Source organism: Hydractinia symbiolongicarpus, chromosome 10, assembly GCF_029227915.1.
Source record: "Hydractinia symbiolongicarpus strain clone_291-10 chromosome 10, HSymV2.1, whole genome shotgun sequence".
Classification (NCBI taxonomy): Eukaryota; Metazoa; Cnidaria; class Hydrozoa; order Anthoathecata; family Hydractiniidae; genus Hydractinia; species Hydractinia symbiolongicarpus.
Window position 1 is genome coordinate 14,355,682 of NC_079884.1, and position 124,199 is coordinate 14,479,880.

A 124,199-nucleotide genomic window follows, 5' to 3' on the forward strand; every position below is an offset into this window, starting at 1 on the left:
AATCGAATTTTGGATTTTTTCAATTTTGGATTTTCAATTTTTTAATTTCTAATTGCGGGTTTTTCCAATTTCCAATTTTGGATTTTCAATGTTGAATTTTATCAGTTTTGGATCTCTGACTATTTTCAATTTTCAATATATATTTTTAACTTTTTATATTTTAGTTCGACATTGTTTTACTTCTTAATTTTAATTTTGTTATATTTTTATCTTGACTGGTATTTCCGTACTGTCCATTTTTTTGTCTTCCTAATTTTTAATATTTAATTAGTCTAATATTTTATCAGACACTGTCGGAACCTATAATAACCAAACACTGGACCTAGCACAACAAAAAATACCTCACAGCACAACATATAAGGCGTTAGTGTTCTATGTCTTAATTGTTGTTGGAAGTCCACGCGATTTCTGGCAATAACAGGCGCATGGCAAATTGTTCCAACACAACACAGTCTGATAAAGCCGTTGATCTAATGTTTACCTTTCGTATTGATGGTGAAAGAGCCGTTAAGAAAATCGCAAGTAACAGTAGAAAAACCTGCAATTATATTTACGGTATATTAATCTATCCTCTAATTTGGCTTACACCCACTAACTGAAGTTAACCTTTCTCGGACATACTCAAATTATGTTAAAGCTTCAGGCAAATACAGTATGCTTTGCTGAAGATTTCGGTAGCTCTGAGTTTTCAAACGAGGACGGTACCTTCCAGTGTTTGTCACAGGCTGTGATAGGAACACTTTACACAGTAAAAGGAGAAAGTGCTGTAAACGGTCACATCTTTATAAAGATGTACCATCGCCACAATTTGGGATCTTTCGACGACAAGCGAAAAGAAGCGCATCTGGATTAAATATCTTTTTACTTAGTACCCATTTTTTACATAAGAACAAACTAAATAAGAACATAAGGCAATAAATAACATTTGAAAACAAGTTAAGAACATTTTTGAGTTTTTAATTGGTTTTCCTACGAAAATATTGTTGAATTAATCAAACTGTTTGTTAAATAATTGTTTACCTTGTTTTTGTAAGAGGCGAACGCCTGCATACAAATTCAGCGTTTTTTGAAAGAACTATTTAATTTTGAGTTTTCTGTATATAATTCTGCACAAATTTTTGCCAAGCGAAAAATAAAAACACACAAAGTGACATTTCCTTTTTAAAATTTCGATTGTTTCCTAATCCTTGCCTTTATAGCTTTCTATTGTTTTACATATAACTATGCTTTTTTCATTACGACAACTTTGGCAACGAGAAAACAAAGTAACGCTTTCGTTGTACCTCACATTAGCGGAACCAAAACCCAAAAGTATAAGTAATAACTTATGACTAATTTTTACATTTCTAACGCTAACAGTTGTAAAGCCAACTATATTGTCTTAACCCTATTCGGTCCGGGGGGCGGATTCCGCCCTCCTGACGGTTTTTTTTAATAACTCCTGATTGCTTTGTTATATGGCTATGATACTTACTGAGTTTTAACATTAGACACCTGCTTGCTAAATTTTTAGGTCCCATACCTTTCAGAGGCTTTGATATTGGCTATTACTCGAAACTACTCCTAAAAATTTCTATGAAATCCTTATAATGGGGAAAATATAATAACTCCTGTTAGGATTATCCTTAGAACTTGAAACTTGCAACACAACTTTGTTTCACCAAAAAGAATCATTTCGAATAATTTGGACACGTGACTCATCCGATTTCCCGATTTTGTCGGACTTTACCCGAAAATCGGAAAAAACGGATTTTCGGGCAATTTTTGGCAATTTTTTATCCAATACATGGAAGATATGTTAAATAACTTTTATTTAGCTTTCAGAAACTTCAAACAGAATGTAAAAATTCGCTCTAGAACAAAAGTAATTATATTTTAAGCAGATAGTGGCATTTTTAACAATATTCAAGTTTCTGATGACGTCACAGAAAGTGTGCTGACGCAAGCAAAAATTTATTACCGCCATTTTGTTCTTTTTATGACGTACTATAAGTGTGCCAAGTTTGATTCAATTTGAGCAATCCTATAAAAAGTTATTGAGGCCGGTCATAGTATGTTCGAAAAACCCCGGACCGAATAGGGTTATGCTGAGAATGATCATGTGAGAATGGTGTGCGCAAAATAACGAAGTGAACGCAAACGTGAGAAGTATAATTAGTGCCGCAATTAATCTTTACAAATGCACAGAATAAAAGCCCCTTTGGTTGATGCGTTTCAATGTCTCATTTGCAAAAATTTTTCTACACCACCGATTAACTCATCATCTTGCTGCAAGCAAATTCTCGGTTGTGCGAACTGCATTTTAAGGAGGAGCGGAACCCACACTGTCGTTTCATTCATACACTTATACTGTAGAAAATACATTAGAAGTCCTTAGAAATATTATACTAGATAACAGGAAATCTGTTGTTTTTACTTAATGTTTAAATTTGATAGGTAAGAAAAACACGATAATGTGTCTAAGAACATGTCATATAAGAACATAATAATTATTTTTTTATTGGTCAAAATGTGAAAAGGAGTTAATTTCATTCTTGACTTTACCAGGCAAAAATGATTTTGTTTATAAAAAAATTTTTGTAATTTGTGAAGAACATAAGTATAATATTGTAAGTTCTAAAATGCTGAAATTAAGAACGTCCTAATCCTAAAAGTTCAACGTATTTAAAGAAAACGGTAAATAAGGCCAATCGTACTCAAAACAAAAGATATCCCGATATCGATCACGTGAGAAAAGAACAATAGAATAAGCCAATTAAAAAGCGCGGTCAGTATTCTGACAGCATTAAAATCGTTTAAGACCCAGCTTAATTTTCCCCACCTTAACTATTTCAATTTCCTGGTGGTAAAAAAAGTTATGCGTGGGTTAATATTTGCCACTTTTATAACACATTAGAAATAATTCAGTCAAGCCTGTGTGGCAGGTTTTTTTATTATGCCGCAAAAAAATCATTTATACAGCTAAAAAAAATATACATTAAAATATGCCTAAAACAAACAGACGTCTGGAAATGTTAAGGTTGGTTTCCAGGCTTCCATTTAGTTTGCCAGAATTTTGAGCATAAACATCGTGTTTTGTTTTAGTAGCCTCCTTGATTTTTGTGGTCGTGTTCCAAATGTAAGCAAGAATGCTTAGCAAAATTAAAAAATATTCCAAATTAGAGCACAAAATACCGCTATTATTAAAGAGACTAGCCGTTAACCCGTGGAAAAATCCACGGGGTCGCCTGCCCTTTATATATCGCATTTCGTGTTTCCGCAACAGGACGCGGCTTTCGCGGACAGCCAGACAAAATACGGCTATTATTAAAGAGATAGTTGGTGACCGTGGAAACATCCACGGGTTCAAACGGTCTTTTTATACTGCCTTTAGTGCGTCTCTCTACTTGGGGTACCATTTTGCGTGACGGACAGACGTATACGGGTATTATAATATAGATAAGAGTAACGATAAAAAGGCGGCACGTAACCTTTAGGTTTATTCTACCCAAACTCGTCCCCAGCGCCTTTTGTCTTTTTCTTTTTACTGAACAAAAGAAGAGACAAAAGACGAGTTTGAACATACACGTTTTCTTATATAAGAATGTTTATCTTTTTTAAATGTTACAATCCGCGTAAATCTATTTTAAGCTTTATCATTTGAAGTGATTTTATTCGTTGAACAACTCGTAGTTTATTTTAGTTAACCCCATTATAAAAAACAAAGCAAAAATTATATTCAGTGCTAACACGTGAAATAAAAAAGATTTTGAAAAAATAATTCCTAAATTGACCGGATTCTTGTTGACAAGCATTTTTAAGACTCTGCACCTTAAGTAATAAAATATCACTAAAATTTCAGGCTCGCCATTGTTCTCATTTTTTGCTTATTTTTGCAGCAATTATCAGCATTGTTCTTATACCATTATTCTAATCAAAACAGTGTATAATATAGAAAATAAATGTTCTAAAATAGTGTTTCTTAGTAATTTTCTTACCAGATGGGAGCAGGACAGAGGGAGATTGAAATACAAAGAATAATATTTTACAGTTATAATGTATGCCTTAGTTGCAATGTACGTGTCAAGTTAATAAAATGCAGAAGAGATTTTTGGAAATTGGCTATAGTTTGATTCGCTAGAGATCCAAAAGAGGTCAGGAATGCTGTAGCGGCTTCTAAATTCTTGCATTCTTAATTATTGACGGCACGCCTCCGCCTAAAAAAGAAATTTAAGAATCGAGCAATACGAACCATACGGACAACCTTCTTGCAGTGATTATTACATTTTCTTTACAACAGTCTCGCTGTAAAACACTAAGGGGTCTTTGGAACCAAAATGTCTTGTTAAATAAATTGATTTAATATAAAGAGATACATCAATAATTATTTAAATGTTTATGACGATATGTACCTGGAATAGGGTGATTATTCCACGAAGAAGTAGCCATCTGAAGACCATAACTCGCTACCAAGAAAGACACAAATGATATCCAAAATTTTGTATATATACCTCTCTTACTGCTGTTGCTGTCAATCTGTTTATCTCTAGTGACTTCCACTAAGTCAAAGTGTGTTTACTGCAAAATCCCTTAACTGATTTTTCGCTAAACCCTTTTACTCCTGAGTATATGGACTTAAGGTAAATTTATTTATTATTTATTATTATTATTTAACGAATGTTTATACAGGATTTGCATGTCAGTATATAAAACACTGTTATAAATATGCGTCCTGAAAATAAAATGTTAAAAATATTAATATTCATTTAAAATGGTTATATACAATAGATAAAAAGTAAATATGTAATGTGAAGATTATGTATATTTGTACGGAATAAAATGAGAGACAAAAAGAGAGAAAGACTATATCGAGAAAAACAGGGAAACAAACTAAGAAACTGTCACAAAACGGTGCACTATATAGAGTCCTCAGTTGAAAAAGAATGTTAACACAAAACTCAAAAAGATTGTGTCAAAAGCTAATATGGAAAACACACTCACAAATACACTTATCAAACAAAATGTGCTTGACACAAAGCTTTAAATTCCTCAAAAATTTCACATTGCCTAATTCCAATGGGTAAAGAGTTGAATAAACTCACACCCATTGAAAAGAAGCTTCCCTTTGCAAATTCTAATTTCACTTTAGGTATAAATAAAAGAAAACCGTTGTTTCTTGTTGTTCTTTGATGACGCTTCACAGTGAAGTAGTCTTGAAAGTTATCACAGACATTACCATCCAAACATTTTTTAACAAACAGCACAGCTCGTTTTTCAATTTCTTTTCTGATCTCAGGAACATTTTGTTGAGTCAGAATTCTAGCACGATTGTCAATGGATTCGAGTCTCTTTATTTGAGTATCACTGAATTTGAGCTGAACGTTACTGCAATAGGATAATCCTGGTAAAATAATAGCTGTGTAGATCTTTCTAACAGCATCCGCAGTAAGACCCATTTTGAGTGAACTTAACAAACGTAGCTTGTTCGAAGCTCTTTTGTAAATCGTGTTGAAGTTTTCGTTCATGTTCAAAGATTGGATCCAAAACAGTACCAAGATACTTATAATGTGTAGTTGAAGATATTGGAACGTCATTGTAATATAAATTCATTTGTCGTGAATACATCGAGAGTCGTTTTTGAGTTCCAAATACCATTGACTCGGTCTTTCCTTTTCTGAGATTTATTACTAATTCGTTATCTTTGAGACCTTATACCAACCTTAGAGCTGAAAATGAAGAAATATGAAAGAAATGATAATTTTTCTGAATAGTTCTTCTTAACTCAACATTTATCGTAGATTTCGAAAATGTGATAAGTTTGCACTTAATTCTGATTCTTCTTAAAATAATATGATTATGAGTGACGCAGGTGAGGATGAAAATTGACATTTTCACAACATAAGTTCTATTAACATTTAGCATATATCTTCATTCCCCTACCTCCCTCTTGTTATGGTTTGTTCCGAAATGCTGAAATCTGTTATTCCGTCAACGGGAACACGGAATGTGTTTTTCATGACGTCAGTATTTACAGCAAGGGAAATCGAACAGGGCAGATAGAAAAGTGAAAGACAAAAAAAAGTCAAAGCAAAAAAATTTACCTTCAAATTTCAAAACTATCAGTTATCTGTCCAAAATATGGCTAAAGATTCGAGGAAGAGACCAAAAGGTGATAAAGGAAGGTGTACAAAGACCAACAGCAAAAGAAGATATAGCAAAAAAGGAGGTAAACTGCTTCGAAAGCTCTCATCTGACTGCATTTTTTCTGTCAACAACCGTTTAATTAAACAAATTGATGGTTGTCCTATGTGTGGCCCTGTATCTGTTGTATTTTCCAATATATACATGAATGAGAAGGAAAAGGATGTTGTTGATCTTGTAGAACCGGCTCTCTACAAACGCTATGTAGACGACACTTGTGCGAAACGTAAAAAAGATGTACCCGATACTCTCTTTGAGTCTCTTAATAATTATCACCCAAACATAAAGCTGACAATGCAGATAGACCCCCCTCGTTTCTTTGACACTGAAATTATTCACTTTGGCAACAGTTTCAAAACGAAAGTTCATAGAAAGGAAAACAAACTACCTATACACTGGAAATCAGCTGTACCAAAATGCTACAAACGTAATTCGATTCTAGGCGACTTACACAGAGCCTATAAAATTTCTGATTATTTTCAAGAAGAAATTGTTTACATTAAATTTAAGTATAAGAAAGCTGGCTGGCATGGTTTTGTCTATAGTGTGATAAGAGATTTCAACAAAGAAAAGGAAGAGTTTTTAATCCCGAATTGGTTATTGAAAGAAAGAAAAAAGATTTATTTCACTTTTACCTTACTGCCAACGAAATGAAGAAGACGTAAAAAAATTTCTTAATAATAAAAAATCGTGGGACAAATGAGAATTTCATTTTCATTGTGCTCTGGAGCACTATGATGGTCTGAACATAACAAAATGTCTTCAAAGTCCGAACCAGCTAATCATGTTGCTGCGAATGATGGACACTCTTTTTGTTGGAAAATTTTAAGTTGCGCTCCTAAAAACTGTTTAAGGCGGAAAATTTTGGAGGCATTCTATATAAAGTCATTAAGGCCTATTCTTAACGAGCAAGTTGAATCTAAAAAATTATTACTTTTCCATAACGGCGTGACGTAAAAATATAATTTCTTATTACGACGTTAATGTATTTTATTTTCTATTCTACTCATCTCATTATTCACAGTCCTTTGAGAGTTTCAGCAAAATTTTTATTATATATATAGTGGCTTTATATTAACAGTACTACTTACCTGAAGATGTTAAGTTTTATTTACAAAAAGCTTCGTGTATTTTATTGTAAATTTTATATGTTCTTTTTTATATAATAATCCTACTATGGCGAAGAAAACAATTTTAAAAAAGGAGGTGGTATGGAAAAATTAAGTCAAAACAATCTGTCGAAACAACAACCGGTCGACATGTTGAGTCGAAAATCAATCCAGCGTTAATGAAAATCCAACTGATATAATTCCCTTAAACGCTGAAGAGCCACAAAAACCTTTACCTTTAGACTCATCTATTGACAAAATATTGAAGTTGAAGTTGATAGACATTGAAGTTGATGTTGCCACAGCAGAAGAGACTTTCCTCTACCTCCGCCGTCGGGAAGATAAAAGAAGAACTGTGCAAAATCCGCAAAAGTCAATTCCGCAAAAAAAATTCCGCACAAATTTCTTCCGCAAATAATTTCTTCCCTTAAGGTACCTGAAGAAAGAAAAGGCTCGTTTTGAACTCTCCTACGTATAGCGTTTATCGTTATATTTGGTCGTACTTATAACATGGACTGACCAAAACCCATTAGAACGGACCAGAATCGAGTACGAACCAAGCAGGAACCCACCAAAATCAAGCACGAAGCAAGCAGGAACCCACCAGATAAATATAATTTATTCAGGTTCAACGCCGAATTGTCAATGTGTGACCTGGCATTGAACTCCCCGAAGAAAGCTCAATAAGAAGCGTATAGTGTGCGACATGGTGAGGTGGGACGCTTTAGTACATGCATGCAGTATATCGTTAATCAGGTGAAGCGCATACAGTGTAGCGCGTAGTGTTGTCACTTTTTTACAAAAAATAACTTTCCCTCAACAATAGGTGAAATAAAAACAGAGTTAACAAACCGTTGTTACTTCATCATAGCAAAAACAATCGGTCAATATTACTTCTTTTTGCGGAATAAGTTTTTGTTAAAGTTAAAGAATTAATAGTGATATTGGGCTGAGTACTTAGTACAGTTAAAATCCGTTGCACAGGCGTATAGGGATAATGCTCTTTCGAAAAAAACCAGGTAAACAGTGTTGAACATTTATATAGGTTGTGATTCCCGAAAAAGTATAAAAATTAATTGTGGGCTGACCTTTTAGTATAGATAAATCACGTCGCACATGCGCTTAGGCGTCACATTTTTTTCAAAGTGGGCAAAGTGTTTCGTACAGTTAAATAAAGATGAACAGGCGTACAGGCCTAATACCATTTTTCAATGAAACTTTATGTAACGATTTAAATAAAAACACAGGAAGCAGCTCATCGTTACCCAGTTCAGCGAAAAGACTTCACTTTGCTGACTAAGTTGTCATGACAGTAATAAAATGTGTAGTTACTTAACTACGCTTAGCATATAAAAATCATCAAATACGAAATTTCATGGTAGCTAGCTAAAAACTGCATTTGGCCACTTTTAAGCTATAAAGAGCTAGTTAAATAGTCACAACCCAAACACAACAATAAATATGGATATACCAAACTGAAAAAAACATTTAAAAGAATGGGAATAAACAAGGCTAGAAATAGCTTCACCTAGCAGAGATGCTGCCTTCAAATCTACGTTCCTAGTTAAAGTCTTTAAATTGGTTTGTTTAAAATTTATACATTGCTAGAAAACGTGACAAAATAGTCATCTTAACATGTGAAAACATCAAAATAAATATTCCTATAGATACAAAGTATTTAGAAGAGAAAAAGGTTAAAAGGACACAGACACCATCGATACCAAACTGAAATGGGCTCCGTAGCATGTTGTTTATCTGCTTCTGACGCGATTCCGAGAATATTCCAAAATTATGTTGCGTCCAACTAAAAAACGGAGATCCGTAAAAATTGGGGCCTGCACTATTTTTCCGAAATAAGCTGTGCGCAACCATTTTGAACAAAATACGGCTATTATTATGAGATAGCCGGTATCCTGTGGAAAATCCACATGGTCACCCGTCATTTATTTTTAGTATTTCGTGTTTTCGTAACACGACGTATTTCTCACGCACAAACAGACAGACGGAATACGGATATTATTAAAGAGACTAGCTGGTAGCCCGTGAAAAAATCCACGGGGCAGCTCGTTCTTTATTTATCGCATATTTCATGTTTCCGTAACACAACGTTTTTCTCGTGCACAGACAGACGGAATATAGCTAATATTAACCCTATTCGGTTTAATATTTCCTGGCAGGATTACCTTTAGAACTTGAAACTTAGAACTTGCAATACAACTTTTTTTATTAAGAAGAATGATTTTGCATAATTTGGACACGTGATTAATTCGATTTCCCGATTTTGTCGGATTTTACCCGAAAAACGAAAAAAACTGGATTTTCGGGCAACTTTTGGGACTTTTTTATGCGATCCACGTAAAAAATTGAAAATATGTTAAGTAACTTTTATTTAGCTTTCAGAAACTCCAAACAGAATGCAAAATTTTGCTCTAAAACAAAAGTAATTAAATTTTTAAGCAGATAGTGGCATTTTTAACCAATTTTAAAATTCTCATGGCGTCACAGAAAATGTGCTGACGCAAGCAAAAATTTATTCCTGCCATTTTGTTCCTTTTATGACGTACTATAAGTGTGTAAAGTTTTATTCAATTTGAATAACCCTATGAAAAGTTATTGAGGGGGGGATCCACCCCTCCAGGCATAGTATGTTCGAAAAACCCTGAACCGAATTACGGAGTTTTATACCGTGCAGGTCTGGGAACTAACGAAGGGCTTGTAGGAACAAATTTTTATATCTTCCGCAAAGCGTAAGGCATTTGCTAAGAAAAACATGCAGCACGCAGAGAATTATTTACTTGTTCCTTTGTATTTTCACTTTTTAAATTGGTGCGATATATTAATTTTACAATTATTTAAAGGAAGGATACTCAGTATTGACATAAAATTGTATATTATGAAAGTTCAAGAGCTAAGCTTGGTACATGAAAAGTTGGCAGTCAAAAGAGAAGGAAACTTTATTTTTGGTAGCTAGTTACATAACAAGTTATAATATTGTCTTAAAAATATCACAGTGCTGATCAAAGAGGAATTGCTAGCATGTCATTGAAGATTTATATAGCTACTAGTAATAATGTAGCTCATTAAACACAAGTAAAGAACACAATGTTTTTTTTTTAAACTAATAGTTTCATGCTCATTAAACAGATACCTATTAGCTATAATATTAAAAAATAATTCCAAAATTTCTTATTTCGTGTTGGCTAGAAACTTTATTTAACTAACCAGGGCTAAGCTACCTACATTTTTTTTACACCAAATTAAAAATTGTCAAAGCTGGCTGCATCTGTCTCGATGTAGTTTTTGTTAGCTAGGGGGTCACACTTGGTCACTCATATATCGTAGCCTTATTCATACATGAATCAGATATATAAGTGGGCAAGTGCCCAGATGCTAAAAATAGGAACATAAAAACTCATTTCTAATATCACTCAAATTCAAAAAACATCAAACAGTGCAGTTTGAACACCAACTTAGTCCTAAAAATTGATACGCCTCAATTTTGCATTGGAATAACCAAAATGGCCACAGATGCTTAATTTTTCAAATTATAATAACTTTACTCACTTTACTTTTAAGGGAATCCCAGTAATAAAATTAAAGCAACAACGCAAATGGTAAACAAGTCGGACTTATTTGAGAGCAGCAGTTTATCTATTCCAGCCGTAGAATATCATCTGGCTCATGTCCAATAAACTGTGGGTTATATCCCGCCCCACATAGGGTCATTATCCACTAAGACAGAAGCTTTAAACACTCTTTGTTGGTTACTCTTGGTGAAAAATGACAGGTATATCCATAAGAATTACTAAGCACGTAAATTTAAATCACACCGAAAAGTTAAGTACAATTTTTTTATAAAAAACGTTTTCTTCATCGTGCTAGCTAGCTATACTTGGGAGTAGGTATCCTCAACTTGTCCTTCAAAACTTTTGTATACGGTTCAGATTTTGTGGCTAGCTATATCTTCAATAATTCATGCTTGAATGTTCAAACAAAATTAATTAGAAGACAGAACAACTGATAAACACTAAGAAACCTAGTTAAAACTAAAGACAAAATAGATATAATAGCAGTTAGGTATAAAAAATGATTGATACATAGCCAGACGCCCTGGGCTTGATTAGAGTTAGAAAAATGTCTGTTGAACTATTTCGTCGAAATTGGTAAAAAATAAAATCGTGTAGCAGCAAAAAATGACACAGGTTTCTTTTCCAACACCAGTCTTTTCGTGTCTTTTCCTTATTTCAATTTCTACGAGCTTCTAATATTTGAATATTTGCTTATCTTTACTTTCTGAACAAGACGAACAACAAACTAAGTAAACGGACAAAAACGACAACAAATCAATCAATCTATGTCTCAATTGATCAACTTGTTTCCATTTAATCAAAAGAATACGATCATGTAAAAATAAATCTTAGTTGAAAAACCTATCGACGACGTCATCAATTTACTAGATTACTTTAACTCACGTAAAATCCCGCCCCTGCACAGTAATCGCTCAATAACTGACCTATTACTTGAGGTTAAAAGAATCGCAGATAATTGAATGGTTTCAAGCGTCTATTTCATTTGCTATTTGCTGTTTATAAATTTATTTATTTTTCTTTTCTTTTTGTTGCCTGGGGTATGTATCCTATGAGAATACAGCTATTCTTATGTTAATTATGAATGGTGAAATTCTCATTAATAAGGTTAAAAAATTTTCAAACTATTTAAAAGCTTCAGCAAGTTTAATCTGACAACAATCTTTGTACGTCAAGATGTTTTCACTCCGCTATTTTTATTTGTTATTTACGTGCATCCATGTATCAGCAAGTCATTTGTTGAGACAAACAAGAGCCAGATCAGCAGTCTTTCATATGGTGTTTAAATACAAGGATACGAAATTAAATATCGCGCCAATAAAAACGATAACTGGTGTGCCACTGGAGGAAGATTGCTGCAACCATTGTTTAGCAACGCATGGATGCTTGTCTGTAAATTATGAACGTGAGAGAACAAAACGTTGTGAATTGCTGCCAGAGGATCGGGATACAAGAAACGAAACAGATTTTGTTTCTGAAAGATACTTTCGTTACTACGATACGGTAAGCGGATTTTTGTAGCTTATCTTCTGTAATAATGGTTTTCTTTATTGATTTCTGTTAGTTAAAAAAATTATACTTTCTTTTACCTAGCTAGTTATAGCAGGGTGGCGACATAGGCATTCTACTGGTCAACTCTGTTTTACACTCAATAGTATTATAATTTAAAATATTGGATGTTAAATATATCTTCACATCACCCGCTTACTCGTTTTTTTATGAAAAAAGGTTTTTTCCATTTTGAAGATGAAACTTGTCGCCCAAAAATCTCTCCCTATGAAGGTATTTCTTGTAAATGTAGATTTTCGTTTGTCAAACTATATTCTTTTACAGCGTAACACAAGAGTAAATTAAATTACTTCTTGTATTAACTCATTTCAAACCCTCTCCTTAAACCTATTGTACGCCTATGACATAAATTATGGGATACGTCTTCGTAATAGTTCTAGTCCAGGCCGGATCACGTGAAATTAAAATAACTTTAAATTAATTGATTTATTTTTGAAAAAACTTAGGGAAAGATTTCGCGAGAAAATATGGCGAGTGGAAGTAGTTGCTGCAGTGATGATTTAGAAATTTTCAATTGTAGAAGCCTTTAAGTTTACCGTTTAATTTTTAGGATAGTATCCTATAAACTATACAAAGATGTTAGATTTATTTCCTTGCATTCTAGCAACTATCCCTAATAATGAAAAACATTAGGCTTGTTACCTAGACAACAAAAACATACAAATCAATGGATGCTGATTTATTTATTTATTTATAAGTAAGTCAAAACTATCCGCAATTCAAGAAAAATATTATTTATTTATGTTTTGTTACTTATTCAATCGATATTTGTTAAATAGCATCTGAATGGCCACTTCAATTTTGCACTTAAGTATTAATAGTCCTAAAAAGAAAGTCATAGCTTATTATATCGCGCTGCTGTGTTTTGACAACATAAACGGGGTCATCTACGAAAATAAAAACGTTATTAATTCTTTATTTTGCATGTGCAGGTTAGCACAAAAAGCCTAAAAAATGTTGTTCGGACTCAACAAAACCATTTTGATATTCTGTGTAAAACATCCGATTTTTGTTACAGTTAAAATGTAGAAACATTACTGATCAAAGCTTGTTAAAAGTGTTAATAATTATTTTTCTAAATCTCAGCATTTCGTTAGATTCTTGTTGCCAGTTTTTTTGCCGGTTTAACAATTCTTGCAGTTTTGAAATTATCCATATTTGTTTTGTTTTTTTGCGTCTCGTTTCATTTAATCCTGGTGGAAGGTTAATTTTTCGTAATCAATTTTTGGTGAGTTTTTTCAATTTGCCACGCTTTCCTGAACTACTCAAACCAACACCTTTGCAGATGTCTCGTGTTCCAATTTTTGATAAACGTCTCTAACTAGGAAAGAAACCGCACAGTGCATTTATAGACACATTGCTCAGATTATTTTCCTTTGACGTGCCGCAGGATTTATTCAAACATCTCAAAGGCAGTTGAGTGTTGGAAAATTAATTTTGACATTCTTGAAATACAAGGCAACCTGCTACTGAAATGTCTTTCAAAAAGGCTTGATTAGGATAGCTTTTGCTTGAGAATGAGATTGATCAAGACATGGCATGTTTAAGATTTGAACAAGACGTACCAATAATACCCTTAGTGGCTACATCTTGGTAATTTGTGGTTTGCCACCTAACAGTGCTGGATAAGATTGTAAGTCGAGACAGTAAATTCTACTTAATAATACTGACATCCAGAATGTTGTATTCGCATTCCGTAGGCATGATTACACCCGGTAATAAAAATCATTATGGATGTTTGAAAGCGAGCGATATAACAAGCCTGTAATTTCCTTACGTATAGCTATCACCTGTTTTTTAGATTGTTCGGGATTTATGCAATGAAAAAGACTCGTGTTACCCATGCTCTTGCTGGTCCGCAGAATTTTATCGATCCCCGTGTATTTGCAGGAAATGTATGTGCTTACAATTCTATTTTTCCTTATTTCTATATATACAATTTAACACTTGCAAACAAACATATATAAACGAATAAAAAAGACACAGAGATCAAAAGAAAAAAAAAAGAAAATCATACTTTTTAAATGTTTATATTTAAAATTTTAGTGCATGGAAAAATGATACCGCATTCACCAGCTTGGGTTACTTTCATTGCAATCAACAATTATGAGCTTACTTTTTTTGGTGTTGACCAAGAAGGTAGAATTGTGGCTTCTCCTGCAACTCATCCATCCAATGGTACCTATGTGGTTGTTACAAACCATGATGTACAAGATATAAAGTATAGCAAAGACAACAAGATTCATGCACGCGGCTTTGGTGGCGTAATTCATACGTGGTCATCTGGTTGGAATACAGAGAATCTTTCTGGAGCATCGTTTGATTATACCGATGAACATATTCTCGTTATTCATTTAACAACTTTCGAACTTTACTTAAAACCAATAAGTGATGGTAAGTCTACGTTGTTCTAAAACATTTTTTCTAAAAAATAACAACAAAAATGTTATGCTGTGATTTTAGTTAAACTTATTAGAATCGATGTCAGCTAGATTTACAAGTTACAGACAAGCAAATTATGTATAATACGTACTTTTTACCATCCCCATCGGTTTGTTTTCGATTACCTTTGCTAGATTAAACTCTTTTATTCTCTTGTGAGAAGTTTTATTTCCGTTACAAAAGCAAAAGTGAGATTAATTTTTACATTGTGTGCCACTTCTTTTTTTCATTTAATCTTATACTAGTCGAGATGAATGTGAGAAATTTCACCTTGGCAGGAGAACAATGAAAAGATCGGCAATTTGAAAATTGATGAGATCAGCAATGACCTGCAATACACCACAAATAAATTTGAGAAATTTGTTTCCCATTGCTGACTCCTTGAGTAAACTTGAAATTTTAATCAAGAAAATTTATAGCATCATGTGTTTTAACGAATGATAGTAGAGGTATTACGGTTTGAAGCATTTTTTATGCGGTCATTAACCCGTCGATTTTAAAACGGGTGAGTTGAGCTAAAAATGGCAGCACTACAAAAGACAAGCTGTATATGGATCAGCTACATCAAATAAAAATGAACATGTCAACTTTCGGCGTTACAGAATTGTCGATTAATTTAAAAAATTATTTCTTATCGATCTAATTATGCATAATTAACACAATGACGTAGCAATGACTTCTTCTTTTGCCAACAACAAATAAGTATGTTCCTTCTTACTCGCATGTTAACGGAATTTTCACACCTTATTTGTCATGACCAAGAAAACTTTTTTGTATTTTTTTCCTTTGTAATTTCGTTCTTCCAAGCGTAAATTTTGTTGTGATAAAATTATAATAACAAACGAACATGTAATGTAGCAAGTATTGTATTATCTTTACTTACGAATTTATTCGTAGTAGTTTAGAAGCGGAAAATAAAAAAAATCAGTTCGTCGTGATATTATGCTTTTTTGCTATGTTTTGCTATGTTGATCCGCTTTTTTCTTGTAATTTATTACTTACAGCATAAAGAGAAAGTTATTTAAGTCTAAACAGAAGAGGGAATAGCGCAGTGGTAGCCATAAAAACTTCCAGTCCACACTCTTTTGCAATTTCAATACATTGTTAATAGTCAACTGAAAAACATTTATTGACCGCAAAACTATCACTTGCCAGTATTGTAGTATTGTAGTATCTCTGCCAGTATTGTAGCATTGTAGTATCTCTGCCAGTATTGTAGCATTGTAAAACACAGCAAACTTTAAATCAACCGATTTGATATTTAAAATCATGTGCCACAGCTGTTTGTCTCACCTTTAAATCTCTAATCTATCTGACTTGTTTCACAAATCCAATTAGAAGTCTGTCTATGGTGTTCAAATACATAGATTAGAAGTAAAAAGTCTATGTGCAAAGCAAATGAAATTGACCCAATGCAATTGTATATTTCTGATAATTTTATTACTGTTCTTTATTAGGTTCCTTGACAAAAGTAGCTATGGGCGCGATCTCTAGAGTTCAGGAATATGGCAAGTATTGGTATGCAATTGGTAAGGATTGCAAATGCATCATGAGACACGAGACTACTCCTTCTCCTACTGTAAATAAATGGGAAATGCTAACAACAAATCCAGGATCTTCTATTGAGTTTAAAGTTGCATTTAACGATATTATTTATTCGTTACACGAAGATCAGAAAATATACGAATGGTATGGCAATGAGAACAGATGGATTATGATATATCAAGGTCCCTGCATTCATTTTGATGTTCATCATCTTATTTTTTGCGTAACACCAAACCATGAAGTACATTCGAGTATGTTTTAACGTTGTTTTTCTTTTATATGATTGTTGCTTTTAACAATGCAGACTTTCTATAGGGAAAGTTTGTAGAAAAAGATAACCGCATGCTTGTATTGCCATCTGAGTACTTATTGTTATATTTCAACACCTGAAACAATGCAAAGAGATTTAAATATCAACCACTTGGAATCCATAATTGTGTGCATATAGATCGAGTTAAATGACTTCTTTTAATAAAACTTCACACATCGACATTTTACAGACCTCCTCACCTTTATCTAAATAGTAAAATACTGTTACGGTGTCCCTGGGTCTCCAATGTTCAAAAATGGGGGAGAAAGGAAGGGGAAAATTTGAGATACATTTTTCCATAATATTATGCATAGGTTTGCATTTATGCTTGCATATAGCAATTACACTAATGTTGTTAAAACATCAAAGAATGTTTTTGTCATTTGATTATTGTAAAATATTCACGAATAATGCACATATAAAACAGTACTCCGTCTTGATACAGGTTCAAAATAAAACACTCACAACACAATTTTTCTTTTTAGATTATGGAGAATATGTACCACGTCCAAATATTCACATTCCTTTAAAAACCCTTAATCACTCAAGCATGACAACACAGTACGGTAGAGGAATGGATATTAATGGTGATACCGAAATATTCTTAAATATGGTGGATAACAATATCGCTTTAGATCAGTTTGGGAAAGGTTACGTTCTGCAAAAAGGAGACGGAGAAGACGTTCAGTTTGGAAATTTCGAGAACACAGTTCTTCAGTATGATTCTTTACTTGTAATGTCTCTTAAAATTAATGAGTTGAAAATTGCTTTAAGTTAGAATGTTTGTTAAAGTAAAGCTTATTTTCAACCTGGCGTTAATTAGTGTTTAGCAGGTGTTAATTGAAGTTAATTTTTTACCGACCAATAAAAACGTCAGAGCGCACTTGTCCCCAGTCCTATTAGCGCGCTTTTCAATATCAAATTTTTATGATATTTTAACACGAGGTAGCGTGAACATATTATGTATAAACAAATTGAACGTATGTGTGCCAAAGTCATTTTTACAAACATGAATTTTAAAACAACAGACAAATGATATTATCCTCAAAAAAATTACATATTAATTCTTGCAGAAGAAAGTAAAGTTGCTTACTTAACAAAAAAAATTCATTTACCTAAAAACTTGGCTGCTTTCTGTTTGTTTTTGTTTTGTTTTTTCAACCTTTTTTTAATTTGTTATCCATGAATGATTTCCTCCGATACATATTCTTTTTAACAAAAATAACAAATTCCGCGTTAATTTTATTTGTAACTGAAACGTACTTGCGCTAAATACTCATTATGATTAACCTGAGGTCACACATCAGAGCAATTTAACGCCAGATTGAAACCAATCTTAAAAAAAAGATGTAAATAAATATGTTTTTTTTTATTTACATCACCAAACATTTACAACCTTATTACAAATTTGACTCTTTTATAAAAGGCGCTGAAGCTGAAGGGATTGTATTGATCACTCATTGCATATGGTAAAATAGGCTTTCTTAAATTGAATTATTAGATCTGGTTGTAGCATTCTTATCATAAAACTTTCGTTTCCTTTAAACATTGCGATCCTTTTAGAAACTCAGAAACAGGTATATGGTATGTCGCAAACTTAATGAAGCGCGCAAGCTATGACGTTGCTATAGCCTACAGTCAAACGGCTTTTTGGTTGTTTCGCAAAATAAGTTCCTAAGAAATTTCAAAAATTAATCGTAAGAGACATCAGGATGAGCACTTATTAAAGATAAACCATGTCGTACATCAAACGATGGATTAAATGAAAACACAGGCAACAGCCCGTCATTACTCCATTCCGTTCAAACAGACACCCATCAATTACATTGTGCAAAACAGGATGAGGGCTTAGTACAGGCTAAATACAGATAAACCATGTCGAACAACACGTTAGGTGTAGCTTTTTAACGTTATTGATATTTTGGTTCATATAACAACACAGGAAACAGCCAGTCATTATACCGTCTAGCTAAACAATCACACTGCCATTTTGGTTATCAATTTAAATATAAGCACATCTTGAAGCTTATTGTTACAAAATTAATTTGGGGAAATAATAATTTATATTGCAGAAAAAAATGTAGCTACCTAACTGCATTTATCATAAAGATATTTTGAAAATGTACTTGTAGTCAACTGTACTTGGATACTTTTGCCTTTCAAGCAGAGGTAGCAAACCCACTACTTTAAAATTAATTTTTTTAAGATTTATGTGCAAAAAATGTGACAATACGTTTATCTTAAGTATGGAAAAACATAAAATAAAATTCAAAATAGCCACAACGTCATTAGATCATCCACAAGCATGCTGTCGTTGCTAAGATTTCAAGTAGAACTTGTTACGAGAACGGATTACAAGGAGTACGAGGGGTCATATTCAAAATAGAGTACTCAAATTTTACTACTTTAAATTATTGATTTTTGTTTTTTAATTCGTATTAATCTTTTCAACAACCTTGACCATTTGTTTTTAAGTATTTAATGCAACACAATAAAATGATAAAATATAATAAAATTAAATAAATTGAGCCCCCGCTTTCTCAATGACTTCGCGACAAGATCTAAGCAACCTGATTCTGCGGTATCATTTTGCGACCAAAGACAGACGACCCTTAATATTATAGTGTTTTTTCCCCTTATTTTCTCTCATGACATAGAAAATGTATATTTACTTTTCCATCTCTTTAGATTTCCGTTTAAATCACGCCTTGAAAGCCGCCCAACATATTTCACGTTGTCCTTGTGGTTCAGGGCTACGCAACAAACATTTAATGAAAGAAAATCGATCATTTGTACTTTCAATCAAGCCGGTATGTATCTCGATATTATTCACCACTACGTTGGTACATAAAGTTTCCTTGATTTGGAGCATTCGTTCGTTTGTTCGTTCGTTCGTTTTGTATGTTAGAATTTGTTCACAAGAACATACGCACAAAGAAACTCACTTAACTTACAAGAAAAGAAAATTACCAAATAACTAGCTAGTTAAACCCACTGACAATACCTTTTTCAATTTTAATCACAAAACGGCTTGTTGTTAATTTCATTAGAGAAACCAAAAAAGGACGTTTTAAACGAAATAGACAGCAACAATAGCATTGTTTAATTTCCAGTGATATTTTCCATGAATTAATTTAAAGAATAAAGGAATTACATTCCCGGTGGATTTAAAACCGGTCACGCTAAATTTAAATTAACACATGATACAACAAAATACAATTACCACCTAATCAATTCGCTTTGCGTAATCGCATGATTTGTTTTAGCTAATTAAAAATGTAAACGAAACACAAAATATAGTCTTTAGGAGATGTCTTTATGAAACTTTTTGTTACTGAGGATACACAAAGCCTATTTCTAATCATCAACGCATTGCAAACCAATAAAAACTTAAGCCTCGCTTGCCTAGCATTTGCAACAGGTGATGCTAGACTAATTATTAAAAATCGTGTTTATTACTTTTTACAAACGCAAGACTGAAATATAATGTAATATAAAAGTTACATCATTTTTTTAAGTAAATAAGGTTTCTAATAAAAGTTAAAAGTTGTACCAGTAAAAGCATGTTTTAATAACACAATATCCCTGCATAAGAGCTAGTTTATGTCAATAAAATATATACAGCATTGAGAAAACACTTAAAGCATTGAAGATAAGAAATTCATTAAGACAACAAAAGGTTGACTTTGCAATTTAGGTAGCATAACTAATGCTTGGTGCTTGTTTTACAGAGGAAAAATTAAACAGAGTGGCTAAATTGTAGAACCCTACTGTTTAGTCACTGAGCAGTGAGCTCAATAATAATATGCATGTTTTATTTAAACTGGTAGCCGAATTGTTATTTTGTGCCAAGGACACCTGTAAAAGGATGACAGGGAGATATATCATGGGCGAAAATCTAAAGATATCTGGGATAGTCAACCGTTGTTTTATGGGTTGAAGGCTATTCCAATAGAACACCCTTTGAGACATGGTCTGCAGAACATTTCTACAATTCTGAGCAATTTCAGAATATTGTAATGTGGTGTTGTATATATTCCCAAGATCTTTTGCACAAATCGACAGGCAAAATAAACATGCGATAAGCCGTAGACCAACCAGCCTATTACAAACTTTAATTTTCAGTGAAGGCTTAATTTGATCTTAAAATTAAAATCTAGTTTTTGCATGCAGATTATAATTTATATTATACATCAGTGAAAAAATGCTACTAGATACTTTTTAAACATAACTTGACCTGTCAGGGTGAACTGATAATTACCTTTAACTTTAGTTAGCCATTACAGGATAATTATGCGATACATGCAGTAAAATGAGCTGCTTGTGCGGTTAATTATACGGTAGAGATCTGATTTGCTTAAATTTCTGTACTTTTCTTCGATATCGATATTCCAATAGTCATCTACCTAGTTCCACAGCATGTTATGCTTCAATAAAAAGCAAAAAAAGAACAAGAAACGACTGCGCGTGAAAGATATTTATTTTTAAACTCATATATACCGGCTAATTAACCGTCTAAATTCAGACTTTGCTTTCATCACAACAAAAATGACAGCTGTTACTGTATAATTAGCCATATAAATTTTAACCGCCCCGCGAAAATAATTAGAAGCGATAAATTACAAACTTTTGAGCACGGTCAACCCGCGTTAATAATTAAAGGCAAATAAACTAATCCGCTCAAAATAAGAAACGTTTTTTTGAATTTTTTTTTTTCAAAATAATTGTTTTACAAAGCTTTTTCTTCTTGTTCTTGTTTCCCTTCGTTGCACGTTCCCTTGCATCTTGTACTCATTAAGATCCGCAATGGAGCACTTTACCAAAAATGTATGGAAAAATCACAGGACGAGCTTGACATGGACGAAGACGATAATGATGATCCCTTTGCTTGATCTCAGTATCATAATATATCGAAATATATATATATGTTCATTTAATCTAAACCACTGCTTGTTTTTTTTAAAAAAAAATACGACCCGCGTTAATAATTTGAAGCGATGAATTACAAACTTTTGGCAATTTTTGTCCGTCAGCGTTAATTAGAAGCAGCGTTAAATTAGAATAATTACAGTATTACATTGCAAAAATTAGGCCTTTGGAAAAGATACATTTCTTTTCTGGGAAAAGATAATTACAATACCTTATCGGTAAAAAGAAAGTCGGCAAAAAGTGACTAAATTTTGGCTAGGTGACTAATATTTTTTGCCGACTAAAATTTTTATCGACTTTTTTATTACCGACCAAACTTTTTTGACGACATTTTTTTTTTCTGACCTAACTTTTTTTTAGACTTTTTTTCCGACCATTTTTTTTCCGATTTTTCTTCCTTGTTTCCAACTTTCATCAGTTTTATGCAATTATTCTTTATCAGTGACTAAATCCAATAACTTACATGGCAAAAACTGACTAAATTCAAAAATTTTGTCGGCAAAAAGTGACTAAATTTTGTCCAAGTGGCTAACATTTTTTCCGAATATTTACTTTTGCTGACTAATTTTTTGGCCGACTTTTTTTTACCGATAAGGTATGCATTTGTTTTCAGAGCAAAAAAGCAGCTAACATTTTACAGCAAAGGTTATCTTATGTGTTTCTATAATTTTTATAACTTTTCCGTTTCTTTGTTTGACACAAAATCTAGCAAAATTGGAGAACGAAAATCAAAAAATTCTAATACGAGCTTAGTAAAAAATTTTGAGCAATGAGCAATGTTACGTGTACTCTCATAAACCATTCTGGCTATTAGCCTGCATTTCATTGTTTTCGAATCTGGTGAATCGAACAAAACTTAGTTTAATCGAACCAAAACATAACGTAACGGACAACATTGTTTCTCAGGAGCTTTTCTCTTGCCGTTTTAATTTACCGTGCCGTTCGCTTAATTCACATTCACAAAACAGGGAAAACAAAATTATTATTTTCAAAGTTCGAATATTTGACTCTCCGAGTTAGATTATAAAGAAACTAAATAAACATACAAAAAGGAGGTGTTTAACTTTTACAATAACAAATTTGACGTTCCTCTCCTAACAACAAATGTTGCAGTTTAGATTTTTCCCAACGCTTATTGTTTTTGTTCACATTGTGCAATCTGTAAAATAGGTAACAAAGAAATAAAAAACAGGTTCGGACGTTTCGTTTACACAAAAACTTCAAGTCAATACGCTTGATGTGTAAAGATGATTTTCATCTGCACTGTTTATTTGCATCACAAAAGTCGAGAGAAAGTCGTTAAACATTTTAATTCATTTATCTAGCTAATTCAGACTTATCAGAAATTACAAAAGCTATAAAACCAAATTATAAAGCTAGCTAGCTATCTTTCTTGGTTTGTGTCTTAAGTAGAACATTTGAGCTAAAGTTGTCTTTGTGCAAGGGTTAAATAAACTTTATTTAAACTGCTAACCTTGACATTGATTTTGAAATGCTATATAATTCCAATCATTTGTTGTTCTTTATGATGTATTGCATAAGCTGTTATTGTTACCTAACACAAACTTAACTTACATAACTCATATGAACAACGCAAAAAAAAAATTCAGTTTGTTTTGTTTCTTTAGTTTTATTCGAATTATATTTTCGAATGAGACGGTGTTATTAAAAAAAGCGACCACGAGGAGCGTAGAGCAAACAGGAAAAAATTGAGATAACCGAGACTGAGGGAATTTGACTTATCGAGTGAAAAAAGTGACATTTTCGTCAAATTTTTTTTAAAAAATTGATTTTTTAAATGCCAAATGAGCTCTGCAAGTGCAACTGTTGTGACTAATTTTGTTTAGGTATTGGAATAGTACTAGACCCCGTCGATGAAACTTATGCAGAAATACAAGCGATAGTAAGCGGAACAGCTGATGAAGTAAATGTTGTGAAGTCAAAATCAAAGGCTTTCTTCTTTTCTTGGACGCATGTTGTGATTTCCTGGGATCTTCCTAGTAAGTTTTTTATCATATCAAGCATAAATTAACTGAACATCTCCCATGTCTTTATCAGTTCTTTACTATTTTAGAAAGATGTCTAAAACTATTTCTGAATGGAATTCGCGAAGCAACTTCATGCACAGGATATTCAGTAACTAGAACTATCGGTCCTTCGTCACTTCGGTCAGATATTAAAAGCATTTACATAAGCGACATTGCCATTTGGTATGCGTTATTGCTTGATCAGCAGATTTTTCAGCTTTATCAATCAGGTATACTGTTCTTTTTAAACTTACTAATTTTCAACACAAATTGCACTGTAATCATGCAGAGTTAACCCAAATTAAAGTCATTGTATTGAGATGACCTGTCTTTCTTGTAGCTCCGTATTACATAATCAAAATAGCGCAATACTTGCTTAACATCAATAAATGGACATAAATTTCTAATATTAGGCACTTATTTATGTATCTGAGCTTGTATCGCGTTTTCAACAACGTTTCTTAAAACTTATAATATCTGAGAAAATGGATATTAAATTGGTTTTTTGAAAAACTAAGGCTTGGTTAAAGATATAACCAAATATGATTTTCACCAATGCACTTTGACTATGCTACTGATTTTAATTTATCTGTTGTCTTTTAAATCTGTTAAAAAATGGGCAATATGTTTATAATTGCATAAGAAACGATATATACAAAATGGAGCACGCAACATTAACTCAAAAAATATACTTAAGCAAATATACTTTCTTGTGCCTTAAAATCTAAAAGAAGAATAACACGTAATTTGTTGTGTCTTTGTCTTCCCAAAAATTTGTCAGCTCTATCTATTTAAACTGTAAGTCTCAACCGAGTTACTTTAAACCGATTTACTTTTTTTGTTTAAATCCATACCATAAATTAAAAATAGTACTCGTTACACTACATAATAACTTTTGAGTATTCTTGCCTTTTTCACCTAAAAAAGCAGTCGGCTAATCTACAACTGTTTAATAAGTGGCAAAATGCTTGTTTCAAGAGTATATACTTCAAGGGTTATGTTTCATTATGGAAAAAAATAAGAATAGCTATTTGAAAATAAAAAATTACCTCAAATTAGCATTGCTACAAATCACTGCAACTAATTTTCTGAAAAACAAGGCGGGTTCTACATCCTTGCCTAGAACACGTAATAAACTGCACTCTAACGTCCGTCTTTTTATAAGACCAAAGTTACACATATGCTTGACTCAATATAAACAAAGAAGGAAAGATGTAACACAACACACGTCTTCTGCATTTAGTGCCTTTATGATACCGGTTTGACATGTTGTCATCACATTATAGATTACGTTGCTCCTGGATGGCGGAAAAAATTCAATTTTACCTCAGTGACAGAATCTTCATGTGAACAGTTGAGGAGGCAGAGACCCTACATAACGTCCGGTTACTACTGGATTAAATTAAATGGCGAAATGATAAGTGTGTATTGTGACATGGTGACAGATGGAGGTAGGGTATTCACAACCGTTTACCTTTTACTAAATCGGTTTTAGGTTGGGTAAAGAGCTACTTTCCAGAAAAAAATCAATTTAGACACCTTTTGCCATCAGCATTTTCAGAAAAATAAGTTTTTGTATATAAGCCTGCAAATATTTATTGTATTTTTTAATGAGCGGGCTATGATTGTTTTAAACAACTTTTTTCACGCAAGTGTATAGGTAGTACACACTAGAACCAAACTTCCTCCATAACAATATAAAATTATTTTACAGCATTCCTCTAAAAAAACCCTTCATTTTTAGTCAATAACAGCAGATTTTTCTTCTACAAAAGTGAGACGACGTTCGTTTAAACTTATTCCGACGGACTCGCGTAGTACGCTAAAGATATAGTCCTATTTGTTTAATTCTTTCAAAAGGATGTAGTTCATAAGCACAGTTAATGTTTTAACTAGAAAACATAATGACGGACAAAAGTTACCTTTCAAATTTTCAATTGGGAATTTTTCGCGCATTTTTCGATGTACAATTGTCGTAAAATTGTCAAGATCTATGCCATATGTGGCAACAAATAGCATTATGCGGCATAGATATTTAGCAGTGACAGATTACACATGAATAAAGTTCTATTCTCCTTTGCTCATTTTATTTTTAATGCCAAATATTGTGTTCGTCTATTGTGTTCGAATAAGACGTTTAAAAAAACTTGGCTAAATGTCTGTGGGTAGTAAAAATATTTCTCGGCCATGGCTTCAGCGTTACTTGTTATCATTTTTAATTTAATTTTTTATCCTGTTTTCTTTGTAGGTGGCTGGACACAAATAACACATTTAGACAATTCATTGCATGCTAATGAAATTGGCGAAATTACTCAAATCGGTAACGTGGTCCTGAAAAATTTCGTTCTCACATTGAATGGTTTGTCAGCATTAAGGCAAAGAGTGGATTTCAAGCAACTGAGATTACGTTGTAGTAAACCAACAGATCATGGCAGAACAATTGACATAGCAACAACAACGTCATCTGTATTGGATTATTTTACTGGTGCGACTGACGAGAGACCTTACGCATGCGGTGGATTTTACCCGTTAGAAGAAGATGACTCGATAATGTCTCAAAGATGTGAAGAATGGAAAGACGGTAAGTTTGGTCATGCAGTTGCGCTTGACTTAAGTGCACGTTTCAAAAATGTGCTAATGGTTATACCGCATACAGCAAATTTCAACTGGGAAACCAACCGCTGTGATGACTCTTCAGGTGGTCCAGGCATTTACCAGTACTACGTGCGCTAATTCTAATGAGATATCAAAATGAATTGAACAACATATAATAATCCCAATTAACATAATGTTTGTTTATAATATTCTCAATGTTGGAGAAAGTGTCGCTGCTTGCTATGAGGTGTTGAATAATCTACAAGTGACAATGAATTAAAGGCTGACTTATACGTGAGAGTAATTATGAAAAATATTAGTCATTTTTAGCATTTTGAGCAGTTTTCTATTATTCTTTTGTGTATATAGTTAAAAAATTTAAAAAGAAAAATAGTTGACATGCGCCATATTATGCTCGAGATGAATGAAGACAAATCAGTTTGAGGTAATTTACTCAATAAGAATATTCAACAATATGGTGTGACGTAATTTCGTATGTCGGATTGTTTAAAAATATGTTAAAATATTGTTTATACACTCTGCAAATTATTTTTCAACGCCTTTTATTCTGTATTACTATGATATAATATTATTCTTTTATTGATATTCTTCGTTTAAAAATAATTGAAAAAAGTAGTACTCTTCATGAATATTCTTACGTAAAAGTTCTGCTCAACGGTTTAATTTTTTTTGAAATATGAGCTTCTCATGTAGTTGCCCGTTTTGTATTATTTTTAATTTCTTTGTCATAAAGAATGCAATATGAGATGATTTTTAGTGTGTTAGAACATCTCTTGCAGGAAATACTTATTTCTCTTTAATTTTTGCAACAGGATAAACTAGTTTCATTCCTATTTTATTTAAGAAAGCAATTGCAAGAGGCAATGTGTTTAAGGCTAACTAATCGTAAGCAAATTCTGGCTACTTTAACCAATGTTGTTAGCGCACTGAAGTTTATGTTTTCAGATAATGCGAGAATTTCCTGCTTTTCTACATAATTTTTACTTCAGAGCACAACCATGTTATAATACTTAAATTGTTTTCACTCTGAAAATATCGTTAAAATTGGTAAAAGGTCAATCCAAATGTTCAGTTTGACATTTTAATTAATCCAAAGCATATCGTCAAGTATTTTCCTTATTTAATTATAAATTTGTGTAATCCATCTATTGGTTAGTTTCTTATGTTTTTGAAATTTAATTTTTTTTAGTATCTTATCCGTCCGATTTTATATGCACCTTATATTCGCTGATAATTCTTTTTTCAGGTTTTTTTTTTTTAATTATATTTATCAAAATTTTAACCACATGTAAAATTTCACGTTACGAATGACTATTTCGAATAAGACATAGACAATGTCGTTTAACCTGTGTTGCACACAAACATCACATATTTTTAAAAACTTAGTTTCGATCATTTATGTAGCTATAGAAAATTATATATAGAGTACGTAGAAATGTTTCTGTTTTAAATTTTATGCACTTACATAGTAATTCATTTGACTTAGCTTTAATATTTAGGTAGGTATAGTAAATTGTATATATTAGTTTATAGGAATGTTATTGTTTTTAATCACACAATGACCTATTTTTTCTAGTTTGGCGCTTCTTCTACAGTGCAAATTATATCGTAATTGCATTTAACTGCACTCTTTAAGGAGCGCCAATAATTAAAAAATATATATGATGTTATAAATTCAAACTCAACTCATTATTTTTTTTATTTTTTTCTAAATGGAACATCCTGTTAATTGTTAATCATGATTAAGATTAATAATAAAAAGGTCATAAAACAATAAGGCTCATTAAATCTGAACAAGAGAAATAAAAACAGAAATTGACATCCTGTGCTACTCTTACAAAAATAGTTCATTGTGTGATTAGCTCGTAATCGAACGTTTACTCGTGCAATTGGAAATAATCGAAATCGTATTTTTTTTCTTTTTAAATTTATCTTCATCCTCACGGACTCGGAATATTAAAAAAAATACTCGTTCGATTATTTCCTGATTGCGCTCGTAAACGTGCGATTACATATACAAATTTAATGTATTTACATGGTAATTTTAATTAATTCAATATTAACGCGAACAGACAACTGTTTTAAAATTTCACTACACTGTTGTTATTTTGGAACAATGAAATAAAATCTATATTATTTCATTATTTACGACGATGCGCACTTTTTTGTAATTTATATATTGCTAATTATACTGGAGAGAAAAAAAGAAGCACAAAATATGGACTTGTTCGAGGACGTTGTAACTTAATCTAGATCGCCGTAAATTTACAAAATGTCTCAAGTTAAATAGACATTAGCAGCGTCCTTAAAACAGGTGTTTCTCTATTGCCAGAAACGTAGCACAGGTTTTCAGTTGGAGAGGCAAAACTGCTTATTTAGAGACCTTTTTTTCGTTGTTGGGTCTTTCCTTCATTTGCATTGGTAATAAAATAAAATACAGCTTGGAATTTTTTTAACTTACTTTTTAAGCTTCGTCCCAATTATATGGCAATATCACTGATATTCTATTTGTTCCTATGTTATTCAGGCTGCATCTGTTTTTAAACTATCCTTTAAAAACCGTCAAAATTGAGCCCCATTTCCTTTTCGGGCATTCATATGAGCGACTTACATTTGTTTACCAAATTCTGCATTTGGTTTCGTTTAAGAAGGCAAATAAAAGAAGCCTGAGTAGGGTAGCAGGCTATTTACTCTATGTTATAACTTTGTTAGGAGGACAATATAAAAAAAAGTAAATGTAATAAAAAAAAGAGAAACTTAAACCTCGTCCCCAGGGCATCTTGTATCTTTTCTGACATGGCGCATGTCGAACATGGCGCTGGAGGAGGCCTCGTCACGTGACCTTCCAATACACGGTTTTTCTGTGTGTAATATTTAATGAGATTTGTCTCAATCTACCAAAGTTTTATATATAACCTTGCAGAGCTAGGCCAGCTCGGCGTTTTACGCTTGCAGATGACACTTTGTTAAAGTACGCAAAAGAAAAGTTCTCAAAATGATAACTCGCCACCTGCAAACGCCACTAAGGGACAATAAAGTCTTTAAGCTTTATTATCTGGGCTAAACTGTTCGAAATTAATTTTCTTAATCATATAATAATATATAAATGCTAAATTGGGCTGAAAATAAAATACCAAATCTCAAGTCAATATTTTAATTTTTACTGAACTTATGGGAATCTATATATATACTATATACCCGGTTTAGACATTTTTTGTAATTTTTTATGTTCACTGCTTTATAATTAGTATTAAAACTCTTGAGATAATATATCACAGTGGTGAGCTGTTGAATATCTACCACTATCTTCAGTACATCCTGGATTTAACCATATGCCAGATTGAGCCCTTAATCAAAGTGTGACTTAAAACTTGCTTGGGTTCGATTTTCTGAAATTTCTTCATAGCGGGTTAAAAGGCCTAGGAAGAATCAGAAAATTTTCCTACCTTTTCGCTTCCTCAAAATGGCTGTGTAATTTTTTTATGCCTCGTGTATAATTATATTTTATTGGATTGGTCTAAAAGTACTCCATAACAAGTTTCAAGTCAATAACTTTATTTTTTTAACAAAGTTATTGCACTTTGGATTTTTTTGAATTAGGCCGGGTAAATGTGCAGTCAATGATAAAATGGCTCCAACGGTTAACCTACTGGCTTTTTATATTTTTATGGTAACCAAAGCATATAAAGTAATAAAACATGCCCACTAATAACAACCTGATATAATTTAAAACGTAACGATACACATATTTTGTAAAAAAAAAACATTTTCAATATTTTGTGCAAGATTATTTTGTCTATAAAAGACATGGGCGGCACTAGGTCTCTCAGCTAGTAATTTTATGCAACGTCATTCTTTGCATAAAGCTGCAAATTAAACCTGGCCACTTGGAAACAAGTTGAGTTTCTTTCTTTTGTTCTTATCTTGATAGTTTGCTAGAGGTATAGTGTGCTAGCTAGCTACTTTTCTAGCTTTATTAAACATTCCCAGCTATTGAAATATTGTCATGTAAGCAGTATTACTTTATGATGTCTTATTTTATACTCTCATTGCTTAGTAATGCTTTTTATTAAATTTTTCATTTTGAAAAAAACGTGATACTGATACAGTTCCTCCGCCATTTTAATACGAACAGCTTCCTCTTGTTCGTCACAGACTCGCCGCGTCGCCAAAATGTTCTGTATGACGCAATAAATATGCGACATGTCCGCGCCAATCAGGTTTCATATCGGACCAGCCTCCTCCAGGGCCATGTTCGTATCGCCGTATTGGGGTCAGAAAAGATACAAGTTGCCAGGGGTCGAGGTTGGAGAAACTTATTTTTAATTTTTTTAAATCTATTCTGGTTGAGGCGAGAATAATTAAAAAAATGCGCCGCTAGCAGGTGGCCTACGACCTTTGCTGTAAGACAAAAAATGGAAAAAAATTGTGTATTTTCCTTGTTTATTACAATTACAGACTTTCATGCAGCGAAGTCTAGGTACCAGTAAAGCGCTTGTAGGGGCAATTTTTTCATAATGGTAGCGCAACAAGAAGAAAACAACAACATTAACAGAAAAATTAAATTGTGGCTTTTCCCATGGAGTTATAAAACCACTTTTATACATCCATGCTTTACTATTATAACACTAAAATCGAAGAAAGGTATTCTTTAATGGTTTATGGACTGTATTCTATCCAAAAGATACAAAACTCAAGGTTATTAATGAATAAAAAATGTTGATTCCGCCTAAGGGTTAGCCTAGCTAAAAGTCAAGTGTCCAACGTGTTAAACCGGAAAGAAATGTTATTGCTGGCATCACATTGCTAATTTTAATTTTTATCTTTAAAAGGTATTGTCCCCAATAGTTACTACCACTATATTTCAAAACAATTAACTAGCTAGCTAAATAGCTGACGAAAGGTAGGTGTAGTTTAAGCCAGTTAGCTTTAGTTAGCCTGGCCAGTTCGCAGGGTCAAGGAAAACATAACGGTAAATACTTTTATTATATTATTATTATGTTAGCTGGTAGTTACATCTGCCGTAACCCTAAATTTACAAAAAAATTTAAATCCATTGTCCACAAATTTCTACCACAAATAAAGTTTTCGTTATTTCACAATACTGATTTTTCTTTCACTAAATCTTTAGCATCAGCAAAAAATATTTTATGCAAAAATCATCATAATATTTGACATACGTAATCTTTTAGATAACAATGTATAAATACCCGATATAAAAACATTCTTGCAAAAAAAAAAAAAAAATCGCCAGATTAGCCGAAGTTTAATATTGTCTATTTAAATTGGTTAGGAATCTAGCATTAAAAGGGGGATGGTAGGTCAAATTTTCTGACAGAGATGGGATACGGTTGGAAAGAAATCATAGCAAAATTACATGAGTATAAGAAAATGTTCTCCTTATACTTATGCACAAGAATTTATTCCAGCGAATAATTTGTAAACACATGACTAACTCTTAAAATTTGTTGTGAATTTGTGAATGAAAGAAAAAAATCTAAAAATAATGTTGAGAACTTCTTTCTGTGAAAATGACTTCTCTTAAAGGTTACCTTCATCCTCAAAAAATTTTCCTCATAAAAAAGAAGACAGTTAGCCAGAAAAAGTTGAATTAAAAATTTAAAAAACTTTTTAAAATTCAAATTTTTAACCCAACGGGATTGACGATGAATCTGTTAGACGAATTTAGCATTAGCATTTATCAATATATCTATATTCCAATATGTAGATCAGCTATACATGATCTGAAAATATGTCTTTCATTTCACGTCTTTGGCTGCATCAGAACAACAAAATTATAGTAGCTATATGGATGTTTGAATGTTTTTACTAATTCGCGTTTCATCAAATGACTGCCCATTGAATCACATTTTTTTAAAGTTATTTTTAGAGATTCTAAATCATAAAGTTATGTAGTCGGTGGAGTTATATATTCGCTTTTAGATAATCACATAATTAGGACATTATAAGCTACATATGCAGTTGTGGCATTTTTAATAACCTTTCGTCCAAATTTGAAAATATTCTTTGATGATTATCCATATCTTAAATCTTTCAGCTTGATATTCGATTATCCATTTCTTCTACTTTCACTACAATTAGATAGGTAGATCTAATTCTTGTTTGGTTGTCCTTGCTCTAGTTAGCCATAGCCAAACATATATTACATTATACATATGGTGGTTTTCAGCCATTGAGCTATATGTGATTTATACCATGACAAGGGAGGATCTAGGATTTTTTTTCACTGGTGTAAAATAGGCTTCACCGCCCGCCAGGGTGGTAATCTTACAACTGGGGGTTTGGGGAGCGCCCTTAAACGGCTAAAATAGCTTAAAATCATCTCTCAGACTTATCTTTGATAAGTAGTGTACGGTGGGTTTTTTTTTTTAGTTTTTTAGCTGACGAAGATTATATTTTTGAAAGCTTTTTTAGCTGGCGAAGATTATATTTTTAAATGTTTTTTGTACAACTTGAGTAGGTTAAATGTTGTTTTTTAAAAATTTTGATGTCATGCCTTATTACTTCTAGGGAATTTATATATGGGGACATTTAAGCAACAGATAATAATGTACAAGATTTTTTCCTATTTTATCAAGACTGCTACACTTTTAATCGTCGTTCAGGATATTTAACATTTTAAGTCTTTTTGGATATTTTTTGCCGGCATATCGATTATGTCATCTAAATTTATTTTCATCTCGTTGTGGATATTTAGCAACACCAAGCCATTAAATTGACCCTGAAGAAAAGTTTCAAAATTATAATTAAATGTACTTAATGTGGTGTTTCACAATCAAAACAGATAAATAATTGGCAAGATATATACGACAAGATTAAAAATGTCACATTCTCCTTAATACGCAACGTCATATTGTAGAAACATACCTGGGTCATCAAATTTCTTGAAAATGTCTTTACTCGTCGTAGCTTTGATAAAGATCTCTCACAGGAAACTGGTCGTTACTGGCACTACGGCAAGGCAAGAATATGTAAAATCTTGAAGATATTTGGGTACAACATAAAAATATGTGCAGCTAATCCATTATTAATTATTTCCAAGAAATAAAGCTGAATGTTTACTTTTATGAATGTTTTACTGTTTCTACGTTTTTATTTCCTGTAAATTCATCACCAACGTCATGAGGAAATATTAACAAAAAAAATTCTCTTTCATTACGAGGAGAGTTCTCCACAATCTTTTTGTTAACATTTTGTGAAGCATAGAAGTTTAAATGTTAAGGCAGCTCAATCAGAACAGCAGCTTGAAGTAGATAGCAAAGGCTCTAATTTCCAACAATTAATATGGAAACAGAATTGTATAAACAATTGCCGTTTCCTGTAGATCTAAATAAAAAAAATAATTATTATTTATAGACGATAGTTAGCTACAAAGCTTTCTGCGAAAACAAAATGTTAAAATAAAAATATAAAGCAAACAAATAAACTATAATAACTAAGTTTATATATATATTATTGATTAGATGTATTTATTGAGGATAAAAGTTCAAATATAAACAAAACACACTGTTTATAAAAATTCTGCTGAAAATTTTACTTGCTGGTATTTGAACTTTTCATATGAGTAGCTAGGCAGCTAGCAACTATTTTTGTATTTAAAATTTATATTTAAAAATACACAAGTAAACAAATAAAACTTCTTACCTGCTTAAACATCAACAAATAGACTCTGTAGGAAATTTTGCCAAGTGAGCATTCAGTAGCTAGTGTCTTTGAGATTCCGTCCAACTTTCTTCGCAACCCTTGTATCCAAATCTGATACTTCCCCAATACATGTCAAAATATGGTGCTTTACATCTAGCCCCAAATCTTCGATTAACTTCAGTTGTTTATCTGATATCGAATCCGCCACTTAAACACTCTTCAAGACATAAATCAAGTAAAAAAACACTGACCTGTTTCACAGCGGTCGTAAAAGAGAAAGTTCGCAGATCACTCACCTGAATATGTGTCCTGGATCGTCATGCCTTATAATTTTCATTTTACACCAGTTGGCTACACCAGAGAAATACACAAGGATATTTATTGCCCAGAAGAATGCGAAGCTTACACCAATTGAACTGGTGTAAATAGTAAAGCCGGTGCCGATCAGGATATCAAAAATTCGCAGGATGAAACAGCTGCATGCAGCTAAATTGACACAAAAACAGGACCACAAAACCCAAACGGCGGGGGGTGGTCGACCCCCCCAAAATCAGTTCTATACGCGGCGATGGAAGTTGGGTGGCCGTTATTCTAGTTCATTTTAATAATGGGCGTAAAAATCAAAGAGCAAAAGGCTCACAGAGATACACCTAAATTTTTGAGCTGAATTTTTGTTGGTGTATTTACAGCAGTACACCATAGCTAAATCTGCCCCTGCATGAAGGTTGATTATAAGGAAAACATGTGAACATCTAGCAGTGTGTCATGTATTTTCTAACAAGTACTTCAGTCCAAACTTATTGCCTCTGCAGCTACAGAGCTAAAAATACCCTTTTACCATCATCCAACTGTGCACTTTGTAAAAGTTAATAACTGTAAGTTGTTCCTGTTTTCATAAAGTTACTATACCACAGAGAGGACTAGCAGCACCATTTCAATACGTTATTTAAAAGTTAAACGTTAGTATAAGAAGCAAAAAATCAGGAAAGAAACAACAAAAGGTTACACATTTCTGTCTTTTTCTGTATGACACAAATAATTCTTAGTGAGAAAGTTACCAAGAAACTTGACTGGGTTATCCAGACAAACAAAAACAGGCTAAAAGTTTGTCCCTACAATCGCTTTACTCGTGCCCAGACAGTGCTGTATGAAAGTCGACACAAAATCCTGGTTGCGTAAACGAGGAAATATCTTAGCTGGTTAGTGCTTTGTGTTGGGTATTATACATAACTAGTCGTTAGCCCGTGGAAAAATCCACGGGTTCGCCCGTCCTTTAAATTCACCTGTCACAACAAAGTGGACAAAATTTATCGCACTTGGTATTGGTGCGCATTATAAAAATTTCGTGATTCCGTTACCGGACGCGGCTTTCGCAGACACACAGATAGACAGACGACGGTTATTATTAAAGAGATTATTAGCCCGTGAAAAAAATCCACGAGTTCGCCCGTCGTTTATATTTACCCGCGGCAACAAGGTGGATAAAAATATATCGCATTTGATATTCGTGTTTCTGCAACATCATTTTCTAACCCAACGTCCAAAAGTCCGTGGCAAAAGGAACAAAATAAACTGATGACAGATTATTTTGGTAAACATATTTCGAAAATTACATTCAATTACGCGAGGATAATACTAATTTTGCAAGTGATTTTTAAATAATTTCTGCAGCGCAATCACAAAATTGGATACTTCATCAAAATTTCCCAAACTGAAATCTTCCATCAAGAACTTGTAAAATAACACGGGATGCTAAAATACAAAATAAGAATGCATTATCCTTACTATAGACAATATACCTACATGCTATAACTATACAGACATCATGTTAAATAAGCTAAACTTTTTAACAGCAATTTTGACAGCAATCAGATCTGTTGGAAAACAAAACATTCTCATTTCTTTTACTTTTTTACTTTCCCGATTATGAATAGAATTAAATACACTTTAGAAAGTAATTTAATAGGGTCAGCATCAAAATATTGCGGTTCCACCTGTTCAACCTTACCTTGTTACATTTAACGCGTATCTTTGATGCGAAGTAAAAAAAGGTTCGGCCAGGAAGGATTTTAGTTTGGAAAAAAAAAATAAAAAACAGGGCGAAAGATACACATGGAAGTAAAACTCATTGAGGAAGATCAAAATTATAAACGAAACGAATTATTTTTTGACATCGAATGTTTATTTACTTTCTTACGTTATGGTAAAAATTAACATACATATGGCCAGCAACATAGAAGTTGCATAAACTCTCACGCATAACATAAGCGCTGGTAATGACAATAAATAACTTGCCAACTTAAATCAAACTCAAGTTTCGTTTAAACAAAATTGTATAAAAGTTCTCTTTTGCACAATTTGTGTTGATGTTTTGTGAGATCTAAAAAGTCAAAAAGTGAGTTGAACTGTCTTCTTTGTAGTATATTCAACGGAACAAAGCATTTATTATTCCCAAAAGCTTAGGGATGCTAATGTGTCTTGCTACAATATTAAACAGTGTTCTTTTTTGTAATAACTTTACCTGACTCATTAGCTCATACAAGAATTTTAACTTTTCACCGTTTAGATTATGCTTTCGTGCCAAACTAAAAAAATATATAAATTAAGGGATAAAGAGAAAGTCCACTTAGAAATACCATATTCTTGGCAAAATTTAGTTACAAATAACAAAATAATTTGCAATTGAAAGTTTCTGGCTGATTGGATTATTCCTTTTTTTGCATCCTGTTCTTTAAAGTTCGAATAGAAAAATTGTTCGTCTGAATTGATCATTGTTCACCTGAATATTAATATTTGCAGATAGCAATTTGCTTGTTATTCTGGATTTTCTTCTATAGCAATATAATGTTACTATGTTTCCAGAACTAAATAAAGGATTTTATGTAGATTTCGGGTAACAGGACTCACCTAAAATGTCATTGTAGTTCTGTTTCGCTTCTATCCACGTGGAAATGAATTAAAAAAAAATTTTTTTTCGAAATAACATCGCAATAAAAACAGAAATCACCCTGAAGATTATGATGACATTGAAATTTGATTGTTTGTTGTATGTAAAATACAACAAGAAATAAATTTAACAGAAATTGCTGAATATTGGTTTTTTATTCTTCAGATGTTGTTCTGGTTAAAATTGTTCTAAAATGTTTTTAAGAATTATGGTACTTTATCGTCTTATTTGTTTAAGGCGTTATTTTTACCCGAAAATAGGCCAACACTTAAACTTGATCTTTTTGCCTGTCATTTAGTCTGAACGGGCATTTTTTCCGATGTTTTTAATTCTACAAATCAGTCCTTCGTCCCTTAGACTTGAGTAGTAGACTAAATTGCTCACATGATAATATCATTTTCATCCATCCACTGCAATGTTCTACTTTGGTCCCAATCTTCTGGAGAAAGCATTTTGATCTCTTTAACTATTCCAGATTCATTCTCTAAACGTAAATATAACCGAGAAAAAGATTATGTTAAACTTTTGCTTGTACATTTCTTTTATACGAGGCAGGAAATTTGGTTTCAACCTGAGTTGTACTGCTATTTCTTTCACATGCTGAAACTGAAATTGTTCACACAATGTTGAGCATTTTTTGTTCATTTTACAAAATATTACAATTTTTTGTATTAAAAACTTAGTATATACACGCAATCGCAAGTTGATTTCATTTTAGCAATTTTTTTCTTAAAGGGTATTTTTTTATGCTTGTTGTGTAATTTTCGGAGAACAGAGAAAACCGGTAAACGTCCAGCTTATTTTGATTTGATTTTTCAGGCATTCTCATCATCATTGTACATTATCAAATCCTGTAAATTTTTATCAAAATAACTGAATCAAGTTTTTGTAAGGCATTGGTAGAGCCTTGGAACAAACGTCATCGAACTGAGTGGTATATTTTTATTACTGCTGTTTTGTTACTAGAAAGAGGAATATACATTTATAATATCTTTTGCAAGCTGTACCAACGGTGGACAAACTGAAATAAGCCTTCTCTGTTCATAAGAAGATGTATCAAGTCAAATGTGGTCAGTTAATCAAGGCGGATGATGTGTAGAAATTTTTAGTTGCCTAATAACCGTACTTTCTCTCTGATGGCATTTTCACTATATTTATGGCTTATTACATGAGAAATAAACATTCAAAAAAGTTGCTTGTGGCATGGAGGTAGAAGTTCTATCTCCATGGTTGTGGAAACGAAATCTGAATAAGGAACCCTATTATTTAATGGATTTTACCATAATTGACAGGACATTTGCGCTATACCTAACAGTAGAGCTAAGCAATGTATTAGAGTGTCTTTTTACAAGAGAATTTTTCGGTTCCTTGACAGTGAATTTTAGTTATGAAGTGTCAAAGAAAGATTAAAATTGATTTACCTGTTGGATACATACGTCGATGTTCATCCACTTGATTAACTGTATGTTTGCTATCGGGCTTTGTTATGTGAGACTCTAGCTTTTTCCTCAATTCATCAAACGTATTGAGAAGCATACTCGGATTGTTCCGAGGAATCTTGATATAATATTTATCACTCATGATAAATCCCAACCAATTGTCAGGTTTCCAGTCTTCTTCAAGAATGATTGGAATTATTTTGACATTCCTTTCACGAGCGTATGTTGCTTCTACAAAAAAACATTGCGGTAGGAAATACTTTAATATTGTTTTCGGGAAATTTAATTTGCTTCATGTATGCTACATGTTAAATGTTTATTTCGATTCTCGTATTGCACCAAAATGCATAAAAGAATAATACAGTTGGTAACACTAAAAGTGTTGCAGAAGAGTCCAGCGTCTAAAAATGTCTATTTAAATTGTTATCTGTTGCACAAAACATCAATCTGCAAACTTTTGCTCCTGCAACATCCCTGCAATATTCACTCATCAGCGTAATTCATTCCTGAAAAATACAGAAATCTCGCCAATTGACTTAACCGTTAGTGTTTCTTCCATTACATCCCGAAAAATAAGAAAAGTATACACGGAAAACACAAAAAAGTATCACTGGGCAATCTTGCAGGCTCCAGCTATCGACAATACCTGATTTGCAATTAGCGCTTTCTTGATAAGTTCGTGATGCAAACAGCAAAAACACTTCCGCATTCTGTATAGCGTGTGCCATAGCAATACAAAGTTCATCTGTCATGTCACTTTCATCAAACCAAAGTTTAAATCCATACTCTTTCAACTTTACAACAATATCTTTAACGACACTCTTTTGCTTCCAACTATAGCTGATCATGATGTGCTTTGCACTGTGTTCGGTGTCATCGTGATCTACAGATCAATTTAGATATCGGTAAAGAATTTATCTTTACCAGAGCAGAACCTTTGTATTGCAGACGCTATTAAGATAAACGTCCACTAAAAAGGTTTTCTTTTAAATAAAGGTTTGGTCTTTTTAAGGTTTACAATTAGAGAATTGAATGTTAAATTGATTGGTTGCTGCTACAAAACACTATCGACACTACAGTGGTAATATAATTTATGGTCTTGGAGAAAGTCTCAATTGTTTTTAATTTTTATGCCCCTTCTACATAACAGTTTTCGTCAAGAAGTGAAACAGATTTAAAGTTAAAACTTCCACCATTCGTTGGTCTCAACGCCTTTACACAGCTTTTAATTTAAAAAAATGGATATATTCTTAATCCCATTCTTAACATTGTTGCATGTTGCATGTTGTATGCAGGTTTTTACGATGAAAAATTCTACCGATTTGGTTCTTGTTTAGCTCCCATTCGATTCCTGACGCGTTGGAGGATACATCGCCATGTTCGTTGTCCTGAAAAAAGTATTCAAAAGATATCACAGCATATCGGTAAAAAACCTCTTTGAAATACATCACATATATATAAACACTCATACATGACAAATACCTTTAACTTATATATAAGCTGACATAGCGTAGTATTCTCTTTAATTTTCTCACAGTAACTAAAAGATAGTTGCCACACAACTTTCAATGCTTCATTTAGTGCAGCTATTGGGATATGGTCATGCTGTAGTACTTTCAGAACAACGTCAAGAACGCCAGCGTCTACAATCTACAACCAAGGATAAATCGTATCAGCAGATCTTTCATATCGTTTATTAATAATATTTTTGTTTATCTCAGTTTTCAAGAGTGGTAACAAAAATGTCTTACTCCAGTTGTATAAAAATTTTTAACATTCTGTGTACAGTTTATGTTAGGGTTAATGACAGATGTGCAATATATCTTCTGATTTTCGGGAAAGCGGATAGAATAAAATTTTAGTGTAGCTACGTTTAAAGTCATAATGGCAACGGAATTAAAAGGTTTTCGCAGTTATTTGAAATAAAAATGTGTTAACGTGCAGTGTCCCAGAAATAAAAGCAGAAATGTAACAGGTGTCACCGCTATGACCTTTAACACAAAATGAATAGTATAAATAATTGGTAGAAAGGGGAAGACGGAATCCTCAAACAAATATGACGACAGTGACCTTCTTTATCTTCAAGAGGAAAGTCTGTGATATATCCTGCATGTAAATTTATAGTAAAGACACGGAGATCGAGTTAACAAAATTTCTTAAATTAAGGTTTCTAGCTCACATTCGCAAGGCGAAATTTATAGCAGTTTGCCTTTAGTGCCTAATATGATATTGACGTCACATAGTGCAAGTGTCCTGCATAAAAGTGGTAAGAAGTGTTTTGGAACGTGGATGTGACCACCAAAATGATAGCACATCAAATAAGACCAATTTTTTTAAAAAAAAATTGAAATCGATAATGCCAAATCCTACCTATAAGCATCGTAATAATCCTCTTTCGAGTAAATCTCATTATTTCACGCTAACCGACGGGCGAGGATGCACGAAATAACAATGCAAAAAATGTGGATGACAGTTTGTAGAATTTTCCACAGGCTAATGAGTAGATATATCACTTACAATACGACATGGCAAACCTGAACTTTTCTTGAGCTAAAAGAAACAAGTAGTTACTTTTTGCTGATTCTCCGTATTTACAACCATCCTTTGCAATCCATTTAACATTTCTTCCAAAGAAAAACTTTCACATTCAAAGTTTTTGGAATGCAAACTTTCGATTGTGTATTCCATCAAGCGTGATACTATTTCTAAATTCCAAAATCCATTTTATCAATGGTCATCGACAACAGAAAAATGAAAATTAAGAAGAAAGGACAATGGAAATATAATATAAGGAAATTGAACCTTCTTCTACTAGAGATACATTTGTCTTGTCCGCTTCACAATATAAATGGGCCAAAGTCAACACAGCAGAAAGATGATATACGGGAGCAATATATGTGGCCGCCATCATATACTTCCACTTTGATGTAATAGCATGCGATATTTCTTGGATGTTAGAGACCATTGATTGGACAGAAGTTATCTCTCTAAAGCATTTATATTTGTTTCAATATATTAACAAGCCGTTAAACCTTAAAGCATCAGATATTGATCTATTTTCTTTGGCTTATTGTGTTTGGGAGTATACTCTAATTGGAAAACTTGAAGAAAAAAACGTGCTTTAAACTTGAATTTTGGTTTTTTTTAACAGATATACATGATGATAAGGATTGATAAATTACGGTGGAAAATTACCCACTGACCTGTCCTGATGATCTTCAAGTATCTTGTTATCTTTGGAAATATATCTGGAACGTAAATCACTGGAAGATATCCCCTCAAGGGAAGATGGATCTCGATACCAATCTCTATTATATGGTGTTCTGGAACAGTTGTAAACAATAGTCATAACTCCATCGCGAAGCAACCATTGTGTTGACTGCAGCAATAAAAAATATTTGTTCTTGAAAGTGGTTATCATGAATATAATAATAAGAATATTATGTTTGATTCGTTTTCCTTATAGTGTGAAAATCCTTATGAACTAGTTACTGTTCTTTTGGGAATCAAAGCAAAGTGAAATAACTCTTGCATGATTTTAATAAATTTACCTGATTATCTTCCGGTTCTTTAATGTCTTTCACCAGACAATATATGTATTTTATAATTGTGTACATCAGACCACTTGCAATACATTTTTTCATACACCCCTCTTCTGAATTAGTATAGCAACCGGCCAGACATAGTACAAAGTCTAAGATGGCAACCTCAATATCCGTTCTATGCGCGTTCTAAAAAACAATTTTTTGTATGTGTCGAAAAAAATTTGTTTGTGGGAAAAACAATCACAGTCAGGTTAGAGTAATTACTACATTGTTCCGGTTTATTCTTAGGCTTGTTTCTTAAAAGAGGCTAACTCCTGTGACGATCTGATAAAATTTCAGCATGATTATGGTACAGGACCTATATCCACTATTTAAGTAAAATTGGGGAAATAAGGCTTCTCCTATTTCTATCGCGTTTAAGAAAGTTTTGCTCAACAGTTTTCTCTACTGCTTCGATTTTTGTTAGTTACATAAATGGATTATAACATACTTTGTAGTTTTTTCTCAGAAAATCTGGGGATTGACACAGATAACGGGAAAGAACGGATAAAACAAGTTACCCATATCAACATTTACCACCAGTGTAAGTTTTGGAACCATAATTCCATGACTTCTGATTATCAAACTCGTGGCCATTCTTATATTACCATTCTTACATTATACCCAACCCGCAACTACGAAAATTGTCATACGTTAATAAGTTTCTCTTGTCATGGCGTACACAAAATTTTGATGTAAGAAAATTATAATTTATTCCAGCTATTCTCTACGACAGACGCGTTCTAACAAGGGTGAAACAGGGTTGAACGCCAGATTAACCATATTATACATCCTTGTAGGTCTTTTTCAGGGAGGGTCTCTTTCCGGGCCAATGTATTTTTCAAAGTATAACTTTCCTGCAACTTAGGTTTAAAAAAAATACAGGCTAAAATCTATCGTTATCCTGTCACACCAAGAATAGTCACCTCGCATTTTTATATTCGAGGTAAGTTCCTGAAAAAGTTCACGAAGTATGGATAAATCTTAGTATGGATAAATCATATGTTACACATCTGGGTAAAATAATTGAAACAGCGCAACCTTTTCAACGTCACATACTTTCTAAAAAACATTCTCATAACGGTTAAAATAAAAGCACAGACTTCATTTGCGATACCACATCTAGCTAAAGCAATCATTTAGCATTGTTATTTTGCGGAAATAAGTTGCCATGAAAGCTTTTTGCGGCCAAATCCAAAAAGTTATCATTACTACAAGACAATTCTTCTTTCGATAAATAGACAAAATACGGCTATCATTATAAAGAAACATTGTCTATCAAGCAAAGATTGCGAAACAAAAAAGGTGAAAAATGTACCTGATTGTTCCTTATCACTCCAATTCGTCCATTACTATTCAATTGATGCCAACACCTTTCCACAATAAGTTTGGCTGATTTGCACCAATCATATTTATTGCTTAAATGTTCTTGTTTCTTTTGTTCTTCCCCGTGGTCGCTTTTAGTTAAAGCGGAAAGTTTTTTGCAACGAATGTGGATGTCTTTTATAGTTGTTTGGGAATTGACTTCACAAAAACTGATCAAGGCCTCGCAAAATGACCTACAATATGTTTGCAATATAGGAACAAAAAAATCAGTTCTGTAGTTTATGGTGTGCAACTGACAAAGTACTTACACAGACATATTTCATGAATCAATGTGTCCAATCAACTGAATAGACGAAACAGGAGTTTAATTAGCAACGAAGTACAATACAAGCGTTAAAGCACAGGAAGTGAAAAATTGATCTTCAAAACAGGAGCTAAGTATCTAACAAAATACTTTCAACAATGAGTCCTGTACGATTGTGGCAAAAATACGCATAAAACTATAGATAATCGTTCTTCAACTACATCAGCACAGATGAATTACAAAAACACTTTGATATGTTTTCCAGTTCACATTTACTCTAAACATCATAACATCATTCGTTACTCATTAAAACGAAGTTGTCCGTAATTAAATCTAATGACGCTGTTATAAGTTACTACTCGAATGATTAGTATTTAATCAAGCAATTAAGTTTAATGATTTTATTATGTTCCGACAATAAATGTATGTATAATAGTTATACTGTCATAGGTTAGATTTATGAAAGATTATGTGCAAAAATATTTACCCCAGATTGAAAAATGAAGCGCGTGGAAAAAAGTGAGACACTTATAATATCGTAACAAGGGTTATTGTTAAAAGTGTCATTTTTTATTTTAATTTTTTGTGAAAAAGTAATTTCTTTTATTGTATTTTACCGCCATTCGTACAAGTTTATACCCCTTAAAATTCTCAACATTTTTTTGCGAAATGCGTCCCAAAACATTAAATACCTGCGATAATAAGTTGCATTAGTGTAGCTGTCATTAATGCAAAAACCAAAAGCCAACATGCGTATATGAAAGAAATATTGATTGATGATTTATTTTTGTTTTATGCGAAATCAGAAGTATGAATGGTTCTGGCTTAGAAAGCTGGAACAACGTTAACGAACTTCGAGAAATATTCCAATATTGTGAAATGATTTTTTTTACTGTTTAATGGCTTTGTGGTAAAGCGTTCGCCTCTAGTGCAGAAGGTCTTGGCTTCACACCCAGCTCTTTCACGGCAAAGTATATAGAGGTGTGAATTGATTCTCTCTCCTCAACGTTTAATATGAGAATAGGATTGATATCTTAGGTGGTTATTTAGTTGAACGGATGTTGTGCTTGCACACCTGTTGCTCAAATAAGAGCTGAAAATGCAGAACTCTTATTGACAGTACCGCATTGACAGTGCTGTAAGTTTACTCGCCGTCCACTTATGACGCAACATGATGATTTAAAGAATCTGGTACACACTCTTTTAACAAGAAAAAAAAAGAAAGTTTCCACTTTGCTAACCGAGACATGAATGCTAGTAAAAACGAAATCCTAAATATATACGTTTAAATAATATTTAACAAATTAAATCTGAAAAACGTCTTCGTCAGCAACAAATATTATCGTTGGTTCGTCACGTCATACTACATGTTGATCTTCGTTTTGTTTTGCAAGTTCTAATAGAACAAGTTCGTTAATTGGGCGACGTAGCACGTTCAATCTTTCCGTTTCCGTATGTGTAAGAATTTTCGCGCTACGAATGACTTTGTCCCTACTCTCAATCAATTCGGAAACCTTGCAAATCTTCCATAAATCTTTTCTTTTTCTTCCTTTATCAATGCGACATCGTTAATGTGTAAATCGCCGGGTTTTTTTTATTTTTTTTATTCAGAGTTAGAGTTAGAGTTTGGGTTGACATTTGAAAATTAATTTAGTGATCTATGGACGAACGTACATAGATCATGTGGTTCGGAGTGAATGGTTCTTCTGTAATTTTTTACGCGGAGCCAATTCATGTGTGAGATTACATGAAAAACTAGCCGAGGCGGTAAAAGTTTTTTTATAAAAAGCAGGTCGACATTGATTTTTAAAAGAATGTCTTAAGATCTAGTGCTTATAATGTTGTATTTATTATAGTGTAGTCAAGTCTAGCTTAAGATAAACCTATTTCATATTCCTGTACAACTTACCGACTCATACCTTAGGTGGCTAGTGTTTGAAACGCAACTTCAGAAAACGAAAATTTGTTTGATGCCACGCCGTTTTTTCATTTTTGCGCAAAAGGCGCCTCTTTTGCCTTCCGTACAAAAGTTTGGTTGATTTTTTCTGCCATTTTGAGGTCGATTTTCATGCATTGATTTAGTCCTTATCTTAGTCTTTCAACTATGGTTTTACATTCATTTTATATCATTTTGGAGCTCAAAACATCTTGATTGCATCACTTAAAGAACTTATATCTAGCTAAATTTTGATTCTATTTTTTTATTCTATATTATTCTATCTTCAAGTTTTATACAATCATCTCGAAATTTTTTATTTCAGATGATTCTTCACCCAAAAATTTTGACATCAATCAAACATAATTGTTAACACAAGGTTTCGCTTTACTATAGAAAACAACATTGGTGGTTACTTAACAAATTTATGGCCAATGAAGTCCCGAGTTTTGCATTAGTTATGTTATTGAGATTTTTAAAATCGAAGTAAAATAACCTGCGTAGCTGCTTTTTTATTATTTAGTATATTTAGAGCCTAGCATATGAAAATAACAAACAAACAAACAAACAGCTCTAGCTGATCTAGATCATTAGTGAAACAGAAATAATTCCAGTGTATCTCACATTGGAAAAAAACACATCACAGAGTTAAGACGTAAATCACGAAATGAGGACGTTTCAGCTGATTCCTTTTTTGCTCAACCCGGTTAAATTTCTACCTTGTTTACCTGCATTTTTGCAAAGTTGTTTTATGAAATAAAAACCACGAAGTTATGTGGCGAGCAGAGTCACCAGATTGTCGCTGGAGTTGTTTGTTTAGACAATCAAGTAATACAAGGATGGTATAGGATATATATATATTATTCTCCAAATTTGCTACTGACATACCATGAGAAACAATGTTTGCAGAATTTTCCTTCGACGGTACTATACGAATAATGATATCTTGCATGATTTCATTTTTATTCTGTAAACTGTTCTTGATCGTTCTTATTTTATCAAGTCTGTTTTGCACAAATACTTTTTACGATTTATCGACATTTTTAGTCCAACTATAAAAAATGGTCGAAAGGATCCATACGTAAATTCCTTGAAATCCATAAACAGGAAGATGCTCTTCGATTGTGGTTGATAATACTTTAAATAACAACAATGCTCTCATAAGTTCTAATCTGGGTATGCTATAATTACGCAGTGTGTTAACTTTTGATTTTCCTATTATTAAACTCGTCTTAACTTTGCCTGACTTAAAAACTTGTCGTAAATAAATGCAGTCTCCGCCGGCGTGTTTCAATGGGTCACTAAAAGCATGCAATCTGGTTTTCTAATTTCATCGTCGTCAGAAAAACAATAAAGTCGATATACTGCAAGTTTTAGTAACAACCAAATCGGCAACTTTTAACCATGCGTTTGCAAATTCTGGGGGTAGCTCATCATCCCAGTTGACTTTCCTCTTCACGATAACAGGATTAATAAGGCTTAATGAATCAAACACGAAAGCATTCGTTCGTAAAATTGAACGTTTAGTTAAATATGACCCTCATACAGCATGTCCCATCAGGCACACGACGTCGTACAGACGTCTGTTGCTAGTCGCTGCTACGTCGCGACGTCGGCTACGTCGTTACACGTCGCATCGACGTCGTAATTTCCGACGTCGTACTTCGATCATAAACCGACGTCGATCCAACGTCAGGATTTCCGACGTCGCATGTCGACCATAAACCGACGTCGATTCGACGTTAGGTTATAAGACGTCGAATTTATACTTTAACACGACGATGTACCAACGTCGCAGCAACGTAAGATTCGATAACTCTTTCATATTTTCAAAATATTCTTAAAATTTTTTTAGGTTTTTACAAATGCAATAACTGACTGCCTTTTGGAGATTGTACGAGTGTACGCTTTTATTACAATTTTATTTTAAGAGAGAAAAAGCGCAAAAGTTTCCAGTTCAAATTTGTAATAGATGTGACCAAACCATGTGATGAAAATTATGCAATTTGATTCGTCAAAACATCGCACTTTCGCACGAGGAAATATTCGAACGGAAAAGTCGCTTCGAATTTAAAAATAACAAGAAAACCGTCCGGTTTGATCACACATTTGTAGTGTACACATACTTTATACTTAAATATTGTATTGGTTTATATATCTTGTATCTATGGCAACGTTCTTGTTTATATAGACGTATTGTATAATTTTTATTTTACTTGAAAATGGGTGTATGACACCCGAAACGTCGTAAAATGTTGTTTTAATTTGTACATATACACATGGATGTCCAAGTTTTAACATAAAATATTGTCAATCGAATTTCTAATGTCTCATGTAAAAACAACAAGAACTGAAGCAGTTTGAACACTGACACAACACTATGATGATAAATAATAAAAATGTATTTATTAAAATATAAAATATACAATGATAAAATTTGGTATATAATATTAAGGCACAAACTTACAGAAAGAGATGATGATAATTGGATCATATTAAAAGTTGTGACTATTTTTCGATAACTGAGATATGGCTGGAGTGCACACAATTTGAGTCAATTTCGAACATTAACATTGTCAGCATATAGTAAATCAAAACAATCATTTCAAGACAATGAACACCCTCATTTGATGCGAGATTTCTCGAAATTCGAACAAAAGATATATCTTTACTGATTTCATTATTTTGGGTATACTATATAAAGCTACACGATAATCAGAAAACAACAAAAAACAGTGCTATACGCAAAAAAAACCATACATGAACAAAAATTTTTGGTTAATATAGCGCGCTATTTGTGGTGGCTTTGATTTTGATACTATTCGTGCCCCTTTCAACTTTTCGTTACCACCATGACAGACCGCAACCCATACCAAATCACACATTTCTACGAATGTGTGAAAACACAACGTTTTTCTCTTTACCAAAGAAAATTGAAGTTGCAAACGTTTTGAAATATATTTGTTGAAACGACGTGATATATGTGTCCGTTTCTTTCGCGCTAAAGTCGTTGTGTGTTAATTTTAAGCATTTGTTGTTGGTAGAGTATTGTAGATTCTATTTTTACGAAGATATAGAAGAAAAGAAAGAAAGTGGAAATTTTCAAAATATAATGAGAAGGATCTGACAAGCAGTAAGTTTTTCTAATTCCCTGTGTTACCCTGAATATTTATATATATACAATGTATACATATTTCAAGTTTATTTAGGTCATTATTTCGCATATGTAGTAAAAAAATTAATAGAAAATAATAGAAATTGTAATAAAAAAATTTCTGTATTTTAGGTTGATGAAAAAAGCGACAAAAAGAATTGAGAAGATCCTCGTTTTAAGAAGAAAAAACAGTAAGTAATTCTAGTTACTTTATAACTAACATTGTATCTAGGCATATCAATTGAAAACTGTAAAATCTGTTAATATATATTTCTTTGAACATCTAGCTTAGCAACTACACATCATTTCCGAGAAATGTTCTTATATAAAAAGCGTGTATCTTCGCTCTGTGACAAATTCTACTTGCAATTTATATCACTAGTTAGATCATAATACCTTTATTTTCTTTCTCAAATAGAAGAAAAAGTCGATGAAAAGTCGTTTTGATAATGAAGACGCACGTAAAAAATGCAGAGGTGATGAAAAATGTTTATCCTTGGGAACATAAAGTTATTGTAAATAAATATGAGTTATCAAGTGTCTTCTGATACTAGTGTAATTTAACGAATTTGAATACTAGTTGATTATAAAAGAAAATGATTTTTAAAAAACCTTTTTGTTTTAAAGAGCCTCTTTGTTACGTCTGTTAACATCGCAGCTAAGTCGCTGTAACGTCGGTTAACTTCGCAGTTATACGTCTGTAAAAGGTTGGTAGACGTCTATACAACGTAGCCACGACGTCGATAGGACGTTGTGCTCTGACGTCGTACAGACGTCGAAGTCCGACGTCTGCGCGACTTTCCATTCTGACGTTGAGCGGGCGTCGCAACGACGTAAAACTCGACGTCTCTGCGACGTTGGTGTGCTGGCTGGGGTCACTCAAATGAAAGATAAACTTGTAAGTAATTCTGTTCCACATAATACCAAGAATTTTGTCAACTGATGGTGAATCAAGATGATCATCAGGGTAAGCATTTCTAACCAACTTATCGAGCTTCTGTAAGTTTGATTTAAACTTCCTTAAATTAAATGACCCTCTATTTAACAACTTCCTACTCAGCCCATACAAATTAAACTCTTCCTCAACAGTACCAGTACCTCCGTTGAAATCATCGACATGTAACGGCAGTAAAACATTTTTCGCCAATTCTTGATCTGCCCTATGATCAATATGATGTGACAGCGTAGTATTCAACAAAAATGGAAATGAAGCAACACCGAAAACAACACGACAAAATCGAAAATCCACCAACTCGCTGTTCTGAAAATTATTAAAGTCAAAATTATCTATGTTCTTTAAATATAAAAACCATACATAATCTCTATCCTTTTCATGTTAACCAATCTGCAGAAAAGCGTTCTCTATATATCTAACAACAACTACACGATACAATCTCAACCTCAACAAAACACCAAATAAGCTTGGAATCAACGATGCACCTGGATCTAAACAACCATTTAACGATGGACCTTCTCTCTTACAACCTGCATCATATACGATACGTATTTTTGTGGTCAACTTGTCTTTTCTAATAACCGGCCTGTGTGGTAAATAATTAACTGTCCTTTGTTGAAACTGACAAGAAGATCTTTTGATAAATTTTAAGATTTAATTGCGCGCGAATAATATGATCATGTTTATTCCAAAAAATTGTCTTTTCTCTGAACGTTTGTGTGAAAAAATGGTTTAATCACTTTTCTCTTTGTATGCGGTGGTCTGACAATTCTCCATGTATTTCTTAAATGGAAGTCGAACTGCGTATCTATCATCTTTAAATTTTACATTTTGCTGAAAATTTTGTATGATTTTGTATAATTCCAAAATGTTCTTAAAGTTTGATTCGGATTTTTCATCAATAATTTCTCCCTGGATTTTTAAAACATGTGTGTTAACGATGTATGTTGTTGTGAACGGGACCACTTAGTATATATCCCAAATTGGTCGATAATGCTACAGGGCCATGCTCTCCTTTTACGATCAACGAATTAATAAACTACCAGTAAAAGTCCGCACCAATAAGGACATCTATACCAAGTGGTATATCATTAGGATTTGTGTCTGCTAATATTAAACCATGAAGATGAGGATAATTTCTACTGCAAATTTAAATTGTTGTCCTTTGATTGGGAAAAAAACATCGTTTACAAAACCACTTACATAATTATTTAAATTTTCATCTGAAGATTTTATCGCAAAATTAACTCTATCTAAAGGTTTTTCAGTTTCAGCTTCTCCGAAGGTTTTGCTTAAAATGACCTTTTGATCGATCGTTTCTAATTTTGATTTTTTTCGTGCTCTCTGCGTTATGTAACTTAATTGTGGCCACTGTCAAACAATATACGTAAATATATGTAAATTCTAACAATTTTTCAGTAGAAGAAACCTTTGCACGAGCTGTTTGTAAAAGTACAGAGTTTATTTGAGTTAGGGTATAATCGTTTCCTGTAACCGTAAATAATTACTCTCCGAAAAAAATTACTCCCCCAGTAATAATTTCCGGGACCCAGGAAATTATTACTCCCTTGAAATCACTCTTTTCTGAATGGAGTAGTACTTTGACAGACGACGGCTATTATTACAGAGACTAGCCGGCAACCTGTGAAAAAATCCACGGGGTTGCCCGTCCTTTATATAACGCACATTTCGTGTTTCCGTATCACAACGTTTTTCCCGCGCACAAACATACAGACGGAATACGGCTATTATTAAAGATATGTGGAGAAGAAAAAACGTATATCTTTTTAATATCTTTTCAGGCTCTTTCAAAGAAAAAACCCTAAAAAGATAAGAAATACACCGAGATGTTTGAATATAAGAGTGAATAATCGTTCCTTTTTATTCATCCCATAACTTTGGTGACTCAGACCTCGGTTTAAGTGAAAACCTTCTACGATATTCGTTTATGGAAAATACAAGCTCACACAAATCACCTCTAAGAAAAATAATCTTGTTTACAGTATTGATGTTAATTTTTTATGCCACTATCTGGTACCGAAATTCCCTTGTAAATTTACTGGTTATGACACATTTTACAGGCACGCAAAGAAAGACCACAAGAACTAATATAACATTGGTGCTTATTTCGGTAATAACAATACCAATATTTCAAAATATGGGGGAGATGAGATTGATTCTCGCTACAGCTCCAATCTGGCAGCCGTTTCCGGATCGTTTTAAACGAACAGAAAAATATGCCATTTCGGATAAGAAATAAGAAACTATTACAACACAGCCCTTCGCTAGGCTATATATATATAACATAAATGTACATTTGTGCTGACGGCATCATGTTTCTAGTCAATAATTAAAAAAGTGACTAGAAAAGCGTTCCACATATGGACTTTTCTTATGAATGTACCCAGTAGTAACAAGTTCCAATACTGGTCAGACTGATGAATTTTTATAATTAAATTTTACTCGAAGTTTGACGAATATTTCGAAGACTAAAAATATTGATGAAATCTGAATTCGTAAAGCGTTTGATTTGAGAATAATAATATGTTAGTAAGTAAATTGATTGAACTTAAGGAAATTTTAATTACTTTATGAATTATCAATTAATTTGGACAAGACAGAATTTGCTGAATTACTACGAGTACCTTCGAATGAGTATATTTACTTTAAAGAAAGAAGTCGCAAGAGCTAGACACTGCGGAAATTTTGAAAATGTGAAATCCAAAATGTTTATTCCCTCAAAATATATTGTTATAGGCTATTCAAGTTTCATATCCGCAATTTTTATTTTTTTTCATTTTCCTAACTTTATGTTGACACCACTTTTGATTTCAATCCCCCACCAAGTCATGCCAGACATTATAAAAGAATAAATCGATCCTTTCTGCTTAGCATTCAATACGAGAATACAACTGATGTCTTAGGCAGTTGTCAAATTGAGCGATTGCTGTCGTGCAGGCACGCCTTTCGCAACTCAAATTGAAGCTTTATATATACTGGAAACCATTCCACAAGATAGATCCTCCTTAATAACAGTACCAATTGGAATTAAAGAAGTTATACTGGGTAAATAATTTCGATAATGGAAGTAATAAGTTTCGTCTAACGCGAAAGTTAAATTCTCGCAAAAAAATTAATATCTAGATTCAATTAAATAAAAAAATATTAATAGCGTTTTTTATTTATTTTACATTCTACAGTGTCACTTTACATCTTTTCAATATTGATTAAAGTAAAAATGACTGTGCCAAATTACTAATATAATATGCTTGTAAATATACGTTACTATAAACAAACAAACAACCAACACACAAACAAGTTAAGTTAGCTTGCGCTCGCGCACGCTCACGATTGAAACACACAAACAAGTAAGTAAATAGTCACCAACAGAAGAAATGCTTTTTCAAATATAGCAAGAAATCAAGCAATTTCGTATTTCTAAATGACCAAATTATTTAATAAGCTAATACATAATATATATCTTTTTTTAATGCTCTTAACTATTGTTATTTGACACTTTTGGCTGCAAGGCAGGGCAAAAACTATATAAATGGAGGGGTACCCTACTAATCAGAAGTCGGATATGTTGATAAATATAGAAACTGTGGAAGTAGGTCGCCTTAGCAAAGTAGATAAATACTCTACTTTGCTAAGGTGCATCGAAAAGAACTGAAAAAGAAAATCGTTTTTATCTGTGTACCACTATCATCGTGGAGTGTAAAAAACTGATAGTGTATTTGCGCCTGATAGATAAATATGTTTAAAACACATATATTTTACATTTGAAGAGAGGTTAATCAATAACACAATTATACCAACTAAGTGCTACAACAAAATTGAAGTTGTTAACAATTAAATCAACATATCTATTCAATTCTCTTTTTTTGTCTTGACAATCAGTTAACAGTTTCTTAAATTCCATACTGTAAACACCATACTTCTCCTTTCTCTCTTTTGTGAAACTACGCAATTTATCACAGTTTGAAGCAAACTGCGCAATTCTTTCTAATTCAGGAGAAAACTGGATATCGCCGTAATTCTTTGAAAGTTCTTCAACAGCTTCATTAATTTTATTTAAACGTAATAAAGTAAGTCCTTTTAGACAATTTACATATGATGCATGATTTGAATTGTTAATTTCGAATTGTTTTGAAATATCTATTGCATTGTTGAAGTTTTCCAACGCAATTTTGTATCGCCCTTTCACTAGGTGTATTAATCCAATGTTTGTAAAAATAGTTTGGCCGCTTAAATTACACATTTCAGATAATTTGCTACTTTCAAGAGTAAGTACATTTAGAGCTGCTTCGTAATTTTTGTTAAGCCAAAATATGTTTGCTTTAAGAAGAGTATATTCTATATACTTAATGTGGGACTGTTTTATATTTTTTTTTCTAAGCAAAGATTCCAACTCATCTACTACGTTGGATGCCTGGATGGTATCTTTTAAATTACATAATATGTGGGCTTTGCACTGTAACATATCAAAACTGTTTTGTATTCCATTAAACGTAGATTTATCTGCTTTTCTCTCTAACTTTTTAATAACTTTCATAGCAGCTTCAAATTCATTCAACCCATACAATATTAACATTTCTAATTTCAATAAAGTAGCATAATTTTCATCATCCATTTTATAATCAGCCTGACAAGTCTTTATATCATTTTTAACACTTTCATACATCTTTTTTCCCTTTTCCCGATCACCATGGTGCAAATGAAGAGCAGCGTAATTTAACTTCCAATAAAGAACAACAAAGTTCTTGCTTTCCAACTCTCTTTTATAATCAATTAATATTTTCTTTAATGAATCGATCGCCGCCTTATTTTGACCGCAAGCAACAAGAATGTTACACCTTCTAATATTGCTCTTTAAAGATGAAGCATTGTCGTTAACATGAACATCGTCTTTTAAAATACACTTAGACAACACGTCATTGTGAAAGTTCTGTTCCCCTCGCTGAAATGCGATAGTGAAAGCATTTCGCATAAATGTTAAGTTATTAAAGATCAAACCTTCTTTCCACAATTTTTTGACATGTAAAAACCAGATGTTTTCTTCGTCGTTATCCCATGAGGGTGAACTTTGGGATGCTTTCACCAAGATATTACATAAACGTTCTTGAACAAATTCCTTTTTCTTATTTGACTGTTCATTTTCAGAATACAATTTTAACACTTTTTGAACCAATTTATGCATAGTAACAACGGCAGCTCGAGTTACATCACTATTCTTCTTCGATATGAGAGAATATTCGCACAACATTCCCACAATCTCATTCAAATCAATTTCATCCTCTATATTTTCATGAAATAAAAATGCTTTTGTATTAATAAAATTTCCATCCATATGAGACATCATGTTAATAACATCTATGGCAACTTTATGTTTGTTCAGCTTCAGCTTTTCGAATGCCATCTGCCATACCGTCATTAACGTTTTACCATACAATGCTTCTCCAATTTTCTTAAGGTTAATATCCAAAAGTTGCATTTTGTTCCTCTTAAATCCATCAAGATACGCCGTAACAGTTGTAGAATGTTTTTTAATGTAGCTTACAGCTTGCTGCATGGCTAATGGCAAACACTTTAATTCTGTGATAAGCTCTTTCAAAACTTCTTTTTCCGACTCGTCGACGAACTCACATAACCTAGTAGCCTCGTCTACTGTGAATACGTCAATTTCAATCTGTTGTATTCCCAATCCAGGCCACTTACTAAATTGGGACGTTATAATAAAGTGTGGATTTAGTTCTCGACCTATGTTTCTAAGCACTGGTTCCATGGACTCCATGTCTTCCACATTGTCAAAAACAAACAAGCACTTTGAATTCTCCAATGATTTGGAAATTGAAAACATAAGAGTTTCAATTGAATTATTACGATAGTTGACGTTTAATACGGATGCAAGTTGAATTAATTGCGACTCTAAATTTTCTGCATGAAGCCAAAATACATTTTTGTAATTTTCTTTACCGTAGGTTTGAGCATATCTTGCAGCTGTTTCTGTTTTACCAATACCACCTAAACCAGTTAACGCAACAGCACTGTAACTATAGTTTGTTGGAGTATTTAACTGTTTGTATATTTCATCCAAAACACTTTCCCTTCCAGTGAAATTACATACATTTTGATGTACGTTGAAAAAGTGTTGGTGAGTTTTGAAGTGTGTTTCATCACCACTAGCTATTAAAAAGAAAATATGTACTTTTAAACGTTCCGTAAATTTCATTTTTCACTCGCTAGTTGTTTCCATTATCGAATTATAACTGAAATTGAGATAGTCGTAAGAACAATGACAAACGGAGACGCATGCACTGCCATCACTTATGAACTTTAAATAAGCAAAGTCATAGGTGAGAGTAAAATAAAAAAATATTGAGTTTTTTTGGCTAATTAGTGTGAAACTTACAATGAGTTCATTGGAAATCCGATGGAAAATTTAATAAAATAACCTGACATTATTTTTATAAGGACTGTGCGATCAATTAAAATTTTAAGGGGGGATTTTGCCAGTAATTATGTATTTCATGTGCGAAAACTTGAAGTAACTATTTATTTTATTAAAAATTAAATAAATTCTCATAATTTTGTCAAGAACGTTAACAAAGGCTATATTAAAGTAAGAAATGTACGTAAAAAAGAAGACTCATAAGTATGAGTATAATTCTGGCAGAAATTATAAATACTTTAACAAACAACTCAAATTGTTTAAAATATTTTTGTTAGCCACAAGTCTTCTAGTTGCTGCATGCACCAGGTAAGTTTGCAAACTACAAACTTTATTTGTAGTTGTGTGCACAGCGTAGTTAAACGTAGTATTCTTTATTTAATTTTCCATTTCTCTCTTCTTATTTACAGTTTGGGTTTTCATATTTATGCCTTTAACAATTTCAGTAGATTGAATGACTCAAAATTAATTTTGTATGATTATATGTATAAAAATCTGCCTGAAATCTGCTTTAAATAAAATTGAAAACATTACCTTTTTCAAGCTTACATATTCTTATATCATGATGTTCATAATGTACTTTCAAACTGGCAAATCCATCTTTCATTTCGTCAATTTCTTTACCATATTTATCATTTAAATGAGAGATTTTTGCAAATGCATCATCTATTTTTTTAACAATTAATTCCTGATTGGCTTCTTGTGCTTCAAAGTCTTTTTTAATGTCAGATATGCTCTCTTTAATCTCAATAACCTTCCTAGCGAAATTTGCAAGGTTAGATACATCAGTTGTATTTTCATCAACTAGTCGCTGTAATTGGCTTTGCCCATATTGTAGATGATTCAGAAATAGCCTAAAATAGTCCATCCTTTCAGGATCAAGTGAATCATGCTTTAATGTATTCGTATTGATGGCATATCCAAGTCCATTTAAAATCTGATCACCTTCCAACCAGATGGTAGTAAATTCTGACTCTCTTAAAATAGAAGGATTGCTATAATGCATGATCATGTTTCTAAATTCACGTGCACGTAAAACGAATGCACCAACACTCATATCATTTGTAGATGGACATTTTTGTTTCCATCCTCCACTAGGAGGAGGAAGATTTGTACAATTTATAATTAACAATACGATTAACGTAGGATCAAATTTTGTAGAGTCGGTTTGTAGATTAGCAGGAAACAAAAGCAACCACTGATCATTGTTGATTACCTTTTTATCCTTTAACTTGGTTAATTTTGTATGATGGTTTTGCAGTTGGCTATATAATCTGCTTGGATCGGAAGGTAAACCTGTGTAAGTATTTTTATTGTTCACATTGTGTAAAACATTTAATAATGCTTGTTTTATAAAGTTCTCAACATATAAACATAACTTTAACCATAATTCGCAAAGTGAAACTGTAGTTGGTGCCATTGTCTGAATTGTTAATTAATTAGATCTTATATCTAAAGAAAATATCATCAACTGAAAAAACAACATCTAAGAAGAACAACTGAGAAATACAGGACTAAACAATGTACGAAAAAACATTTAAGGATGCATTGACAAATAAGAATAACCCAGAAAATATCACTGAATGCTGCAGTAAAGAATGATTGCAGTAAGTGAACTTGAATGTTGACAACGTATACTCTCAACCAATGTAAGATCATTCAAAAAGGAAAACTTCTAACTACATTCAAGACAAATAACGCTTGTCATGAAAAAACTTGATTAATGCTTTTTTCTCAATCAGGCTACTGAAAGGTAATTCATTTCAAAAACACCCTAGCCAACCCAATTGTGATTGTTGATATTAACAAATTATCTGACTTCCTTGATTTATTTTAAATGATCAAACCGAACGAAATTCGTAAAGATATGAACTATACACATAAATATATCTTTTGCATAAAAATGAAGGGTTTTTAATACAAGCATAACATGCCGATAAATACATAGCAAAAATAGTGACCCGTAAATTTATAATGGACTACTAAAAAAGCAAGGCTCCAAAAAGCAGCAGAATATCATCCTAACATGGTTACAACCAAAACTAGAAAATCTCCATATCAAATAAAGGCTAGATCTCAGTACAGTTACATATTTTTTTTTTTAAATCATAGATCATAAAGGGTACAGGAAAATACATTTTTTGCTATAAATTTAAAATATAATACAGAAACAAATCACCTTACAAAAAGTAAACTACGTTTCATATAAGCGCAGGTATTCCAATATTAACTTTTTTAGTTCTCCATCTTGATAATAAAAATGTTCTACGTGGGCGCTGATCTAAATAAAAAAGAAAGGCTTAGATCGTAGACCTATACAATCTTGGACAAAAATTTAGAAATAAGTGCAATTTCTAGCAGTCAAGGCTATGAAAAAGTTACTTTTGTACATATGTAAGCCAGGTAAACAGCGCTTACAATCTGCTATTCACACGCCCAGATTGTGGCAAAATTCCCATTAACGCCTTCGAGTGAATTATGATAAAGCTGACGTCATCACCAATTAACACAGTTTAACAGTTTAGCTCAAATTAATTAGCCTAAAATCACAATTTCAATGTCTGTTGTGAGCATTGGGCAAGTGCAAAATGTGTGAATCTAATACATAGTAAGGGCCTACATAATTACATCTAGGGACGAACTTTAAAATTTTTCCCACACACAACGTTGTTTTTTTTCTTGTTTTTTTTGTTTTTAATTTTTGTTAAGCTCATATTTTTAAATAGGTTCACAGAAGAAAAATATACTTGTCTATGCAGATATTGGCGGGGAAAATGATTTATATGTTGAAATTTCGTACAGATATTTCGCCTGACTTAAATGATCCGGATTTCACCAGCAAATGTTCATGGAATCAAAATAAACAAAGAAATGTGACACTGTACCTTGTTTACATTTTTATAAATAAGTGTCAAGTGAGTCAATGGAAATCTTTGTATCAAACAAATACTAATGCAATTTTTAAGTGAACAAAACTAATACCTTTCCATGAGCTTTCTTTAAAATAGATTTCCACTCATCTTTCGATATAGTTTTTTGTTTATAATATGGCTTTAGAAGTTGCTTTGCTTGACACAGTAAATGCTTTACTTTGATTTCCTAAATAAAATTGTTGGAGAACTTGCTAAAAATTATTTTGCTTGCGAAAATAATTTACCCTTTTTTAAGAAGAGATCCGCTTTCTTTAAAAGACGAGGGGTGTGTAAACTGAGTGGGCTGAGAGAAATAAGGATATTTCTAACAATGAAAAAGGGTAAGATGGCTTTAAAAAAAAGGGGGGAGGGAGGGTAAAAGACATTTGCAAAAATTTCTGTTTCCTAGAATCTCTAACATTAGGCATTTTTATCAACCGTCAGAAACGCAATATTTTAATCAATAGGTTAAAAAGAATTCTCACCATTGTGTTTGACTTCCGCAGAGACTTGCTTTGAGCTTTTTGTTCTTTTTTTGCACACAACTCATTTAACTCGTCTAATATTTCATTTCTAGCAGAATTAGAAGGATGCGGCCTCTCGAAAGAACATTTTTCAGAGGTCGGTATAGTTAATACTTTTGGAATGTTAGTGTACTGTCTCTCAAATTCTTTCAGGACATTTGAGGATGTTGCTGTCGTTTTGCTAAATTCTGGCATTCTAGTGTTATTTCGAATGCTAGGCGATACTACAGCAACAGGTCTATTTTTCATTGTCGATAATTTCTCCCCATGGTCATTTTCTATTGCAACGACGTCAGCTTTTGGAGAAGTGGAAATACTGTTTACATTTTTGAAAAAAACACTTTTATTACTTCCACCAACAACCTCTTTCGTGGTACGTGAAAGAATTTTCTTTGCATTATTGCTTTCTATTAATTCTACCGGTTTGTTGTGCTTTGCTTGCTTAGTTTCCAGACTACACTCGAGATCTGCATCTCCGAAAAGCTCTTTGTAGAGTTTTCTATTTTTATATTCTTCATATGATAAGGGTTTCTTAGGCAACTGCTTTTGGTCAACTCTGGAGAGCTTTTTCTGTATTGCAGTTGATGAACATTCAGGTTTCACTTCTTTCGTTATCGTTGCTGATGTTAATATCTTTGCAACAGCAGGTTTAGGGTGTTTTACTGGATTCTCAATTTCTTTAAAGAGTCTAGGTTTACCAGATTTAGCAATACATTTTACCTTGTCCTGTAATTTTCCATTTTGATACAGCTGCACTTTCTTTTCGAGTGATAGTGGTTTTCTTGGTGAAACATCTAACGTAACACGTTTTGTTACAACGGATGAGACACCCATGGGTCGACCAACTTCACTCTCTTTAGGAAAATAAGGAGGTTTTTTACTAACCTCTGCTCTTTCTTCTTTGTTCTCCCGTTTAAGCTTCGGAATTTTAAACTGAGAAATAGTGTGCAGATTAGCAGTTGTTTTGTGATCCGTACATGAAAAATTGCTCCTTATATTTTTTAGTTTTTGTTTAAGCTGTTCAGCCTCTTCTTTTTGCTTCATTCGCTCCTTAAAACTTTTCCTAATTTTCTCCTTTAACGCTTCTGCTCTCTCCCTGCTAAAAGTTTGAGACCCTTCAGTATTAGATGTACTACGCTCCTGAACACCTTCTTTCATGTCTGATTTGTTTACAACAAACACATTATCATTTTCTTTAGCATTGGACCTACACTCATCGTCGTCATCAAAGAACCTGATCTTCCTTCTCTTGACATTATTTCTTACCACACCACTTATAGAAGAGGAAGAACTTTTTCTATTGCCATCTTCCTTGGCATCATCAACATCCTTTGTTGAATCCTCGCAAGTATCTCCTACGACTGCCTCTGGTTTCGGTTCTAAAGAACCATTACGATGTACGATGACATTATCAGGGTCAAGAGTACCAAAACCGCCCAATATACTTCCAACTACATCTGTGGAATTCACTATAGCAGACCTAAAATGCATATCAGTGTCTTGTTTGTGAAAGCAAAATCAAATTACGCTGCTTAAATATATCACCAATATTTTTAAATACTTTCTTGCATGAACATTTTAAGATAGGAACATTTCTCGTTAATTTTTTAACCTCAAAATTCTCTTTTTTGCGGTTTAAGCAAACATGTATATTTCAACGCATTTTATGGATTTCAAAGAAAAAATCACAACTTCTAGGCCACGGAGTAATTTAAACTTTCGTGCATTAAAGGGCTAAGTCTTGTTTTCAGATGAATCTATACCTTGCTGGACTGTTTCCCCTTTCCTGCAATCTATAGGTTTCTTCTGAATCACCATGAAAATCATCCAAATTGTATCTATTACCAAACAACGAAAATTGGGATGTTTCCAATGGCTCGCTGCCACGCTGTTGCATATTTGCTCGGAACTTTTCTATTTGTTCTTTAATGTGCTTTTTCCTTGCTTTCTCTAAAGATCTTTTAACTTTTTCTGATGGACTTTTGTTTTTAGAACTTGAACGTGCCTTCTTTTTCTTTCTTCTTCTCCTCTTTTTTATTGTCACTGTAGAAATAAAAACACTTATATAGTTGATATAACATTGGCTGCAGACAGTTAATTGCAACATTCAAATTTCAGTTTGCTCATTTTTGATAAAACACGCAAAATCAACATTACCGGATGTGTTCTGTCCTGATCTCCTCCTGCTTGCTGAAGATTGACTTGCGCTGGTTTGTCCTCTACCACCTCCACGTCTTCTGGAACGACCACGACCTCTACGACGACCACGAGTACCGCGTGTTGATGCAACTGTCCTTGCCAGTTGACCAAACATTAAACCACGTGCTAAAGTATCAGGATCTACAAAGATTAAAGGTAAAACAATCCTTTCACAGGTACTTTAAAAGCAGTGGAGTTAAAATTAAACGCTTTAGGAACTCACTTAATCGTTGCTGTTCTTGAACTCTTTCAAATACGTTCAGCAAATCATCTTCATTTCCAATCAGTCCTGGGATGCTCCTTGACCTATCCCTTCTTGATCCTCTTGACGTTGCAGCTGGTTGACATTCAGGACAATGCCACTCGTCAATGGGCACAACACTAAGGGGAGGGTCCAAGCAGTCCAAATGGTATCTAGAAAAAAATCCAGTTTGCGGAAGGAAAATTAAATAGGGTCGAAAGGGGACTCTTTGTTAACTTGGCATGCCATAACGTGAATAGGGTATAGTAATCACCTTTTAGGGTATCTGTTCATCTCTCCATGTTTAATTATTAAAACCCTTGTCAATTTAAGACCCTCGATTACCTTTCTCAAAGATCCAATAGCAACATTTTTAAGAAAAAAAAATATTTCGACACCAAATTTCCTAAGTGTCTGCCACCATCTGGAAAATTTATTTAGATTCATAATGTTTCTTAGAGGGTACCCCTAGCAAGTTAACCCGTCCCCTCCCAATCCGATCAACATCCCCTTGCTTTCACCACCTATTTCAACTATGTAAAGTACTCTTTTACTATTAAACTTGAGTCCACTAAAAGAAAAAAATTTAAGCGAATGAAAAGTTAGCATACCCATTATCACACTCATCACACAGCAATAAAGCTTCTTCTCGATCGCACAATCCACAAATCTATAACAAATAACTGACTTAGTGTGATTTTCTTTCTGATTCTCAAAAAATCTTGCAAATATTCTAGTCCCAAAGATTTGCCGCGTAAAGCAGATCGCAGCAGGCGAGATCTATCAATTTTAAAACTATTGCTGTTGGGTGCAATAATTATGCGATGGATTGTTTTTGCGAATTTAGAAATGTTAAAAATTAAATTCAGCATGTACCAGTGGGAATTGGTTCTTTTAAAAAGAAAGCAGGATGAGTTTTTAAAATATAAACAAGGAACCATGGTCGGGTTTGAAATCACACATACAGGTACGCTCAGTGAATATAATTTTGCTTTGTTTACACATCAGATAAACTTTCCTAACAGCGAAGCAATTCAAACAGAGCGGTTCTGGTATAAACGCAGTTGCTGCCATTTTAAATATTATTTCTTCTTCTGACTATTTCTCTGTCAGTATTATTTTTTTTTCAAATATGTAGCTGAACTAGCTATGGAGGGCAGTCAAGAGTGATGCTATATCTAGTTGACTAGCACACAAAATTATATATTTTACCCATTCCTGAACACTACAGAATTCCCTATTCTTGCCTTATTTTTACTATTCTAGCAACTTGAAATATATTTCAGAAGAAGAAAATACCTCATTGCGAATAAAATAATTTATAATATTTATGTTTACTTTATTGCCTAAAAATAGCTATTTCGGGTTAATAAATACAACGCTAGACCAAAATTTGCATTTCTCGTCACTTAAACATAAACACGGAAAGCGACTCTTATTATATTTTTCTCAAAATGTCCATTCTTCCGCTTGTCAATGAAATCAGGCATAACTGTAATCTGAATAAAAATTTCCCCCTCTCGCCTCAGACCGAACAATGGTCACCACTTTGTCAACAGTCATTTTTTGGAAGCAACTGTTGCACAATACGATAAGTTGCATCTTTTGATATAGTCAAGTTCCACTCCTACTAACTATTCGACATTACAGGCATTTAGGGCGCCACTTCTTTACTAAGTAGTAAATAATATGTTAAAAATGACCTTAATGACCACAGATGATGTAGACTCACCCCAAAATTCAAACCAGAGAATCCTAGGTGTGTTTTGCAAGGATTTATACTTTCTTGGAGTTACATTTCGCCGTATGTTTTCCTCATGTAGTTATTTTTACCTGACAGTATGTTGGTGGGTCTTCAAAATCACTCTCCTTCATTTCCTTGTCTTCAATGTACACCTATAAAATAAGAAAATGGTTAGAGAAAAAGATTGGAGGATGTTAAAAGTGGGGAATATTTCCCCACCACAGCATACCTCGTAGATTATATCAATATTTTTATTTTCATTTTTTTGTATGACAAAATAGTTCTCAAAATTCATAACCAGAAAAACATGTTAACAACTATGAATATATGAATATATGACAAGGAAATTAGCAATGGGTTGATTAAATAAATTTTATCTGTTAAACGGAATGATGTACAGAGTGCATTTTTACCCAAAGCTTGGGGACGAATAAAGCATACCTCTTCAATTACTGGTCCATCTTTTGTTAGCATGATTGAGATTGAATTAAACTTTTTTCTATCCACAGGACAGTTGTTCACATTCTGATGAAGCAAAAAAGAAAGATAAAGAAAATACAGGTTTAATAAGATAAAAAGTTGATCCTGTTTTGAAATTAATATGTAAAATGTGCTATAGGCTTTAATGTTTTTCTTCCAAAACCACCAGCTGGAAGTGAACAACACTTGTTCGCCACGGAGAATTTTTAGAGCTTATATCCCACAAAAAAACAAGTTAATTTCGTACGACAGAGCAGGTCGTCTAGAAATTTGTATTTTTTTAATTGGTTCTTAAGATTTTGGACTTAGACTTCCAGTGATCACACAACAAACTCTGTGATTTGTTGTATTTAAACAGTTTTGACAAAACATATATGGTTAAAAAAGTGTTTGGGCCATTCAGTTTGGCGTTTTACATAAATTTCAATATTTAGTTACTATTATTATGCCCAATAACAGAATTTACATGTTTTAGAGCTAGCTGATGACGTCATAATTTTGCATAATTTGAAGACATATAACTCGATAGCCAATGAAGATTTTTTTAAAAAATAAAAAGATTTACATAACTTTCAAAGATCTTTCTTAAAGTCATTTTTTTGTGTGGGAGGTAATGTTTAAAACAATTTTTTTAAGTTTTACAGCACTTTCACTTCTACAGAACCGCTACATTTGTTTAGCATGGCCTGTGCGTTTACCTGAACCTCAAGCACTAAAATCAAGCATCGTATTTTTTGAACAGGTTTTTGAGCAACAAGAACAAACAAACGCTACCAATTGAACAACTATAGACAAATGATTAATTTCCAGCAGGGCACAACCTCAGCAGCTATCAACACTCGAAATAAATTTCTGTATCAGCTTCTGCCCCAGATCTAGCAAAACGGACTCGTTTGTGCAAATACGCACTGCAAGGAAAATGAAAACATGAATAAAATGTTTAACATTACTGGGGTACAATAACATAACTATTTCGAAGGCCATAAAACAACAGTAACAAATATTACAGACAGTTCTCACAAGGTGTTTAAGCAATCTGACAAAAAACGTGTCTTGCGTATCTCCCTTCTTTTCTAATTTTTTTCAAAGTTTCCTCTTGCAGGCTTTTAATGCTTTTCCCTAGTATTAAATGACTATATAAATCAATTACTGATGACGTTTAAAACCACAATCTTAAACTCAAAGAAATGCTCGACTAATAGAGTTGTTTTTAAGAAAATTCAAAATCGTTTGTTGTGAGATATAATCAAGGTACACAATCAAAATGAACTCTTTATTTTCCTGACATATCTGATAAACTGACAGAATCTTGGATTATTGTCATAATTTGAAGAGAAAATAGAAAAACTTCAAGGGGGGGTCATATTTATTAAAACAAGTTATCACAAAAATTGTTCTTAAGTGAAGAAAAAACAATGTTACTGATAAGAGAATATTTTAGGTGTTCTAATTACATTATCTGAGCATGTTACTCATGGGCAATTAATTAATAACAATTAAATTATGAGCCGTCAACTGGTTATGCATTGTTTATGATTAGTTCTTTATACAAGCAATTATTTTACTGGTGGTAGCCTTTTAACCATTCAGTTTATGAGTACAATTGAGTTGCTTTTATCAAGGGGGAAACCAAATCACTAGGATACTATGATTGGTAGTAACAATTAGCCACTATAAATAACCTCTTGCAATAAAAAAATGTGCACAGTAAAGTATACCTTTGTCCATTCTTGAATGCACTCTATGCAGAACATATGAACACAATTTTCAGGTATTCCAATCATTTGGTCTGTAAATTCACCCAAACATATTGGACACATGTTGTGATTTTCATCATCATCATTATGATCTTCATCGCTACTGCTCGACCCTAAAATGACATCAATATAAAAAATACTATCACAAGTAAAAAATACGGTAAGGAAGCAAGTTACACATTTTTAAGAAGTAGTGTTGGCTAACCACTATGATGCTTGACTCAACCAGTGTTTAAAAATTAGAAAAATATCTGAAATGACACAATACAAAAAATGTATATACTAGATTTCAATTAATAATTTTGAACTGAAGTAAATAATAGTAACAAGGGCTAAACAAAAATAAATAAGCTTTTTTTTAAAGGAATGTCCACATCCTTTGCTAGAAAATGCATGTTACTCACAACATTAACTGCATGGGCACTTTCAGAAAAAACAGACCGTAGACATAATTAGGCTAGCCACACAGCAGACTAATTCTATTTACAGGGAAAATGAAAACTACGTTCTATATAATACTTTGTTTATTTAAAGTAAAACTGTATTTTTATTTCAAATAACTCTGTATAAACAGGTAACTTCCTGAGTAACTTGAAAAACATGTACATAAAGATAGCTTCTAACGAGATATATTTCAAACGTTTTGGAGCTGGAAATTTACTACTTCAAGTTCATTTTAAGAATACAGTTTATCAACTATATTTTACATGTAATGTTATATTACATTGGTAATGCGATGCATCTCTGTTTTTGCGTAATTGCTGTTTCCAACATGCCAACATGAATTTGCTAGCTCTCACTATGAGATCATGTCACTATGCCTATTTCTTAATTGAGGGATTCCTACTGCTAACATACCATTATCCATTATATACTTTATTTTTAAATTAATGTAAATATATACTTCCATACGTGTTTTTACTACTAGGATTGTTGTGTAATGCTTCATTTTCCATGACACTAAAACATTGGTTATGGAATATTTTCATGCTGGTACAGTCAAATCTGTATAAGACTTAATAAAATTGGTCGTCTTAGGCAGGTGGTTGTCCTAGAAAGCACCTCTGTAAAAAGTTCTGCCTCTGACATATAGCCATCTCAGACAGGTTTTTTCCTTTTAGTCTTGTAGAATGCATTAAACTATTTGAAATTATGCAAGGACTGTGGTCTCCAAGTTATGCAAACCGTGATGTAAATGTAAATGTTTTTTAAAAAAATATGGTCGTCTTTCACAGGTATTATCTTGTCCGGGGGATGATAAATTGTGGCCGTTGGTTGCATTAAGCATGCGGTTGTCTTATAAAGTAGCAAATGACAGTAAAACACATTGGGGAACTCAAATGTGGTCGTCAAGTCAGGCCTTGCACAGGTGGTCGTTATAGCAGGTTTGACTGTATGTGTGTTATAACTAAGGTTCCAAAATTAAGTACTCCTGTGTCAAGAATAAGGGTCTGCTTGTAATATTTTTGTCTCCTTGATTATTTCTGTCAGAAATATTTGCCATCAATCACCTTTTCCTGGACAAGCTGTATCGTTTTATTTCTATATTTTATTGACCTAGAAATTTTCATATAATTTCAAAAATCGACATATATTTCTAAGGTTAAAAATAAAAACTTTAAAAATGGTCCCATCTCCTTTTTTTTCCTAAAAGGTGTGCAAAAAACATATGCCACAAGCCAGCTTTGATTTATACATAGTAAAGAATTTTTTTTCAATAGATGGATAAACTATTAATTGCTGGTTAAGTTCTATTACTTAAATCACTTAAATCACTTAAAATCATCACTTAAATTTACTTTTTTTAATGACAACTTACCAGTAAAAGGAAAAACGGAGAATTTCAAATTTTTTACAATAACCCTTTAAAAGAATGTTTAAGTTGTCTTGTGTAAAGAGATGTATTAACTGTATGCCGAACCATAAAAAAAATAAAAATGGGGCTCACCCTGAAATAACTGATCTTCCTCATCACTTTCTTCCTCATCACTTTCATATCTTGTCTCCTCAAATATCTCAATGTCATCAATTATTAACTCATTTGGGATTTTGCGCTTTCTTGACTTTGGTTTTTGCAATCCAAAGTTATTTTCATTATCACTTGTACTTTTTGACGTTACGTCACTTTCATCCATTTTTGCAAAACTTTTGTTTTTAGAAAAATCTAAAAAGTATCTAAGTTTATTAAAAATCAGTCATGAAAACAAGAGTTTGCTTTTAACAGTACATTCTTCTCGATACTTCTACAGTAAATGGTGCTTTTAATTTCAACATTTCAATATAAAGAGCATAGAAAAGAAAATAACAACAGGTTTTCAGAGGGTTAATTTTAAATTTATTCACAAGAAATGTACTATCAGTATTTTTTTTTTGCCCAAGGACAAATACGTATCCTGTGCGGGTGTGTTTATCAGTTATAACAAAAAAACCTGCTAAATTTCAAAAGAAGTTAAAATTTTGTGCTCATACACAACAATATTAAATTCTCAGACCACTTTTTAAATACATTATATGTTTCTTTTTCTGCCTTACAATATCTTGTGAAATGGAGTCTTTAAATTTAACACTTGACAATTGCTGAAGGAATTGCCGCAGGAATTGCTGGCATTCGTTTCAACAAAAATATCGTGAGAAAAATTTGCACAACCAAAGATACCATATAACAAGTGTATATATATGCTAGTCTTAATAACCAAAAAGAATACAAAACAAAATTTTATGTTTGATGCCCTAGATTATTAGCTGTAGTACAAGATTTTGCAGCAAATGTTGTAACAAAGGTATAACTTAAAATTGTAATCCAAAACGTCATTACACATTTAAATTAGTAATGACCCTAATACCATATGTCAATGCACACACCTGCGTTAGGCTGTGTTTGGAACAAATACAGAATTGATAATTGATTGATTGATTCTATTTTGTGTATATATAGTGAAATGTTGTTTCAATACCACAGTGTTTGGCCATCTTGCTGTGTCAGTGAACTTCATTGGCAATGCTGAATGCAACAGTAGAGTATTTTTCAACAACAGAAACAGAGAAATTGGATGCAGTTAAATCCTTCATTAGCTCTGTGAATTCGTCAACCGCTTACATGTATCTCCAAAATATATCCACTGGTATTTAAGTTGACTGAATCATCTGGAACAATTGTGTGTTTGTATCTTTGGTTGTCGATCTCTTGCATGAAGTTTGAAGGCCAGATTGGTCTTGGATCATCTGGAATGCAACCATCCCAGTCTAAGTTTCTTGTGATAAATTAAGTCATAAACATTAACCACTGTCAATTTTCCTGTGATAAAAATATTTTGGTGATCTTGGCAACTTACTGACTTTTCATTAATTTTAACTGTATATTGCCTTTGTTTTCTTTACAGGTTTCTTTCCTTTGAACTTCATGCCTAAACTAAAGTCAGTAATTTATACCATTCATCATTCCTCGCATACAATCTCATGCCTTCGATGTCGAGACAGATTCAGTCATTACTCAGTGATTTACGTGAATCTTTATCAGAGAATGCTACACCTTTAAATCCTCCAACCTTGTCTGTTTGAAGAAGTGTGTTTCTTACGCAGCTTTTCCCTGAAATGCAATCATTTACATGTTTGTTAAAAATTCCATTCACTTTTGGAAATTCCTTTTGCTATAACTTCGCCGTCTTGAGAAGTTATAGTTATATATTGGTTTATTCAATATCACAATTACAAAGTTTACACAATTTGCAATTGGTGTAATTGCAAATTTCTTTCTGGTCATTTCCGCAACAACAAAGATGTACTGTGACTTTGATTCATGGGTGGTTAAATGTCCTGATAAACCATCTCCGTCACAGGGTATTGCCCTTCGATATATATATATATATACATATATGCATCATGGATTTCTTTTTCCACTTCTTGTAAAGGATAAATTGGATGCAGACAGTAATGCAGTCTGCCCAATGAAAATTTTGATGGAGTAGATACTAATAAGGAGATTAAGTGCCAGTGTTATCGACACCTCCTAGATTTGACTTTGGCATTCCTGTACAGTGTTTTCTCACAAGTTCTCTTTTCGTTCTTCCTTGCTTTCCTAAACCAAAACTCTTTGCTGCTGCACTTTGTTTCCTGCTTAAGGAATAGTTGTAGTTTCATCCACAATTCTGACTCCCAAGGTTAGGTTCTCATCACATTTAATGGTGAACCAACTGGTTACTCCACTATCACCCAACAATTTGTATCTGTCAATGCCATCACCAATTTATAGTCTGCTTTCCTTATTATGCTTTTTTGTAGCTTGATTAGCTTGATAAGATTGATAAGATTGTCTGTTTCTCATATATTATCGTTAACAGGATGTTTTGGTTTGCTTTTCCGGAAAATCTTGATTCAACATAAAATGTTCTTAAATTTTATGGAGGGCATTGTTTAAATCAGCAATTTTTGACAGTTGTCTTTCTTAATTCAAATGTAGTGTATATAATGGGTTGTATTCTAAGCTCTTTATAATTGCTTCTTAACATACTTTTTAGGTTAGCGATTTTATCTATGCACATGTCCAAGTCTTTTACGGTTTAAATTTCCTTACTGAATGAATTTTCATCAATGAAATCACATATCTTCTGAAAGTCATTAGACTTGAATTGCTAGGTTACTCATCATTTAAAACAGCACAGACAATACTTTTGTGAATGTTAGAATGTTTTGATTACAGTGACATTGAAGTTACATTAATTTATTTTGATTCGAATCTCTTGGACTTTTGCTTATTTACAATTTGTTGCTGCATGATTGTAATTTGCACATGTGCGTAAGACTGTGTTTGGGACAAGTACACAAAAACTTTACTACACAAAATTTTATAAACCAATCTATTAGCCAAATCCGCAAAAAATCTTAAATCAACAATCTGCAAAAATTAAATTTCTGCAAAATCTGGAAAATTTTGCAGATTCTGTCAACCGCAAAACTTAATCCCTGTGAAGGTTTATTCCAATAAAGTATTCTTGGCCATGGCAACTTAAATTAATGACTTTTATCCAGCAGAATTAATGACTTTCATTAGCCAAAAAAATTAATATGCCTTCACAACAAAGTCACAATTGATGTCAGTAGGATTTTTGTTTTAAAAAAATAATTTAATATTTTATACTCACATATATATAGCTGCGCAATAAAACCCAAAATTATTATATTAGCAACAAGTGTCTTTATGAATTTTTTGTTTAAAATTGAAAATGATTTTCCAGCATTAAATGTGGCCCCCTCAAATTAATAATTTGTTTGTTGCAGAAAAAAATTAGTATCTTGTTTTCCTTTAAAAAAATTGAATAAATAAGTAGCAAGTTTTCTTGTGCTGTTTTGAAAATTATGCGGCAAGAATTATCCTTTGCTGTTTCAAAAGTTATACAGAATATGGTGTTGTTTTGAAAGTTATACAGCAGGTTATTCTCCTTTTACTTATGTTTTATTTATTTTTTTCATGCAGTCTTATAAAAAATCTATGTCCTACATGTGCAATTTTTTTTAAGGAATATAGTATAGGAAAAAAATATGATATATATATATCATAACAAAGAAGGATGTCACGACAAACATATTCTGTGATGTATTTTTTATATTATTTTTCCTATAAAGCGGAATATTTAAGCAATAGTCAACAGTATTATATTTTAGCTAGCAAACGTATTTCACCATTATATAATATATGATATATTATAATAACCATAACAAAAGAGGGAGTTATGACAATAACGCATACTTTGTTTTTTCTCAAATTTTTTCAGATTGGCGTTATGATTACTGACGCAAGGTAAAGTTTTATAGAAATTTAAAGCAATGTATGTAATAAACGATGTATTGAAATCGTCAGCGATATTTTAAATCTTTCTTCAAGATAAAAATTAAGATAGTACAGTAAAGTTTATTTTTAATTGCTTTTGTTTACAAATTCTATAGACTTCGCACCAAAAGTATTGTCAACATCACCACACGCAGGTTAGTGTTATTTATTAATTATTTTCTTTAAAAGACAATATTCTATTATGAAAGTAATTATTTATGCGAGTTGCGCGTACATGGAATGTTACATTCAGACTGTACTGTATTTTACAAAAAAGCACAACTTAGTGGAAATTCTTATATACACTCCATTCTCTTGAATTTTTTTGCTTGTTGACAAAATATATATATACACAAATACTGTCCAACTTGATTTTTAGGGATTATAATTATTTTGTTTCTATTGACAGTATCTGCCTACTGCAAATTAATGATTATACCATAATGCTGCATTACTTCAAAAAGTTGTGATGGTGGGAAACTCACCTAAGACTTAATTTCCATAATCGGTATGTATGGACAGCATTGGTTACAAAGAAAATAATTGACATACATGTTACAAAACAACGTATTCTACGGTAAGCTAATAACTGTGGTTGATTATTTTAAATATGGCGACCAAAGTGGAGGCAAATTTTGGTCAATCTGAATGTAAAATATTGGATTTAGTATGGTTAAATCTACAAAGTTAGTTTAGCTGATTGGACTAAACAGAAATTCAGATACTGGACCACTAAAATAAAAAATTTCAGCATTTATAATTTATTATTCACTTAATTTGTTTATATACACATGGTCACCCTACCTTTGAAAAACATAAATATTGATAAAAAAATTAGAATACATAACAACCAGGGATTACATTAAGATTGAATATTTTTGGCGGGAAATGTTTCAGCGGAAAAACTTTGGTGGAAAACCTTTCGGACATAAAGTTTTATTTTAGCGGAAAATTTTTTGGAAAAGTCAAAATATGCATGGGTAAGTCTTTTGAATAAATTTTACCAAATTTCAAAAGTAATGATTACGGGAAAAAACACAAAAAGGAGGCTAGAAACACTTATAGTGTACATATATTTAATCAAGATCTAAAAAAGGGTCTTCATGATCAGAGCCTAAGAAATGCCAGCTTCGTTGAAACCATTGCAAATTATGGCAGGATTATTCTGTAAATGGTGGTGTAGGCCAATAACCCAATGTGGATAGGTTTTAACATTGACAACTTGAGCAGCATATATATCGATAAAATTAGACAAATTTTTTTGGAAGAAAAAACTTATGGCAGACACAAATGGCAGAAAAATTTCAGGACAAAAAAAATCCAAAAGTTTTTCTCTCTGAAAACTTTCGTTCCTAATGTATGCACATATTTGAGTTCAAATCTGAACTTTGTGACATAGTAGGGGCAAATTTTTTGTAGATTAAGACACTGGTGGATCATGTTTAGAAGCTTCAAGTGATGACTCAAATCATATTTTTGAGAAAGCTTAGAAGATGAAAAACGCTGTTGTTAGGTTAACAAGTTTTTGAGCTTTGGGGCCACTGGAAATGCTGAAAATATTATTTCCAGTAAAAAAGGGGTTGACAATGCTTCCATACTTATAGCACAATAGTACATATGGACACATGCCAATAATGTCCCGGTTTCATGATTTTTCTTTACATTCATCATGTGGAAAAAGTGCTTGGTAAAATTTTTTTTGTCCCTGGGAATTTTTTTTTTAAATTGTGGTAAAGACTAAAAACGAAATTCCTGCAGAGCTCTGCTTTTGACCGTACTACAAATGTAATTTTTAGATTGATACGGGGCGATCCTGGATCTTTAGCTAGGTTGTCCAAGAGGGTGCCAATAAGCCGCAAACGCCTGCATATATAAGGGAGAGTTTGGGCGACTTTTTGAATTAAATTGATGGTTGTCCGCTGAAACCGCCCGCACTTTTCCGAACACACCCGGACATTTCTAAAATGCAACACCTTGTAACATAAACATGGCGGACGACAGTTGAAAGAGAAAGGAGTTAACAAAGTTTATATATAAGTTTATCAAGTATTTCTTATGAAAAACCATAAAAAACAGTTTTTTTAAGAACTTCGCACCACATAGTTAGTTCATTTTAATTTTTATACTTTTTTAAATAATTCTTCGAGTCATTCGTGGTGTATCTTTTTTTTTGGGGGGGGGCATAGTTCAGGACTATGAGGTATTTTTCGGGCAAATACCTGAAATTTTTTCAAAGCGCCGAACTCACCCGAAAACACCTGCACTTTTTACGGCGTATGCGGCTTAATCGGCACCCTCGTGGTTGTCCCACAAAAGGGGATGCTTGCTCTCTTACCTGGTTAGATCACAGAGGATTCCTGGCTTGTAGATTGAGCCTAACTAAGTAAGGCAAGCATCCCTTGCAAGCTTGCAAGGAGATTAAAAAGTATGTATACCTGTAGCTACCTAAATTGAAGCTGAAACTGTTAGCTAGCTAACACTAACATACATACTTTTAGCCAATGTTAGCTATAGCTTACCTATTTGTTGAGCAAATGTTACGTTCCCTTAAATTAAAATACAAATTTCCCCCTTTTTACATTGTCAGCCTTTTCGATATCTTACAACAGCTTCAGGGGTTTTGGGCGATTAAAATTACTGATATGCTGAATCAAACCCATTATGCACCTACCTGCTACATCTGATCCTGATCTTAGACGAACCGCGCATGCAGCTAACTGCAACAGAATTACAAACGCAAATTACTGGATAACGGTGCGTAATTTAAAATCGCCCTTTTTTGTGCTTCCGGGAAATACCCATTTATTCTTAAATTCCCCTTTGTTTGTTTACCTCGTCTGGGATGTAGAGAAGCAACCTTCTTATATTTCTGTTTCTTATAAAGAAAATACGTTTTGTCTTATCGCACCATTAAAAAAGGTGCAACATCATTTTCTAATGTTCCGCAAAACTGTGTCAATAGACACTTCCCCAATTTACAGCATGAAACAGGAGGTCTATAAGAGAAGCAATAGCACTGTCCTAGCCACTTTCCAGAATGGTAAGATTGGCTAATGCTACAAATATCCCTGTAATTTTGTGATGGTCATAAGCAGAACCTTCAGGGATGGTTGTTGGTTAGCTCTAATTATTTCAGTTTTTTTTTTCATGGTAAAACCGGCAGGATCGGATACTTCGTGTTGTTAAAATGCCTTTTCGTGCTTATCATAAAAAGCGACATAGGGTTGCAGATTGGACTAATAAATAAAAGAGAGAAATCTACCCGGCGGAGAGGGAAGGTACTGTATTGAAAAGCATACTGATTAAAGCCTCGTGAGAAAGTTATTGACAATTCTGGAGAATTGAATAAGATAGGGGTCGATTAATAAAGTTACCCCACTCGCTTAGACGGGTTAGCTCGCCTCATAAAAAAATCAAAGATATTTTTCAGTAGACTCCATAATCCCAACGCCCCTGTGAATAAAAAATTCGTTCGAAAATATATAGATTTTGTATTATAGGAAGTTGGACCATTTTCATTTAGATCTACCTTCTCTAAATACAACAATATTTGAACTTGTTTTTTTAAGGTTCGAATCTCCTTTTTATTTCTTCGTCGAGTTAAAATAACCAAATATGGATGTTCGACTTTTTGTTGTTTGTTGTTTTGACAGAAAACATCTATTAAGTCGATTCGTTTGTAAATGCTCTAATTAACGCTTTTTAACGTCCCTCTGCAACCAAAAATATCAACCACTCTTCGCAGCTTGAGCTTCAAAACTACCGAAGGCGCTAGAAATTTGTGTACACTAACTTTCCCCCAGACCCTTTTTCCCGCACGGTCCCGGGAGATGTCGGATTGGTATATTTAATAAACTCCAACTTTCTATTAATCGCCCCCTGTCTATTAAACGCCTTTCTTAAATAATCGCTCCCGTTTAATATGGAAAAAAGGAGCCTAGAATTTAAGTAAAACAGAACAATCCAGGTTGTTTTTTCGAGCTAATTAGAAAATCTCTGCTGAATCTTCTCAAAATTCTGCGGATTATATATACACAATATATATATATGAATATATATAAAGTGCAGTTTTTTTAATAAACGCCCCTCACTCAAAAATAAAATCTCAGAAATTAAAAATTAAATAAACGCCGGGCGTTAATTAGAGCAAATAGGATACTTAAAAAAATAGAGGAAATGTTTCGACAACGAGACAGGAAGAAAATCGTTCGAATTACAGGTGTTTAAAACGGGGGGCTTGGTTCTACTTATTCGCTATGCCTATGGCAGTTATTAAAATTTGTCAAGGAATTATTGTTGTCCCAGTAAAATTGTTCGAAATACAGGGAGTCGAATTACAAAAAGTTTACTGTATAACCGATAATGATGCCAAGAGTATTTAAGGTGGTTCCCCTAGAAATGTCCAAAATTCAAGGATATTCTTTTACCTGTTTTCAGACCAAAAATTCATCTTAGAATACAGTGTTAAATTTCGGTTTATATTGTGTAATCCGGCACTTTACGCAACCAAGCGAAAAAAAGCTGCATAGCAACGCCCATAGCGACCGACCATTTTTGTCATTTTTAGGGAGCTTGCTGCATCTTGTTCCATGTTTAACGCCTGAAAATCGCTAGGATGCCACTTTCGAGCCTCGCAAGGCAATTAATTACAGTTCCACAATGTGAAACGTATTGTTGCACAAGCAGTCACAAAGCAATTTCTTCTGTCATTGCAGGCATTAGTACCACTTAGTGTTTAAATGAAACCGATTTTCAATTCGAAGTTTTGCTTTTCAGTTATTTTGTCGAGGTATTGCCAGTTTCGCCCTGTTTTAGCTTTTCTTTCGTCCAAAAATTACCGCATCAGTTCTCTGGAAGACGAGTCAGCCTTACGAAAATGCGTTTCACCTAATCCTACACGTGACCCTTGAGGAACATACGCGACCAAAAAGGCGCTTGAAATAGCGCATGTTGTTACTTGGTTAGGCGTCGAGCAGCAAAATGGCATATTTTGCCTATATTTTTCCTAGCAACGGGTAATCATGGCAACCAATCAATTAAATTCTTGACTTAATTTCGTCGTACTGTCACATACTACGATATCCTCATCAAGTATCCTCAGAAAAGACAATTATAAGGCGAGTTTATAGTTTTTTTCTAAGGGAACCGCCTTAAAAGGGCTACGGAACGACTGTTTACACGAAAGTCGAGCTGATGGCCGCTAAAACAAACCGGCTATTTTTCCGACATGTGTATAATTTACAGACTCGAACATATAGATATATCTAGATTTTTTTTGTTCACCAGCCTTGGTCATGTTTTCATCCAGAATTAGTCTCACTGCAATATTTCTTAGTAAAATACTTTTCAAAAAAAAATATTGACCAGCGAGCAAAGTGCGCTGGTCTGTTCCATTGCGCAAAACAAGTTTGCCGGATTTTTAATAGGTGCGGGGAATATACGGAATGTGAGCATTTTAACCGGTTCGTAGTCCCTTTAACGATTTTCCTGACCTTTTTCCAGGAGTACTTTCATTCGACAAAAACAGAAATTTCATTGAAAAAGAAATTCTCATAACATGATGACTAAAAAAGCGGAGGAGTTTTACCATTCTACCATTTTCCAACGGTTACTTTCAGGAGTTTGAATTAGTAGTAGCCACCCTGCACGCATTTTAAAGAAATTAATCCATAACAACATAACAACAGTCTCTGGAAAAGACTTTTCTCCCTTTTTCTAATATTATTAAAAGGGCTTATCTATTTGTAAGATGTGGAATTGCTTATTTGTACCTTATTTTTTTCTGCAAATAAATTCTTGCGACGCCAAAGGTAAACCATTCTTTCAGCGTGTATCCGAAAACAAAATTACAAATCGCGAAAAGTTTATCTAGAGAAAACTTTCCAAATTCAGATGTCGCAGTTCTTGGATTTGCGAAAATTTATCTAAAAAAAAACACTTTCGCGTGTTTTTGGACTTGCGAAGCTTTCTCCGTTTAAAGTAATCATATCTGGTTGAGCTTGTGGCGACGCTTCAACTGTTTCAAACTGTTAATTTACAACGCCAGCCATAACACAAGTAAAAATATATTGTATCTTCAAAAAGCGACTATAAAAATATAAATTAATTTTCTAGAGGAAAACCTCCGTCCCACACTGTTAGTTTTAAAAATAATCGTTATCGCAAGTTACTCGTAAGTTGCTCGTAAGTTTCTTGTAAGTTGCTCGTAAACGGTTTTTCAGTCCGTTTCTCTTAATGGTATCGTTACAAGAATGAACATAGGATCACGCCGTATGCGACGCCCTCTGAATTTCAATCCAGGTGGAGAGAACATCATGAATAGTGGGTTATCACCATGTTTCTTAGGTTGACAGTACGGATTTTCTCGTCGGTATCATAGATTCCGTGATACCATATACGTCGATAAGTTCCTAAAATAGCACAAGTAGAGGCAACATTAAAGTCTACGAAACAAGAGCGCGCAGTCAAATTGTTCCACTATTTTTAAACAAGAATAAGCCACGACAGACGGCCGTCTTTTATATCGCAAGATATTGAAAGCTGTAATCTTCAAAAACACTTCAAATAAACGACAATGCGACAAAAAAACATTAATTTTAGTGCGGCCACCAAAACTGTGCATAATAGAACTGTTCTTTTAAACATGTAATTTCGGGAATAAAAAATCACGGAAAAACGTACAGAATATACCGTGCACGAGTCGCTTAAACCTTGCCTTAACTTATCGCGCGCCATTAAGATGGAAAAATTTCAATGTACTTAAAATCAAAAATAAAAAATAGTATGCGTTGACTAGAATGTTTAATTTTCGCATTTCTAAAGTTTGACCTTGTGAGCCGTTTGACCTTGTGAGCCATTTGGCCCCTTACCTAGAACAAAGTTTTAGGTCCCCAGTTAGTTTAAGGTCAAAATGACTTTACCTTCCAATCACGCATGTTTAGCGGCATGACGACTTGTTTTCGAGAGACGATTTCTTCGTAATCTTTTTCTCTGTATTCTTTATGAAGGTCTAATAAACGAAATAAAAGAATCACTTGTTTCCCATAATTTAAGTTACAATTCAACTATTGTAACAGAAATTTCTTCTTCTCTTAAGATCATCCCTACCGATTTTTAAACCTGTTTTTTTTTTTTAAAAAAAAACTTGTCCGCCTCTTGATTAAACCTTTTCCGTCAAAACGTCAAAAAAGAGTTAAATTTAACAAATTTAGTACAGAAAAGCCGATTTTCTGTAAGAAATTCACATCTACAACCCTTCGAAATATGGTAAAGTTCTTTTCGTAAACTGAAGTTCTACCAAACCTTAACATATCAATTAGAGCAAATCTTTCTAAGTTAACTCGTCCAAAACTTACTGACAATTGGCAGCTCATCCTCATCCAGGTCAACTATCACACGGCCATCCTTAAAACAGAAAAAAACGTATTTGAAGAGGTAGAAATAAGGGAAAAACAACACCTAAAAAATCACACACAAAAAAATACGACGGGTATTACCTTGACCAAAAAAGAGAAATGGAACAAATTTTCGATCGTCTGTCCAAATGAGTCTGGGTTAATTATGAATCGGAACAAACAAACTGGACTTTTCCCACCTTGGGTGGCTTTCTTTAACAATTTGTAGACCCTCTCGACCTCCTTTGTTGTGGCTTCTTCTTGTTTCTCCACACTATCAATCTGAAATTTAAATAAGGGAAAATTTACAAGCAAGAAAAATAAATTTGTTTTTACATTTTCTCATACATCTTGTTGATTGTTTTTGTCAAAAAATCTTGACCAACCACACTTCTCCTTTACCCTAGGTTACGTGGTAAGGTAAGGCCGAAACAGTTTTTTTCTAGACTGACATTGGTATACGAGAAGACAGTTTTTTTACAATTATTAAGGTCCATTGAAAGGAAAAAAACATGCAGCAAAGTGACGTCATAGATTACCTTGAAGATGAACAACGGTTTAACACTACGTAAATTTTGCTAGAATAATTTTGCAACACCGTTTCTCCATTAAAATTTATACATTTCATACCTGCTTTAGCTTTAAAACTTCTCCTTCTGGAACTTTTTGTCGTCTTTCCGCAACTCTTTTCTCCTTGACAACAACTTCAATGACCAAAGGACCCAATCTACGATCAAACGCATTTAATAAACTCTGATAATTTTCGCAATGTTAAAGGTAAAAATGCTTCATACCCCTAAATTTTAGCCAATTGGCTTAAAGTGGATTTTTAAAACACTATACGCACAGTAATAGTAAGTATTCATTTGCTAGAAAGTTTTTCACATGGGCTAAACGATTGTAGAAGAAAAAGGAAAAAGAAATAGAGGTTTAAAATTACTGGCTTGCATCAAACAACAGACCATTGGCCAAATAATAAGCGAAAAAAAAAATACTGAACTATAGTGTTTTATTTAGTAGGGGGGGGGGGGGGGGGGGGGGATGGAGAGCTTACAGGAAATCAAACTTGGGTGTGGTTTTGAAACATGATGCTGCACGATCACCCAACTTCTTCCAAGCATCATTACTAAGGTCCACGTCCTCTTTGTCATCACTCGTTACATGTCTTCCATTCACATAAGATATCTAAAATTTAAAAACGTGCTATAAGTAGGCTAACTTTGTTTTTCTGTCAATAAATCTTTTTTATTTTCATAAAATCACTTCTCACCTGGGGTTTGTACTTAGGCTAGGTTTACATCGACAGATTAATCTTTAAGATAAATTTACATAATTTTTTAAATACTGTAAACAAAACAATCAAGTTTGTTTTTCAAGAAAAGTTTACCCTTAACCGATGTTGCACTTATTTTATAGAGATTAAAAAGTTGTTTAACAAGGCTTTTTAAATTTTTAAAAAACCCTTTTCGTTCTGAAGATATTCACATTTAAAGAATTTCAGATTTAATTATGCTGCGTAAATTATGATGTCATATTTAAGTGATAGCAAATTTTGACATTTTCTGTCATCAGTAATTTTAGACCTGTTAAGGGATGTGCATTTACACTTTTATAGTGCATAGATATTATAAAGGTAAATTGATTGACATAAATTTTTTGCCTCATTAGTCGCCAAGATTAAACTTTCTTGGGGACTTATAACTTGACAAAGATTTTGTTGTTTATTGTAATTAATATTCAAAATAATCCTGTATTGCAGCTAAGGCAACTCTTTAAAGGATATATATGTATATTTTTTTCGCCCAAAAAAATAACATTAATTATATTAAAATTACAGATGTACATACAATAAAATGACAGGAGTAAATAGAAAACTATGCAGTCTTATCATCTTACACCTCATTTAGCCATCATTAAAAGAGCTATACCAAGTAGAAATTGACAATTAAAAATGTAAATTAAAATGTTAAATGTTATGTTAAATAGTTAAATTTAAAAGATTTGTTCCTTACTACTTTAAACAGCTGATTTCTTAATGCAATTTTAAATTGTTTTGCAGACAGAATTCTTTCCATCTCATTATTTAAAAGCATGCTTTAAAGTTTTGGACCTCGGGTTGATATTGGAAATCTTGTTATACTAGATATGATTTTTGGCCGAACAAAATTGTTACATGAAAATCTTGTGTTTGCTAATTGTGCAGTTTTTTAACCTATGCAACGTTCGCATAATTTAAATAGCATTGCATAAGTTATATGTTTCGTAAAAAGTTCTTGTTTAAGTCAAAACTAGCAAGACTCCTAAAGTTTTAGAAACCTTGTTTTCAACTAACTTCATATGTTCTCTCATTTCCCTGTTTCAGAAATTTAGGCAGTATTCTCAACATGTGTTTTAGGTGGTTTATGTATTAAAAATAATCAGTGTAAACCAGACTTACCATGTAAACCGGAGTTACAATGTAAACCAGAGTTACAATGTAAACCGGAGTTACCATGTAAACTAGACTTACAATGTAAACCAGACTTACCATGTAAACCAGAGTTACAATGTAAACCGGAGTTACAATGTAAACCAGACTTACCATGTAAACCAGACTTACCATGTAAACTGGAGTTACAATGTAAACCAGACTTACCATGTAAGCCAGACTTACCATGTAAACCAGACTTACCATGTAAACCAGAGTTACAATGTAAACCAGACTTACCATGTAAACCAGAGTTACAATGTAAACCGGAGTTACCATGTAAACCAGACTTACCATGTAAACCAGACTTACTATGTAAACCAGACTTACCATGTAAACTGGAGTTACAATGTAAACCAGACTTACCATGTAAACCAGACTTACCATGTAAACCAGACTTACCATGTAAACCAGAGTTACAATGTAAACCAGACTTACCATGAAAACCAGACTTACCATGTAAACCAGACTTACCATGTAAACTGGAGTTACAATGAATAAAAACAGAAAACAAGACTTACTAATTTTTCTGCGAATGTACAGTTATCAAATGATACAACATCTGTTTTTAGGTGCTGTGCTTGTTCCCTGCTTTTTTTTGTTAGTGTTAACAGAAACGTGGAATCTTGGACAGCTTCGCGTGGGTGCCGTACTAAACCACAAAGGTAACTGGGTAAGACTTAAACATTTAGGTATCTTACCAAACCTCTTATTAATTTGAATTTTATTTGTCATTATAGCAGGCTAACTATTATAATGACAAATAATTTACTAAACAAATAGCTTTTTATTTTCAAATAAAAAAAATTCATCACTAGCTAAGTTTTGAAACTAGTCAAGCTAAATTTAATTTTTTTAACATACTCTTCACCAAGCCTATTAATAAGAATAACAACAAATAACACCTAAGCAACAAATCACTTGCCCAAGATTACAATATTTGGGAGAGCAACCTGAATAAATAAAATAACTTTATAAACGCATATTTTATCAACTTATCTTTCTTATATACTTTGGTTATTTGTTACTGCAAATAATAAGAAAGATAACATTCATTCATGTGAGATGAATTGATATTGCTCAGCCAGACAAACTTGGGGGAACAATTAATGGCTCAGTTAGTTTCCCATTTCTCAGAATTGAGTGAGTCTTTGAGTGAGAAAGAACAATCGCTCTCCCCTTATTGATAGGCCTGCTTAACCCTACTTGATGTGACCTTAGCCCTTGTTTGGCCCCTATAAAAAAATTCTGTATTATATATACTGGATTAGAATTATAAAGATTGGGGGAAATGTATATGTTGAATTAGAACCAGAAAAATCAGGAGAATTGATTTAAGTGGTGACAAAATGTTTGAATTAAAAACAACACTCCGTGAAAGGTTCATGCTCATTATGATTATTAGATCAGCATTTCTACTTTGACCTCCTTTAAAACTAAGGGTTACTTGGCCCCAAGCCTTTTTAAAATTGGAGGGTAAGTAGACTTAGGCCCTTTTAAAATTAAGGGGGTGATAGATTAAATTTTGTGGTTTTGATGGTTTTAAATGTGAAATACTTAAGTAAATACTGACTGAGAAATTAAATGTTGAAAAAACCGTCACATACAAAATTAAATTAACATGAAATGTCAACAGATTGATTGTACACAAAATTTGATAAACATTGTACATAGTCAACCTCATTCTATGGTTATTTTGTCTCTTCTTTCATTGGGATGGTGAGTCAAAAAGTTGCTGGAAACAAAATAAACTAGATGTCGAAAATGGTCATCACCTTTGGCAATTAATTTCTTATATTAAAAAACTTTGTTCTGCATGTTTTAGAAAAAAGTTTCTACAACTTTTGTTTTTTTTATTTCAATCTGCAAAAATTTTATAAAATCCATGCCAAATAACCTGACGATATTGTCAGAGAAAATTAGTCCACGCAAAAATTACCCACTTACTATGGTGGTTTTAAAAGCAATGTCTAATGATTTGAAAAACCAATAACAGGTAGAACCCAAAATTTTTTGGTCATATTAATTAAGCAAGTATGTCAAAATATTTGAGTTTGCTGTGATTCGAATTTGCTGTGTTCAATTTATACCCCTCATACTTTTAATCATTATTTCCACAGAACTACATTTAAAAGAAATACTAAGGACTATTTAGCATTTTAGAATTCATGATTTTTTTACATTTCAGCACTTCCTGTTTTTCATTTAAAAACAAGGCTAACATGACTTGAAGTCAAAGGTAACACACGACGTACAATGATGTTAAGGGAAATACCTTTTTGAAACAAGGCTTCTCCTTTCTCAAAGTATTGCATCAATTTTGTTGAATCTGGATGAATTACTTCTTCACCTTGTTCTAAAGAAAGAAAGAAGCAAGTTTACTTTAAAGTGTCATGGTAAAAGCCACTCTAAAACTTGCTCTGTCATACTTTTTATGTCATGGCAACAATTAAAATTGTCTCATGTAATTCGTTTTAGTCTAGTCCATAAGCCTGTGGAAAAATCCCCTTTGCCAAATGCAGTATTGAATGCAGTATAAAAATGTTTGTTTCACCATATCAAAAGAGTATTTGAATTTTCTTAAACTTGAGCACTTATACAGATTCCAAGAAAGTATCTAGATTCAAACAAAAAAGGGAGATGTTTTACTTCTTTGTTTACACTTGTGACAAAATGTATAAATTCTTCAATATGCACCTTACTCAGATATATGCATTTTTTGTTACCTTAATGAGACCTGTGGCCACCCTGTTTTACTGTATGCATAGGTTTGATTTTAATTGTAATGAGTAAACATACCAGTAAAATTTGGTTATAAAGTTTAGGGTGTATATCTCTGCAAGTCTGGTAATTTCACACCCTAGATTTAAATAAATTTAGATAGCTGCAACACACTTCCACAGTACACAAACTTAGTATGTGAACATTAAAAACGTCCAAATTATAGTGAGTCTGAAAATTTTGGAGATAAGCACAGGAATGACATAGTAACCTTGTAATGGGCTTAAAAATATAAAGTTGAATATAAATTTTAATTTAAAGTGATCTTTTTCATAATGATTTTTCTTAATTTATCATTTGACTATTTGAACTATAATTGGCATTTACTGTTTTACGAAAAATTAATAAAACATGGCACATTTATACAAAATACTATACCTTCAATATCATTGTGCAACATTCGATAATCAGCTCGGACTTTTCTGCGTACAAGAGGGTCATCGTACTCACTTTCTTCATTTAAACCGTCCATATTTTCTGTGGTTTCATTCTCATTGTCTTCCATTGTCAGTTTTATATACTAATATGTAAGAAGAAGAATGTTTATACATTTTCTGTAGATGATACAAAGGTAATCCAGAGTTTCACAAATTATTTTTTCTGTGTATGTATTCATATATATATATTTCTTACTTATTGTATATTTGTTAAGCAATTATACATAAAAATATAGAATACTACATCTTGCATAATAAAACACTCTCTCTAAGCCATGTTCACTGCTGTGAGACACAATATTCCTGTTCAAGAATTTGGTTGGGAGAAATAAAAAGCAACAAACAAGATTTTTTTTGACAAAAATAACATTCCTGTATTTTTTCAACAATCAAATATAATTGGAAAGAGATGACAGTAGAAATTAACCGAAAAAAGTATATTATAAAATTATATATCTACATTATAATACCCGTATACGTCTGTCTGTCTGTCTGTCTGTCACGCAAAATGGTAGCTTAGTTGCGCAATAGCGAGAGGCACGCAATGCGGTATAAAAATGACGGGTGAGACTAGTTTATTTTAATTATTGCAGAGATAACCACAAGATAAGAAAAACCAGAAGATAAAATGTATAAAGAACTACTACACACATTGACATAGTCTAGGACAATGTGCACTCATATAAATTTGTAAATTAAATTTTGTCACAGATAATAAAACATTGAGAAAAAAGTGTTTTGTATTAGTGACTTATAAAGAGTCCTGTAAACTTAGTCGACATATTTGAGCTCATTACCCATTGTCAAGGTTTACATTAGCATCAACTGATTTTTTCTGTCAATTGCGCACATTTAGGGTTTTCCTGTACTGTAATCTGTCAGAAATTTTGGTATTTTCTAGCATTAACAAACACTAGGAAAGGCATGTTTGCACACATAGTTCACAGATAGATAAAGTAATGTTGACATAAAGCCTGTGCTTTAAGATCCTGTTAGTAGTATCGTTACTAGTATCGTTATTTCAGTAAGACAGTAAACAAGTACGTAAATATTAAAATAAACCTTTTACAATTTTTTATTTTCACCTATACCATCTTCAAAAACATCTCCAATTTCAAAGATTTTCTTAAGGTCGGCAAATTCAAAAAGATTGAGAAGATCCAAAAGCCAATTTAACTATTTATCTATCTATTTTAAATTTAACTATTTATCTATCGCACGCGCACGCCTGAAATCATTTCAGGCGTGTGATTAATCACACGCCTGAAAAATAAATATTGAGTTTTTAAAATCAACCAATAAAATCCATTTTGTAGCGTGCGATGGCAAAACGTGTGACAGATTTCCGACTTGGTCGGACACTTTTAGATCTCAGAAACTAATGAATAGTCCTGGTCCTTTTAATCCACAAGCAGGCTTATTCATAGCTGACCTGACCATCTCAGCTAATTCACCGACTCCTGACTTACAGTACAATCCAGATGTAAGCGTACGTGTACGCTCAACTTGCAAAAATAATTGCTTTCATTAAAAAAACAATAGGATAGCGAGTTCTTTTTAAATTGCGCAAAAATAATTGCTTCGTGTTATAAACAAAAGCATAGCAAGAAACATTGTTTAAAAACAATACTCTGCGCGAGAATAAATTAAACGCGAAGGCCATTGAATTTTTATTTTTTTTAATAACGAAACTAATTATAGTACCGCAATTTTAATCTCGATTTATTTAAAAAACACAAGCTCTTTTAAAAAACAACAAATCCAATGATCTAAATATTTAAAAAAAAACTAATGCTACTTTTAAAACGTTGAGTAATATTTCTTTATCGTCGAAACATATTTTTTCACATGCGAAACTTTTAAAAGTTCTTTTTATAAAAAGCAACGTTTAGCAACGCAAACGGAAAAACCCTACGTTCGGGACTTTACCCTTTGCGATAAGATTTCCAAAACAAATTAAATTTTAATACCGAAGAAAGAAAAAATCTAAAAATATAACTTTTGACGTTTTATAGTATCACGCTACATTTTATTGTTAAAAACATTGTCTTTGTTTTTTCTAGCGCGCAACAGCTCTATCTCTTAAAAGATTTAAACAATGCATCTCGCCGTCTATTTAGTTTTCGCGCAAATCTTTTATTTTATAAAACTTTCAAACAATGGCCCGCCGTGTCACATTGATAGAGTTGATAACATTTTAAATACTTAAAACACTATCTAACGGAGCTTTCCTATCGCCGCTCTTCGTTATTAAACTTTTAAAATACGATCTAAAAAAACATTTCTATTGCTGTTTTTTGTTTTTAAACTTTTAAAATGCGATCTAACAAAACTTTTCTATCCCCGTTTTTCGTTTTTAAACTTTTGAAATGCGATCTAAAAAAACATTTCTATCGCCGCTTTTTGTTCTTAAATTTTGAAAATGCAATCTAAAAAACATTTCTATCGCCGTTTTTCGTTCTTAAACGTCTAAAACACGATCTAAAAAAGCTTTTCTATCAAAATTAAAGTTTCAATCTTTGTTAAAACATAATAATTTCTATCGCTTAAAAGCTTTATTTAACCCGCGCAACCAATAATGCCTTCTCGCTAGTTTATTTAGTTACCACGCAAAACTTTTGTTTAATAAAAATATTAAACAATGGCTCTTCGTGTCACATTGATAGAGTTGATAACATTTGCAATTATGCCATTGGGAATAGTTATGTTAACACTATTTAACAATAGTTAAGCGCATTTATAATAAGCTATTTTTTCTTCGATAATCTTTTGTTTATTACGCGCAGGTTAATGACTTACAAGCAGTCTTGGTCATGAATGGCGTGCGATCGCACGCGCACGCCTCCGCACACGCCATGTGAAATTCGGGTGTGCTCTTTATCACACGCCTCGTTCTACTTCGTACACACGCCAAGCAGAACTGAGCTATTTTAGAGTAATCCCTTACCCAAACTTTACCCAATACATAATTGTTCTTCCGCGTTAAAATGTATCTCTAAAATGTATTTCTATTAAATACCCACCTTCATTAAAATTGCTGACGTGAGATACATTTCAAATGTTTTGCGTCGGCATTGCGTCGACAATATTTTTTTTTGTTTTTCAGCTGGCAAAAAATTTATTCATTACCCTTGTATTGATCTCCTTAAGACGATGACAAATGGAAATGCTATTTACGAACCGAAGGTCAGGGCATTATTAAGTTGAATATCGCAAAAGTCGCCGGTGACATACTTCAAAAATGCTTGTAACAGGCACAGTTTAATGCAAAGCAGAACTGTACAGGAAACTCAATTGAGAGTCTTTGCAGAACATTTCTTCTCACAAAACCGAGGGCAGGGCTTACTTATTGCCTGCTGTGTCGTTTTGGAGAGAGAACTTCTGGACTTCTTTTAATACGATATACATTCTTGTCGATCATTATTACGAGTCGAAAGGCACCGCAATTTTTCTGCTGCTTGAATAATTTTAGTTAGTGACATGTTTATTTTATGTTTACTTTCTTTTCTTTTTTTTGTGAGTTGGATTAATAAATTTATTTGATTCATCAGTTTCGAATGAAATAAACCACCCGTCGATCAAAGATCAAATAACCTTTTTGTGTGACGTGAAAAAAAACAGGTGAGAAAAATGCAGCATAACATGTTTACTTCAATCAAGCAAAAGACGTTCTAATTGAACGTTCAATCGAACGAACGACGTTCTAAGTATCCACGGGGGAGCGTTCATCTTTATTTAAAAATCACAGTAAAATTAGGTACATGCGACATTCATTGAAAGATGGCCTCTGCTTCAAAAAAACAAAAAATATTTCCAGAGAAGTATCTACATTCTTATCTTGGAAAAAAGAAAGTATTATGTGGAGTGATGGAGAGAAAGAAGAAATTTTAAACAGCGCAGTCGATTCATACATGCAGAAGAGGTTTGTCAGCATGAAGACACCTGTTCTAGTAACAGGTAAGGATCACGATACACGCAACAGCGACAACGAAGAGAGTAACGAGAGTAGTGATAGTTATGAAACAGACAGCGATGTATAAATAATCTTTAAGTTCGTTAAAAATATATACCAAAACTTTGTATATTTATAGAGACAACAGCACGTGGGTTTCGTTTTTAAAGTTGTTTAAATAACACTTGCATCCATTAAATCCATGATAAAATGTCTATTCCGCCTGTAAGTGCATATTTGCAGACTTGCTTCATCCGTGCTCCGTCGGCGTTCACCTCCGCATTAGTTAAGAACCGCATGGCTGGATTTCTTGGTAAGACCTGGTTACCAACGACGAAGGGGTCAGGCAAAAGAGATTTATGTCCGTCGGCGTTCACCTTCGTCTGCAAATATGCACTTATCGGCGGATTTGCCATTTTATGATGGATTTAATTGTAGATAATTTCTTTATTTAGCAAAAAAAATTGGAAACCATAGCAGGTCCGAATTTAATGGATTTTTTTCTTTATGCCTTTAAAAAAACCCACGTGCGGTATAATTTTTTCTATAGAAATTTTGTTAAAGTGTAGCTGAAATTTCTGAATGAATTTTGGAGTTTTATTTAAGCCATGTGGATAAAAATATTTAAAAACAAAGCATATTTTTTGCCTATTGCTTGTGATGACCTGAAAAATAAACAAGAAATTCAAAAATGACAGCATATAGAGTCATGCATACTATTTCGGACATGTAGAAAAGAAAGTTAAGATTGAGAGAGTCGCTATACCAGTACACGCTCGATCATCGTGTTTGGTGTTCACGCTTTAAAACGTCGCCCATTTTCTACCTCAAAATAAATGCGCAACAAAAATAACCTCAGAGCCCGTATCTCATGCGTAACATTTATTGTATGTACGTTTTATATTGCACGCGTTACTTGATTTACATGTGCGAATCATCGCACACCTACTCAAATATTCCTGAAAAAGACTGAAGATGCATAGACATTTGTTTAAAAATGTAACTTTATTAGTAATTTTGTGTAGCAAAGTATATAAAACTTTATTTGGCTGTGTTGTGTGTGCATATGCATAAATAAGAAGGTTGTTTTGGCCCTCAGAGGGCATTAAAGTGAGTGGCCTCTTTGGGCAGGGGTGGGGCTCAAAATGCCCTCCAAACCCCCAGCAAATAAGTCTCTTTTAGACTATTTTACACTAGTTAAAAAAATCCTTAATCAACGAAGGAGATGACATCAGTTACTTCCAGCTGTTTCAAGTTATTTAGCCTTATATTTAAAAATGCAATGCAATGGCTTCACTAATCTTAATATACTTTCCTTTGACGTTAATATTGTTTTAACATCAAAGTTTGTTAAATTACAGAACAATTTTATAGGTAATGTTTTGTAGACTTTGTTACAGAAAAATTATGAAAAATATAGACATTCATGTAAGATGGAAACTACACGTTAGTGCCTCTGGCCTATGCGAAATACTACCAAAACACATTATACAAACATAATATGAGTCAATGTTATACAAGCAATACAATCACATGACAGTTACACAGTTATCATTATCCCAGTCAGAATGTCTTGTGGTACAACTTTCAGTTGAGTGAACACACAAACGTTTTCCAATCAAACTCCCCCTAAAAACCTTTGATCAAATAAGAAATACAAGTATCTTAATTAATCTTAAGCTAAACTAGAAAATTTTCTCCTAAAACTATATGGAAGGACATGCTCATCTTTTCATTTTACATAACCTTTCACAAGTGTTGATTTCAATCCCCTATGTCATCATCTTGAGAAAACAATTGAATCGGTGGGTCGGGTGACTCTACGACCATTTGTGATGTCTGGTTTATTAAGTAAATAAAGTAAGTAGGCATATCTTTCTTATGTCACATTTACATTATGTTGACATAAACATATAAAATATTAAATAAAGCATGTTACATATATAATACATGTTGTAATAAATTTTTTAGCTATGTAAATGTATTTTAAAAATATATATTTTATTAAAAATAAAATGTAAAAGCTTCTTGGCTTATGCCATCATCAGTAGCTATAGCTATACATAAAATGATAAAATTAAAATATATATAATACACTTTTTTCGTTTTTCAAATTAAAATACTTTTGTATATGTTCTTAAAAAAAATATTTTCTTTTTTATTTATCATGTGTGTTTATTTTTAGTAAACGATTCACAAAGGAAGATCCATGGAAATAGCGTTTGCTAGTTATATACCTTGTACACCTTAAAGTACTATTGTAGTAAAACACATACAATAGCTAGTGGTTAACCTGCCAGCTACAATTTTAAATATGTGACATTTTCTTACCAACACACTGAGCTAGATATCAATCTCCAAAATCGTTATTTTGTTTCGCTTTGATGAACGATTTTTGCACACGTCTCATGTCCATAATTTCCCGCCAGATGATTTTATGTGAAACATACACCAAAACCGAAAACAGCATCTATGAAACATCAGGAGTAAACAAACTCGCTATTTATTTTTTTCTTATCTTACTTTTGATAAGAGAAGGCGAGATTTTTTAAACACGAGTAGCAGAAAGACGACACAGGTAACCTTTAGGGGGAAAACTCAATTTTGCATATCGACAGCGAGACGAACATTCTTCATCAGATTATCAATAAGCGCAGCGCCGATGAGAGACAAAAAGTCCTAAGGACGAGGTTGACTTTCATGGGCATGGGTCGAGGGTATCAGACTTTGTCCCACCTTTTGCACAGTCTCAAGAAAACAAGTCTTTAACTATAGTTTTGGTGAATAACTTCTAAAAAAGAGAAAGATTAGAGTAAGTCTATTAACTGGATTTAACCCGCAAAGGATTTTCTTGCCGCCTGAGAGCGTCAAACGGTAAGAGAGAAAAGGCCCTGGGTAAAAGGTTACCCGACCCAGAAACTTTCAAAAAGAGTTTGGAAGCAATTATTCCTGAGGAATAATTGTATTATTATTATTATTATTATTATTATAATTATTATTATGATGATGATTATAATTGTATATTATATTATATATTATATAATAAAGAAATAAAAAAATTAAAAAAATTCCTGGGGACGAGGTTAGTATATATCAATAACGAAGGAGGCCACTACGCGGACGTACCTTGGCCAACCCGGTGTGGTACACTTTATAGGAGGTGGACCCAGAGACGAGCAGCCTTTGGGGAATTGCACAATTTAGAGGTGTTGCAAGCAGGAATTCCATTGACGGTAGGAATCTTTGAAGCTTAACTTCTGACAAATGATTAGTCTGGAGCTCATGAAGCTCTGGAGCTGATAGGTGTTTGTCTGAAGATTTTTTGTTGTATGCATCAGTTTTTTTCTTTGTTTGGACTCAGCTTAACCAGACTATTACCTACTTGCTTAGCTAGAATTATACTTGATATCTAGCTAGCCAGAGCTAAAATAGGATTTTCACAAAGCGGGATTTGAATGGCGAATTAGGCAATGAATTGTATTTCTTTTGTGTAATAAGAACAAAACAGTTTATTTCAAAACATTCAAATTCTTTCCAGTAATGAGTTTTTCTAAGAATAAACATTGAAGATTAGCTACATTCTAATTAGTTCAAAAGTTTACAACAAAATATTTTAAAGGAAGTAGGACCTGTTTTCACTTTCTGGCAGTTTGAATTTTTTGCAGCAAAATCAAAACAACTACACATGCTCAGATAATGTCTCCAGTGGATTGACCATCCAATTAATCCAATTGTGGCGCCGTAGATTAGTGGTTATAGCTCTCCTACTCTGTGCGGGAGACCGGGTTCGATTCCTCTTGACGGCGATTCAACATGGGCGAATGAATGTTACCATAGCCCCGGGTTAACCCAAGCCATGTGAGGGAAATTGGGAAGATGGCACACTGTGTGGGCCGTTGGATGCCTATTATTTCCAGGAGGGGCCATCTACGCCATGGCCCCTCCTGGAAATAATAGGCAGGGTATATCCCTCGATATTTGTGAGGCTAGCCATGTAAAATATGCACATCTATCTATCTATCTTAAGCTTTGTGTAATCCCTCTATGCACCATTAAAAAAGTACTAAAAACAATAAGGTGGATGTCAAAAATATTCAGTGTTTGAGTCATCTGACACTATTTTGACTGGATGTGGTCGCTTTTACACGCCATTCCTGACTAGTCCTGGTATCTATATTTTTTAGAGAAAAAACGGTCCTGCAAAATGGTCATTCAACGAATTGTTGACTATTATTACTATCTATATGAAAATGGAGATGCACGATCTGCACACCTTCCACTTGTCAAAGACCCCCTGTATGTCTTTGTTCCGGCAGTTGCTTATTTGGTAATGGTAATGTATGGCCCAAAGTTTATGGAAAAGCGAAATCCCCTGCAATTACGAAATGTTTTGATTGGATACAATTGTTTTTCAGTTGTATTGTCAATATACATGATGTGGGAGGTAAGCATTTAGTACTCAAAAATCAATCAAATGTTTTATGCCTACCTATCTAATTCAATTCACATCAGTGACAAATGACTGTTGTGAATTGCATGTTTCATGCTATCAAAATAGATTTCTTTTCAGCAATGTGTTGTTGTTAACACATCAACATTCCCCTCAACAATTACTTAGTACCAACTTTAGAATGGCTGGTTTTGTATTGTTGTTCTTTTCATAAATTTTCTCTTCTGGATATAGCATATACACCAGCTACAAGACAAACTTTGCCAAAAAAATCTTGAAATTAACCTTTGGTAAATGTAACAAAATTTGGCAATGCATGAGCATTGTTTGAAAAATTCTCAAAGAAGCAAATTATTTGAAGAAGAACTTTTCAAAACTTTATAGAATTTTTTTTGCAAGATTGGTACTTAAAACAGCACATTATACAATTTTTCATTTCATCATTAAAACAAAATTCATTGTTGTCAGACTCTCCATAATAAATTTGCCAGTGTTTTTTTTTTAATTGAATCGTTCCTTTGAGTTTATATTTTTTTTGTTGAGGGTGTTACTCATTTTATGTTTTGGTTAAATATTTAAAGTATTTTGCAAAGGATGGATTCTACTTCCATTCATTAAAAAGCATTTAAAACTGTGGTCTTTGATTGTTTTTGTCTATTATAAAACCCAAGCACATTTATATTTTAAAGCGAATTAAAACACACTGCATGAAAAACAGATAATCCACTCTCATTATCCTTATATATATATATATATATATATATACTATGAACTTTGAATATACACTTTGAGCTTCTAATCTGAATTTTCAGTTTGAGTTCTTATGTTTCAGCACATGTTTCACGATAAACAATTATATGCTCTAAACTATTGTTAGAAACTTTTCCTTGTCAGTTTGAAAGTTTAGTAATTTTTGGAAACTCAAATTTGCAGAAATTTAATAGGCTTGAGCCATTGCGTGAGTTTCTTATAAAAAGTGGAGAAATTTACAAACTTCTATTGTATTGATGAGGTAATGCTTAACAAACCTTTTTTTTTCTTTATTAGTTTTTTGCTACAACAATTCTTAATCCTGATTTTAATCTTCTCTGTCAAGACATTGTACCAACTGACACATCTCCATTAACTATAAGGGTAAGAAGTTGTTTTTGATGTTGTTTTTACTATGTAAAGGTTATGATTGATATATGATCGTCCTTTTTTTCAGCTGGTCAACGCACATTGGTTGTATTTCTTTTCCAAATTGATAGAGTTTTGTGATACAGTAAGTTGGTTATTTTGTTTCATGTTTTATAGCAAAGTTTAGGCCTAGCCCAAATATTTAAATATATGAAATTTTTTTGCTGTATAGAAACTTCAGTATTTCCTTGAGATCAAACCAGTCCTTTTACAATGCATGTAAAAGGACTGGTTTGGAGTGTAACTGTGGGTAAGTGTTATTGCCAGTGAACAACGTTGCTGCCACTCTATGTGAATTTCTATTGGCTTTCTTTTCAGTTCTTCTTCGTAGTGCGCAAAAAAAATAACCAAATCTCATTTTTGCATGTGTATCATCACGTCTCCATGCTTGTTTTGCAATGGACTCTTGTGAAATTTGTTCCTGGTGGAGTGTGTAAGTGTTTTTGTTATCAAATAACATGGATTTTTATTTTACAAATATTGCCTAGCAGGTATATTTTAAGTTGGGAATTCTACAACATGACAATTTTCAAGACGCATCTATAATCAGTTTGGGACATATTTATTTTCCGACTAATGTGTGTCCAAAAATTTATTTGTCGGAATTTTTATGCATACAATTATGTCCAAATTTTTTATTTGCCCTAATTTGGTTTATAATGTATTTTTTATTTTTTATTTTTAATAAATGTGGTTACCAACTTTAGGTGATAAAACCATTTCATACTCAATGGAATATAGACTTTATGACAATTCGATAAGACCAGCATATTGGAACTGATTGATCAAGAGCTCCAAACAGAAGACCTACTATTATCAGATTTAGATTAAAACTTCTATTCTATTATATATTTTATTTTAGTTGTATAATTCAGGTTGATAAATATTGTTGTTTCATTTTGATTCCATCATAAACTTAATTTTGTTGAAGCATTAAATTTGCATGTCCTCTTAAAATATTATCTTTAGTAATGAATTTCCCAAAATGTGTATTTGAATAATCCTAATATCCCATTTTTTTGCTCTAAAATTCCATTAACCTGGTGAAAATGATTTTTTTACTAGTTTTTTCTTGTTTTCAGCTTATTTGGGACCGCTGTTGAATTGCTTTATCCATACATTGATGTATACGTATTACATGTTGGCAGCGTTTGGACCACACATGCAAAAATATTTATGGTGGAAGAAATACCTAACAAGGATGCAAATGGTAGGAAAAACCTTTCTTTAATTTGTTAGAATCGGGTCATGGTGCATTAGACGTAAACGCAGGCCCAGGGGAAAAGTGTATCGTGATTTAAAGGACAATTGCATTCTGTTGAAATTACTAGTAAAGACATCGTTTTCATCATGTTCTAAAACCACACTTATCGACCAGAACCTCGCCTAAAATGTCACCAATTTTATAACTGATTACATCACAAAAAAATTGTTATTATGTTACAAATATTCAATGTGTCAATATCATAAAAATAAATGACACTCTAGGAATTCTATGCCCTAGATGTTCTTTTCCTTAAAGATCCCTAATTAAGTACAGAGCTGTATTCTTCCTGTATTAGATTTATCTCTTTTAGTTTCAGTAAAAATGCAGGAACCATCTCCCTTGCTAGGAGTTAACTCATTCCTTTCCTTCTCATGCACTTTTTTAACTATATCAAACATTTTTATGTATAAATGTTACTGTTGTTTGTTTTGATGACAGAGTCAAATTGCGCTTTTGCGGAAATGATAAGTCTCGGCAAATCAATGCACGGAGAGAATGAAGACAGCCTTTTTTCCATTTTTTGTAATAGCAACATACACAACAAGGTGCGTAGCCTATTTGCTGAGACTTACTGTTTGGCGAATAAATTACCAGAATAAGGTTTTTCAAATATTTTTATTTTTTTTAGTACCAGTTCGTAATAATCTTCTTGTACTGTTCAAACTCGATGACATACAAGACTGATAAAGAAATCGTCTCGTTCTTTTTGTGGCTGCACTGGTTCTACATGATCTCCTTATTTTGGCTTTTTAACCATTTCTACCAAACTGCTTACAACTCGAAGAAGAAGCTGGAAGAGTCGAAATTGGAGAAAGAAAAATGTAATTGAGGTGATAATCGCAACTGGATCTGGTCGATAAACTTTTTCTAACAAGCAACAATGGAAAACTTTGACGCGACTTGTACTCTTTATGCAGTGTGTTACGGACATTATTGTGCATTTTTAAAATGATATTTAATGAAGAACAGCAAGAGCATATGAACTTGTTTTTGTTTTTTATGTACCCCGTGTTTTGTTTTGTTTTCTTAATAAACCATATCATAATGGGATTAGTTTTTTGTGGCCTATTAATGTTTAAGAGCTTATAAAAATTAAATGTGAAAAATTAAAATCATGCAAGATACACTGCAAAGGGGATCTAAAAACTTTGCCCCTAAGGTACCGTGTACCTGCACTCTTTTTCTTGTATTACCTTGCCAACGTACATAAATAGATATCCCTATATGGACTTATGCTCTTAATGATATCTGGACACGTGCAAAGTTTTGTAGTTTAAGGTTGATCTCATCTTTGATTATAGAAAGAAATGCAGTGTCGGCGTTTTTTAAAACCTATGACATAACTTCACGGAAATTGTTAAATCTTGAATAACGTAAGAGCGTAAGAAAATTTGGAAGAACTTCCGAAAAAAGACCTGATAAACAACTTTTTATCCTCCACGACATTAAAATATCGTTTTCTGTGTCAATGTTCTTTTTGCTCTCTGCCTCTTCTCTCCTAGGAGAGTGCAGGGATGAAAAAAGAAAAATGTAAATGATCAAAGCAGGCGTTTGAAATCACAAGAACCAGCAACTTATGTTCAATACTCCTGTTATGTAAAGTTGTGCAGATCTTCAAAATTTACTTATAAAGAATATATTTCTAAGAATGCAAATATGAGAAGGCGTCAAGGAGAATAACAATATATAATCTTAGATCGTGTTTTGCTTGGGGATAATTTTTGTGTACTTTGCACTTTGTAACAAAATAATGGTGTAGTAAGTGAACTTTAGACTCGTATGATAATTAAAAAAGGAGAAGTTTCAATAAGCGGTATTTAAAATAATTAAATAAGTTGTGTAATCTTATTAAAGTTCCTCTCCTAATAAGACACTGCAGAACGTGATAACAAAATAATTTTGCACATATTGCGAAATAACAAAGGGGGAGGGTGATTGCAAATTATTTTAGTTTTCTGGCCAACAAGGTTTGCTTTGCGCGGCATAATATTTCAACTCGTGAAAAGTTTTTATAAACTTTCGATTTTACACTAAGAAAGTCAGAGAACAATCGGCTTATAATGAAATGATACCTTTGTTTTTCTTGTTTTTCTAAAATTTTGCTAAAATTTTGCCAAATTTTAAAAAACATATAACTCCGGTATTCCTACAGAATAAAGCAAAAAATTTCGAACAGTTTTTGCCTTTTTAATAATATGCTATCTATAGATGTGCCTTAACTTTGACACGATTTTTTTCTCACAATTTTGTAAAATCTGTATCCCCATCCGTATATCCGACCGCACAATTTTATATTGAAATTTAAATCCATCCAGACAAATGTTACAAAAAGCCAACCTCAGTCACGGGGCCTTTAGTGTTTTCTACAAGACCTGGGATCGAGGTTGACAAAAAATAAGCACATTCAAATCTAACGTTCTTACAAAATAAAATTGTGTAGCTATTTGGGAAGTGTGGTTTTTTTTCTAGGTTCAATTCGCTGTGATTTGTACGTACATCTGGAACGCTGTACGCATGGATTGTGATTACTGGATGCCGTTTTTAAAATTGAATGGCTTATTCGTTTTTTCATTGTTGTTTTTATTTGGCCGGTTTTATTTATCTTCATACAGTGATAGTAAGAAAAGCAATGTCGAGAAAAAAGAGTAACCAACTATAGACAATATGCGAATATAATTTTATCACCTTTAATTTCTATAATTTGTAAATCAAGTGTTTTGTTCTTTGAGAATTGATGCCAGCTCATTTTTTGCCAGAATAAAGGGTGGATTCGAAATCAAAGATGAAATATTGGAACAACTTCTGTTTTTCATCATAAGTAGAAAGTAAAGTGTTTTTACATATTGAAGGAGAATATTTATAGCGTTTTTTGCAACGACAACCTTTCTTCTTAGTGCTCCATCCTCGTTTCCAAGACTTTTTGCCGATGCTTGCTAACTAAACCTTGGGAGCACTGGAAGCTGGGTTGTTAAAGCATATATATTTTATTACCTAGTAGTTAGTATTTATCAGTTTTGATTTATTGTATTCATCCCCAGTGTTTTGTCATTTTTAATCAAGGCAAGCTTTATGAAGTAATGTGTACTAATTTTTTATTGATTTTTTATTATTATTATTTTTATTGCAGTATATATTGAATTTGCAATAGTTTATGTTTTGTTGATTAACCATTGTTGTTGTATAAAATAATAAAGTCGAACAAACTGCCTATGTTTTAATTTCAAGATGTCCGATTTCCGCGCATACAACGAAATTTGGGGACGAGGTTCCAGTTTTATCTCTAATTGACGGACACTCTAAAAGGCGGAAACCACTGATTAGCGGACACTTAGTCCATGCACCGGCCGTTTTCTGGTCAAAGTCTGATAAAAAACTTTCTGATCCGATTAGCGCACAATTGTTTTTGCACGAAATGGCAACTATAGACTTTTTTTCTCTCCAATTACCGGACAATCTAAAAAATTAGGGAGCAGCATACAAAAATAATGAAAATTGAATAATTTTAAAATATTTATTTTAACACTTTGAAACTTTACAAGAAATATCGGCTTTTACAGCCTCATTTTCATCTGATGAGAGTGATAACAATTTTGAGAATGATGACGTTGAAGAGAAGATCACCACGCATGAAGGGCTGACCATGATTGATAAATTAATAAACTTGAAAGATTTATTTAATATAGTAGAAGGAACTTCTTGATCCTCACTTAAAGACAGACTTATTCGAAAATTATTATTAAATTTTTTTAAAATTATTCGATATTATTATTCGAGTCAGGAACTTAAAACAACAATATATTTTCTGCAAGTAAAGTTTTTTAAAAAAATCTTTTCGTTAATTTAGTTGATATTATGATTCTGATATTTGTTTGTTATTTTAAAATTATAATACGTTCAATTTACTTGTTTTCTTCTTTTTTTCGTGTCTGAGCACAGTACCTGCTAATTTTTTAAGTTACACATTTCGTATACAAAATCGCTTTTTCTTCAAATTTTGAGCTTACATTGCAAAACTTTCCAAAAGGCGGACTCTTATAATTAGCGGACACTTTGTTCGCTAATTAGAGAATACTATAATCAGATTTCAAGTTCAGGCAGACATTTACCAATGTTTTATAGTGGTGAACTTTTTTCCACATCGAACTTCTGCTTACCAGTTTTTGCTAAGAAGTTGGAAATTTCGCATTTTGCGTGGAAAATATATTTAACTGGGTAAACCGCCATACAAAGAATTTCCATTTATCATTCATAGTTGCATTTCGCGATTACTTATTTTTCGTTATAACAAAATGTTTTATGTTACGAAAGCAAAAATACCTTTGCTGGTTCATTCTTAGATTTTTGTGATTTTCACACGAAATTTATCAACGTGATTGCAGGGAGTTTAAGAGCCTTTTTTTCCTGCTTTAAAAATACGGATAGACAACGCTCTCAATTAAATGCCACACCTCAAGATTAACGCCACAAAAACAGTACCTTATTTCCATGTATTTTCTGTGAGTTAAAGTACATATCTTTTGTTGCTGGTATCTTTCTTTTGAAATAAAATTTACCGCAGAATAATTGAAATAATAATAAAGCGACTGATTCACTTATATAAATATAAAGGCGCGCTTTGGAGCAACTTTTTAAATGTGGAACACGCGTTATGATGTGAAGGCTCTGTTAAAGTGTTGAGCTTATGACGATGTGTGGAGCCTCTGAATTGTGGAGCCACTGAGTTAGTTGTCAAAAAAATGACAGAGTATACCCAAGCTGACAACTACCCTAGCCACACTGTATATTCCAATATCCTGTCCCTCTCCCACTCCCCTCCTATTAGGTAGCAGACAGTAAAGTAACTACTACATACATAATTTCACAAGATACCCCACAATGAGAGTGAATGTCAAATTCTCATCCGCATCTAGAGTTCATATTGTACAACAAAAAGGCTAGTTTTTTTTACGATTTAATAAAAATTTTTCGGATCTTTACACTTCGCTAATAAAATCTTTCGCAAGTCATCACAACGTAACTGTTGGACGGAGAGGTTGACCGTTCGCGTGTTTAGCATTTCAAAGCCTTTGAAAGTTCATAAATGCAAACAAAAGTCTTTCTTTTCTATAGGCAAATACGTTGTATTTTATGAGGCTATTATGAGGCGTTTGGGCCTATACCCGCTGGTAAAATACAGATCAAATTGAAGAAGTAGTAACTGAGAGAAATTTTTGCCGAAAAGTAGGGTTCAGGCTCCAAAGGTTTAGAAAGTTTTTTAATTTAAAACACGATAAAAAGACGTCAAATTAGGATTACATAAATGATGTAAAAATATGCCACAAAGATATTTTCAGTACAGAAACTTTCGCGGATAGAAATGTTCGCAAAATTTTTGCATTTTGCGAATTTCAGTAAATAAGCCACATTAAAAGACTTCAAATCGACACCCTTAGAAAATTTAGCCGTCATTAATTTTTCCGAATAAGCAAAAGTTAACCTTGGAAGATAAAAGATTGAACATTGAAATGCATTCTTTTATTATCAAAAGATAAAACTAGAACGCATACTTTTATTATCAAAAGATAAAATTGGAACAAAAACGTCCATTCTTGCTTTTTTTTCGCGCTCACAAACCTTCACGAATCAATACTTTTTAAAATTTCGCGACATAAAGTCTAAAATCTGTGAAATGAAGTTTCTCCGTGAAAGTTTCCGCGCTTAAAGTAAATACTCTGTAATAAATAATTTTGAAAATCAGACTAAATTTTTTTCTTTCTCTTATTACTTGGTTTATCTTGAAGTTTTTTAACCAAATTTTTCAACCCATCGACAGTAACGACAACTTCGAGAGAAACATCGCCAGCTTGCAATTTCTTTCGTTCTAACATGTCCAACGTGTGTTTAACGCACAAGCAATCGTCGTTTTTATCCAACCGCGCAGAGAGTAAAAAACACTTTTCGCCACAGAAGCTACACGTTCTAAGCACGGCAGATTTGCCTTTTAAACAAGACACTTCCTTAACGCCTTTGGTTAAAAACGTTTGAAGATGTCCCTCTAAAAGGCTACACATGTCTTGGAGTTTCGGTATGAAATTCCCGTAGTGTGGACATTGACACTTCTTCACCTCTTCGACAGCATTGTTCAGCGTCATCTTTGTTATCACGTGCTCTTTAAGGTTTGGTTCATACGACAGAAAGAAAGGCGACGCAAACCAGTCGTGCGATGCGAAGGAGACAGTTTCCGAACACGAATACCCGGTCGAGATAGTGCAGTAGTAACAACCAGGCTTGACGACAACATACTGGCCTTCAGTCTGAACGAATCGAACAACATTGCAGCCAGCGGCTATTAAAGTCTTTGGATTATTTAGCCTCGATTTTCCTACAGTTATTTCTTCAAACAGACGCTTTGACTCTTCTGCGATGATGTACCAAATTTTGTCTGCTCCTGAATGCATGTAGGAGAGCATATGGAAACCATGTTTTTCTTTGCGCCAATCAGATGTCCAAAATACGCTTTCCAAATAAAGAACAGGAACACTCACTCCTAGAAAAAAAAATGTGTTTTGATACGCTGCGTGTGTGTTTTCTCATAAAAATTACCAGGCACGGAAATTTACTTGGGGTTGAAATAACACAGAGTTTTCAATAATATGGAACGAAAACTAACAAATTTGACAAGGCTACGCTAACTCCCTGCATTTTAATAATCTGACTATTTAGCGATATTTTTTTCATTTTTTTACTTTTTTTTCAAATGTACCTGTTTAAGAAAAAAAACAGTAATGCTAACAACAATGATCTCTTTTTTTTTCAATTATTTTATTTTAACATCATTTTTTTTTAGGCGAACTTTTAAAAATCTACGCATCCATCAAAGTTTGCTTCAGCAAATTTCAATAAAAGGATAATCTAAGAATTTACTTGCACAAAATACAAAAAAATCTTGGAAATTTTCTAAAAAAGAATGTCTAAAAGTATTTTTTTTAATGAATACATTTCTGCACATCGACATTACATCGCTATTTGTCAGAAAATTAAAAGTATAAAATATAAAGTATACGAGTTAAAAACAGGTTAAAAATAGAATAATTCAAGCATTAACAAGTAAAACATGATAAGAAGGAACAGAAAGAGGCTGGGACGACAAAAGCAGGATGAATCTACGACAAGCAGGCTAATGTCCCAATAAATATTCCTTCACTTTAATTACAAACTTATTAAAAATTCCTTCCTCTCGTATACTCTTCGGCATGCTGTTGAATGTCGAAGATGAGACTTGTTTGAGCGAATTTTAGCAGACATCTCCTTTCAAGATAACTCCATTGTTTATTCTTCTCAATCGAGATGATTTTCGTTCCACATTGAGATGACTAGGCAGGGTTTTGCGGTATATCGGGATATGATACAAAATCCGTTTTTTTTTAAAAAACTTTCAACTATACAGTCCCGTTTTACAACTTCGATTTCAGTGTGACGAGAGTATCACCACAATCACAATGACATTTGTTTTTCTACCCAGAAACAAGCAAATCAGGTTTACATGTGCAGGTTACGATATGAATCTAAATACCCCTCATTTCAGCCAATCATATTTTTCTCTGAATATTTTTTGATAAAAAACATACTTTGCTACTGCAACAGTTTATTTACTGAAAAAAAGGAGACTAGCTACTGACTGAATAATGCATTGTCTCTTGTACGTTAGGTAATCTTTCACTTTACTTTAAATTGTAGTTGTTGTTCCTTACTTCTACGTTGGAATACGCTCAAATTTTACAAATTTCAACTAAAGGGGACTTCTTCGTACAAAAATCACAAGAGACTTGTGTGGTATATAGCCTTAACTACTGGTACATTTTTTGGTTTCTCATAAAAAAGCTGTGTAATCATTTTCTTTTACGCTTTATGACATTTCTGTACAGGTCACCAAATTTTTAACCATTCAAAATTTATTTGAGGTCATTGGTGAAGGGTCTCCTTAAGAGACAAGAGAGGAGTTGAACGTCCTCCACCATACCTTAGTTTAAAGGGGCGATTGTGGAAGTCCCATGAAATGCCACATAGTGATGGTGTCACTTTAAAAAACACCCAGTCCGGTCTGTGAACGGTTGGCGCTAGGAAGGGCATCCAGCTGTAAAACAATGCCAAAACTCTTTATTAATGGCCGTAAGAATAGTTAATCAGACAAACTGCGTAAACGGGGCTGGAACTCTAAGGAGTGAAGGTGTCGCGCACGGTAGGACAGATGTCAGATGTGAGCATCGTCAGACCGTTACCCAGCTATCACATCACAAGGTAGATAACACTAGGTTGAGGATGGCTAGTGTAAATGTTGGTACTCTGAGAGGTAGAGCAGGTGAAGTAGTTGAAATGTTAGAACGTAGATCTGTTGGTATGTGTTGTGTTCAGGAAGTTAGGTGGAGAGGAGCTTCAGTGAGATTTGTGGAAGGTAGGAGGGCAAGGTATAAGCTTTTTTGGATTGGTAATAGTGATGGATATGGAGGAGTTGGCATATTCGTTGCAGAGAAGTGGGTAGAAAAAGTAATAGATGTTATGCGTGTTAATAGTCGTATTATAGTGATAAAGTTTTTGATAGGTAATAGGATTGTCACTTTTCTGTCAGTTTATGCTCCACAGTGTGGACTCAGTGAGGAAGATAAAGATAAGTTTTATGATGAGTTAATAGCAGTCACATCAAAGTTTGGAGACACTGAACTTGTCATGGTGGGCGGCGACTTTAATGGTCATGTTGGGAAGTCATCTGAAGGTTATAGAGGTGTGCATGGAGGCTATGGATTTGGGAGCAGAAATAAGGAAGGGGAGAGATTGCTTGAGTTTGGAATGGCAACGGACATGGTGGTTTGCAACACATCATTCAGTAAGAGACAGAGTAGGCTGATAACATATGAGTCAGGTGGTTGTAAGACACAGATAGATTACTTTTTGGTTAGAAAGTCAGACAAGAAAGTGGTGAAGGACGTGAAAGTTATATCGGGGGAAGAGTGTGTTTCCCAGCATAGGTTGCTGGTTTGTGATATTATCTTGAAGAGTGTCAGAGAAGCCAAGGGAAAGTACAGGCCCCGTCGAAAAGTCTGGAAGCTGAAGGAAGAGATTGTAGCAAGACAATTTAGTGCAAAAGTTCAGCAGTTAGCCTACAATAGTCAATGTGATAGTGACAATGTTGAAAGTACTTGGACTACTTTGAAGAATTGTCTTCTAGAAGCTTCTGATGATACCTGTGGGTGGACGAAAGGACCAGCTAGACATAGACAGACCTGGTGGTGGAATAATGAGGTTGACCAGTGTATAAAGGAAAAGAGGAAACTTTGGAAAGAGTGGAAGTCAGGTGGTAGTAAAAATATTTACTTAGAAGCTAAGCGTCGGGCTCGTACAGCAGTGTATAAGGCAAAATCAGAAGCAGAGAGAAACAGATTTGCAGATGTGTTAAGAAGGGAAGACCAGCGCAATGAGGTATTCAAGATAGCAAAGCAAATGAAGAAGACTAATCAAGATATTGTAGGTGAGAAGTGTATACGTAATGATGAAGGTGTTTTGGCTAGCACAGAGGAGGAGAAAAGGGTAGCTTGGAAGAATCATTATCAGAGGTTGCTTAACACTGAGTTTGATTGGGACGAGGATAATTTGTCTGATGATGATGTCGTAGAAGGGCCAGCCATGCAGATCAAGACAGAATGGGTAGTGGAGGCTATTAGGAAAATGAAGATTGGCAAGGCTGCAGGAGTATCAGGTATTGTTGCAGAGATGGTAAAAGCATCTGGATATGTTGGAGTTGAGCTTATTACAAGTCTTGCTAACCAGATTATAAAGGATGGTGCTATTCCGAGTGAGTGGCAGTCGAGTGTAATAGTGAATTGTTTCAAGGGCAAGGGTGATGCATTAGAAAGGGGTAACTATAGAGGTTTGAAGTTGGTTGATCAAGTAATGAAAGTTATTGAAAGAGTGATTGATAAGTTACTTAGAGAAAGAATTGATATAGATAAGATGCAATTTGGTTTTGTTCCAGGGCGTGGCACTACAGATGCAATATTTTTACTCAGACAGCTTCAGGAAAAGTATTTAGGAAAGAGAAAGAATCTCTATTTTGCCTTTGTAGATTTAGAGAAAGCTTTTGATAGAGTGCCACGTAAAGTTATTTGGTGGGCTATGAGAAAATTAGGTGTGGATGAGTGGCTAGTTATGATGGTTCAGTCTATGTACAGCAATGCTAGAAGTCGTGTCAGGATTAACGATTCACTTAGTGATGAATTTAGTGTAAATGTTGGTGTACATCAGGGTTCTGTACTTAGTCCTTTGTTGTTTATTCTAGTCTTAGAAGCGCTGTCGATTGAGTTCAGAACAGGTTGCCCATGGGAGTTATTGTATGCAGATGATTTGGTTCTCATAGCAGAGTCGATGGAAGAATTAGTTGAAAAGTTTGAGAAGTGGAAGAAAGGACTAGAAGAGAAAGGGCTGAAGGTAAACACAGCAAAGTCTAAAGTCATGATAAGTAGCATTGCAGCCAAGTGTGACCTTGTAGTTGGAAAGTGGCCTTGTGGAGTTTGCAGGAAAGGGGTTGGTAGTAACTCAATTTTTTGTCAGACTTGCAAGCATTGGGTACATAAGAAGTGCAGTAGTATTAGTGGAAGGTTAAGAGCTGGCATACAGTTTGTATGCAAGCGTTGCAAAGGTGAGATTATAGAGAATGAAGTATTTCCAGCTTTAATGATGTACAACAGTGGCTCGTTAGAGATAGTTAAGAACTTCTGTTACTTAGGTGATATGTTGGGCAGTGAAGGGGGTGTTGGAAGAAGTGTTACTTGCAGGATAGGTTCTGCTTGGAAAAAGTTTAGAGAGTTACTTCCTTTATTGACTAGCAGAGTCCTGTCAATTGAGGTAAAAGGTAGGTTGTATGAGGCCTGTGTAAGAAGTGTTATGTTGTACGGTAGTGAGACATGGGCAGTGAAGCAGGAAGATCTTGACCGTTTAGAAAGGAATGATATAAGAATGGTTAGATGGATGTGTAATGCCAGTCTAAGAGACAGAAAGAGTTCAGATGAGCTAAGAAGCAGGCTAAGTCTCTGTAGAATTAAAGATGTTATCCAGATAAGAAGATTGAATTGGCTGGGGCACTTGGAAAGAATGGAGGAGGATAATTGGGTAAGAAAGTGTAGAGACTTGATAGTTCCTGGGGCAAAGCCCAGAGGCAGACCGAGAAAGACTTGGCAGGAGGTTATAAGGACAGACTTGATAGAGAGGAAGTTGAGTTTAGATCTAACACAGTCTAGATCAGATTGGAAGAGGGTCATTAATATACCCCGTCCAACCCATGCTAGCATGGAAAACGGACGTTAAGCCGAGAATGATGATGATGATGATTGACTTCACCCTTTTCCCAAAAAGCTTAAAAAGTCTATAGTGTCAGGGCTCTTATTTATTTATCTTACACTAATACAAAAACCTATCAACAATTTATATAAAGGGGAAGTATTACCTCCAATGTAAAATTTCGCATGCACGCACAAATCAGAATTAGAAATTTTCTCTTGCTAAAATTGTTGGATTTTAATTTCTTTTATACACACAAAATATGACGACGACAACAACAATACAACAACCTACTTGGTATTTTTCCCATGCATTTAAAGGCAGATTCCGGTTTCAAATAAATGTCTTGAAGACACAAAAAACCTTTAGATTTTGTAGGCCGAAATGATTGAGGGTTTGCTGCTAGATCAATTTCACCTGAAACAGCTGCAATGTGTCTAAAAGCAAATTTTAGAGCATATACATTTCACATTTACATGTTCATTCCTATTAATGAAAGCAGTAAAATGAACTTTGACCTCACTTTTCTGATGTCATGCAAATATTTGTTTGGTCTTCTAAAGTCCCATACAAATCAGTTTTGGTCAAAAAGAAATTTAAGAAACACTTTAAACTTCCTTTGAGATGTAAAACCAACTACTTCTCAGAGCTATTGAGACTGTGACCATCCATGGTACCAGAAGCATGAAAAACTAACGTCCAGACTTTATCTTTTATAGGCCTATGATTCAAAGTTTTTTTTGCTAAGTGGTAGAAATTTACGACTTTTCTCATTTCACTGTCTAAAAATCTGGTAGATTGTATATATCCAAGCCTTATCAGTCCAGACTGGGTATTACAAGGGAATTTAACTTTATTTGTAATTGTCAGTGTATAGCAATATTCGGCAGCTAAAAACTGGCTAATTTTTGTGAAATATTAAGAAAATTTCAAATGTGATATAGCTATATATATAGCTATGTAGTAAAAAATACAGCTCATTAAGGGGAAGTAATGTAATGCCATGTGGAAAAGGAAAATATACAAACGTGCACTATCACCTGGATGGTATATAAATGTTTAAAAAACAAACAATTGAGTAGCAAAAAAAAATTGTGAATCTATGACATGAAGGTTTCAAACACTGAAGTGGATGAATACAGAAAAAGCAGTATAAACTTATCCACAATTTTTAAAACATAACTTTATTAAATTTATTACATAAGAACATTTACTTTAAATACAAATTGACCTAGTCCTCTTCTTAATTTTTCAAGTTTTTTAAACGGAAAAATAGAAACGCGGCACTCAGGGGGGGGGGGGGGGGGGAGGGCGTATTTTTTACTACATATAGTTGGACTTCAAATTAGGATAGTATTTAGCTGAACAAGGAAACTGTTTCAAAATCTGTATTCGTTGCAGAGAAGTGGGTAGAAAAAGTAATAGATGTTATGCGTGTTAATAGTCGTATTATAGTGATAAAGTTTTTGATAGGTAATAGGATTGTCACTTTTCTGTCAGTTTATGCTCCACAGTGTGGACTCAGTGAGGAAGATAAAGATAAGTTTTATGATGAGTTAATAGCAGTCACATCAAAGTTTGGAGACACTGAACTTGTCATGGTGGGCGGCGACTTTAATGGTCATGTTGGGAAGTCATCTGAAGGTTATAGAGGTGTGCATGGAGGCTATGGATTTGGGAGCAGAAATAAGGAAGGGGAGAGATTGCTTGAGTTTGGAATGGCAACGGACATGGTGGTTTGCAACACATCATTCAGTAAGAGACAGAGTAGGCTGATAACATATGAGTCAGGTGGTTGTAAGACACAGATAGATTACTTTTTGGTTAGAAAGTCAGACAAGAAAGTGGTGAAGGACGTGAAAGTTATATCGGGGGAAGAGTGTGTTTCCCAGCATAGGTTGCTGGTTTGTGATATTATCTTGAAGAGTGTCAGAGAAGCCAAGGGAAAGTACAGGCCCCGTCGAAAAGTCTGGAAGCTGAAGGAAGAGATTGTAGCAAGACAATTTAGTGCAAAAGTTCAGCAGTTAGCCTACAATAGTCAATGTGATAGTGACAATGTTGAAAGTACTTGGACTACTTTGAAGAATTGTCTTCTAGAAGCTTCTGATGATACCTGTGGGTGGACGAAAGGACCAGCTAGACATAGACAGACCTGGTGGTGGAATAATGAGGTTGACCAGTGTATAAAGGAAAAGAGGAAACTTTGGAAAGAGTGGAAGTCAGGTGGTAGTAAAAATATTTACTTAGAAGCTAAGCGTCGGGCTCGTACAGCAGTGTATAAGGCAAAATCAGAAGCAGAGAGAAACAGATTTGCAGATGTGTTAAGAAGGGAAGACCAGCGCAATGAGGTACTCAAGATAGCAAAGCAAATGAAGAAGACTAATCAAGATATTGTAGGTGAGAAGTGTATACGTAATGATGAAGGTGTTTTGGCTAGCACAGAGGAGGAGAAAAGGGTAGCTTGGAAGAATCATTATCAGAGGTTGCTTAACACTGAGTTTGATTGGGACGAGGATAATTTGTCTGATGATGATGTCGTAGAAGGGCCAGCCATGCAGATCAAGACAGAATGGGTAGTGGAGGCTATTAGGAAAATGAAGATTGGCAAGGCTGCAGGAGTATCAGGTATTGTTGCAGAGATGGTAAAAGCATCTGGATATGTTGGAGTTGAGCTTATTACAAGTCTTGCTAACCAGATTATAAAGGATGGTGCTATTCCGAGTGAGTGGCAGTCGAGTGTAATAGTGAATTGTTTCAAGGGCAAGGGTGATGCATTAGAAAGGGGTAACTATAGAGGTTTGAAGTTGGTTGATCAAGTAATGAAAGTTATTGAAAGAGTGATTGATAAGTTACTTAGAGAAAGAATTGATATAGATAAGATGCAATTTGGTTTTGTTCCAGGGCGTGGCACTACAGATGCAATATTTTTACTCAGACAGCTTCAGGAAAAGTATTTAGGAAAGAGAAAGAATCTCTATTTTGCCTTTGTAGATTTAGAGAAAGCTTTTGATAGAGTGCCACGTAAAGTTATTTGGTGGGCTATGAGAAAATTAGGTGTGGATGAGTGGCTAGTTATGATGGTTCAGTCTATGTACAGCAATGCTAGAAGTCGTGTCAGGATTAACGATTCACTTAGTGATGAATTTAGTGTAAATGTTGGTGTACATCAGGGTTCTGTACTTAGTCCTTTGTTGTTTATTCTAGTCTTAGAAGCGCTGTCGATTGAGTTCAGAACAGGTTGCCCATGGGAGTTATTGTATGCAGATGATTTGGTTCTCATAGCAGAGTCGATGGAAGAATTAGTTGAAAAGTTTGAGAAGTGGAAGAAAGGACTAGAAGAGAAAGGGCTGAAGGTAAACACAGCAAAGTCTAAAGTCATGATAAGTAGCATTGCAGCCAAGTGTGACCTTGTAGTTGGAAAGTGGCCTTGTGGAGTTTGCAGGAAAGGGGTTGGTAGTAACTCAATTTTTTGTCAGACTTGCAAGCATTGGGTACATAAGAAGTGCAGTAGTATTAGTGGAAGGTTAAGAGCTGGCATACAGTTTGTATGCAAGCGTTGCAAAGGTGAGATTATAGAGAATGAAGTATTTCCAGCTTTAATGATGTACAACAGTGGCTCGTTAGAGATAGTTAAGAACTTCTGTTACTTAGGTGATATGTTGGGCAGTGAAGGGGGTGTTGGAAGAAGTGTTACTTGCAGGATAGGTTCTGCTTGGAAAAAGTTTAGAGAGTTACTTCCTTTATTGACTAGCAGAGTCCTGTCAATTGAGGTAAAAGGTAGGTTGTATGAGGCCTGTGTAAGAAGTGTTATGTTGTACGGTAGTGAGACATGGGCAGTGAAGCAGGAAGATCTTGACCGTTTAGAAAGGAATGATATAAGAATGGTTAGATGGATGTGTAATGCCAGTCTAAGAGACAGAAAGAGTTCAGATGAGCTAAGAAGCAGGCTAAGTCTCTGTAGAATTAAAGATGTTATCCAGATAAGAAGATTGAATTGGCTGGGGCACTTGGAAAGAATGGAGGAGGATAATTGGGTAAGAAAGTGTAGAGACTTGATAGTTCCTGGGGCAAAGCCCAGAGGCAGACCGAGAAAGACTTGGCAGGAGGTTATAAGGACAGACTTGATAGAGAGGAAGTTGAGTTTAGATCTAACACAGTCTAGATCAGATTGGAAGAGGGTCATTAATATACCCCGTCCAACCCATGCTAGCATGGAAAACGGACGTTAAGCCGAGAATGATGATGATGATGATTGACTTCACCCTTTTCCCAAAAAGCTTAAAAAGTCTATAGTGTCAGGGCTCTTATTTATTTATCTTACACTAATACAAAAACCTATCAACAATTTATATAAAGGGGAAGTATTACCTCCAATGTAAAATTTCGCATGCACGCACAAATCAGAATTAGAAATTTTCTCTTGCTAAAATTGTTGGATTTTAATTTCTTTTATACACACAAAATATGACGACGACAACAACAATACAACAACCTACTTGGTATTTTTCCCATGCATTTAAAGGCAGATTCCGGTTTCAAATAAATGTCTTGAAGACACAAAAAACCTTTAGATTTTGTAGGCCGAAATGATTGAGGGTTTGCTGCTAGATCAATTTCACCTGAAACAGCTGCAATGTGTCTAAAAGCAAATTTTAGAGCATATACATTTCACATTTACATGTTCATTCCTATTAATGAAAGCAGTAAAATGAACTTTGACCTCACTTTTCTGATGTCATGCAAATATTTGTTTGGTCTTCTAAAGTCCCATACAAATCAGTTTTGGTCAAAAAGAAATTTAAGAAACACTTTAAACTTCCTTTGAGATGTAAAACCAACTACTTCTCAGAGCTATTGAGACTGTGACCTATAAAGGCAGAGTGCTCATATTATACCTGCTTCCATCACTGACAAATTCCCAAAACTGTTTTTCAGTCTCTTTAACACTAGCATTTTGCTTCCAATACATTGTTTGGCAGTTGCACGCCATTCTGTGAAATGTCACCAATGAAACTTGTTTGTCGCTAACACTTTCATATGGCATTTTCGACAGTATGTCTAAATTTGCTTCAACCAACTGTCGTATATCATCCTTTTCTTTATCTGGCAATAAGTCATATGGCAAAATATATTTTAAATAAATATCTTCCAACCTTGAGACTCTCCTGGATGCAGTTTTAGGTATACTAATGTGATCAGCCACTAATTTCCAGTTTTGATCACTGTTGACTGCGTCTACCCCACCGAACATCTTCACTGTTTCTAGTAAGAGTGGCAAGTCCATTTCACACAGACCCAGTTGTGGGATAGAGGAGAATTTGGTAACAGAGTCATTTTCAAGTTGCTTTTTGATGCAGTGTAATGCTATAAAACTTTCAGAAGATGACACTTGAAGTCTGTGTATATGTTTCGTTTTTACATAAAACTTTAAATCATCTTGAATGAAGGAAGATGTTTTCCAGTCATTTGGTGGTGAAATTAAATATGCCATTTCATGTGACTGGGCAAGTTTCCAAACAAGACTAAAAAAATCTTTAAGTTCTTCACAGTCCGGGTGTTGTATAGTAACATCCATCATTGTTGTATCACATTCTTTTACAGTTTGAATTATATCACTTTTGTTTTTATGGGTTGCAATATTGTTTAATATCACCTTAGGGTTAAACGCAAGATCCATCTGCAATTTATTTTCATTTTGACTTACATTTTCAATTTTATTGTCTTCAAAAAGTTCATCATCAGAGTTGGAATGCGATGTAACAAGTGGCTTTGTAAAAATTTCCAACTCTTGTGACATAAATGGTGCATGACGTACACATAGAAATTCAATAAAATCTTCAGCTTTAGGAGGTGGCCTTTTTGGTAATGTTTCAACTTCCTTTTGGCTTGGACTGGATGGATAAGCAGACGCAAACTTTCTCTGTGCAAGAGGGTATGTTTTTTGCTTTTTCGCCTCTGAGATAGCAAGTCTTTCTGTACAGGTTTTTCTTGTTTTTCGCATAGTCTTAGCTTTATTTATATAAAAATTAAAAAAATATTGTTGTGAGTTATATATATGTATATATACGGCCGCTTAAAAAACTGTAAAGAGTTAAACATTTATATAGTGTCCTGATACTAATTTACCAAAATTCAATTTGTTATTCAAATATAAATTTCATCCATGGTACCAGAAGCATGAAAAACTAACGTCCAGACTTTATCTTTTATAGGCCTATGATTCAAAGTTTTTTTTGCTAAGTGGTAGAAATTTACGACTTTTCTCATTTCACTGTCTAAAAATCTGGTAGATTGTATATATCCAAGCCTTATCAGTCCAGACTGGGTATTACAAGGGAATTTAACTTTATTTGTAATTGTCAGTGTATAGCAATATTCGGCAGCTAAAAACTGGCTAATTTTTGTGAAATATTAAGAAAATTTCAAATGTGATATAGCTATATATATAGCTATGTAGTAAAAAATACAGCTCATTAAGGGGAAGTAATGTAATGCCATGTGGAAAAGGAAAATATACAAACGTGCACTATCACCTGGATGGTATATAAATGTTTAAAAAACAAACAATTGAGTAGCAAAAAAAAATTGTGAATCTATGACATGAAGGTTTCAAACACTGAAGTGGATGAATACAGAAAAAGCAGTATAAACTTATCCACAATTTTTAAAACATAACTTTATTAAATTTATTACATAAGAACATTTACTTTAAATACAAATTGACCTAGTCCTCTTCTTAATTTTTCAAGTTTTTTAAACGGAAAAATAGAAACGCGGCACTCAGGGGGGGGGGGGGGGGGGGGAGGGCGTATTTTTTACTACATATAGTTGGACTTCAAATTAGGATAGTATTTAGCTGAACAAGGAAACTGTTTCAAAATCTGTAACTTATCCCAAACTGTCTTGTGGTGTCTGGTGTGTCGTTCTAGCAGCGAAAGAGTCAAACTTCTTGCCACATTAAAAAAGTATTTTCTTCTTTGGCATAGAAATAATTATGCAGAAAAACTGTAACTAGTAGCCACCAGCACGTGTATTTGACATTGCTACAAAAGATATATAACAAAATAACAGAGCAGAAACGTAAAAAATTGAACAGAAATGTGAATGTGTTGGTGTTTTACAGCGTAGTTTATTTACCATGATGGATTCTTATTCAAAACACCACTGGTATATTTTCAAGACTTGCGGACCGGTTCAGGTTCTGATCTCACATTTGGGGAGAGTGTGGGGAAAAACTAAGAAGGGAAAAGCTTACGGATGTTATACCTGCCTTTTAATAGAAGGAGCTTGCGCAAACTCTATTAAGAAAGGGTACCTAACTTTACTCTTTTTTCACCTTTTTTAACCTTTACTTTTTAGAGTTACTATTGTTCCAATCACAGTAAACTACTCATGGCACTTTGGGACTTGTAAAACTTTTTTGCGGCAAATGCAGGTGCAACGCACATTTTATTTAGTTAACATTCGTTATGCTTCCAAGTCCATGAAGTCAAGTCAGTGTATCAAGGGGAATATTAGTTTTCTCCTCTCATTTTTCAAACACTATTTCAGGAAGACTTCGCAACAACTTGTCCACCAATACATGCGAAAGCGAAATAAAATCATATTGAATTTGAAGGACGCGCCTCGTTGTAAAAATTTGTTTGCTTTTAATAAAATATTTTGGACATGTTGTCGATTTTGGACCTTACAGTTTGGGTTAAAAACCCATACTTTTAACTTACCTCACGCAACAATATATTTGGTTGGTTTCGTATGAAAGAGCTTGAAAAGTTTTCAACGTTTCTTTTTTTTTTAAAGTCACTTTGTTGGTTCTCAAGATTTGTGGCTGACAAGTTTTGATATAAAATGAGGTGCTGTTATGTACATATTTTAAGCATATTTACATGAATATTAATACTTAGTTATCAAAATTATCAACCATAGCAGAAATTGTTTCTCAGTCAAGATTCCGCTAACATCAAAATTTACTAACGATAGAAGTCTTGTTTTGGTACATGCGAATAAATTAGTTGGTTACAAAGAGCTGTACGTGACTCCTGCTGAGTTTTCTAAAGATCTCTAAAAATTAGAAAAAACGATGACCTCGTACATACTAGTTAAAATTTCGTTTTTTCTAAATCCAAAAGGTTACCTACTATTAAACTTCGTATAAGTATGTGATGTTTGGGAAGCTCCCTGTCATAACATATTAAGCACAGAACAGCCCATTAAACGACCATCGGTGATCTGGCATTATCAATATTAAAAGTCTTGACTACTTTTCGAAAAATTATTTAGCTCTTAAAATAGAATCAAATTCTATCTTATGTTTGGTCCTTCTGGTGAAGCTTCTGTTGCTCTTTCATGATACCAAACAAACATTCCAACTCGTTTTGTAAGACCAAAAAGTCTGAAATATAGTGATAGCTTAAAGATTTTTTGTTGTTGGTTTGTTTGTGTGTTTGTTGTTGTTGTTGTTATCGCTGTTGTTGTTGTTGTTGTTGTTGTTTCTTTGTTGTCGTTGTCGTTGTCGTTGTTGTTGTTGTTGTTGTTTTTGTTGTTGTTGTTATTGCTGTTGTTACAGTTTTTTGTTTGTTTGTTTGTTTGTTGTCATTCCTTTCCAGCAAGTCTTTATATATTTTCGCCTTGCAATTCATTTATTGTCAGCAAATCATATCTATTGATTGGATAATGTGTAATGGTAGAAATTATGACAAATGAAAGATAAGAATATATTTACTTTCCTGACGGATAAGTCATTGTGCAGTAAAGAAACGATACGATCAAGGTAAAGTAAATTTTGCACAACTTTTCACATTTGTCACTTCATTGTGATTTTAAAACTGCGTAAAACTGATATATTTTGGTCTAACAACAACTGAAGTCTAAGGAAATACACAAATTCATAGAGCAAAAAAAAGTGCCACAGAACCAAACTCGTCCCCAGCAATTCTTCCCTTTTTCAAAAGGCAAGGAATCTTGGGAACGAGGTCGAAACAAAACAAGGCTTGGTATTAGAAAAGAAATTTGATGTTAAAAAAAGTTACGTTTTTCTTGAATGTACCATGCAACGATCATACGTTTGCAAATATTTGCATTTAAGTAGGTTCTTATAAATACAACAATAAAGAAAACACGTGATAAGGTTATCAAGTGTTGCTTCGAAACAAATTTAATTTGCGTTTACTTACTGCATCGGCATCATGAAATAGGCAATGAAACCTTGCAGATTACATACCTAAAGAGCGTGATATAAGAAGTGGAAGCAAGAAGTGGAGATAGAAAGACAATTTTTTTATTAAATATACAAGTCTTCTAATATGCAACATTATTATTCGCCATTATTTTCTTTGCACTCTTCCTTTTCCTCACCGTCACCATCTTCGTCTTCTTCTATTTCTTCATTTTCCAGCTCCACAATTTCTTCGTATGACACTGGAAGCAAATCAATGCCATTGTTATTGTTCAATTCTTCTTGTTCCACAAATGTTTTAATTCGGTCTCTGGCCTGTAGAGCCACTTTATACGTGATACCAACCAAAAACACAGTTAATATAAAAAAACACGCCACCACAAGAAGAGCAATCTTAATATCGCTTAGTTTACTATCTATATTTCCTTTAGTACTAATATTTACCCTGTGCAATTCTTGGTTCGTATTTAGTGAGCAATTTTTTGCAATGGAAAAGTTTTGACAAGCTGGCTTCAAGTGATAAGGCTTATTACAGCGCAAAGTTGTATATATACAAATGGTGTACGTCTTACACGGATCGACGTGTTTTATGACGCACAGCTGTTTGTTATTTTTACAACCAGTGTTGTTAAATCTTGACAAGGTCGATGAAGCGTCTTTATAATATATCTTGGTTAAAGTTCGGAATTTATTAATCATTTTATCGGACCAACTATAGGCGATGGAAATGGTGTTCTCGCTAAATGAATTAATACTTGGTATTGTTTTGAATGAAAACGCTTTGCAATGCCACGGGTGATACGTAATGGTTAAACCCTTTCCTGAAGATATAGAAGTTTTACCGTCGTGTTTGGCTAATAATCGGATATGGTATATTCTCCCTATCAACTTTTGGTCTGCTTGACAAATAATTCTACGTTTTCGTTTGATCTTGCAGTCTATGATGTATCGTGGGGTAGTGCTGTTCTTGCAGAAATAATCCGGCCAACTTGAAGCACAGAGTTGTAAACTATATTTCATATCCAGCACAGCTGGTTGACGAAGTTTAAGTTTTATTCGAAATCCTTTTGGTGTCATTGTCCATTTAAACTTTGGAATCTTAAAATCATAACTCGTGAGTGTATGTGATACTATGCAAGCACAAATCATATAATGTAAAAGTTTCGTCATTCTTGGTTAGACATCCTCATTTTAACATTTCCCTCTTCTGTCTGAAAATCAATATTATTTTTTAAGTGTCAGCACTGCTATTCATGAAAACCACGCATGAATTAATGTTATTTTATTCAAATTGGACCTGGTTTTAACTAATGACAAGCATGCATTTGTGCCAGGTTGAGTCTGACATGTTTTTATAAGAACTATTTTATAAGAACACAAGTCTCGGATTTTGCTAAAAAAGAGGAGTAAGAACAGTCTGAGACTGAAATGATTGTTTTTATAATTAAAACAACCCAATTCTGACTTTGGCAATATAATAAAAATAACTGAATTTTCGTTTTTGAGAGAAAACTACTAGATAAAAACAAAAAGTAGCTAAAGAAGGATAAAAAAAAATAAGAACAGCTAGGTCAGATTTTACTGGTTCTTCACAAAAAACAAGGAAAGTGTTTTTAAAAGACTTAACAAAAGAAATCTATAGTCACAGCTAAATACAACACAAATAAGCAATACTTATGAGATTCTCTTGCAACATAGTTATACATCCATGCTTACAATAAAGCATTATTTAGCTGTCCTAGCCCTGAAGCTTTAACATTTTGTTTTGATAACATAGCAAGCTGGTAAAAACCATGATATCTGTTTAGAGACATTTAAATGAGATTAATCAACTAATTAAATTCTGTGAAATTAATTGCTTTGAAGTAGGTATCAAGAAAATAACACGCTATTAGATTGCTAATGACACGAATCATGTGATAACAGAGCAGCGCAGTCTATGCTAAATCAAAAGGATCATTATAAATAATGCTACACCAACAGAAGCTTCTTATTCACCCACTACGCAGGAGATCCCTATACTCTCTAATACTCTCTATATCAACCTTGATCCCTTGGGATGCGCTGTACCTTTGATACTTTTTTTACAGTTACATGCGAATTTGAAAACACGCTAGAGCTAGGTTGCTTTTTCTGTTAAGCGAAGGTTAAAAATTTTAGGTTGGTATAAATATGATAAACAATTTCCGACATCTTTTAATTTGGTACCTCGTTAATTAGAGTGAGGTTTTTTAGGTAGTGATCCTCGAATTATAATAGCATTGTTTTTGTACTGAAAATTTAATGTCAAGGATTGTTATGTATTTTAAGCGTACTTTTAGATAACGGCCATAATATGCATCCCTAAATGTTACTCTCAATGTGTATTTGCAGTGGAAATACACGGAAATGTCCGTCCGAAAATAAATTGTTAGTTATTAGTGTATCTTCATTTTTTATTAGCTATTATTGGAAATCAGTGCCTTTGTTATTAACCGCATACAATTTTAAATTATCAAAAGTGAAAGTTGAAAAACTTACACAGTCATTCCCCTCCCCACACAGCTTATTGCTGTACACCACGAAAGTAGATTTGTCTCAAAGAAAACTGTAAACGAGAATGATAAACAGTAAACTCACTGCTTCGCCGAGTTACGTCATGCGTAATTAAAGCCGCTATGGTAGCGCCTGTTGCCACCGCACAACTTTTTTGTTGGTCAGCAACATTTTGTATTTTTTTTAAATATTCTAAATGCGATAATAAACTTGTTTTTGGTTTAGTTCGCCTTATTTTTCTATTGCTTTTTTGTTCTGTCCCTCGGGAATTTAGGGTTTCTCTATTTTTGCACTCTTGTTTGTCCATTTTATGTAACATTTAATCTCCTTGTTATTAAGTCTGAAGAGACAAAATATATCAAGATGAATCTGCAAACCATCAAGCCTGTCTTTACCCCGCGGTCACAAACATATTAAAAATAGCAATACCGTAAATGATCGATTAAACCCCCGGGGGCTTTTTTGTTTTGGGGGAGGGGGCATATTCGGGAGGAAAGGGTTAAATGGGAGGGGTTTATAAAATTATGCAAAAATCTAGTGTGCTAAAAAATAAAAACAACGATTTTAATAAACACAACATATCTTTCTAAAAGTATAATAAAAACAAACACTAATCGATCTCAATATCACTATCGCCTTCTTCGTCCTCGTCTACGATCGTCTCTAAGTGAGCCGCATCAATCATTTCCTTGGCATCTGGGATAAATGGGTTGTCTTCCGTCTCATTACCAGTTGTATTTGGTCATTGAACATTGCAAGACCAGCCTGACGGGGCTGATGCTCTTTGAAACAATGGATCTCTTTACCCTCGCTCCCATCAGTAGCCAGTGTTAAGGCACACGATTTGAACGATTTACGTATTAATTCGGCTGGCAGCTCCATCCAGGAATCAAGAATCTAGTTTACAATTGTGCTGCAAGGCGGAGGTTTCAAATTCCCGCCATCGATTACTTGATGTATTCCAACGGTTTCAAGCCATTCATCGTATTTCTCTATGCAATATGCTTTAAACAGGTTGTTCCAACTAACATCCGGCGCCTGAATATGTTTAGTGCAACCTAGGGACCAAAACAGTGTCAATCTTTTTAGCTTTAAGGGATGCTCCGACAGCTGGCATTGAATGACACACTCATGTATCTCAAGCTAACAATTACGTTTAAAGTTAAACTGTCCGAGAACAATATTTGTCCAACTAACTGTTAGATCGGTATTCATCCATCCGTTTGTCGATGAAGCTATTATGCACCTATTTCAATACTCTTTCTTCATTTTTTCAACATCACGTTTTCCTCCCTTGAATACAATGAAGAGCTTCAATTTCTTTCCATCGCCTTTCGCAGCCAGTCCAACGGTTACACGACATTTTTCGTGTCCGGTTGTCTTCATACTAACAGTTTTTTTCCCAACAACATCTACTGTTGTGTTTGACAACATATCCGCCCAAATAGGTGTCTCATCAAATGCTATAATATCGGCTGGTTAGTATGAAAATTTCAATCGTAATCTTCTAACACGTAATATGTCCGAGACGATTTTAGCTATTAAAAGATCGGGATTTTTGTGTGCTATGGAGGGTTTTCTTCTCAACGATAAGTTACTTCGTTTCATAAATTTAAAAAGGCAACCATTCGTTGCTTCAAATTTTTTGTCATAGCTATCTGGCTTAATCGATCATTTACGGTATACCTTTCCCGAATTTATATTCTGTATAATGTGGCGTGCGTGAAAACGAGGCACATCTTTGAAGTCTCTTAATGCGTAAAAGCCAAAATGTGACCTCTTGGGCAAGCTCTTGGAGATTAAAACCTTGGGTTCTGTTTCGCTCTTTGATATCGAAGACAACGCGAAGAAAAAGTGGCCAATATCAGCGTTTTGACTTATTATCTAAGGGCTGCGATTCTCTACGGACTTTTTCCTAAATCAATCTAGTTTCTAGGACCTTATTTCACTTTTGATATTAAAATGGGAGCGTAAAAAAACGAAAGTGGTCTTGGGAACGATTTCGTCTGGTGACGATGTTAAGTCATAGTCCTCATTGGATTGCCCGTATCAGTATAAGAACTTTGATTGGTCATGTGCTGATTGAAGAGAGGTGACGAGAGAGTTGAGACGCTATAACCACTTCGAAAAAGTTCAAACATCTGATGCAGATGGGAAATGTGATTTAGAGCTATCAAGTTGCTAACGAATAACATGGCTGGAGGTATTCTTCTTTTAAACAAGAAGACCATCAATTTACTAAAAGTCAACCATCTACCTGGTGAAAAAAACGAAGGGTGAAGTTTTATATTGCAAGATCGTTGAAAAACCGTCAAATTGATTGTAAGGAAGCGGAAAGTCGGAAAGAAGCTGACAAAGGAAAGAAAAGCGGAAAACAAGAAACAAAGTTCTTAAAGAAATATGAGAGACGAGAGCTCTGGGATCAAAACGGGAAATTAGAAAAGAGACAAGCACGTCATCAACAATGAAGTGTATTTACCGCTAACAACGGTAATAAGGACGATACAACAATCAACAACATAATTATCTATGAGGTCATTGACGAAACGTACTTATTAGAAGAGTAGGCACAAGTAATAAAATGATGATCCGGATCCTCTGGTATTGCTTCAGACAAATGGAAGAAACCTTTAACTTAGAAGATATTTAAGGAATGTGACTTGGATCTACCAAGAGCTATTTCTAACGTTATAAATAAATTATACATAAAAGATAATATTGATCAGTCTTGGCAGGCTCGTGCATTTAGATAAAAAAACCTGGCGTGTGGTCAACTGGCGTTGCAGCAAAGGACATCAGCAGATAGGTACTTCTGCATAACCTCAAGATTGTTTTTCCGGTGCTTGCATGTTATGTCATCAACTGTCACCGGGTTCTGCCGAGACTTTTCATCTTAGGGGGTAAAAAGATGAAATCAAAAGGTACATCGACAGGTTATCCGTTATGTATACGCAATTCGTCTGAAGCTCCTATTGAATTTAATGACTAACGAGATATTTAAAACTGCTTTAATACTTTTGCCAGAGTGTAGTTGCAAGTGTGACAAGTTTAGTGGGACGAATTAATGGAAATTTAGCCAATATTTGGCTACAGGTCGCAACCTAGCAAATCTTGGCAACGAGAAACTAGCAATTGAAGCTTCAATCGGAGGCGATTGTTTCATGAAAGACTATTATTGTGAAAGAATGGCGATTAAATGTGTGAAGGATATATCCATAGTTGCAGATATTGTGCTTTCATATGCGCAAGCGCAAGCCTGTTATACAAGTGGAAATTCAAATAAATTCCCATACCTCTTCAGAACCTGGTATTGAGAAGTATTTGTATCCAGTTAAAGAAACCACACGACATTGTTTGCTACATGCGATTACTGGTGGCAACGATGACGAACAGAATCCGCCACAAGAGCTACAAACACTGAAGTGCTCACAAATACTTTGAAGAACAAAACAGTGAAAAATGAGCGAACGTAACATAATATGAAATTGAATGATATATGGTAACGCATGACTTCTGAATCCGAACAATTAAATGGAGCAAATATATACAATAGTGCTTTAAATTGGCCTACTAGTCATCCAATAAAGGAGATGAACTGCGATTTTAACAAGAACAGCTTTTGGACGCTTTGTGTATATAGCTGCCATTAGAATGCGTATGTTGCAACTAATTAGACCTATAGCATGAGCTATCGTGCAAGAAAAGTGGCCATGTTTCTTTTCGACGTAATGAGATTAGAGCCATCACACAAGAACTGTTAAAGAAGTTTATCGAGACGTGAGAAAACAGCCATTGTTAATGCGTCTAAGTGGTGAAAGCATTCGATCAAACAGCAATTCTTTATTAGAATCACACGATAGCACAGGTATGACACAAGATATTCGATAAACAATTTTATCATTCCAAAGACCTTTCTAGTGACCGCTCGATACTCAATATCTTGTCGTGGGCCATTATTATGGAACACAATTTTAGATGCTGCTGGTCCACGAGGATATGCGGGTATTTGTAGGTTACTGTAAAGGAAAAAAAACTCTGCGCAACACTACTTTGCCTGGCTCGTGAACCTTACAGCAGAGATGGAGCTTACCAATGTAGCGAACACTACATTGGTAAGCTTCTTGATTGTCTTTTTTTAACACTCAAATTTTTTCTTCTTCTTATTATTATTATGTAAACTTTTAAATATTAATGTTATGTTACCCTTCCACGTTAACGTCTTCCCGTTGTCGTGTCTTATACGAAAAAAATATTAAAAACTGCCCTGGGAACAAGGTTGGCGCGCGCCGCAGTGAGACACCAAAGCAATAAGGGCTTATCGGCAGCCATATTTGTTTATCAGTCTCCATTCAATGAAAAAGATTCCTGAAGCTAAAGCAGGTACATTACGTAAAACTGGAAATATTTTTAATCTTTCACAAACTTTATAAGGTAACCCTAGCTAGCTAATTACATTTAATAAATAATTTGTTAGTAATTTGACTTTATTAGTTAATACGATTAAGAATATTACCCCTGAAATTGTTTTAAAACGGAAAAGTATCCATCGCCGCCGCAGGTTGCTCACACTCTCACTAACTGGCTAGTTAGTTGGCTAGTTATATCTCCAACACGTCCTACTATCTTATATTTTGCAACAAATGTAACCTGTTTTACACTAAAGGAAGAGTTCTTTTTCGTTTTGTGCCAAGATTGTTCAGTTTATAGCAAAACCAAGTCCAAGATGATTAAGACTAGCTATTAGCTAATAGCTAGCTAGCTATATATAATAGTGTTTGCTTAATTCTCAAAGTGATCTCTTTCATTCAAAGAAGATAGCCAAATAGCCTTAATACATTGTTTTGCATTGTCAATCACACATGCGAAAGGGAATTGGATATTTTTACCATAGTATGTTAAAATTAGTTTATTCTATTGTGAAGATATTAATAGAAAAATGTGTGCAATATAGCAATGTATACTGTCCAAACCCAGACCGCCTGCTCTGTTTGCTGAGTGCAGGGTGCAACTGTCTCTTCTTTCAAATTCCCGGCCTTCTTGAATAAAGCTTTTATATACACATGGTTTTGTGCATGCTAGCGTATAATCCGCCAACTCCGTGAAAAAAAAACACATTTAACGTCCTTATATCCATATCGTAAACATATCGGTTATTTGAAACTTTTATTATCGTAGCGCTATCTGTTGCGGACCGTTCGGGGGTATGACAAGAAAAAAATACATTTAATTGTGGACAAATAAGCCGGATCCGACATGTACTATCATCCGATAATGCCGTGATGGATCCTTCAACTTCGTGAAATTTGAAAAACACGTTTGTTTTCTGATTACTAGCAAAAATATTTAAAAAATTATAATATTCATTTGAAAACATTCTCGAATCATTGGACCCTCAGTAAAGGTATATATAACATGACCATAATTATAATCAATTAACTGAGATAACAATATATATCAAAAATGACCACCGTCGCGCTTAACTTAAAAATCACAAAAAGG

The 124,199-nt window shown here is 33.5% G+C and overlaps 6 protein-coding genes across 15 annotated transcripts; 2 read left to right on the plus strand and 4 right to left on the minus strand.

Annotated features, from left to right (window-relative positions):
- The first annotated feature begins 11,323 nt into the window (after positions 1-11,323).
- LOC130612137 (uncharacterized) lies at positions 11,324-28,091 on the plus strand. The gene is made up of 10 exons (XM_057433428.1): positions 11,324-12,379; positions 14,247-14,340; positions 14,492-14,839; positions 16,345-16,683; positions 17,228-17,459; positions 19,431-19,552; positions 23,519-23,671; positions 23,746-23,928; positions 24,985-25,149; positions 25,947-28,091. The coding sequence occupies exons 1-10, from the start codon at positions 12,053-12,055 to the stop codon at positions 26,429-26,431; spliced, it is 2,448 nt and encodes an 815-aa protein (XP_057289411.1). The 5' UTR covers positions 11,324-12,052; the 3' UTR covers positions 26,432-28,091.
- Positions 28,092-31,161: 3,070 nt separating this feature from the next.
- LOC130612138 (uncharacterized) lies at positions 31,162-43,925 on the minus strand. 6 transcript variants are annotated; one of them, XM_057433430.1, is made up of 15 exons: positions 43,584-43,922; positions 43,268-43,508; positions 41,917-42,096; positions 41,569-41,744; positions 41,168-41,352; positions 40,937-41,070; positions 39,848-40,015; positions 39,684-39,753; positions 39,012-39,248; positions 38,348-38,596; positions 37,311-37,410; positions 36,501-36,564; positions 33,980-35,731; positions 33,203-33,661; positions 31,162-32,406 (listed from the first exon to the last, which is right to left on the minus strand). In XM_057433430.1, the coding sequence occupies exons 1-13, from the start codon at positions 43,589-43,591 to the stop codon at positions 35,615-35,617; spliced, it is 1,929 nt and encodes a 642-aa protein (XP_057289413.1). In that variant the 5' UTR covers positions 43,592-43,922; the 3' UTR covers positions 31,162-32,406; positions 33,203-33,661; positions 33,980-35,614. The 6 variants fall into 6 exon arrangements, with proteins under 6 accessions (XP_057289413.1, XP_057289414.1, XP_057289412.1 ...); XM_057433431.1 differs by lacking the exon at positions 31,162-32,406 and adding an exon at positions 32,882-33,056 and having other exon boundaries at positions 38,363-38,596; positions 43,584-43,923; XM_057433429.1 differs by lacking the exon at positions 31,162-32,406 and adding an exon at positions 32,882-33,056.
- Positions 43,926-52,789: 8,864 nt separating this feature from the next.
- On the minus strand, positions 52,790-74,515 carry LOC130662340 (uncharacterized). Of its 4 annotated transcripts, XR_008988986.1 has the most exons (13): positions 74,428-74,515; positions 67,881-68,096; positions 65,894-66,045; positions 64,137-64,220; positions 63,785-63,847; positions 62,563-62,621; positions 61,934-62,124; positions 61,669-61,851; positions 61,275-61,554; positions 59,473-60,991; positions 59,058-59,174; positions 58,494-58,615; positions 57,944-58,356 (listed from the first exon to the last, which is right to left on the minus strand). XR_008988986.1 is itself a non-coding variant. In XM_057461181.1 (12 exons), the coding sequence occupies exons 2-12, from the start codon at positions 68,065-68,067 to the stop codon at positions 58,270-58,272; spliced, it is 2,907 nt and encodes a 968-aa protein (XP_057317164.1). In that variant the 5' UTR covers positions 68,068-68,096; positions 74,428-74,515; the 3' UTR covers positions 57,944-58,269. The 4 variants fall into 4 exon arrangements, 3 of the variants coding, with proteins under 3 accessions (XP_057317162.1, XP_057317164.1, XP_057317163.1); XM_057461181.1 differs by lacking the exon at positions 58,494-58,615 and having other exon boundaries at positions 61,669-61,836; XM_057461180.1 differs by lacking the exon at positions 58,494-58,615.
- A 3,290-nt stretch (positions 74,516-77,805) lies between these two features.
- LOC130612402 (non-structural maintenance of chromosomes element 4 homolog A-like) lies at positions 77,806-91,235 on the minus strand. Its single transcript, XM_057433707.1, has 10 exons — positions 91,119-91,235; positions 84,777-84,918; positions 83,893-83,973; positions 82,139-82,269; positions 80,205-80,335; positions 79,781-79,877; positions 79,253-79,432; positions 79,112-79,160; positions 78,677-78,765; positions 77,806-78,166 (listed from the first exon to the last, which is right to left on the minus strand). Exons 2-10 carry the CDS (start codon positions 84,901-84,903, stop codon positions 78,098-78,100), a joined length of 954 nt encoding a protein of 317 aa, XP_057289690.1. The 5' UTR covers positions 84,904-84,918; positions 91,119-91,235; the 3' UTR covers positions 77,806-78,097.
- Positions 91,236-91,860: 625 nt separating this feature from the next.
- LOC130613334 (elongation of very long chain fatty acids protein AAEL008004-like) lies at positions 91,861-98,887 on the plus strand. Of its 2 annotated transcripts, none has more exons than XM_057434687.1 (7): positions 91,861-92,020; positions 92,972-93,231; positions 94,285-94,371; positions 94,445-94,501; positions 94,735-94,849; positions 95,499-95,626; positions 98,153-98,887. In XM_057434687.1, the coding sequence occupies exons 2-7, from the start codon at positions 92,992-92,994 to the stop codon at positions 98,330-98,332; spliced, it is 807 nt and encodes a 268-aa protein (XP_057290670.1). In that variant the 5' UTR covers positions 91,861-92,020; positions 92,972-92,991; the 3' UTR covers positions 98,333-98,887. The 2 variants fall into 2 exon arrangements, with proteins under 2 accessions (XP_057290670.1, XP_057290669.1); XM_057434686.1 differs by lacking the exon at positions 98,153-98,887 and adding an exon at positions 96,312-96,666 and having other exon boundaries at positions 91,862-92,020.
- Positions 98,888-109,557: 10,670 nt separating this feature from the next.
- Positions 109,558-113,021, minus strand: LOC130613333 (protein Jumonji-like). Its single transcript, XM_057434685.1, has 2 exons — positions 111,886-113,021; positions 109,558-111,629 (listed from the first exon to the last, which is right to left on the minus strand). Exons 1-2 carry the CDS (start codon positions 112,989-112,991, stop codon positions 111,440-111,442), a joined length of 1,296 nt encoding a protein of 431 aa, XP_057290668.1. The 5' UTR covers positions 112,992-113,021; the 3' UTR covers positions 109,558-111,439.
- Between the last annotated feature and the right edge of the window lie 11,178 nt (positions 113,022-124,199).

What these genes read in the sequence shown, in the direction of transcription:
- LOC130612137 (XM_057433428.1), top strand. Translation starts at nt 12,053, where the DNA reads ATGTTTTCACTCCGCTATTTTTATTTGTTATTTACGTGCATCCATGTA. An exon ending in ACTTTCGTTACTACGATACG is followed by an intron (nt 12,380 to 14,246) that starts GTAAGCGGATTT and finishes CCTGTTTTTTAG; the next exon opens with ATTGTTCGGGATTTATGCAA. An exon ending in AAACCATGAAGTACATTCGA is followed by an intron (nt 16,684 to 17,227) that starts GTATGTTTTAAC and finishes TTTTCTTTTTAG; the next exon opens with ATTATGGAGAATATGTACCA.
- LOC130612138 (XM_057433430.1), bottom strand. An exon ending in GAGTGATAAGGAACAATCAG is followed by an intron (nt 42,097 to 43,267) that starts GTACATTTTTCA and finishes ATTGTTTTTTAG; the next exon opens with AACGCGCATAGAACGGATAT. An exon ending in AAGCGCTAATTGCAAATCAG is followed by an intron (nt 38,597 to 39,011) that starts GTATTGTCGATA and finishes GTTTTTTTGTAG; the next exon opens with AAGCAACATACGCTCGTGAA.
- LOC130662340 (XM_057461179.1), bottom strand. Translation starts at nt 57,495, where the DNA reads ATGGCACCAACTACAGTTTCACTTTGCGAATTATGGTTAAAGTTATGT. An exon ending in AATATGTAAGCTTGAAAAAG is followed by an intron (nt 55,811 to 56,609) that starts GTAATGTTTTCA and finishes TCTTTTTAATAG; the next exon opens with CTAGTGGTGATGAAACACAC.
- LOC130612402 (XM_057433707.1), bottom strand. Translation starts at nt 84,903, where the DNA reads ATGGAAGACAATGAGAATGAAACCACAGAAAATATGGACGGTTTAAAT. An exon ending in GTTGCACAATGATATTGAAG is followed by an intron (nt 83,974 to 84,776) that starts GTATAGTATTTT and finishes TTCTTTCTTTAG; the next exon opens with AACAAGGTGAAGAAGTAATT. An exon ending in ACACCCAAGTTTGATTTCCT is followed by an intron (nt 79,878 to 80,204) that starts GTAAGCTCTCCA and finishes GTTTGATCGTAG; the next exon opens with ATTGGGTCCTTTGGTCATTG.
- LOC130613334 (XM_057434686.1), top strand. Translation starts at nt 92,992, where the DNA reads ATGGTCATTCAACGAATTGTTGACTATTATTACTATCTATATGAAAAT. An exon ending in CATCTCCATTAACTATAAGG is followed by an intron (nt 94,372 to 94,444) that starts GTAAGAAGTTGT and finishes CCTTTTTTTCAG; the next exon opens with CTGGTCAACGCACATTGGTT. An exon ending in ATTTGTTCCTGGTGGAGTGT is followed by an intron (nt 94,850 to 95,498) that starts GTAAGTGTTTTT and finishes TCTTGTTTTCAG; the next exon opens with CTTATTTGGGACCGCTGTTG.
- LOC130613333 (XM_057434685.1), bottom strand. Translation starts at nt 112,991, where the DNA reads ATGCGAAAAACAAGAAAAACCTGTACAGAAAGACTTGCTATCTCAGAG. An exon ending in TTTGTCAGTGATGGAAGCAG is followed by an intron (nt 111,630 to 111,885) that starts GTATAATATGAG and finishes ATTTGCTTTTAG; the next exon opens with ACACATTGCAGCTGTTTCAG.